This window comes from Oryzias latipes, chromosome 23 (genome assembly GCF_053564925.1).
Source record: "Oryzias latipes strain Hd-rR chromosome 23, Olatipes_Hd-rR_3.1".
Lineage (NCBI taxonomy): Eukaryota > Metazoa > Chordata > Actinopteri > Beloniformes > Adrianichthyidae > Oryzias > Oryzias latipes.
This window is the reverse complement of record NC_136259.1, coordinates 1,312,581-1,456,759: the sequence shown is the minus strand read 5'-3', so window position 1 is coordinate 1,456,759 and position 144,179 is coordinate 1,312,581. Positions and strand designations below refer to the sequence as shown.

Here is a 144,179-nt window from a genome sequence, read left to right as displayed (position 1 = left end):
ATTCAAGTCATTGTAAATAAGGAGCAGAAAAAGTGAAAAGGAGCTTAAATGTTACTGTTTTTTCTTCCCTTGGATTAATGCGAGTCATCAAACTGGGTCACAGAGAGACGGAGAAACGCCTAAATACGCCGTCATTGGGAGGCAGCGAAGGTAAGGAAAAAAAAAGACTGAATGATCTCATGAACCAGACATGGAGACCCGATTATCGATGCTTTCCTGGAGCTCCTCCAAAGAAATAAACCTGATCTCTCAACATCATCAAAAACGAGATAAACAGTCAAAGCCTCCAAGTAGTGATGGCGCTAAAAACGTCAGTAGCTTGACAAGAAAGGGGGGCGGGGTTGCCCTGTGCCAACTGTCCCGTCAAGAACTCAGGTGAATTTCTAATGAACTCCTGCTGCTCTGCAGAAACTATGTCCTTTCAGACGATATGGTGATTGTTTGTTTGTTTGCTTGCTTGGGCTAAAAACGGCATCATCGTAATTAAAAAACCACTGGAAAGTGTTTTACCACAGAGCAAAAGACGACGATCAATGTACTTTTTGTACTTTTTCTGCTTTTGAACGGTCCAAAACTTTCAAACTCTGCAAACTGGAAGCGATCAGACTAATCTGTGTTGTTCAGGGGGGTGCTTCTTCAGAGTCTCCTTTTGTGGGGAGATTTTTTATTTTGTCCCTGTTGCTTTTCATGTGTCGTCAAAGTGGAGAGTGTGAAGCTCAACTCTCTTATTTGGCATGCCATCTCTCACCAAATCACTTAAAACACCAGAGCCTCGCCAAAGATTCCCCCCTTTCTTCTCCTTCCCTTCTCTTTTTTGTCTCTCGTCTTTCTTTTGCTCCCTTCGTTGCAAGCGTCTCCTGGATATCGGACAAGAATCGGCATCTGAGCGGCGGCACACAATGTTGCAAAAAAGGCTCTAGAGTTTTACTTTTCAGATGTCTGTCCAACAGCACACATCTGCTGCGCGGCGTGCATCTGCTGAGCGCCGCGCTCTCAGAGAGCCGGGAGCGCCGATTGAACCGAAGACAGAAAACATCCTCATTATCACTGGCAGGGAGTGAGCCGGGCGCCCAAACAGCTTCTTTAATGCATCCACTCACCCGACGGCAGCCCGGCGTTCCCGCCGCTGCAGCTGCATGCATATGCACACACACACACACACACACGTTCAGATGGGTTCACACACACACAGCTCTGAGTGCCACTGTGTCGCCAACAGTTGTATTAGACAGCCATTGTGTTTCTGTCTGTCTAAGCTGGAAGCTCCACCAGCACAACTGCACTTTCAATTCCTGCTTCACAGTTTTCCAATCGTTTACGTTTATTTACTGCCTTGTTTACCGAAGATTTCATGCTTTCCGGCTCCTATTCTCTTGGAAATACTTTGATTATTTTTAGGAGTCAAACTAATAAAAGCCGTCTTGCCCTCATTAATACCCCAAATGACTGGGGTTTTTTTTGACTGACAGCCTGCTAAGTCAGTGAAGCATTTAGCGACTAATCTTTGCACACTTAGTTCATCCGTTTACTCAGGGCAGAGGTAGAGCGGTCATCCTCTGATGGGAAGGTTGCAGGTTCAGTTCCCGCTCTGCCTGCCCATGTGTCGACCCCCCCATTGCTGCTGGTGGTTAAAGGTTGGCACCAGTGAGTGAAGTGGTGAATGGAACTGTGAAGCAGTTTGTAGCTTTTTATTTTATTTATTTTTTTTTTTTTTTTTTTTTTTTTTTTTTTTTTTTTTTTTTTAACTTGTCCTGTCCAACAGCTAGGCAAACAGATGAGAGCTGAGGGCCTCTTGTGTTGGACATATTTTATTCTAACAAGAGGGGTTATTCATCTTCAGACAAACCAAAGGTATGTCTGAATAAACCCCTTTTGTAATTGAGGCCAAACTTTATTAATTTCAATCATGTTTGAAAATCTTTGGTGTTGGACCGGACGGAAAAGGAAAGAGGGGAAGAAGAGAGAGGGACGTTAGAGAGAGGGGGGGTAGGAGGGTGATAATAGGAGGGGAAGGGGGGTAAGACCATGAAGCAGCATAGAGCAGGCAGGTTTACTGGTTGTTTATCGTTACGGTACGGTTCAAATGTAGTACAAAAAGGGCGGGGCCTGTTCACACACACTCAAATATTATCAACACACCTGCTAGCCGCAGAAATGTCCACATGTCAACATGCACACAAAACAGATAGTGTTCACGAACGCATACTTATGCCTTTAAACCAACTAGTGTGAAATCTTTCATTCATTCAATCATGCAAACTATTAGTGCAAAGGTGAGCTAACACCTGTGCTCAGGTGAGTGTTTATGTTCTTCTAAAATGGATGGTGGAATGTGAAAAGAAGGAGGAGGAGCGCCCAGCCACCCCCACACCCATACCCCCGCCGCAGCAGCAGCGGCAGCCGGAATCCCCCCAACGCCACACGGGAACAGGCAGGGAACAACCGCCCCCCGGGCGACCAAGACCGCCACCCAGGCCAGGGCCAGCAGGACCGCCGCGAGGCCCCCAGAGCCAGAGAGCAGGGAGGCGCAGAGGGAAAGAGAGCGCCGCCCCAGCCCAGCCAGGAAAGCAGCCCCCCGCCGCGCCGGAAGAGCCCAACGCAGGGCCCCACCGGAGAGGGACGCCCACAGCCCCAGACGAGCACCCCACCACCACCCAGGAGTTCCGGGCATCCCCCCGCCCCGACCCCAGGTACGAGCCAGGACCCCCCAAGGGAGACCCGCTCCGCACTCCAGGCAGCCACCCACCCGGCCCACGGTTGGTCCAGGTAGGAGCAAGGCAGGGGCCCGCCGCCCCCGCCCAGGAGGGGGGAACCCCGGGGAAAAAAGGGCGGCCCATAAGGGATGTTATAAATATGGCCCGACCAGGCTCGGCCATGTTGGAAGTTTGGCGGGGCCCAGCGCCCAGGGGCAAGGACCAGGACCCACCCCCCAGGGACACGAACACCCCCGGCTCAGGTGTAATATGAACCCCCCCACCGTGCGGAGAGAGCACCGCCGGGCCCAGGGAGCCGGCACCCAAGGGACACGGCCGCCATCGCCAAGGGGCCCACACCCCCCACCAGGGACGGGGTAGGGGACAGATGGACCCAGGTCCCACCTTCCTTGTAAAATGTGTGTGCGTGTATGGGTGTTTGAGAGGGTGTTTGTGTGCATGTGTGTGTGTTTATGTTTGAATGTATATATTGAAGGGGGAGGGGTGTGTGTACTAAGGGGGGTGCAGTTAAAATTGGCGAGTAGGGCACTAAGGGGACATCTCCTGATTACTCACAGTGATGTCCCCTCACCCTCCACACCAAGGGGCCCTAAATGTCTAAGGTGCGGTTAAAATTGGCGGGTAGGGTGCCAGGAGGACATCTGCTGCTTGCTGGCAGTGATGTCCAAGCACCCCCCCTACCAAGGACCCTACGTGTCTAAGGTGCAAATAAAACCGAAAGAGGGGGGGCCCACTCCATACGGCAACCATAGGAGGGGGGCCACTCCCAAGTAGCCCCCCCCCCCAAGGCGCATCGCAGGCTAAACCCCCCACCCTAATATGAGGTTATATAAGGAAGGGGGTAAGTTGGGGACAGCTGGTAGACTGTCCCCCGGTGGTCAAACAGCCGTCCCCCAGCCCACCCCCAGCAAAGGGGCCAGGGCCACCCAGCCCAGGGGCCCACCCCCGGAGGCGCCGACACCCCAGGCCCGGCACCACCCACCCCACACAGAGAGAGAGGAGCCAGAAAGCGTCGCCCCCCCCCGGGGCAAGCCCAGGCCCCCACCCCCAGACGCCGGCCCTAGAAGAGCTCTGGTCAGGCCTCGACGGGACCGAGGAGGCCAACCGGCCGAGGCAACCACTGATTGCCTCAGCGGAGACCCCGACCCGCTAGCCCCCCCGACCCGTACTAATAATGGGCCCCCCCTCCCCCCCAGAACGCCCCCCCACAGGACAGGGCCGACAAGCCCCCCACCCCACCCCACCCCAGACCCCGCAGCCGAAGCGGGTGACACCCAGAGCGACCGGGGGCCCCGAGAGGGTTGTCCCGTCCCGTCCCAGAGCCAGGGAAGGGCCGATCCCAGCCCCAGGTGCAGATGGGCAGCCCATCCGGCGCCGCTGGGCCCCCCCCACCCGAGCAGGGCCCCCCGCCAACCCCCCCCAGCACAGGCAAAGGGACCACCCCCCCAAGCCAAGCCAGACCACCACCCCACCCCCCCACCACGCACCCCCACACCCAAGCCCAGAGGACCACGCAGCGCCCCAGCCCGCCCCACCCAGGCACCGGACCCGACCCCCCGACCAACGGAGCCCCCCACCGCCCCCGCCAGGCACCGGAAGCCCCGACCCCCACCCCAAACCACGGCAGAAGGGCAAGGAGCAGCGACGACCAGGCCCTCCACCCCCTAAGTCATGGAGTCAACCACAGGAGACCAGAGAGACTGAATTCTTTCAAAGTTACTTGAGCTTTGGGCTGACATTTTTTCCAAGCTGATATGATCAAACAGCAGATTTCTGTGTTGACTTATGTTTATATTTTTCTTGTTTTTCCAATTTATTAAAATAGTTTTTTTGGCAATACAAAGAGTTATGAAAATGATAGATGCTAATCCTTCTTCTATATCGATGGCACTCATGTCACCAAGCACACAAAGTGACGGTGAGGCAGTGATTGAAACCTTAAGCCAGACTGATAAATCGGCACATACCTGCTGCCAGAGAGCCCTGACAGGAGTGCAGAACCACAGTGCGTGCATGTAGCTGTCGGGTAGATTATTATCACAGTGCTCGCAAATGTCTGAGTTACTGAGACCCATCTTGAACATCCTCTGTCCAGTGTAGTAAATTCTGTGAAGAGTTTTGAGATGGATTAGCTGCAGATTTGGACTTTTTGTCAGTTTAAAGGTGTTTAGACAAAGTTCTGACCAGAAGCTTTCATCTGTGCTGATGCTCAAATCTGCATCCCATTTTTTTGTTGGAAGGGCAATATTGTTATCTAAATTACATAAAAGTTTGTATATTTTGGAGAGAGTTCTATTCATTGAAAAATTAATCAGAGTGGTAACTACATCTGGTAGCTTTAAATCGTCGTCTTTAATTTTATACTTTTTAGTAATACTTGATTTAAGTTGCTGATATTCCAAGAAGTTATTTATTCCATGTTTGTCTTGAAGTTCCTGGGGGGTTATGAATCTTCTATCAATAATTACGTGCTCTAGTTGTTTTATGCCCCCTGCTTGCCAAGCTGGGAAGTGAATCATTTTTTTGTTAATAAGGATGTCCGGGTTGTTCCAGATGGGTGTCATTTTGCACGGTTGAATTGATGATTTTGATATTTTGAGAAATTCCCACCAGGCTGTTAAGGTGGCATTTATATTAATGCTTTTGAAACAATCCTGTTTTTTAACTGTTTGGCTAATAAATGGTAGCTGTGACAGGTTGATCTTTCCACATAACACCTGTTCCAAGTCTAACCATGAGTTGGTTTCTGGATTATTTTTTAACCATTTTAAGATATATTGTAATCTATTTGCAAGAAAGTATTTGTGGAAATTAGGTAGTTCTAATCCTCCACAGCTTTTTGCAGATTTTAAAGTTTTTAGACTAATTCTTGCAGGTTTGTTGTTCCATAGAAAGCTTGATATGGATGAGTCTAATGTTTTGAACCATTTTAATGGCGGTTGTGTGGGAATCATTGAGAAGAGATAATTAACCTTGGGTAAGATTTTCATTTTAACCGTGGCTACCTTGCCCATAAGGGACAGAGGCAGGTTGGTCCAGCGTGTTAGATCGTCCTGTATGCTTTTCAGTAATGGGGTGTGGTTTAGCTGCACCAGTTCTGATAGTTTGGGGGAAAAGTAGATACCCAGATATTTGATATTTCCTGTTTTAACTGGAATTGTGAGTCTTTGTTCCATATTCCTGTTGAGTGGTAATAAAACAGACTTATTCCAATTAATGGAATAGTCTGATATGGAGGAGAATTCATTTATGATCATTGCTGTTTCATTTACAGAATGTAAATTCCTTAAAAACAGTAATATGTCATCCGCATAAAGACTAATTTTATGATGGCTGTGTTTGGTTTTTATTCCTATAATGCTCTCATTCTGTCTTATTGCTGCAGCTAAAGGCTCAATGAATATAGCAAAAAGAGAAGGAGAGAGTGGGCAGCCCTGTCTGGTTCCTCTTCCAAGAAAAAACCTGTTTGAAGTCTGTTTATTAGTTCTAACTGATGCATTGGGGTTGTGATATAATATTTTGATCCAATTGATGAATGCTTCTCCAAAACCAAACTTATGGAGGGCAGCAATAAGGAACTTCCAATTAACTCTGTCAAAGGCTTTTTCAGCATCCAGCGATAGTACCGTCATTTCCTGTTTTTTAATGGTGGCAAAGTCTATTATATTAACTAGTCTACGGACATTATCATCCGAGTGTCTGCCTTTGATGAATCCAGTCTGGTCGAAGTGAATTATGTGAGGAGTGATTTTTTCTATTCTCTGTGCTAGTGCTTTGCAGATAATTTTTACATCTGCATTGATTAAAGAAATGGGGCGATAGCTTGAAGGACTAGTGGGATCTTTGTCTGGTTTTAGAAGAAGAATTATGTTGGCTGAGTTCATGTTAGGTGGCATTGATTGGCTCTCATTAATAGATGTGACAGTTTTATAAAATGTTGGTGCCAGTTGTTCCCAGAATTCTTTATAAAACTCAGCAGGAAAGCCATCAGGCCCTGGTGCTTTACCATTGGGCATAAGTAACAGAGCTTCATGAAGTTCAGACGGCAAGAGCGGAGAATCTAAGTTTGTGATTTGATCCTCATTTAGCCTGGGTAGGTTTACATTATTAAGAAATGAGTCAATACTTTGCTCTGACGGATTGATCTGCGGTGTGTACAGGTTTTTATAAAAGTTTTCAAATTCGTTATTAATTTTGACCGGGTCATGGGTGACATTTCCTGTTTGGTCCATAATAGAGGTGATTGATGATTTTTCTCTGTTAATTTTAAGCTGATTAGCCAGAAATTTGCCAGATTTATTAGAGTTTTCAAATCTTTCAAGTCGTAGCCTTTGTATTTGAAATTGTGTTTGTTTATTAATGATGTCATTTAACTGCAGCTTTAAATTTTTCAGATCTCCCAGAATGTGTTCCTGTGCAGAAGCAGCATAAGCAGTCTCCAGGGTTTTGATTTTATTTTCTAATTCTAATAAATCTGCTTTCTCTTTGCGTTTTTTGTGCGTTGAATAAGAAATGATTTTCCCTCTCATGACTGCCTTTGCTGCTTCCCAAAGAACGCACGGTGGGATGTCTGGAGTATTGTTGAAGTCTAAGAAGGTTGCCCACTCTTTTTTAAAGAATTCAAGAAATTCCTGGTCCTTTAACAGAGACGTATTAAACCTCCAGGTTGTACCAGAGGGTGTGGATTTTTCCCTAGAAATGTTTACAGAGACTGGTGCATGATCACTGATAATAATTGGATGGATATTGGAGCTTTGAATATTTTTTAAAAGAGAGTTACTGATTAATAAATAGTCTAAACGGGAGTGTGAATAGTGAACTGGAGAAAAAAAGGTGAACCCTTTAGTGCTTGGGTGACATGAGCGCCACGCGTCGCAGAGACCCAGATCATTCATGTACTGCTTTAGAATACTTGCAGACCGCCATGTACGCTGGTTTGCTGCTGTGCTGAGTCTGTCAAGTTCAGGGTCCAAAACAAGGTTGAAGTCTCCTCCTATAATGATTGTGGAGTCAGAGTGAACTGAGAGTGAGGTGAAGAATCTGTGAAAGAAGGAAGAGTCGTCAACATTAGGACCATAAATACTCACTATACAATAGTCCTTATTCTGAATGGATATATTAATGATTACAAATCTGCCTTCTGGGTCAGTAACTGTATCCTTATGAGTAAAATTAAGATTTTTATTAATTAAAACAGCAACTCCTCTTTGTTTGGAGTTGTAACTGGCAGAGTATATAACTGGAAATTGTAAGCAGCACATAAGGTGATTCAAAGAATCTGATAAATGGGTCTCCTGCAGTAGAGCTATATCTGCTTTTAGACCATCCAGGTGATTTAACACTTTCAGTCTCTTTGGCTCAGAGCCAAGTCCACGCACATTCCAGCTAACGATGTTAAGACTGTTCATAACTGCTCTGACTGAAAAGGTGTAAAGCTAAGTAGTGCTTGTGTGCCAGTCCGTGTGCGCGTGCCCGCATTTGAGAAGCGCTGTGCGCGTGAACGTTTTCTGGTTATGTGAGCTGTGTGTCGCGTGCGTCCTATGAGAGCCTGTGTGAGGTGATTGCAGTATGTCAGCGTGTGTGTGCGGGATCGCATGTGCACGCCCCTGTGTGCGCTTGTGTGAGCGCGCGCCCGTTCCGTGCATAAATAAATACTTACCGAGGATGAGTTGCTTCCAGGTGATTTACGTATAATGAGGGGGGAGAGGGGGGGGGGAGAGTAAAGGAAAGAAAAAAAGAGATAGAAGGGAAAACGAAAACAACAACAAAACAACAATAGAAACATCAGTGGGACTGAAGTGACGAAGAAAAAAAAAAGACTGTTTTCCTGCGATCGAGGTGTGGATTATTGATGATCCTGTTTTCCATTCATTGAAGTAAGTTTAGCGGGTTTCTTCTGGGCAGCGCAGATGTTCTCAGCGCGGATCTGAAAGCCTTCAGCACAGCCAGGGGGTGATCTCCGGGTCCCGGAACAGCCGTCCGTCCACGTACAGTTTGTCAACGGCCACAATCGCTCTCGAACCAGCAGCAAGATGCTTCCTCCTCAGTTTGTAGCTTTTTAGAAGATAGTAAAGCACAATATAAGTATTTACCTTTATGGAAAAATTATACTAAAGGCTGAGGCAGCTCAAACATGGACTGAAAACAACCTGAAACCGCTGTGATCAGTCAGTCAGTTTAAGAAACTTTTTGGATGCAAAGTCCAAATGGCATATGTGGTGCTCAATGTTTTTGGGGATTTTACAGGCTGGAGGTTACTAACTTAAGTCCTTCATCCCAACTGCCCTTATGGGTGGATATGCCCTGCCTGTGGGCAAAAAATGGTCAACTCTGTATGGGGCCTGCAGGGGTCCCGTGAAATATCAGGGTTGTAGACCGCTTGTTGAGCTCATAGGGTGAGAATGTTCATGCACATTATTTTCTGGGGCCATGCCGCGGACGACAGGTCGTACCAAACCCTTATACCATGGTCCTGCTGAATACTCGATTCTGATTGGCTGCTGGGTGTGCATTAAGTAAGGGTTAATGGCCGATGAAGTGTGCGGTTATTACTTTTTAACGCACGCCGTGGAAGCAAAGCGGAGGATGGTTGCTTCCGCGAAATGTGTTAAAAAGTAATAACGCACACTTCGAAGGCCATTAACCCGCTTATACCATGGTCACTTACAAAAGCAATACATATTAACCAGGTTTAAGGTAGCTGACCTCTTTTTCACCGTGCGGTTATCAGGTTTTAATACATACCCAGCAGCCAATCAGAATCAAGTATTCACCCGGACCGTGGTATAAAACCTGATAACCGCACGGTGAAAGAAGAAGTTCAGTCAGCTAGCTAGAATGTTTCGTATCACTGCGCCGGCTTCTTTAAAACAACCTTTTGCTTCATCATCTGGACAAAAATAAGCGGTAAGAGGTGAACTTTCTCTCTGAACTAATGCTTTCATCAAGCCATCGGAAATATCAGCATATAAATATATCGCCGAATCTTGACTGCAGCGGTGGTGCTGCGCAACACAGACTATATGTTACGTGATGCGGCGCAATGCTTTTTTGTGAGAAAAGCGATCGAAATCGGAAAAAAAACAAGAATTAAGGACTAAAACTAGTTAATATGTATTCCTTTTGTAAGTGAACATGGTATAAGCTAGTTAATGGCCTTCGAAGTGTGCGTCATTACTTTTTAACGGTTTTTCGCATCGGATGGATCAGGCTTCCACGGCGTGCGTTAAAAAGTAATGGTAAAAAGTAATAAAGTAATGGCTGCACACTGAGCCCATTAGTGCTGTTAAAGTGCTCTTTGTGCACTTCCACTTTATGAAGTTACCCTTTGAGAACAAAGGCATAAACTTTTGTTCTGTTCCGTGCATCTGTAAATGATCTATGAACCGACACCAATAAGTTCACCAATGGTTGGAGACCACTCCTGTCCAGAAATGGGGGAAGGCCCGAATGTTAGAAAACCTAGAGGTGGACACTGAAAATAAAAAAAACGTTTTATGAACTCACCTGAAGTTAAAAACATGAGTACAGTTCCAAAAACATAAATAAAAGAGCATCAGCAAGCAGCCAATAGCTTAACCATAACCCGAGCACGGAAACTGGAGCCTAGCCCAGCCTTCGCCAGGATAGGCTCCAGCAACCCTGTGAACCCGAAAAGGATCCAGTGAGTTCTGAAAATGGATGGATGAATGAACACAAAAACTATACATTGTGGGCAAAATAATCCAAAGAAGGAAACAGAATAATCAAAATTTACCACGGCCACGGCCTTTGCTGACTTGCTTCCAGCAACCAGTGAATATCATAGGCGGTACTTTAGTTTGCATCATATCGTTAGAGAACTGGACTCAGGCATGATCAGCGATTATTGCAAATCTGTTCTGCCAATCCACCCCCTCCTCTTGAAACCGGCCATACGGGGGTCTAGCTTAATCTGAGTAGGGAACGGAGCAATCACACTCCCCAACTGAACCAGACTTTGGGGGTCAATGCCTCGGATGTGCTGAGCTCTCTCTGCTTTTTCTATACCTACAAATATAAATGCGTCAGTCAATGGTATGGACATGCTTCAAGAAGGAGGGAAATTCACATCAGGGCAGAAAACAGAACCTAAAGAAAAACATTTATGCAGTCAGAGTCTGAATACAAGCAGAGCAATCAGCAGCAGCCAAGAAAGTCTTGTTTGGCGCAGAAGGAGGCCTTTCAGATTTCACCAAACGCCGTCCTCTGCAGCGACTCGTTTACCGCTCTGCCCCCACCATTTGGTGACTTCCCGCCACCGACTTTTATCAATCAAGCATCTGAGCTTTACTGGTCCCTCGCAGCTGACCGGAGCCCCGGCTCCTCTGCCCTCACCCACCGGCACACTGGTGATAAGTGGTAACTGTGGCAACCATTGTTCCTGTCAGACTTTAATGGCCACATTTCCACGCCTGTTGTGAGCCTCGACCAAAACCTTTGCACTTCCTCGGCCAACAGCAGCAACCCCTGACTTGGTGTCACTTCTCAGCACAGTCACTGTCCTTGTCCTCTTTCCCGATCTGCTCATCTTGGTGAGCTTTTTTACAATTACAATAAAATGCCTTCATTCAAATCCTAGATGGCTGCTTGATCAGAGGAGCCCTGGAAGCGTGTCTTTACTTTCCCCAAAAATGTTCCTTTCCCCTCCATCAGGGAGGATTAAACGAACGGGGATGAGGGAAGGCAGACAGGATGTGTACCAAACAGACAGCTGACTGTGAGGGTTTGAGAGCTGCATTAGCTGGCCGGGGTCAGCAGGGGTGAAGCTGTTCACCAGGTTAATAGCCACAGAATGAACTGAACACACGGTAATAGAGTGATAACAGAGCTGGGGCTGAGAGGAGGAATATGGGAGGGGGGAAAAAAGAAAAGGGTGAGTTGAGAGGAGGGCTGGATTAAGGGAGGATTAGGAAGGAGAGAAAGAGCAGAAAAAGCCCCGGAGAGCAGGGTGATGATTACGGCGAGGATGTTGAGATCGACTGAAGATGCTACGGAAGAAGGAAGTTGGTGGAGTGACTATGGAAAGACCAAAAAGAGGAGAGAAAATGAATCAGTAGGTAGTGACTGAAGTGAGGACTTAGTCATGGAGGTGAAGACAAGGCAGGATCTGATGATGGACTTCCACCAAAGTTAAACACTTCATTTGATAACAATATAACTGGAAGTAGGCTAAATGGCGCTTTTTTACCTTCCTCCAAGGCCCAAAGCGCTTTAAAGTCGCCATCCCATTCACACATTCACTGGTGGCGGCTGCGCTGCCGAACACTGGCACCAACCTACCACCAGAGGCGAGGTGGGGTTCAGTGTCTTGCCCAAGGACACTTTGAGTCATGGGCGAGCAAGGCGGGAATCGAACTTGCAAGCTCCCACCAGAGGTCGACCGCCCTACTGCTGCACCACGGTAGTTGTTGTTGTAGTCTTTGTGAGGCATAAAATAATGTATTTCTGTCATTTGTTCTTGCGCTTTTACCTTCTGGAGGTTCATTTTTAACAAAATCATGGCAGAGATGAAACAACACTTTATTACATAATATTACATATTTGACCAAAGTCAAAGGGAAAAGTTGGGTAGTTTTTCTGAGAAATGGCCAAACCTTAGACTGGTTGTCTGAAGGAAACACCCCCAATTTGTTGTTTTAGACAATTTAAGCCAAAACTTTCGCCACACTATAAGGCGCGCCGGATTGTGAGGCACACCATCAATTTTTGACTTCAATCATTTCTAAGGCAAACCGGAATATTAGGTGCATTATGTGAGACAAAAGAGTTGGGGATAAGTCAATCACTCAGACATTATTAACTGCCCCTGTCCCTGCCTTCAAACACGAAGCTACGAGACTCCAGCTGCTCTGCTCAGAGACACGGTTCTCTGTGGAGCAGCAGGTTCATTCTAACAGCCACAGATCTTTTTACAAAGTGGGTTGTGGATAAATCTCTCTATAAACACTACAAAGAATAATGTCAGACACAACTTAAGAGGGAAAAGAACTTTAGGTTACATGAAAATATGTAGAGCCAGAGCAGATTTCCACGCTATGTAGTTTGTCCAAGTGGGGCTACCGTAGTCTGATTTGTATCCTCAGTCGAAAGGACCCCGAACGGTTATTGTAGGCTGAATGGTTTTGGTACCTACACCGTAGTTCTCTAAAAATCACTTCGGCATGACGAATCCCTAAACGGGGCGCTCCGAATTATGAGGCGCACCATGGTTTTTGGAAAAAAATGAAGACTTTTAAAGCCTCATGGTGTTGAAAAAACAGTTTTAACTTGAAAGGAGCTCGCTGTGACTTTTCCATCAAACAAAGACTCCACAGTTTGTCGCCAGCAGAGATTTTCCGTACGTTTTTTTTAAAAGTAGGTGCATTTAAATGCTGGCTCATTACAGTGGAAGATTGATGGCAGAATAACTTATGCATACAACACCAACAGTGCGACGAGCAAATTAGGCTTAACCTTATTGCCTTAAAGAACAGAAAAGATGCATTCCACATCAAGAAGAGCTATTTTTAATGGTAAATTCAAATGTTTTTATGTTAATATTGTTCTATTTACATTACAAGTGAGGGGAGCGGGTCCCCCGGTAGACATAAGGTGAAGACAGATGAACATCAGAACCTCTGGATGGGTTAAATGATTAGACTCCTGCTCAGCTGTGAGGGTGTGTGAGCGTCCATGTCAGCGGTCTAATGACTGTGCTGTCTGCAGAGAATGGAACACAGGAGGGAATTAGTCATCATTGCATATCAAAGGCTTAACCATTAGAGACATGGAGTGGGATATTCCTAATGAGAGTGGTAGGGATGTTTGTCTGCCTTGCGATTGGGTCACGCTTAAACGCATGCACACCTTTAAACCGCTGCACGCTGCAAGCACGGAAAAGGTGTCCGTCACCGCGCAGGCAAGTCTTCTGACACACTTTCATGCGAGCAGACATTATTTATGACTACCTCAAAGACGTTTTCGGATGGAGACCAGAGTCAAAGGCAGAGACTGCCTTGCCAGCCCCTCTGGCAGGCCTCGCCGTGCCTCTCAGTGTGGCATGGCGTGGGCAGAGGTGCCAGCGAGATGGCACGGCTTTGTGCGCCACGCTAGATCAACACCAGCCATCGCACGTACACAGCACACAACGCGCCCCAGGACACACACGCCCACATGCACCTTCAGCTATACATGCAGCCTTATCCTACTTACCCTTTGCATTTATCACATTCTCTTTATACCTCTTTAATAGGTTTGTGTGTGTGTGTGTGTGTGTGCGGGCGCTGTGTTTGCATGTTGGCTGATTGGCGATGCCCTCTGTGCCATCTGTAGCACCCCCCCCAACACACACACACACCCTTCCCACTCATCACAAGGGTGGGCTTAACCATCTGTGTTCCAGTGTGTTCCCACAGTGACAAAAGGGGGACTTTGGGGGGGTTGTAGTCATAGTGATAAGGTTACCACCAAAAGCATGCGTAAATACATATGCACATAGAAAATGGTGATTTAGGACGGAGCTGAAACTCAGCTGAGACGTTCGGCAGCAGACAATGGCGGAAAGGATCCAGAAAGACTCCTGCGGTTGAAGCAGAACCAACCGAGGAACCAGACCATGAGGTCGAATGATGATTCAGCAATATTGAAACAAATTTGAGTGCAGTATTCATAGAAATGTTTATGATAAATTGTTTTCCTCAAACGACCAAACTGAGCAAAAATACTCAAGACTATGCTATGAGGAAATACACAAAATACTGGAAACCAATAAAATATCACAAATAGTACAGAAATGATGGTCTGTTAGTTAGAAGTTATGCCTTTAAATCTTCTTAATATTCTAATTGTTTTTGATAGTTTCCGATTACTCATTTGTATTTTTGTACAGAGACAAATTAAGTCTCTTTCTTTATAAACATTTCATAGGGAGACCTTTTCTCTTGTGCATATAATAATTTGTCAAAATGTTCATTAGATTGTCAATAAAGATTAAAAAAAGTGTTGAGGATTTACAGCGGTTCAATGTCCGCTTAAGCAAACGTGTTGTACGGTGAAAACTCATAACACTGTCCCCCCTTTCAGGCTAATTATTGCTGTTTATTTTTTTGCTGGGTTTGTCAGTTTTTAGATGACTTTTGGGCTGGAAAACTGTGACTTTATCTGGTAAAACAATGGATTTGAATCTAATCAATTGCAAAGGGAGATCAAGGCAGGTTTGACAGATTGGTTTCTTGTTGGTCACTGTTTGTCAGCTGTCTAGACGAATGTGACGTCACTGAGCCCCCACACCTCCAAAAATGGGAAAAGGGTGGGACCAGGAAGATCAAGCTGAAGCTCATTCAGTGAGAGCATTCTGAAGCAGAAAGTTAGACATTTGAACTGTTGTATCAAAGACCACATCCCTGTTTGTGAACAACTGAGACTAAAAAAAGACCCACATGATCTTTCTGAATTCAGAACCAAACTACCAGATGTGACAGAAATGCAGTCGACCAGCAGAGTCTGGATGTAGAGGGGAGTAAGTTCATGTTGACTCCCATGTAAAAAAGCCAGAAAATCCACCACAAGTGAACAACCCTGGCAGTATTTCAGGCAGGCACCTCAGCAGTGCGTTTACCTGGTGACTCCTCCCTGAGGGCGGTTCAGTCTAATCAACTCACCTGTTCAGTGTCCTACTTAAGTCCAGGTGTGCGGTCCAATCCTCTTCTTCCATTTCCAAGAGCTCTGCGTTCGTCACCCCATCCTCCCCCCCGGCTTCCACCTGTGAGCTCCGTTAGGGGTAGTTTAATACCCAAAGTTTTCCATGGAGATCTTTGTTTTACGGACCTGAATGGAGCTTTATGCTAAACTAAAAGAAATATGGAATAAATCTTCTTTACTGGATGAGTTATCTGACTGAAAGAATGTCAGTCCATCCATCCATCCTTCGATCCTTCGATCCTTCGATCCTTCGATCCATCGATCCAAAGTGCGGCTGTGGTGCAGTGTCAGGCAGTCGACCTCCAATCGGAAGGATGCGGGTTTGATTCCTGGAAGGCTGCCCCCCACCTTGCAGGTGGGGGGGGACTCAACTAAATGTTGCTATATAAGACACTAGTTTATACAACCACAACCCTTTTTCTTTTTTTTATTAGTTCATTTTCAACATTAGGGTTCACGTTAACCCTAACCCTTTGCCCAACAGTAGCTGGGATAGGCTCCAGCAACCTTGTGAGCCCCAAAGGTGTTTTGGGGGGGGGGGGGGGGGTTTAGAGAATGGACGGATGGAGAAATATAAAGATCATAATAATACTTTTTTTGAGCTTAACCCTTGTGCTATCCTATGGGGTCCGGACCCCCCCCCCCCCCGCCTTCCATTGAGGTGTTCTCCCTACCATGACAAAGGTGGATAAAGGTGGAAAGATTTCATGTAATCCATGGACACCAGTGAAGATCACAAATCATTGAAGAAAAAAGGTTCAGAGCACTGTCTAGTGGGTCTAGATGACCCAATTCCCAATGTTAAAGTGCCTAGGATAGTTTACAAGCATTACTCATGATGAATGATAATGAAACATTCAGATAAATTAAAACAAGACAACATTATGGAATTTTATGCAGAATGTCAGTGATTTTAGTGAAGTGGGGGCACTAAGCACACAGCAAAGAAATGCTAATAACTTCTATAAAAATGTGGTCTGGTAATAGTCTGCAGTTGCTAAACTTCAGTATGCATGCTGCTGTATGATGGAACCAAGTATAAATGAAGAGTCTGTGGGCCGGCTGGTCAAATCTCTGAAATGTCCAGCAGCTCTGCCTCTGCTGTTCCTTTGTTCGAGGAATTTTTGGCAGAGACTCTTTTACTGAAGTTACAGCTTGGGGGGTAAAAGCAATGGAGCCTTGGTAATTGGTGGGATCGCAACAATTAATAAAAGGCTGTTCCCTTTCTCAGATTCAAAGGGAATCATCTTGACCCAGCATGCAACGAGACTAACAGAAACATACAAAGACAATGAAACGGGTTTGCTTTTGTTGTTGCTCAATTTCCACAATTATCACTCTGTCATTGTTAGTTTTTTCCTTTACCTACTGGATCCTGATTTCCTCCTCATTGATCTTTTGTCCCACAATCTGAATTTCTACTTTCTCCATGCACCTTTGGACAAAATGGTGAATAAAAAGGTGCATCTTTATATGACACCCCTAACTCCAACCCACTCCTTATAACCCTAACCCTAACCTTACCCTACGCCCTAACCCAGACCCAATCCCCACCCTAACCCCAACCCTAAGGGTGAAAGTTAGGAGTTGGGGTCAGGGTTGGATTTTTCACATCATCCAGCAGCATTTATTCTTTGAGTAACTAACATGTTGAGTCAAAAAAACGACACCAGTTATTATCTTGAGGACATTTTTCTTGCTCTAACTTAGGAGTCGAATTGTTCGTTTAAAAGTTCTTATTTTCCGTCTCTGCTTTGAATGGGATGTGGGAGGGGCGAACAAAAGCACCCGCTGCTTATTTAGGAGTTTATTTATATAAAAGAAAACCCTAAAAATATGTGCAGCACCAGGTTACACACAAAACCAACAGAGAAACAGAGAGGGGAGAATCTGAAAGGAGCAGGTCTTATTTTTCCAAAAGTGTTACATTCGGTCAGGAAAAGTGACTAAATGAGTCTCTGTTTTGTTTTTCCCTTTGTTGCTAAATGGGTCGAAACATCAACTAAATGCTTTTATTGTGAAGTTTGATACTGTTTCATTTTTTGCATTGTTTGGCAAAACTCTAAGCAAAAGCACTTAATGTAATTATTGTTATTTTATAATTAAATGTAACGTGTTGGCACCAGGCTTAAAGTTAGGCACACAACTGGGAAAGAGTCTGTTATGTTCATATAAATGTAATGCATTTTCATGCAATTTTATGGGAACTTGCAAATATATTGTAATGTTAATGAATATTTTTCTCTTTGACTTGTAACTGCAGTGCATCTAAACCACTTGGATCAGTTTACAATATCCAGAAATTAATTTAGCTACATTCTTTGGTTTTATGAATAACAAATTAGTGTTTAAAATAAGCAGAGTTATGGGAATAAACATGATATGATCTGTCAAACCAAAGAGTTCATTTAGTTCATTTTGGGTTATTAGAATCTTCATTTTATATTTTATACTTTGTCTTAGAAAAGACTCAAATTTTAAATATATTCTGCTTACATTTTACAGTTTTCCAGAGTTTCTTTTGTTTCTTCTCAAACTATTTGAAAATGTTGAAGTCCGAAATATTTGGAAGTTTAGAAAAAATTCACAATCTTAACAAAAATACTGTTGAAACCTCCAAACTTGGGCATGAAATCAAAGCATTTCCTTTATTTACACACATGCTGCATTCCTCACTATACTTAAGTCCTAATGATAAAACAGATGAAATAAAGGAGGAAAACATCCGAGCTCACACTCAGTCTGCTGTGAGATAAGATTAAATGTATTTCTTCAACGCAGATATCCGAGATGGAAGTGGATTATATAGAGAAATATGACTGAATTAAATCAAAACTAGTAGGCGTTATTGTTAAGCACAGAACATTGCAGGGTTTAAATATATATAGGCTCAGCGTGGCCCTCAGGCAGAGGATAGCACAATCTTCTCTCCTTGTCTCTGCAAATGGACTTAAAGAAACAAAAAAACACACACATATTCTCACACAAAGCAGCCTTCCAGGACAACAAAGCCTGTGTTTTTAGAAATCATTTTTCCTCCACTTTAGATGGAGTCTCTCCCGGTTCCTCTGTCGTCCCACTTCTTCCTTGGAGCGGGTGCACAGAGGGCTGCCAGGCCACATCAATCCCAGAGTGAGCCGGCGTCTTGACGTGAAGAAACAGAGTGAAGAGATTTGGTGCATAAACATGTTCTTAAAGAGGAAAAACAAAATGGCTAAAGCGAGTTAGGAAAGGGGAAGGGAGCCAAATCCCCCCATTCAGCCTCAGACCCAAGGAGGCAACATCTTGACAGCTTTGAAGAGGGAGGGGGGGTGTTTGTTGTATGGGGGGGTTGAGAGATAGGGACAGCAAACCAACAACTGGGGATAAAAGCGGCGCTCAAGGGGTTTAAAATCCACATTCTGCTATATTTTCATAATTTTTTTGTTTACCTATTTAAAGACTTATCCTGGTTAAAAAAAAAAGTGTTTTGGTGTTTTAAAAATGTTTTGTGGCATTTTTCAGACCATGGAGGACATTTATAAAGAAAAGTGAAGATTTAAGATGCATCTCTGAATGTTTCTTTTTCAAACCATAACTCAAGAGAAATGCAGTCTGAAAGAGCGTATTTGTGAGGTAGAAAATACTCTGGGCGGGGCCACAAGCCCCTTGCTCCGCCCCTTTCTGATGTGGACAGACAGACGTCTTCGTTCTCCTTGTCTGAGCTGGACTCTGGATCCAAACTGAAAAACTAAAATGAGAGAGCCTGTAAGGCAGCAGAAGAGACTATAAACAGATAATGGGAAGTGGGGCGGGGTTGCTCAACCTCAACAGTTGCGTCCACAACTTATAGGTTTCTAATGAACTCCTGCAGCTCTGCAAAAAAAGATTTCTTAGAACAGTGCTCCCCAACTTTTGTCCGGCCACGGACCGGTTTAATGTCTGACAATATTTGAACGAACCGCTCCGAAGTTGGCGTGTAAAACCTCTTAGCTTCCAGTGTCCGAAAAGCCTATTTTTCACAATAAAAAACTAAAACAAGAAATTTTGTTTAAAATTCAAAAATGTAAAACTTTTTATTTATTTTTTTATGAGGATTCTGTGAAGTAAAATGATTGATTTGTGAAAAATTCAATAAAAGCGTCAGTTTCTTCTTTTTCCATAGAATGCCATTATAACACTGATAAGTCAACCCAGGCTCAGATCATCTTTCAGACCAAAAAGGTTTTTCATATTTTGTTTTTACATAAATCCCGATTCGTGGTATTTTTATGTTTATTACAACAGACTGAATAAGCTGATCAGAAAGGCGGGTTCTGTCATTGGCTGCAGACAGGAAACCTTTGAAGCTGTGGCGGAGAGGAGGTCACTGAACAAGCTTTCACCCATCATGGACAACCCAGACCATCCTCTCCACCCGGTTCTGGACAAACAGCAGAGCTCCTTTTCTAGGAGGTTCTAGAGAATGACAGTTTTTTCCCTTTGGCCAAAAATGGCATAATCATAATTAAAAGACCACTGAGAACCCTTATAAAACCGATCCAAAGATGATCAGACGGGGTGTGTAAGGATTTACATCCTGGGTTCCCCACAATGAAGTTGGCAGTTTGAATGCAGCCACGAATGCAGATCAACATCTTTTGTGTAATTGATCAACATTACCTATGAGCAGCCATGCTAGAGTTCACCTATGTGTCCTTAAAGGAACAGGAACTACAACATTTTGAGAATGGAAATGGTTGGTGACATTCATTCGAAGTATCTTGTTGCAGAAAAATGATTGACATCTGCATCTGTTAGTGTGGTTCCTGGTCTTGAGATCTCCCTTCACGCTTAGCTGCTGATTAACTGGATCAGTTGTTTCCACATTCTGAAAAATTATTATCTAAAAAAATGAGGATTACCAAAAACATCTCCAAAAAAAGGTAGCAGAGCAAGAATGGTTATTCTGACTAATACAAAAACTATCTAACAGCTGTTTATTTCTCTATAAAAGTCAATGGGCTTCTTAGAACCAGCAGGTACTTCCTGTTTGGAACATACGGGGGGAGGGGCCACTCAGTCCAGTTCAGTAATGGTTTCACCAAATTGCACAGATCAAAACAGACCGCTGACCTCTGAGATTACCTTTTTTGTATTTTTGTATTTTGCTTTGGACCAAACTGAAGGACTAAAAAGCCTCTTGTTAAAGAGAAATCCATAAAGGTCGGCACAGCATCTGTGTTGTTTGTGGTTATTTTAAGCCTCAGACAAAACATAGGGTTAGTTTATGCATTGTGAAAGAAAAATGGTGTGTTTTATGTAGCCCTACTTTCCTGAAACACAATTGGTTTAATTCCAAGCTGCACTGGTTGAAACCATTTGTGAGATTTTCTTCTCTCAGGTGTTTTTTTTTCTTTTTCAAAAGATTTAAACGGATTCAAGGTTCGATTGACGCTGCAAAGAATGATGTTTTCTAGAAAGGTCTTCACTTTCCGTTACTTTCAGGACATGTATGATTGCAGCGGTGCCTTTTTTCAAGATGTACAGATATACATATATATTTTTGCAAATCATTAACGACTTACTTTATCTTCCCGGGTCAGTTTTTCATTAACCCTGCTGTGACAGAGACTCTCTTTTATTCAGTCCTTGTATTGTGTGCTGCAGCCGCGGTCTCTCCATCACAACACTGCAGATTACTAATAAATGCGTGACACCAGAAACACTCCATTCTCTCTCAGCCATAATTAACTGACTTGATGTTTTCAAGGAGAGGAGCTAATTAGGAATGAGTTAAGATTTATACAAAGAGTGCAGATTGGTAATTACATTTTTTCCCCACACAGCCATTGTTGCCGGTGAGGAAAACAGCTTGTTTACACGGCATTGTTTGTCGCAGCGGTTGCAGCAGCAGGGTGCACTTAGGGGGCACAGCAGGGAAAGGTCTTCATCATATTGCATGTGCCCAGAAGAAGCGGAAAATACTCTGATTACATGGAACCAGATGAAAGGATGACCTCAACTAAAGAAGAAAAAAGTTTTTTCACTATAGCTTTGTGAAAGAAACCAAACAACTTCTGTGCGTTTTGTTCTCTTCAAGGTTGTCTGTTGGAGCTCCTTGCTGCCATTGTCAGCTGAGAGGCTGCTGCATATTCCTGAAAGGTGATTATTTCAGCGCAGAAACACATTTAGACCAACAAAATTCTACAGGATGGTTGAGGATTGAGCCAATATGGTTAAACTGACAGCAAAGTGTGCAAACTGGCAGTACTTTGTATGAGCGCATGCAGTCGAATGCTTCTATTCTCCTGTAAAGCTACATTTACTGTGTCCACTTTCAATAGCTGCGTTTACACGGACAGAAGTAATCGGAATGAACGCCTGATCAGATGAAAAAAGCGTCACTCTGCCCTGATCAGACTCGTTCAGATCAATATTTCCTTCTGATGGAGATCGGTGGTCATGCTGATTGTTGATCTGATCGTGGTGCATATAGACAGTTCATTCTGATCGTGGGTCACTGCTGCTCTGGTTTACGTCATGCATAGACGGTGTGGCGCTCCAGAGGAGGCTTCGGAGCGCCAACAGGACCGCCAGCTAACATGTCTCTGAGCACAGCAGCCGGACGCATAGCTCTGTGTTTGCGGGCAGGGGAGGGGGCTTTGTCACGGTGTGGCGCTCCAGAGGAGGCTTCGGGCCGCAGTCCATCCCGCCGTTCTGCGTGAAGGAGCTGCTGGACTCAGGAGAACCGTGGAGAACTGTGGAGAACCGGTTCTCAGAGCAGAGGAGCGGCTTTGGGACGGTTTGTGAGCTAATGGAGGCAGATTTTGAATGCAGAAATGCAGCCCAGTCCTGAGAAACCGAGTAAACAATCCTGTGAATTCATGTTTCCAGTCGTGTCCAGACAGAATAAAAGCTGATGTTATTTGCACATATTTAGATGCAGATTGCAGCTTTGACTGCATGAATTAGGCACGTATTAGCCTAATTCTAACCTTCTTCCAGGTCTGTGCGGTCAAGAATAAAGCAAAAATGATAAGCTTTAAATTATATTAGAAGATCATCTCACTCTATGCCTGTTTGTTTACAACGGAACTCAATATTTTTTCTTCTATAGTCGTTTCTGGTATTTTAGAGAGTTTTGCCCATCTTCAAAAGTGTGGCGTGTGTCAACAATTGTTACAATCGGTTAAAGACTTTCTGAGCCCATGTACACAGTTCAATTCTAATCTGATCTTTGATCCGATCAAAGATATTTTGCACATAGAACCGTGGCGAGCGTGAATTCATCGTTGACTGTATATAGAGAAGTGGACTGAGCGACTGAGACGTCCCATTGAAAATGACTCCCTTTAGTTCCAACCAAAGTAGTCAATTTAGTCGTCATTTTTACACGACATGCCATCACCATGAGTGGCAACCACTCTCTCCAATCAGAAGAGACCATGTTAGAAGGCCACACCCCCTCCACTGAAGGCGGGCTCAGGAAAATCTGTGAATCAAACATTTGACGTGACACCACCTGCCTTTCTTGAGGCCTCTGATTGGTCAGTTTATACTTAAATAACTACTACGGCCAAAATATCATAAAACAATATTAGGATTAGCGGCAACATGCTAGAAAGATTTATGAGAGCACCTCTGGTGATTCTCACAAATACAATGACTGACTGACAGGACTAGCTGTTTATTTCACAACAGAAATCTATGGGATTTCAGCTTTCTGGGACCAGCGGGTTAATTTCTGATTCAAGAAAAAATGAAAGGTCCTTCTTATTTTGTTCTCATTTTTTCCCTCCTGTGACTAATGTGGTGACAGCAAGTCATCAACTTGGTCACAGACGGATTAAAGTCCATCTGGGAGTGTCCGTCATTCAGACGTAGCGCCTGCAGCAGACGGTGAAGCTCACCGTACCGGGAATGATGTCATGAACTCAGACATGGAGGCGTGGTTACTGATGCTTTTGTAGAGCTCTGTAAAACAAATGAACCTGATCTCTAGACATCATCCGTGTCTTCCATGGATTGACTGTAAATTAGATGTACAGTCAATGTTTCCATGTAGCGATCAGGCTAAAAACATTTGACTCCTCCCACACGCGTCAGGAGCATCAGGTTTATAAATTCATTTTTGGAAAAGTGGCAAGCAGTAAACTTGATGCACGTCGAAAGAGAGGCGTCCGACACAAACCTGACCTTCATCGGCATGAACGCAACTTAAGACCTAGCCACGTTTTTTTCATTGGTACCCCACGAATCTGACAGAAATGGAGTTCCCTGCATTTGTGTTATCAAGTTGTTTCTTGTGTTTAAAACAAAGTGTCTTGTTGTGTTGTGTGGAAGTTTGCACCTTTTTTTTTTGGTTAACTAACTACAGAAGTAGGATGGTGTGTCATGTCAGTCATGGACTTAGAAAGAGTCCACTCGGTCATGTTAGTCAAAGAATTAAGTCCCCCACTAGTCCAGCAAAAAGAGCTTTGGGGTCAAATTGATTGGGTGCAGAACAGATCACTTAAAAATACTCCTCAATTCATAGCTAGATCCTGTACAGAAATAGGGGTTGATTCATCCCATCCCAACTAACCATACATTTCTTTGTTTTCTGTACATATTTTGATTAGATTTACAGTATTTTTTACCACTCAAAGGCTGATCCAATTTCATCGTATTATTATGTACAACGACAATAAAGGATTCTGATTCTGACATGGGGCAAAGGTAGGGTACACCTTGGACCGGTTACCAGTCAAGGACACTGGTGCAAAAGTTTAATTACAGAAAGCAACAAAAACATTTAATCTAAATGGGCAAAAACATTACCCTTTTGACTACAAACATGGACTAAAACTCAAATATAAAGTCATAATCAGCTGAAGTTCAAAGCAGATATCAACACTCAAAGTCAAATTACTGATACAGAACAACAATCATTCCAAGTGCTCGACACAACACAACACAACACAATCAAAAACCAAACCAAAGTCTTGAATGTCACTGAAAACATAAAATCATAAATGAGTCTGTAACAAGTTTACCTTCAAATTTGCTTCACAGATTACATCATTGAACCAGCAACACTGTGGTAAAATTGGCAGAGACGGCAGTAAATGTTTGGGTCTCCTTCTGTCTGGTTGACCATTTATCCATTCGGCTCACCGGCCCCTGCAGGGATTGATGGGATGGAGGATTGCAAAATAGAGACACAGAGATAAAGAGGGAGCCCTGCTTGTAGCTGTAAATGAATACACACACGTGCACATACATGTGGTTGCAAGTACCATTCCACAAATGTGTGTGTGTGTGTGTGTGTGTGTGTGTGTGTGTGTGTGTGTGTGTGTGTGTGTGTGTGTGTGTGTGTGAGTGAGGACGGCAGCGTCCTGAGCCCCTGCTTGTGTTCAGAGAGCCCTGGCAGTGAGAGATAGCGGTTCTATCTTAATGGCTTCTACCGCCTGCCACTCAGTCTTCAGACAGAGTCCTCTGCCTGCACGATAAAGCCACTTCACAGGGGCTTGTGCCTCTCCACGCCGGTTGTTCCTCTCTTCTCTTGGAGGATGTGGGGGCGGGGAGGGGGGGGGCAGAGGTATTGATACAGGCACCTGGCCTCAGACAGAGTCTGAGCTTGAAAAGACAGGTGGAGAGCAACGGTAGAATTTACACAAGACGGCTGATGTTTTAAAAAAAAAAGAGACTTTTGGGACATGAATGGAATCTGAATTTCCTCTCCTTGTTTGAGACAATGTGTCTGAATCCCTCACACTCATTTCAAACCATGTTGGCTTGGATAGGAGGACAGCTGATGTCAGTTTTACCCCAATATGTACATTTGTTCAACTTTTATTTTGAAATAAAATGAAAATATATAGATATATATATTTTTACACTATTTTATGTCTCTGTCGTGAGCGAATCATCGCAGATCTTGTCATAATGCTTTACATTTACTAAAGTGTAACTTTCAAACCTCGACTTTTACAAGTTTTCGAAGGCTTAGATTCCCACTTTTCCCTCAGATGCTATTCTGAACAGTTAAATAAATCGTACTCTCCTAATAACCAAGGCCGCAGCACCCGCTGTGTTAGCATCTTAGCATCATAAAGCACATTGACGGAGCTAGCATGAGTGTTCTGGAAAAAAAGCACCTTATTTATCCACTGTATCAAATTTGATCCACACATTCACTTGCCATAAATGTATTATACAGTAATTATCAACAACATTTGCATTATTTCAATATAGCAAAAAGACTTTAAAAAAAGAATGATGATAAATGATTTATTCTCACCATAAAAGTTGAAAATTAGCTTAACATTTCCCGTCAAAAGTGTTTTTGGGATTTCACGAAACAATCCATTATGAAATGAGCAGGAAAAGCCCTTCTACTGCCTCTAGTGGAATGATGATGCACTACAAGACAGAAAACAGGGTGCAAATTCTACCCAATGGAGTTTTTTTAAAAGTGTGGATGATGCTAAGGAGATAATAGTCTCAGAGAAATGTCTTTCAAATATGATACAAATGGTTTTAGGCTAAGTACATGCTGCTAAATATTAATGACATGCGAACTTGTTGGACGCTAAAGTAACGTGTTTTTGGCTGTAAGATACAGGGGAGGGTTTCTTGCTTGGTTGTTCTTGTTTGTTTCAGTCAGCAGTGGATGCAGTTTATTTTGCCAGGATAAGCGCTACAGAGTTTGTGTTTAGTTGCATTACTACCTTTTAAAAAGGAAATTTGAACTATTTTAAACTTTGAATTTAAATTTGAACTATGTTAGCATAGATCAATGTGTCAATGGCGAGGCGGGATAAAGGGAGCTTTGCTTTGTCAGAATCTTGCTCCAAAGGTTTAAAGAAACACCCTAAATTCAGAAAATAGGAATTTTCTGTCAATTCTTTAATAATGTGGGCTTTGGAAGGTTAAGCAACATCCAAAGTCATGAGGTGGGCAAAAACAAAAAATAAACTTGTTCTGACTCTGAAAAACTCCACAAATGAAAAGTTAAGAAAACTTTTGTACTTGTTTGTCCTAAAACTGAGATCTAAAGCAACATTTCAGAAACGTTACCTCAGGCTTTACAGTTTTGACTGCAATTTTTTTTTCTGTTTTTCCTTTTAGATACTACCTTGATCTATTACAGAAAAAGCCTCCTACGGCCAAAAAACCAGCAATCTGCCCCATCGAGTTTGCATGTTTGTGTCTTCAGATTTGCATCATATGGAGATTTCCAAACATTTTAGGAAGTGTGCTGCTCTTGACTTCCTGGTTTGGGGATTAGGAGTGTTTCCCTGCATTTTGCATATTGTCGCTCCCTGATGCTGTGAGCTGTTAGATCCCTGTCAACGGTGTCATTGTAATAGTCTGTGTGTCCTGCCAGCACATTTACGTTCTCATTTCTCCTCAGTTCACAAATAATTTAGTGTTGTATGAATATTTTTCCGGCCCCTCCTGTGAATTATTTCCCTGTTACTACACTCTCAGCTTTGGCTCCGCTTTTCTGTCCTCATATATTCCTCCTTTCTTGTTGCGTGACATCTACATAAAGAATTCCTGAACACTTCCATTCATTGTTTTGCATTTTCCTCTTCATCCGCAGTTTCGTGCATTTCCGGCTTCACGCCGACCTCCTGCTGGTCTTCAAACGAGGGGTCAAGTTGGGAAAGAGGTGCGTCCAGGTCAGCGCTGCTCCGTTATGTGGGCCGGTTGCCGTCGACCGGGCCGCATAATGGAGAAATTAAGTTTCTGTAATGCGCAAATGTGGTTATCATTGGTTTTGCTGATGTTTACAGGGTCGAGGAGAAATGCGGTGTTCAGTAGGGGCCCAATTTAGTCGGGAATGCAATTAGATTTAGCCATTCCAGTGTATTCCCTCCATTTGACCATGAATTAGATTAGGTAAATAGAAAACTAATGCCGCTGATTGTTGTTGGAGCTGAAATGTTCTTGTAACACAGAGCAGAGGGCTCGGCGCTCATGTGTGCCTCATCCGTGTGTTTGTCAAATGATGTCAAACTTCTGAGGCTGTCGGGTCCAGAAGGTTTCATCTGGAGACGTTTCTCTTTGTTTATGGCGTTTGCTGATTGGTTTATCTTTGAGCGTCTGTGAAAAAGATTTTATTTTTCATGCATTTTGCAGCAGCATTTAAGGTTGAGTTTTTCATATTCTAGTACTCTGTACAAACGTAATTAAATGTTGGCCAGTACTTAAATGAGAGAGAGTTCAGTCTAAATCAAATCTGCACTTTAACAAATTTCTGCTTTACTAATATCAGAAGACAGTTTACATTTTTTTCCATTATTGTCTTTTAAAGTTTGGTTAACAAAACACAGCTGAGAAGAATTGATCTAAATCTATTTGTACAGAGTTTAGGGACAACATTTACTCTTTTATTAAGTCAAGAAAAAGTCCCAAATGTGAGAATATATGTGAGAATGCTGCAGAACAAAAATAGACCTGAAACCCCACAAAAGATTAGTTTAAAAAAGCTTTTCTTCTTCATTTAATTTAAGTATTTACAACAATGAAAATACATTAAAACAATACAATATTAATAAAGAATACAATTTATCACTCAAATGGTCAGTGATAAACTCCTGTTCAGCACGGGAACCTTCGCTGTACGTAAACAGAGAAGACGTGTTTGATACCAGGCTGTACACAGGTGTCATTGGGTGTAAAGGAAAACTTGCATTCCGTGGGAAACTGCTCTCCTTGAAGCCATCCCCCGGTGGTAGTTTGAGGAACTGCAACATTTGGAAAGTTGGGATTTATTTCAAATGAAAGAACAGACAATAAATCGAGGCTTGCTCTGATCTGTGACATAAACAGTTGATAACTTTGGCATGTCGAGACTAAAAGCATCATTTTGAATTCTTCTGCTTTTGGTTTTGTCGGTGAAGTGTTCTCATACATTCAGCTGGACTTAAAACCTTTCTTGGAATATTTTGCGGCTCAACCAAGCAGCTTCATCAGACTGATGCTGTTTTTTGCTTTTGGTTCTGTTTTTGGCAAAGATTGTCAACGACATCATAAAGTTTTTCATTCTGTATTTTCCACTTTCAGTGATGATATGGACATTTTCCCTGAACTCTTCATCCATCCATGTTCTGAGCCCCCCCTCCCTCTCTGTTGATGAAATGTTGCTGGAGCCTATCCCAGCCACGGTTGAGCAAAATGAGGACTGTAGGTGGAGACCGGAGAGCCTGAAGAAAACACACACGTGTACCAGTAGAACATGCAAACTCCACATAGAGAGGTCCCAGTTGGGATTTGAACCGGGGCTTCTTCCCATGTAGTTAGAGCGCTAACCACTACACCATTGTCCAGTCCCCCTCTGAATTCTTGCAAACTCCTTCGGATGAAATCTGTCCCAGACGGTGTTTTTCAAAGAATATGATGACAAAAACAATCTGGTGTCCAACCATATTTCTGTTCTTGTCTGCTAAATAGTCGTCACAGGTTTCCTTTTTTCCTTCAGACACTCTGCGTCTAAACTACTCACCTTTCATAAAGGTTTTATGGAAGGAAACTACCTCCTTATCTTTCTGCCTTACAGGGAAGAAATAAACTCTGAAATAAAATAAAAACTGTTTCTGTCCCTCCTGACGTGCCGTGAAAAACCACCAAAAAGTTTGTGTTTCCAGTAGGCTGTGTTGGTAGCAACCAGCGTGCACGGTGTGAGGCTGCAGAGTGTACCGTCAGCACCGACAGCCCTCCTCTTGGCTTCTCCTTCCTGTCTGTGTGTGTGCAGCGCTGTCTGTGTTAAAGTATCACCAAAGTGGCAGACTGTCAGTTCTGCTTTTCTCCGCGCTCTGCAGAACAATAGCTGGATTGGCCGTATGTGTGACACACAGACCACACACCCTTAATAGTGACTGACAGCACTAAGCATTGAAAGCAGCATGCACCGCAGACACACACACACACACACAGACTGCACACTTACCTGAGGACACAAAGGGTGTGGTGGGCCGGTGGAGATTTTCAGTCAAGTTGCATGAAGCTGTGCTCCCGTGTGCGTTTGTGCACGTGTTCAGCTGTGCGACTGAGCGCCAGCATATGTTTGCCCCATAGTGCTCAGCTGTCTCCTCCAAACAAAACAGTTTAGTGTTGAAGAATCCAAAGCTAAACCAAAAAGGAAGGGAGAAAACCCGTTTGGGCTTTTTCTTTGTCTCCGGGCTCATTTGTTGTGGCAGACCATGGAGGAGAAGCCTCTGACGGCCTCAGATACCTACGCTGCTCCAAGACATCTCTCTGGGATTGTAAAGCTCTGCTCACTGCGCCCTCAGTAACGCGTGTTGAGGCGACTGCTTTCAATGAAAAGTCTATGTAAACGCATGTTTTTGGGCTTCCGCGTTCAAAACTCACATTCAAGCGTAGCTTGGTACATTTCTACTATGTCTAAAACGTCCATCCATTGAACTCGCTTTAAGAGATAAACCAGGGCAAACTTTGACCAATCAGGGACTCAGATCTGGTGATGACGTATGGATGGCGTCCCTTTGAACTCATGGAAGTGCCAACCTTTTAAAAATTGATCATCAAGGAGAAATTAAAAATGCGGTTAGTGTCCTGGTGGAATTCTAGGACGCCAAATCTTTGAAACGTCTGAATCAAACTGTGAAAGAAGATTTACAAGATGTTCACCACTTCAACGATTCACACCAAGCCTTTTCCTATAGATTGATAGTAGAAAAACAGGGGGGCCCTCCCTGCTATCCACTGTAAACACCAAGGCCTAAACTGGGCCTCCAGTGGGACAAAAAAAGATTCAGTCAGCCACCAAATTGTGCAACTTTCATAATCTGATTTTTAAAGAACTTATTTGTAAATTATGGTAGAAAAAAAGTATTTTGTCAAAAAAAAAAGTTCAGCTCAATACAGTCAAACATTTCTGTAAGTCTTCAAAAGGTTTTCACAAACTGTTGCTGGTGTTTTGGTCCATTCCTGCATGCAGATCTCCTCTAGAGCAGTGATGTTTTGGTCCATTCCTCCCTGCAGATCTCCTCTAGAGCAGTGATGTTTTGGTCCATTCCTCCCTGCAGATCTCCTCTACAACAGTGATGTTTTGGTCCATTCCTGCATGCAGATCTCCTCTAGAGCAGTGATGTTTTGGTCCATTCCTGCATGCAGATCTCCTCTAGAGCAGTGATGTTTTGGTCCATTCCTCCCTGCAGATCTCCTCTAGAGCAGTGATGTTTTGGTCCATTCCTCCATGCAGATCTCCTCTAGAGCAGTGATGTTTTGGTCCATTCCTCCATGCAGATCTCCTCTAGAGCAGTGATGTTTTGGTCCATTCCTCCATGCAGATCTCCTCTAGAGCAGTGATGTTTTGGTCCATTCCTCCATGCAGATCTCCTCTACAGCAGTGATGTTTTGGTCCATTCCTGCATGCAGATCTCCTCTAGAGCAGTGATGTTTTGGTCCATTCCTCCATGCAGATCTCCTCTACAGCAGTGATGTTTTGGTCCATTCCTCCATGCAGATCTCCTCTACAGCAGTGGTGTTTTGGTCCATTCCTCCATGCAGATCTCCTCTAGAGCAGTGATGTTTTGGTCCATTCCTCCATGCAGATCTCCTCTACAGCAGTGATGTTTTGGTCCATTCCTGCATGCAGATCTCCTCTAGAGCAGTGATGTTTTGGTCCATTCCTCCATGCAGATCTCCTCTACAGCAGTGATGTTTTGATCCATTCCTCTATGCAGATCTCCTCTAGAGAAGTGATGTTTTGGTCCATTCCTCCATGCAGATCTCCTCTAGAGCAGTGATGTTTTGGTCCATTCCTCCATGCAGATCTCCTCTAGAGCAGTGATGTTTTGGTCCATTCCTCCATGCAGATCTCCTCTAGAGCAGTGATGTTTTGGTCCATTCCTCCCTGCAGATCTCCTCTAGAGCAGTGATGTTTTGGTCCATTCCTCCCTGCAGATCTCCTCTACAACAGTGATGTTTTGGTCCATTCCTGCATGCAGATCTCCTCTAGAGCAGTGATGTTTTGGTCCATTCCTGCATGCAGATCTCCTCTAGAGCAGTGATGTTTTGGTCCATTCCTCCCTGCAGATCTCCTCTAGAGCAGTGATGTTTTGGTCCATTCCTCCATGCAGATCTCCTCTAGAGCAGTGATGTTTTGGTCCATTCCTCCATGCAGATCTCCTCTAGAGCAGTGATGTTTTGGTCCATTCCTCCATGCAGATCTCCTCTAGAGCAGTGATGTTTTGGTCCATTCCTCCATGCAGATCTCCTCTAGAGCAGTGATGTTTTGGTCCATTCCTCCATGCAGATCTCCTCTAGAGCAGTGATGTTTTGGTCCATTCCTCCCTGCAGATCTCCTCTAGAGCAGTGATGTTTTGGTCCATTCCTCCCTGCAGATCTCCTCTACAACAGTGATGTTTTGGTCCATTCCTGCATGCAGATCTCCTCTAGAGCAGTGATGTTTTGGTCCATTCCTGCATGCAGATCTCCTCTAGAGCAGTGATGTTTTGGTCCATTCCTCCCTGCAGATCTCCTCTAGAGCAGTGATGTTTTGGTCCATTCCTCCATGCAGATCTCCTCTAGAGCAGTGATGTTTTGGTCCATTCCTCCATGCAGATCTCCTCTAGAGAAGTGATGTTTTGGTCCATTCCTCCATGCAGATCTCCTCTAGAGCAGTGATGTTTTGGTCCATTCCTCCATGCAGATCTCCTCTAGAGCAGTGATGTTTTGGTCCATTCCTCCATGCAGATCTCCTCTAGAGCAGTGATGTTTTGGTCCATTCCTCCATGCAGATCTCCTCTACAGCAGTGATGTTTTGGTCCATTCCTCCATGCAGATCTCCTCTACAGCAGTGATGTTTTGGTCCATTCCTCCATGCAGATCTCCTCTACAGCAGTGATGTTTTGGTCCATTCCTCCATGCAGATCTCCTCTACAACAGTGATGTTTTGGTCCATTCCTCCATGCAGATCTCCTCTACAGCAGTGGGGTTTTGGTCCATTCCTCCATGCAGATCTCCTCTACAGCAGTGATGTTTTGATCCATTCCTCCATGCAGATCTCCTCTAGAGCAGTGATGTTTTGGTCCATTCCTCCATGCAGATCTTCTCTAGAGCAGTGATGTTTTGGTCCATAACTCCATGCAGATCTCCTCTAGAGCAGTTGTGTTTTGGTCCATAACTTCATGCAGATCTCCTCTAGAGCAGTTGTGTTTTGGCCCATTCCTCCATGCAGATCTCCTCTAGAGCAGTGATGTTTTGGTCCATTCCTCCATGCAGATCTTCTCTAGAGCAGTGATTTTTTTTGGCCCATTCCTCCATGCAGATCTTCTGTAGAGCAGTGATGTTTTGGTCCATAACTCCATGCAGATCTTCTCTAGAGCAGTGATGTTTTGGCCCATTCCTCCATGCAGATCTCCTCAAGAGCAGTGGTGTTTTGGTCCATTGCTCCATGCAGATCTCCTCTAGAGCGGTGATGTTTTGGCCCATTCCTCCATGCAGATCTCCTCAAGAGCAGTGATGTTTTGGCCCATTCCTCCATGCAGATCTCCTCAAGAGCAGTGGTGTTTTGGTCCATTGCTCCATGCAGATCTCCTCTAGAGCGGTGATGTTTTGGCCCATTGCTCCATGCAGATCTCCTCTAGAGCGGTGATGTTTTGGCCCATTCCTCCATGCAGATCTCCTCTAGAGCAGTGATGTTTTGGTCCATTCCTCCATGCAGATCTCCTCTAGAGCAGTGATGTTTTGGCCCATTCCTCCATCCAGATCTCCTCTAGAGCGGTGATGTTTTGGCCCATTCCTCCATGCAGATCTCCTCTAGAGCGGTGATGTTTTAGGGCCGTCATTTCAACTCCCTCCAGAGATGTTCTATGGGGTTGAGATCTGGAGACTGGTTAGGCCACTCCAGGACCTTTAAATCCCCCTCCTTCGTTACCCAGGCAACATGACCTTAGGATGGTTGTCATGCTGAAAGACCCAGCCATGTTTTATCTTCAATGCTGATGGAAGGAGGTTTTCACTCCATATCTGACCATACATGGCTCCATTCATTCTTTCCTTTACATGGATCAATCGTCCTGGTCCCTTTGCTGAAAAACAGCCCCACAGCATGATGCTTCCACCCCCATGCTTTACAGTAGGTCTGGTGGTCTTTGGATGCAGCTCAGCATTCGTTCTCCTCCAAACAGTAGAGTTCTTACCAAAAGGTTGTATTGTGGTTACATACGACCACAGGACATTCTCCCAATCCTCTTCTGGATTCTCCAAATGCTCTCTAGCAGACTGTAGACGGTTCTGCACAAGCAGGGGGACACGTCTGGCCCTGCCAGGTTTGAGTCCCTGGTGGTGTAGTGTGTTACTGATGGTAGCCTTTGTTCCTTTGGTCCCAGCTCTCTGCAGGTCATTCACTAGGTCCACCGTGGGATTCTGGGATCTTTGCTCACCGTTCTTGTGATCATTCTGACCCCACGGGGTGAGATCTTAGGGGGAGCCCCAGATGGAGGGAGATTCTCAGTGGTCTTGTATGTCTTCCATTTCCTAATAATTGATTTCTTCACACCAAGCTGCTTACCTGTAGCAGATTCAGTCTTCCAGCCTGGTGCAGGTCAACAATCTGGTTTCTGTTGTCCTTAGACAGCTCTTTGGTCTCTAGTGGAGTTTGGAGTGTGACTGTCTGAGGTTTTGGACAGGTGTCTTGACGTTTACCCTTGATTAAAATTTCAAGCCTCCCTAATCTTTTTAAGCAGGACTTAAACAGATGGTGGCTGACTGAATACTTTTTTTGCCCGACTGTACACCATACAAAATCAGCATTTTGAGCTTTTAAGGTTATTATAATGTTATTACTCACTATAAATAACCCCAAACTGGAATTTTGATCTGTTCACACATCTCTGAGCACCAGCCCCTCCCAATCCACAAAAATGAGTTCTCACATTCATAGAACCGCCCCTTCCAGGAAGAGTCTGTGCTGCAAGCCCCGCCCCAGGCTAACAGACACACCCACTTTCTCCACAGAGGTAGCGGTGATCGGCTTTCCTTTTCTGTGTCCAATATGAACATCCATCTTTGGAAAAGTTGGAATGTTGTTTGTTTTCGTGGGCGAGACGCAGACATGCTGCTAAGGCCGGATCCAGGATGATGTCATGAAATGGGCGGCACACACAAGGAGCGAAAGGCGGAGCCTCAGAGATGGAGTCGTCATACTTCTGGGTTTGAAAAGAGTTCATGAAAATAACTCATATTTCATTTTTAGTGTTTTTTAGTGTGCCAAAGGTAATAAATGATACATGGATACAGTTGACTCTGATGCCTTCAGAAAAGCAGGATCCAATTTTCTCCAACCAATCAACTCCAAACCACTAAACATAGTTTAAATTTCACTCCATCATCTTTACTTTAGTTTTAAATTGTTCCTAGTATTCCTTCATTTCTGATTGTCCTGTTTTAGGCAAAATAAAAAAACTGTGTTTTTTAGGACATACTTTCTTCAGAGTGGCAGGAGTCCATCAGACCTTCTGGGTTGTTGGCAGCATTATTGGCACGCAGTAAAATCCTCCCCCACTTCCCGTCATCCATCTGTTTATGTGCTTTCCCACTAACCTACAGCCCCTTACATCCAACTGATATTGGCTGTGCAATAAAAATGATCCATCCGTCAAGTTCTGATCCAGATTCCAGCTCGGACCAGGAAAACAAAGACGTTCCTGGATCTGTTGGTCTGCAGGTGGAAGATCAGAAAAGGGGCGGAGCAGGGACTTGTGGCCCCGCCCAGCATGTTTACTACGTCACAGCTACAATCTTTCTCAAACGACATCCTGATTCACAACAATTTGAATAAGGAAATAATCAGAAATGCAATTTAAAGCTGAATGTTCTTGATCATTTTTCTCCATCACGAGAAAAACGCCACAAGAAGATGTTAAAAACACAGTTTTTCTCCTGATCCTGATTTTTAAACATAGAAGTGAAAATGTGCCTGATGTAAAGTGATGGAGATCAACGTCTTCAGGTATGCTGACATTCATGCTTCTGCACCAAGACCATGACATTTATCTCCATTCTGCCTCGGAGAAGATGAATTCAGCTTCATTAGATCGGATATTTGGCAAGAAGCCATGATGGGAGGAAGATTCTCCGCCACACACGGAGCGAGGTAATAACACACACAGGTCACATTCTAATACTGGGTAATGCATTGGAAATAACATTTAGATTTCACACAGGTCGCTGGAGCCAAAGTCTTTCCTGTTAACTCTGTCATTCAGCCCCCCACCTCCACCACCACCAGCCATTCTCGTCCACAAAGACATAAAAGCCAAAAATAATTAAAGAGCTGACCCATTTGGACAATAGTGTGGGGAATTCAACAGCGCCTGAAAGAACTCCAGTGCTTCAAACCCAGGATTCCCTATATTAATCTTGTTTCAAGGCTTGTTTCATGTCCACTGTTCTGCTATTTGATGCAGTTAGCATAGCCAATCGTGTGAACAGCGGCGTGTGAATCAAAGCGGAGCTGAGAACAGCTTTGCTCTGTAACCCGGTGGAACCAAAGAAACAACACAAGTTAAGGGATTATGCACGGACGAGTCCCAGACATTTTTCAGGATGTGTGTCTGAAGGTTTGCTGATGGCCACAGCCTCACTGCCAAACATGCCAAGGAGGGAAAACCTGTTTGTGTCCATTCAGATTTTTTATATCTATGTGTGTTCATGGATATAAGTTCATGGAAGGAATTCAGAAACGGGACAGGCAGAATTTACTCCACCCAACTCTACAACCATCCAGAGGTATGAAGTACATTTAAAGCTCTGTTAGGTTATTTAATTAAAAGAAAAATACACACAACCCTTAAGCTTTGTAACGTGTTAGAGAGCTGCCCTCATCTCTAGTGGTAGTGGGTCAAATTTGACCCGTGATTTTTGAGACTTTAAGAATAGACTAAACTAGCAGAAATTATGTTTTTTGATGACGATTATCATTCCATTCCAGTACAAAAAGACAAATCGTACTTTGTATTTTTCTATTGAATTCTCTGTTTTCATGATCCTTAGGATTTGATGTTTACTTTACAGTTACTGAAGCCCGTTGAGACGACTGCTGTTGTGGTTTTGGGCTTTACAAATAAAACGGAATTGAATTGAAATAGAAAATAATTACATTAAAAGTCTGATTAAAAAAAAGCATTGTGGAAAAACTAGTTCCTTCCCCCCCCACATCTAACTCCTTCTTGGAGCATGTCAAGTCACTCGGTCACGGGTCTGAAATCCATGCGTTTTCTTAAAGCAGCTTCCCCAACGGTAACAGAAAAAAAAATGTATTTGGAGAGTTCATTTAGGCAGAAAAGATCCAGTGAGGGAACAGAAAAAGAACTTTACACGTTTTTACCAAAGTTACGGTTAATTTCACATTTGAAGACCAGAAATAAAATGAAGAAAACGTCTGAGAAAAAATCCCTAAGAAGTACAAAACCCCGACAAGAGAAACCAATCCCTTCATTAACAGGAGACGTTGTAGAAATGAGCTAGCATGACAGAAGACTCTCCTGACGGTGTTGCTCCAGGTTTACAACGGCTTTTAATAAAAACTAGCCAATCACAAGCAGGACATCGTACACACAGTTTTTAAAATTGCTGGCATTTCATTTATTAAAGGAATCTGCAGGGCGGCAGACATCTGGATGTGGTCCACGTTTGGCCCGCGAGCCGGACTTTGGACATGCCTGCTCTAGGCTATAAACCAGATCCAACTTTTGTCTGTGCTTCTGAAGTTCGATTTAATTGGTTACTTTCACTTTTAAGCTACGTACACTCCGGGTATGTGTTCAAGAACGCGGTGAATCTGGGTTCTCGAACATTCTTTTACGGTGTTCACACAAGTCTGTCGCTGCCCCGGGCTAGCTCGAGTACTAGCGAGTGTGCTAGCGTGAGTGCTAGTGCTAGCGCGAGTGCTAGCACGAGCTCTTCTGGCTGGAAGAGGCTTATTGTGAAAAGTCAAAGTGGTGCAAATCTGGTGAATCTTGCTCCAGGCTTTTTCTTTCACAGCTCTGTTCTGACACAAACTGCAATTATTCATTTCTCCTCCATGATCAATTTACTGTTCACTTCTGTGGATTGAAGGGCGCCGTTCATACGTAACCAAATCCGAGTCCCTGTCTGATTAAAGTTCAAGTGGTTTTGCTGGTAACGCCAGTTTAATGGCCGCACGATTTGTTCATAGCGCCCGAAAACGGATTTAAAAACTTTTGGTAGTGACTCCTGAATGTGAGAGTTTTAAAAGCGAGAGTCCACACATTCCCGGGTTTAGACTTTTGGTTGGAACCCCTTGAAGTGTCGTCGAGCCTGGCGTGACCGTAGCATTAGGGTTGACCTTTGGACCTGCATTCTTTGAACCCTTATAATGTTTAATGTACACAGACTATTTGATGAAAATGTTTGGAATGGGATACTTTTGATTTCTACACACATGACAGAAAAACTTTTTTTTTTTAGCAAAATTACAGTGATTTCGGTTTTGAAGACCAGAAATAAAATGAAGAAAAAGTCTGTCTTGAAAAAACTTGGCCGGACTTTGGACATGCTGGCTTTATACTATAAACCAGATAAAAAATACCAACAGTGTTAATATTTCTACCGTCATGAATATTGAAAGAGCAGTTCTTCTAGCTGAGTTGTGTTCCTGAAGCTTAAAGAAGCTTCTTGTGACGATTTCTTGAGTTTGTCGTTTGTTATTCTACTGTTGACTCAAAAGTTGCGGGGTAAGCTATTTGCTGCGGGGGCAGGTGCCCCCCTTGTTTCCTCTAGCTCCGCCCCTGTTTGCCTGAGTTATGAATTGGTTACTTTCACTTTTACGTGAGTAGTATTGAGTAGTAATCCTCCTCTGACTTACTCTCGGTGGACCTGGGGAAAGGGGGGCAGCTCTGTTTTGCGTTCAGACTGATGGTTGAGAGGCCCCCCCTCCTCAGAAGTCCCCTCTCTCTCCCGTTCCCTACGTGCCTCCCTCGCTCACGGAGCCCGCGCGCGCGTGCTGCTGGCCCTTTAAGAGCCCATCAGAGCAGCCGCCGCTTCCCGGAGGAGGGAGGGCGGAAGAAGAGGAGGAGGAGGAGGAGGGACGGAGGCAGAGGGAGAGAAAGTCAGAAAGGGAGGGCTTTGGAAGTGCGTGAGCGGAGCGCACACGCAGAGAGCAGAGAGGGAGGGCGCGAGAGAAGCAGAGGAGCGCGAGCGCTGAAGGATCGCTTCTGTCCCGTCCGCGTTCCGGTGGGGAGACTGAGCGCCGCTTCGGCTGTCCGCGCGCGAACTGAACTCTGGGACTGTTTTATGTTGTTGCTGTCGAGAGAGACGGAGCGCTCCAGCATGCTCACTGAGCCTGAGCTACCTCAGGAGTGTAACAGGTACGTGACGCGCGCCGCCGCCGCCGCCGCACGCGGATGCTGGGGACGCACGAGGAGCCACTTTTTTCAGTGCGTGACAGAGAGGTGACAGTCAGCGCGGGTGGAGAAGTAAAGCTGGGGGGTGGGGGTGGAGTGGGAGGGGGGAGCGCGCGCAGTTGATGATTGACTACATGTGCGCGTCAGGAAAAAGTTGCGCTCCTTTGGAGAAAAACGTTCATGATCTTCTTTCAGCTCAACTTCCTGCCAACTCTTCTCAACAAAACTTTTTTTTGTTTTGAAAAAAGTTTCTAGTTTATGTTTTATTTATTTATTTCAATCCAAATGATTTAATCCAGGCTCCCCCGATAATCCCAGTATCCCTGTTGTTTTGCTCTAATCTAGCTGCGCTCCTCTTGTTTGCGCTTCATTCCGGGGGTGTGAACCTTCTAACCCCGCGCTGTCAACAATGTAATGCGTCTTGGATGCAGATTCTGGCGGAAACGCTTCTCCTTAAACATGAAAGTGGCTCCCTTCATTTTTTAAAATCTTTTTCTCCCGAAATAAACTCAGGTCTGGGGCTGGATTGAGGGGGGATTTCAGGGTCTCTCTTAGAAGTGTCTTTTATAAACCTTTCAATCCAACAGACGTGACGGGGGGGGGGGGGCAGCTAACAGAAGGTAAAAAGAAAAAAAAAGTGAAGGATTACGCAGAAAAAGCTGAATGTATGGAGATAAATGTGGGGATTACAATGATTTAAGAGGAGAGCGCTTTAAACTCTCGCTTTCCAGTAATGCACTCCATCACCGCGCCTCCGGCCGCCGTGCGTGACGGTGGGCTCATGTGTGGATGACAGTAAAAAAACAAATAAATAAGGAGGAGGATGGGGGGGTATCCTCCGATCGGCCGTGCGTTTGGAGCGTCCGTGCGTAAAAGCTGCGCTGCGGCCCCAGAGACGCGTCTGTTTCCTCCTAAAAAAAACAAAATCTGAGAAAAACTTTTTAGTTTCCTCCTGGAATTAGTTGCTGATATCTTTACCAACGTAAAACATATCAATGCTTATTTTGTCAAAATTTAAAAATAAACAAAAAATTGCTTCTTATTTATTTAAAAATCATTTTTGCTGAAAAATCCAAAATAAATACTTTATTTATTATTTTAAATAGGATTTTTATCAAGTTTTACTAACTTTAAAATTAAAAAGGTTGAAGGAATACTTCACTTCAATTCCTGCTTTTATTTTTCCATATTTCGTTGCATTTTTACCAAGTTTTAAAAATAGCAGCAACAGACTGCCTCTGTTTGCACAAACGGCACCGAAATATCCGCCGAGAAACGGAGACGGGCCAATAAAAAAAAAGGAAAGAAAGAAGCCATCAGATGGAGAGATGAAGGAGATGTGGCCAAACTGACACATTCCTGGAGAAGAAGGAGCAGAGTGAAAGGGCCAAAGGGGGAGGCAGGGGGGAGGGGGAGGAGGAGGAGGAGAGGAAGAGGTCTCTGTCATAGGGGTGTTAAGGTAGCGGCAGATTTTCACACCCCTCCATTTGTCCCCCTCCTTAGGTGTGTGGAGGTGTCAGATCGCATCGCCGCGTGCACTCTGGAAGCGCTGACGACCGGGGAGCTGATTAGCGGCTTGGGAAGCTTCTAAACGTATCGATCAGGAGCCGTTTGAGCCGATTGGAAACTTTTTTGGGGTGAAAAGTCGCAAACTTTCATAGCTTAGAGGGGAGATGTTGACAATCACAGCTTGATGTAAGTGAGCAGTGCTGCCTCCCATCACTGTTCTGCGTTTAGAAGAGGTGGAGGTTAAAGTGGTTTGTGTGTGAATGCAGCAACACACACTTTCTGTGTGCGAACAGTGTGTGCGATCGCACACAGAAAGTGTGTGTCTGCAGCAGTAATTGAGTAGAGTGTCCGTGCTTGGCAAACTAATGCGCCGCTCTGCCCCTGTGGCCCTCCGCAGGCCTCCCACTCCTTGTCTTTTTCTCTTGTCACCCCCCCACCCCCACCCCCCATATTCGCCGCCAACCACCTTGGACTGGGGGGGCCATTGTCTGAGCCATATTGTGCGTCCCTAGAGAGTCTTGATAACCGTGTCTCCATCCGCCGAAAGAAAGACGGAGAAAATACCAGAGGAGAATGCTAAAGTGTTCCCCCTTCACTTCCTCCCTCCCCTCACCCCGACCTCCCACCCGGTTTGATCAGTGGACCCCCCCCCCCCGATGGCCAAAAAGTAGCAAGGGGGGGGGTTGTTAGGCTCTTCTTGTTGTGGTTCTTGTTTGTGAATCAAGATGAAAAGAAAGTGAGAGTGAGCGCTTCGGAGTGTCAGAAGTGACTGCTGGGCCAACTACACTGAGGTCATATGACTTGGGGGTCACGGGGCGGGGGGTCAAAGGTCAATCTGGAGGCATTCCTGAGTGGGAAACGCCTCAAACGTCCCCATTTTTTTTCTTTTACGCGTTTTCTCGTTGCGAAAACACACACATCCTTCCAGCCAACAATACCAGACAGTGTCAGGAGTTTGGACCCCCCCCCCATCCCCACCTCTGTGCTACAATGAAGCCACTGTGTTTTCAGGTAGTAAAATGGGAGGGGGGAGGGGGGGCAACCTCCCAGCCGGGGTAAAGATGTGCTTCGGCTTCAGAGGGGCAGACAAAACCGAAGGCACAACAACTGACCCCCCCCCCCACAGTAAACACCGTACAGTACCCCCCGTGACAAAAACACCAGGGGAGTGGGGCCGCCGTCCACCGGATGCACTTTTCCCCTCTGTCTGTCTGTTTTTTTTCTTTCCGAGGCGACGCAGCTTTTTCCCACGAGCTGCCAGACAAACTTTCTTTCCGTCTTTTTCCACGCTGAGCTGGTGACTCAGCATCAGGACAGAAATAAAAGGGGGGGGGGGTCAATCTGAAAGCATGACAGGGGAAAATATGAGGAGCCGAAGCCTCGCTGGTGACTCTGAGGTGGATGGACGGAGCGGCAGAGGAGGAGAGGACGGTCGGCCTGAAGGCCACATGAGCCACGCTCTGTGCTTTCCACACACACACACACACACACACATGACTTTTCTCCTCCGGCATGTGTGTGTGTGTGTGTGATTAACAGCATTAGGTTGTGTGTTTTTCCCTTTTGTGGTGGAGCTGGACAGGAAACACGGTTCGGGCCGCCGGCCGGCGATTTACTGCTCCTCACAGAGGACGCTTTGTGTTGGTCGTTGAGTGCGTGAGCTCATACGGGCACGAGCTTCGGGGGTTTTTTCTCCCGCCTATTTTTTTTCCAACTCAGAAAATGAAGGAAGAAAAGAAGTCAGTTTGCAAAAAAGAAAAAGAAAAAGAATTTGGGCTGAAAATAGTCTTCTCATTTATTCCTAATCTACATCCCTGTTTTGCTACATTTTCTGCCCTTTTAAATAGTAATTAGGCAAAATGGACTTAAAAAAGAGAGAATGATGGGAAAAATTCTCACAAACAGGTGATGGAGGAGGAGAAACAGGGAGACGACGAGGATGTTAGAATAAGTCTGCAGAAATATTCACTTTGAGCTTGTAAAGGGATAAAAGGTGGAAATAAAGTGATAAAGAAGTGCATTATGGGAGGAAACATTTGGTTAAATTCCCTCCTCAGGTGTCAAACGGATGTAAATGTTGCGCCTCAGAGGTAAAAAAAGAAAAAAAGTCTCTTATCTAAACAGACAGACTGTTTGGAAATGGCCCTTCGTTGCCGCTGGAAAACCCTTTTTCATGATGGCCCCCCGTTTGCGTTCAGAGGGTCCCACACCTGAAGGCCAGGTGTGCAACACGGAACACGGACCACAAATTTAGCTTTAGCTGGTTTTAGCTGCGATGACTCTCCAAAAGCCCAAAGATGCCGATCAGAACATTTCTCCGTGGGAGTTTAGCGCCAAGCTAGCAGTCACACGTTCGAACCCCAAACAAAATGCTGCATTTCTGTCCCTTTTGTCCGACTCCAATAAATCCTCATATTGCTTAGATTCATGTAAAAAGTGTGTGGAGCTGACAGCCAGTAGACGGTTAACCACCGCTGATGGCGATTAGGCGACCCGTTAATGGACGTCCATCGCTGTCCGATTAGTGACTTAGCGGCGGTGGACATATGTGATATGAGAGGGACTTAGCCGAGGGGCCACTAATCATCAAAAAGCCAAGGGGAAGTGGCGCTCTAATCTCAGCTTAGCACTCCCGCCGTGCGCGCGCACGCATGTGTGTGTTTCTGGAGCAGGAAAGCCGGGCGCTCATTTCTTTTCTTTTACGTTTTTTTCCCCGTTCATGTTCATTAATTACGACCTGGACGGCCACGCCAATTTATCGGCTTAATAAGGTGACTCTTAAAAAAAAAAAAAAAATTCCCCTAAATCCCTGCTTCGCTTTGAGACTTCTTCCTCCTCCTCCTGTTTGCCAGAGTGACAGCCCTGCCAAAAACCTCCAATGAAGTAACCTGCACACCCGCGGCGCCCGATTGTGTTGTAATTCCACTTCAAAGGACTAGAATGGGGGAGGGGGAACCTGCCAGAGGTCTTCTCTGTCCTGGCTGCGTTAAAGCGCTCAAACCTTCTCTGGAATCCCGCCGGATGCTGCGGCGTCGGATGCTGCGGCTAATTGATGGAACCCAAATGCTGGTTCTACGGATTCTGAGCCCGGCGAGGACAGAGTGGACACAAGTGCTTGTGTGTCTGGAACAAAAGGCCTCAGTGTGAAAGGAGGTAAAGGAAACGGGGAGTGATGCAGCCAGAGCGGCAGTGTTCGCTGTGTGGGTCGCGTGGCGCTAAAGGCCGTTCGGCTGGGACAGCTGGGCCCGCTGCTTGCATCAAACGCTGCATGAAGTGACACCTACGCAGGTTCTCCACCACTAATGCCATCGATATTACTTCTTAGGCTCATTTGGAAGGAAAAAAACATCTCAAAAGCTTCTAGAAGCTTCCACTTTGCTTCCATTCATGTCAGGATATATATCTGTCTGATGAAAACTCCCCTTTGAAAAGAGATCTTTGCTTCTTCAAGTTCCTAAAAACTTCATTTTTGTTGGCAACGTCCAAATTAAGAGTAATGTAATTTACTAAATTGGTTTAAATTATTAGATTATCTATAAAATCCATGAATATTGCAGGTAAAAAAAAAATCTTCCAGAAGCAATTAGAGGTAATCAAATTACCTAGGTAAGGTGTTTTTTTTTCTTTTTTATACAGTAGCTTATTCAATTTGGTCTGTAAGGACGTCTCAGGGAGAGAAAGCTGCAGCTTCCAGGTCTGAACTTCTGCTGCTTTCTATAATCTTTGTTTCTCTCTGCCGTTAGACGGTAAATACAGAGTGAAGTAGCGGCGAGCGCGCTCCCAGGAACAATGCCAGATGTACAGTCCGGTGGAAATCCAATAGAGTCAAAAGTGTAATCAGTTTACCGGAGGGAAGCTGGTGAAGGGGGGGGAGGGGGGGGAGTGGAGCCAATTAAATACCGGCGCAGTATGGATCGGGTACAAAGATGAGCTTTACAGACAGGCCTGTTAATGTCGGTTTGATTGGTTTGGGTGGGGGTGTTTCCCGCCGTGAATGAACGTCCCCCTGAAGTTTGGCTCCCCCACCCCACCCCACCCGCGCGAGCAGCCTATTACCCAGGGTCATAGTCACGGTGGCTTCAAGGCTGACAAGTGCATCTGAAAGCACTCAGGCGACGCCGGGAACGACATTAAATTCTATTATTGCAGCGTAGTCGCCGCATCGCCATTCAGCTGAAGTACGGGGAGGCAAATTTACCTTGTGCCAGACAGAGTTCACCTAATAGATGTGGCTTTATATCCTTTCTTTCCCTTTTTTTATTCATGGGAACAAAGCAACAGCAACAAATGCAAACAGCAGAGCTGTCATGTTGCTAGCCATTTTCCTCCAGTTCCTCTATTGTCCTGAGCTTTTCATAAATGCATATTATTTGCTCTGTACAGTCCTGTTTTTTTTCCTTTCTTCTCTTTTTTTCCAATTGGTGTTTCTCTCTGAAAGCCCATAGTCAAAACGTGGTCATTTCTCACATAAAGCTCGGGCATCCAGGCTCTTTTTACAGTAATGGCCCCGTCCTCTGGCGGGAAACGTGACGGCGTCATGGGCCCCATGGTAAACATTGCTTAGGGTCAGAAAGTGGGTTTGAAACTCTGCTTGAAGGTTGATGATCAAAAAGTGACCAAAGGGGATTGATTGAAGGGGTTCCCTTAAAGTTACACTCTTCTCCTTTTGAGCCACATAAGTGGTTCGCTACGGTCACATCAGTCATGTGACGCATGTTCAAGAACGCACTAAATGCAGGTTCCCATGGTGTTCACACTGGACTAGCTTTTTGTTTTTCCCATGTCTGCCACCTACAGTTGGAGTAGGTTTGGTGCAAATCTCGTGAATCTTGCTCCAGGCTTTTTCTTTCACCTCTCCATTCCAATATATGAAAGACTTGGTGTCAAAGACTTCTGGCCGGACACAAACCACATTTATAAAATTCTCCTTCATGTTCAATTTTCAAACAGTTGGCAACTCTGTGGAATAAAGGGGACGTCATCGATACGTCACCACTGGTTGGTCAAAGTTCGTCCTGGTTTAACTGTCAACGTGCGTTCAGTGGCCATGCGTTTTGTACGCAGACCCTGAAAACGGTCGTAGTTTTGAACGCGGAATCCCGACATGCACATTTACATGCATTTATGTTCGCGGTTCATCGTGTGGTCACTTGAACCGCGTCAGGCGGTGAGAAGGTTGCTTTAGAAAACGTTGCTGTGTTACCGATCACAAATAAGACAAGTGTTCATGATCAAGAGTCCTAAAACCAACCGTGGGATCAAAATTTGACCCAACATGTCTGATGTTGGATTATGAGACTTGTACCATCTGGATCAAGTCCATACCAGTCTGGGATGGCAATGCAAACCTTCGCAGAAGACTGCAGACAGGTTTCCGCCATGCTGTGAGCCAACAGTACAACACAACACACAGAAATAGTACCCATATACCAGTCTGGTACCAGGGAAAGGCCACTGGTGAACTCCTTTTGGGAAACCGGTTCCATCCCCACATATCTGGCCCTCCTCTTGCTGCCACAGCCTCAGCCGTCCAGATGTCAACTTACCATATCATCTTTTAAATATTGCTCATTTTTCTCCCTGTGTGTTTTTTCCTTCCTCTCTCTTGCCTTCTATCTCCTACTCCTTTTCCAGGATGTCTTCCAAGCGACCAGCCTCTCCATATGGGGGGACAGATGGAGAGGTAACCATGGCAACCAGCAGACAGCGAGTGGAGGATGAGGAAAACGAGGGACTGGGCGGTGTCATCCACCTCCCTCTGGCCTCCTACTGTGGCAAGGTGTCCCCTCGCTCGCCCTCTAACCGAAATCTGGAAAGCCCTGCCAACACGGTAAGACATTGAGTTTGGAACGGTTGATAGGACAACATCGGATAATGGACGTTTTGGAACAGGGGTTAGACCGGGAAGTCTGTTGGAAAATTTCCATTGAGTTTTCCCATCCTAAAATATTAGTGTAGGGCAAACTCAGACTGCAGAAACACCAGTCTGCCCGTTTTGTGGCTTCATTGGCTCGTTGCCTCTACACCATAAAAATGGTCAGACTATGACCTTGTGGTCTTGTGGTGTCATCATCATAGAAGTGGAGAACTGGCATTGAATTATGGATGTTTAAGCTAGAAACACACTTTGTTTACGCTTAGAGTTTGCCATGTTTTCAAGTGTATTGAGAAGTTCTGGGGATGAAACCTAAAGATGTTTCAGACATTTTCATTTGACTAAGAATCCAAAACGGTGCATTCGCCATCCAGCCTGGATCTAAAACACCTGTTTGCTTTGGTAGAGCGTCTCTGACGATAAAAGCACTTCTTAGCAACGAGGAAACCAAGTTGAGTGATTGACATTGTTGCAGTCTGGTTCTCTATAAAGGACAAAGAAATCAACAGAAGAGTTGGATGATGGGAGGTCATCAGGGCTAAAGTCCAAAACTACATTTCTAGGTGTTCTTGCGTTTTGGTACCAGCTGTTGCCTTAAATTCAGTTGTGGGATTGTAGAATTTGAGTTGCCAAATGTTGGTGCTGAGTAAATAAAACCTGGTTTGTTGTAGCTGGAGGACTGGTCAATCACTTTAGAGTTGGGTGTAAATACGTGCTAAATGACACACTAGCGACGTAACAGCTAGTGACACTTTTTACTCTTCTTGTTTGACTTTCAGCTCACTCATACTATGGAATTTAGATGTTATTGTTCAATAAACGCCATGAAACGCAGCACATCTGCAGAGGAATTTGCTGTTTTTCTTGGATCAGGAAAACAGCCTTAACCTCACCTTGAAATGGGACGATTGCTGGCTGACAACGATCGTTGACCTTTACCCCAAACCGACAATAAACGCTTGTAAGCAGTAAAACAATGAAATTGTGTTTATTGTCTGTAATGACAAGCTAATCCTGCAATTAGCCCTCTGATTAGGCTGCAGGCTCCGCCCAGGGTGAACTCCACCAGTGCAGCAGGTGCTGACTGTAAAGCCATGCAGACGTGCAGACTTGTTGTCACTCGGACGCTCCGGGTTATCTGTTACTTTTGAGGGCAGTGATTAGATTACTGGTGGTACATTTAGATTTGAGGGGGGATACACAATTGGCCTTATCAGTGTTCGTTTCAGGAGATTGCAAACGGAAAAGTTCTTCTGCCACGTAACACACCACAGCGTTGTCGTCCTTTGCTGGACAGCAGAGAAGAGGTTGTTCGTAGAGAGTGGGTGGATGGTGCAATCGTTGATTGGGGTTATTAAGTGTGCGCCAGGGCGTGTGTGTTTTACAGATGGACTTTACTGACTCCTAGCTAGCTGTAAACACGTCTGTTATTATGCATTGTTTTTGTGGGATGAGGGTTAACAACAGCAATTCCTTCACAGCTGACTTGTCAGGTGATGAAAACAAAAGAAATGAAGGTGTAGTCCTCTGGCTCCGTCTCTGTGGTGGGGGTCTGGTAAGGGTGACAGGGGGGCTCTTGGGTGCCTGGATTGGCCGGGCTGCTATATTTTTGTCTACCCCTGGCTCTGGGGTGTGGGTGGGGTGACGGGACTCCTGCCTGTGCTGGAGCATCCAGTGTGATGAAGGTACATTCTGAGAATTCATTCAAACTATACCCATGCCCAAATATGGGCATTGCATTGTTTTTACACCCCTGTCTGTGTGCTTAACCTCACGTCAGTGGTGCGCCCTGTGAGGTCAGTCTTCTATGTAAGAATACACTTCAAACCTCTACATTGTTGTGTGCAGACTATTTGTTGTTGTGTTGATGTGTGTATGTGACAGCTAAGTCATGTAGTTCACTTATGACACTCTTATGCTATGACTCCCCCACCCACTCTATCTCCCCCTTCTTAACCCCTTACCCCCCTCTCTAACATCCCACTCCCTCTCTCTTCTTTTTTTCCGTCCAACAAGGAATGCAAATAAACATAATTATCATAAATCAAGCTTAGCCTCAAATACAGAAGGGGTTTATTCAAATATACACGTCGTGTGTGTGTAGATCCATGAACCCCTATAGTGACAGGAATCTGTCCAACACTAGAGGCCTGATCTGATCTGCTCAGCTGTTGGACTGAACGGGTTAGAAAAATAAAAAAGACATGAAGAAAGAGTTACCGAAAGCTGTTGGGGGGGGGGGGGGTTAGACCCCGAGGCGATTGGGATAGGGGCGTGTTCTGTGCAGAGCTGTCAGAACTGGATGGAGGGGCCACATAAGTGGCTCATCAGAGACCGGATGATGTTAAAGTGAGGCAGCGGGGAACAGCAAAGGGGGAGTTTGGAGAGGAGGGGTGGGATTACAACTTTATCTTGTCATTGTGAATTAGCAGAAAAGCGTTAGCTGCACGCTGACCTCTTCAATGCCCCCCCCCCGGCCGCCCAACCATCCGTTTTTTAAAAGTTTGACGACAAATTTGGGTTTTTTAAAAGGTGTCGGGCTAAAATGTGTGTGTAGGTAAATAGATTTTTTTCAAATCCACCACCTATAATGTGGATTTTTCAGCAGGAGGGTGCGACTGCAGATGTGTGTTTGGGATTCGGATCTCTGAATGTTTGTGTTTGCAGATCACTGCGAAAACTGTTTTCACATCAGGCGCGGGCGAGCATCTTCTCTCCTAAACGTGCTAATGGACAAACACCAATTATTTCATTAGCAGGCGGGGTTGGCCGCTTGCACGACAGAAACGTGCAAAGATATTTCACCGGGCGTGGACTCGTTCGTCTTAGCCGTCTCTCTGGTTTCCTCGTCCTCCCAATGGTGCGGCGGGGAGTGTGGGTCCATGTGAAATATGTGACAGATTTAACACAGTGGCCGGGCAGTCTTGAGAGCGGCGCGGCGGTCACACTTAATTTCTCATGCCAGTGAATGAATCAGCAGCGCGCTGCCTGTCAGCAGTGAGGGAGGGGTTCATTTCAGCACAAAAAAAACTTGCTTGAAAAACGGGAAATCTTTGGAAGAAAACAGAAAAAAATAGATTATTTTCTTGATGCAGAAAGGAGATTTTGTTTCAGACAAATGGTAGAAGACCATGAAGCCTGAGGGCCCCCCCCCCCCAAATCAAAAGTGTGTTCAGCCATGGCATGTAAAGGGATTTCCTGTCTGTGTGTGCGTCTGGCAGCAGGTCGTGAGCTTTGTGAAGTCCTATCTGGTGGAGATTGGCAGCCCTGACGCAGACCGGAGTCTCACCCCCCCCGCATGTGGCGATCGGCGACACCCTCCCGGTTGTCGATGCGCCCGCAATCGTAATTTTAGGCGGGCAGCTGTTTTCCAGCTCTTCCTACGTCTTGACGCAAAGCGACGCGCCAGGCGTGAAATACGGCTTTTCACGCGGTCACCTCTCTCAGCCCGAGACATGTCAGGCTCGGAGAGGTTCAGGAGGAAAGTCAAACAGCAGCAGCATCTGTGCTGGCTGCAGGAAAAAAACGCAATTTAGAATTTTATTCCCTGCTTTTTTTTTGGCAAGAGTTGGGTGTTTTTTTTACCCAGCCTCCCCTCACAGATGAGCTTAAGAAGACAAAAGTTGTTTAATTCGGTTCCATTGCAGAGGCAGTAAAAGGATAAAGAGAGTCAGGCGCAATTTTTACTTTGTTCCAGTCATTTGGAAGAGAATTGACATCTGCAAACCAAAGGCAGAACCGCCCACACTGCCAGTCTGCAGCATCCAGTGCGTATAAATACATGCATACAGACGCACACACACACCTACAGGCTATGCGCTCTGACAGTGTCACACATATATGCTCCAATAAAAAAAGACCTGCTCGCACACATGAGGAGCCTTTCCAGTCATGCATAAATGCATGTGTGACTAGAAAAAGTTTACAAACAAATTTACGTCGGAGGATCCGCCGGTTCGATCCCCGTGGATCAGGAGGACGAGCCGTTAACGTTCACGCATCGTTCCCGCCAAACGGCCTCGCCGTAGCCGTGCAGAGCTCCCCGCTCATTCTCTCTGATCGGGGGATGACCTTCGTTGTTGGACACGGCCAGATGACACCTCCCCGGCAGAGATCCTCGCCCCCCCACCTCCATATTCCTGTTCTGCTTGTTTGGTTTGCGCGACGTCTTTCTGGAAAGACGGAGTGCGGCTGTTTTAAGTAGGCGCTGGGTTGGATAAATGGGATGTGACAGGTGTGACCGCTGCCTTCCAGATGCCTGCCTCCCCCCTTTGCTCTGCCTCTGTCAGCGCCCCCCCCCCTCTCATTTCCTCTAATGACACCGTTCCTCCCTCTTTCTCCATTTCTGATCGGGGAGTTTTTTTCTTTTCCTCTCCTCGCTGTCGTTTTGAATGTTTTAATCTGCACCGCAGGCTGTTGTGATCGGAATCACCAAAGAGAAATTCCGGCAGGAGAGGACGGACTGCAGGGAGGCAAAGGTGGCTAAAGTCCGACTCGAAGTCTGCTAGGGCTTCAGGGCAGGCGCGTCCCAAGTCCGGCTCTAATTCCAATTTCCGTTCTAAAAAGGGGGCGTACAATTTCTTGATTGTGATTGCAGTGGCCTTGTGGTAGAGTGTCCGCCCTGTGACTGGAAGGTCGTGAGTTCAAATCCAGGCCGAGTCATACCAAAGACTCTAAAAATGGGGCCCTGCTTGACACTCAGCATTAAGGGGTAGGATGGGGGGGGATCAAATGTGTCTGCAGCTCACTGCTCCCCCATGAGTGGAGAACAACACACCTAGGTGTGTGACAGATAATGGGACTCTAACTTTGAATTCCGTAATTAGCTGCTGTAAAACGTTAGCGGCACCGTGGCGGGACGCTCCGTGACTTGCTCATGTCTGAAATAACGACTGTAAATAATGACAATCGCACAGCGCCTGACACAATCACACAATCTGACACGGCGCAGATGCTAATTAATTGAGGGGGGTGGACAGTGTCCGTTGTACCTTAGCAAAGATTCAGATTTATGTGTTTCTCTGCTCAAACCAACAATAATAATAATAACTATCTTCCTGTTCACATAATGTACATGTTGGAGCATTTCATAGTGAAAAATATGAAACATGTGAGCCCAGATATTTATTGTATTTTGGTCTTCAAATACAACATTATAATTAAATAGTTCCTGTATATTTCACGGCATTAAAGGGGTTTAAAGGCTGATTGGTTGGCCCGTTTTACCAAATCTGATGAAAGTGTGCAAACCCCCCCGGCTTAAGCGTCTCTCTTTTCTCAGGGGTTGGGGCCTCGCCGCCTCATCACGCTCCAGTGTGTGCGCAGGAACGCCGAGGAGAGGATCGGGGAATTATTGATCGTCCCGAAGACGTCCCCCCCCCCGTCACTCTCCCATGGAGTTTGACCAATCGCCAACTAAATCCCGACCGTTTTCTCCGCTCAATACCTGGACGTAAACAATCATTTTCCCGGAGAGCAGTAAACACCAGCATGTTGATTACCTCATTGTGCGGCGGGAGCGCTATCAGCCAGCAGCCTTTGAGTTAATGATTAGATCTGTGGGTGAATAAACCGTACAGCAGGAATGCACTTCAGTCTCTGTGAGTGACTCCCGCCTACACACGAAACACGCCGCCGCCGCGCTCTCCTGCAAATGTGTGCCGCTGTCTCAGGTGGCGCGGCCCCGTACTGTAGCGAGATTAGCCAAAGATTAACCCCATGGACCATTGACCCTCGTGCCCACGAAGAGCTGAGCTGACAGCCCGGCTGACTCACTGGCTCGTTTGTTGTTGTAATCCGCCAGCACACCTTAAAGGACCTCCAGAGAGAGCATGCAAGGCGTGTGCTCCAGACGGCTGACGGCGTCCCGCCTCCTCCTGTAACTAAACCTGCGTTAAGTCAGACGGTGGAGGCAAACACTTAAGATCCTAAATGTTAGTTACAGAAGCTGTCAATTAGCTTTGTTGCCTCTGCAGGATTAGCCATCTTTATTTAAGCCAGAGGAGCTACATGGTCTCGCGGGTTCAAATCCTGGCTGGGTCCTTTCTGTGTGGGGTTTGCATGTTTTCTTTGTGCATGTGTGGGTTTCCTTTGCCCCCCCTGGTTTCCTCCCACAGCCCAGAAACATGCCTCATAGGTAAACTGGCCCAACAGCAGCTGGGATAGGCTCCAGCAACCCAATAACTCTTCAATTGATCAATTCATCCATTGATATTTTAGTTTTACTCCTATTTTAGGGGAAACGTGTAGTTTTTGCCAGACTTTCTGTTCCCTCAAAGGTCAGTAAAGCGAGTCTGTTTGAGAGACCGAAGCTGCAGGATAATTAGTCGTCATGACAGCTTGCAAACAGCCTCAGACCGCACGCGTTTACGTCGTTTCTTCAACGGAAAGGATTTGATGCAGCTCCAGAGCTTTCTTCCCTCCAAAGAGTCACATCATATGTGATTCTCTGCTTTTTTTGTGTGTGTTTGTTGCTGCAGTTGCAGCCTCAGCATTAATTGTCATGAATGTGGAGACAAAGGCGAAGCGGCTCTGAAAGTTGGGCGCCGGATGATGCGCCGCAGCTTTGGCCGTGGCTCAAAGTGAGCCGCTGAAGGCTTTGTGATAAACTCTTTGGAGCGGAGTCTCTTAATGTTGGTTCTCACGCCGGCGCTCTGTTAAGCACCTCCAAGTCAGTCAAATGTAGATTCCAGAGGATGCAAGGAAAAGGAAGGAGAACTGGCTGGGAATGAAAGATCTGGAGATAGAAGACGAGGATAACGAAAAGTTAAAAGTTGGATGGAAAGAGGAACATAATGAGAGCCAACTCCTCCCCCGTTTTAAGTTACTTTCCAACTTTTAGCTACTAAATTGTCTTTTGCTTTTTGTATTTAACCTTCTAGGAGCACGACGGCAGCAAAGGAAGCTCCCTGAGTCCGTATCCTCAGCACAATGCTACCTCACCGGGGAAGGAGGAGGGCGTTGGCGGGGGACGCCCCTGCAGTGACGGGGGCTTCGGCATGGGACCCCTCGGGACCCCTGAGAGGCGTAAGGGCAGCCTGGCAGACGTGGTGGACACGCTAAAACAGCGCAAGATGGAGGAACTGATCAAAAACGAGCCTGAAGGTCAGTGCCGGGAGGCTGTGTGGCGTCATATGTGTGATCTTTGGGGGACTGTGGTGCGGCGCCGCGCTTTCACACAAGCTCTGCGTCAGTTCCTCTTCCTGTCTGCTTCTGTGCTACGTCTGTATGCTTTCAGAAAAGAGGAAACTTTTCGTTTTTGGGGCCTTCTTCTCCTCACACTCGTTTGTCAGAGCCTGCTTGGCAAAGCCGGACAAGTTTGTGCTTAAACGTGTAAATTCCACTGCAGCAAAGAATTGACAGAAAGTTCATATTTTTTAGGATTGATAAAATCTGCAAAAGAATTTGTTCATTAATTTTACAAAATCGTATCAATTATAATCCCATGAGTGATTTAGTAAGATTTTGATGACAACAGTGTAAGTTTAAGATGCAAAAGTATTGTGTTCAGGAAGAAAAAAACTTATTTACTCACTGACTCAAATTTGATCCACTAATGTTTAATAAACAATTAAATATCAATAAATGTTGTATTCTTTCAATAAAGCAGGAAGTCATTTGAATAACAGATGAGTTATTCTCACCAAAAAGTTTGAAAGTTAGCTCATAGTTCCCGCCAAAAGTGTTTTTTCAATTTCATGGAAACAGCCATTTTGAAATATGCAGGAAAAGGCCCTCTACTGCCTCTGGTGGGGTGATGATGCACTGCAGGACAGAAACACATGGACCATGTATGGATTCATTCTGGTTGTGCTCATTGAGATTTAGAGAATTCCACGACGCTCTATCACCATGTCAGTCTGTTTTGATTTATTTATTACGTATCGCAAAGATTGTTGGGAGTTACAGGCATCTGAAATACGCTAGTGGCTAATGCGGCTAATGCGGCTAACGCATTGCAGCATCAACTGTTTGTCCTACATGTTACTGACATGGCTGGGAATTAAGTGTCGTCACAGCAAAAATAGTTTTAGCCGTAACAGTCTGTGTTTCAAACAAGGTTGGGAGTGACGGGTATGGTAGACACGCTAACTTGCCTGACGTGTAGCGTGTCACAAATAAGTTGTAGAGTCACTGTGAAAGCATTTGAAAAGGTCTGACTGACTGACGGACTTCTCTCTACCTTTTGTTTGCTAATGCACCGTATAGTTCATCTTACAATCGTAAAGTGTTGAAAACACGGTAACGGGTTGAAAGTTTAGATCATGCTAACGGGATACAGGTTTCAGAAATGCCTCTGTCAAATATCATACAAATGCTTAGATGGGGTTAATTCTACTACTATTTTATGCTTTCATGATCATTTTGAACCCTGTTCACACAGCTTAGGCAGCCAAAGCAGAGTTTAGCCCAAGGCCCGCTTAGCTTAGCCCCATTAGCCGGGGCTTTTCATTCTTAAAAGTAGCCTCAGGCTAACTGTGGGGAATTGAGCCCGCGGCCAGGACTGGCACTAGCTTAGCACATGAATGAGGACTTAAGTCACAAAGGGAAGCATGTAATGATGCTCATGAGGAGCTCCCTAACAGGTATGTGGACCCGTTGGGAGATAGAGATAACATAGAAAGCATCAGAATGTAATCGGAAAGAAAGTCAATAAAGGTGTTAAAGTTTTGAAATGACAAACCGAGGAGCCACTGGTCCAACAACTTCAACTGTTAAAATCATTCCAAATTTGCACTAAATTGTCTGTAGGCGTGTTTCAGTAAATAATGTGTTGCTTTAACATTGATTTTTTTTTTATTGATAAAATCTTTCATCAAAAAACTCAAAAGCTCAAAAGCTGGTGATTTTTTAAGAGGTTAAACATCAAATATTCTTTCTTTCAAAGTAAAGAAAACTGTTTCTAAGAAGAAAAACATCAAGACTTTCTTCTGAAGGCGCTTCATGGTCTTCCACAGTCAAACAAGACCCTTCCAAACAGCCAGAGGTCAGCTGGACCAAAGACCCCCATGTTCCTCCCTTTCACAGCCTCCGTTCTTTAGAAAGCAGATGCATCTCATAACAACTGCTGCTTTTTTCTCACCCACCTCCACGCTTTTTCTCTTCCTCGCCTCTCCCAGCGGCGCTGCCGCCGTGCACTACGGTTTGCACTCAATCATCCCCAAGATAGCAGCCTCAATTACGAGTGACACCGCGACCGGGAGGTGAGCGGAGCGCTCCGCCGCCGCGCAGGGTGGATTTGCCTTTATGCTTTTTCCTGTGTATTATGCTTCCTCGCCGCATCAACAGGCTTTCATTTCAAACGGCGCTAACCTTATTTTCCAGGCCTTTCTGGGAGGCTTTCAAAAGCGTCCGCGGCGGCCGGTCCGCGCTCGCCGTCTGGTTGTTTTTATTTCAGTCGATAAAGAGGCCTGTTGTGCCACATTTTTATTTAAAAAGAGAGGAGGGAAAAAAAAGACCTGGACTGTTTGTCGAGCTGTAATTGAGGTGTGTTTTGGGTTGCTCGCTCTTCACTGGACCTCGTGAACCGGCCGCATGGTGGAGAAAAAATAATAATAATGGATGTGTATGACTCAGCCGGGGCAGGGTGAAGGAAAGATGGAGGGAAGGGGCACGTCTTACCGTTCAGCTCAGCGTCCTAACAGAGAAAACAACCAAAAAAAGGCCCTCCAGACTTTGAACGCGTGGAGAAAAGAAAGAAAAAGAGAAGGAAGAAGGGAGGGGAAAGGAAGGGATGGAGTGGAGAGCAATGATTGAGATAGAAATCCCTTTTCTGAGCCGGCCGAGCTATTGTTTGGCTGTGTGGCTCACAAAGGCCATTAGCAGAAAACAGCAGGTTGGGATGAAATTTTAATGAAGGCTTTAATCATTATGAAAGGCCTGGAATAATACACACACACAGAAAGCACAGCTTCCAGCTGGATCAATGACACACACACACACACACACACACACACACATGGAAAGTGTCGCACCATTAACACCAAGAGCGACGCGAACGAAGGGACGAAGGCAAAAGAAAAAAAATGGGTCAGAAAGCGATAAACATCTCGAAACAGAAAGGAGAGGTTTATGGGAGGCAGGCCTCGAGGTAGACGTCACAAACACACACACACACACACACACACACTAAGTTTGAAAGATTTACTCTGTGGCGAGTGTTGCTCTACTTAGACTAGATGAATGGCGAGCGGTAGATACTAGGTCAGTGTTGAGGCTCGTGAATGCTGCATATTCACTTGTGTGTGCAGATATTTGCTTGGGGACCAATGGTAGTGGTCCTTTCCGTGTGTGTGTGTGTGTGTGTGTGTGTGTGTGCACACCAGCCCCTAATAAATGACTCGCCGCGGCGTCCCTCATGGAGCGGCCCAAGCGGGCTGCTCTGGCCATTCATCTCCTGTCTCCCTCCGACGGCCACCTGCTACCCAGGAGACCCGCGCTCGGGCATGTCACGACTCCGCCGGCGCCGCCACGGCCGGTCCGCTCGTGCCGGCGCCGCTGCCTGAAGTAATTGGGGCAGAGCGTCAGGGGAGGGTCAGGAGGAGAGTGGAAGTGCACACACCTGGTCAGCTCCCGTGGACGCGGCGTTTAACCTCTTGCGGCCTCTCGTGGCGCAGAGCAAGGCCCGCTAATAATCACTTAACCTAGCGTGGAGCAGGAGTGGCCCCTGAAACGCATAGATGGATAAATAAATAGATAGACGGATAGATGGGGGGGAATTTAAAGGAGAAGAAGCCTCACTAAATGGGGCACAGATGTTCCTCTGGGCCCCTGGAGTGGTGCCTCCTCTGCCCTGGACTTTCACCAGACACTCAGCCTCATTCCTCCTCTCATCCGCTCTTCTTCCTCCTCCTCGTCGCTGCACAGCGGCATTGACTGTAAAGTGGCTTACACATTAAGTGCCAGCTGAGCTCCATCTCTGGACCCGTCTGTTGACCCCCTGCTACCCAGCCCCAGCTACCCGTCGCTGGGGCTCGTCGGCCTCTGGGACCCTTTATGTTTTCTTCCTTTTAGCGCTCGGCCTCAGCTGAAAGCGGCGATAAACAACACATCCCAACTAGTTTAAGAGAGACGCTTTCATCCGTCTGAACCTCTATTGAACGCATTTGGCTTAAATGCCATTACAGAGTGACCCCCCCCCCCCCCCCCCCCCCGTAAACACTTTGTGACTGAATGTTTATGCAAAAAGGGACGTAAGAAGATTGTCTACTTAAAGTAGATTCAAGCAAACACGTTTTCTGTGTTTACAGAATTGTTTCAAAACTAAATTTGGGATTCTGTCATTACAGTTGCATTAATGAATCATTTACTCTGGAACAATACTCTCTGATGTCACTCATAGTATTTTTCAAAAGTAAAGCCTCAGGAGGGGCAGACACATCCACCTTAAACATCTGAAAACTGTGTTTTTGGGGTTTTTAACGTAACTTCTTTCATGAGGACAAAAATGACATAAAGAAAGAAAATTAAGCTTAAAATTACGTTTCTGATTATTTCTTTATTCAAATTATTGTAAATCAGAAGCGGACAAAAGATGCCGTTTGAAAAAAAGGTTGTATTTGTGACGTTTAAAATGTGCTGGGCGGAGCCACAAGCACATAGCGGGTAGTTTGGCAGAAAAAAAAGTTTGAGGCTCTTCTGGGTTCACATATGGGTCCAAAAACGTAGACAAGCCCTAAATATGTGCCAGCAATAAAACCCAACAAAGCAGAAACAGAGGTGTCATAAATGGAAACTAAAATAGTGGACTTAAAAAGTTTGTGACTGCAGTCTGAATCTGACCTTTTAACACAGAGTTCAGTGGGAATTGTGGGCTCCAGCCTCTAGTGGTCTTTTGAGGAACTGCAATACTTTTTCCTGTAACTTTGGGAAAAGATGGCTTTTTCTACGGCTGTCCAGTGATCATATATTGCAGCGATGATCACAGACATATCGGGTCTGCTGTCAGATCCGGCAACGCAAGGAATTGTGGGATACCATTCACTCTGCCCGTCTGGAGTTCAAGTGTGGGTTTTATAACGTGTTTTGTTGTCTCGCAGTTCTGCTCTGGTTTGCTCTTAGTTATGTGTTTATTTCTTTCTGCCCAGGAGTGAGAGGGAGGAGGAGGAGGATGACACCCTTGTGTTGAGAAAAGTCAGTTCCTTAAACAAAGTCAGAGCGCGTTCTGATTGATGTCGTAGTTGGACGGACGCCTGACGCCGTCAGTGACCTGTGGCACACGGGCGAGTGCGAACAAGCGAGCGAGAGGCCGCAGTAAAATCCAGAAAATATCCTAATTAAAGTTTTCAGGTCTAGTATTCACGGTACTCTAGAGGGGGATTTTTTTTAGCTCTTTGGAGCTAAAGATTACTCGTGCGGGTTAGAGAAGTGGTGGTTCTCTAGAGAGCTGCTTTTAGAAGTACTGGTACTGAGTACGGGTCAGCACCGGCCCACTTACACCACTGCTGAACGCATGCTGTACCCGGGTCATGGCACAGAGGAAATTGATTGACGATGGTCGACAGCCAATCAGGATGCAGAACTCAAAAAAAAAAATCTGCAAAACTGCGATTTAGGGAACTGTTTAGGCAAACTAGAACTTGGCTGAAGGTTCAGCAGTCACCTCTGAGAAGTATTTTGAACTGGTCTGTACTTTTTGTAGCTTTGTTGGACTTTTTCGATATGAAGGTGAACAGGGACTGACTGGTGAATTGAGCAGGTGATGTCTCTAGCTGCTTTCTACTTGCAGCCTCTTGGTTCAGTCCTTCCCAGTCCAGCCCATAGCAGCCATGCAGACGCACATCCACAGAAACGGCAAGAGGCAGCAAACGCCCAACTGTGACAGTTGTGCACTCATGAGGACACTCATGCATGTTCGCCGCTGCGCCGCTTCATCTATTTCCAAGGAACGGCGGAGGGTTTTTTGAGAGCACTGATGCATTTTATGGGACAGCACTTAGGCCAGGCCATTGTGCGACACAAGCACGCAGCGGCCGGAGCTCCCTCACGCCTCCGTGCGCTCCAATGGGTGACAATGGGAAGGGCGGATACGTCCTGCCACCACCAAGGAGAGCGAGGCTGAAAGGAGAAAGAAAAGAGCCAGAGGAGTGGAGGGGTCTGGCCAGTCTCTCGTTCATCCATCCATCAGTCCCCCCCTCCTCGCTGCTTTAATCCTTCTTCTCTGCTGTCTGGGGGAGGGGGGGGGGTATGTTAAACACATTCACACATGAACACACAGTGTAAACAATGGTATGCCCAGCCTTCACTTGGATAGACTGCAACACATATCTATTCATGCTGTGGGATTTCCTCTTCCTGTTGGTGAAAACTCTATTTTCCCGACTATAAGGCGCACTTAAAGACCTTCATGTTTTTCTAAAAACCACAGTGTGCCTTATCAGCTGGGTATTTTTTGGATACATGTTTATAGATGTCGAAGTGACTTTGAAAGACACGCGGCGCTCTGTCTGAACACGCTAACGCGTAGCGGTGTCGGAGTTAGCATAGTCTCTTTTTCCTTTAAGCTGTTGCAAATAAAGTTGGGTCTTCTTGTAAATGCGCTAACATGGCTAACATGTAACGGTGTCGGTGTTTTTAAAATCTTACTAACATGCTTGGGAGTTGGCGTAGTCACGGTAACCTGTAGCGCTTGTTTTAGCCGTATCAGTCTTTTTTTGGGTTTGGGTGTTATTGTGAATAACATGTAGCAGTGTCAGACTGCGTGTTTTAAATGTGTTACTAACACGGTTGGGAGTTAGCATAGTCCTAGTAAAGGCTGTTTTATTGGTGTCAGTATGTTTTTTCACAAATATGCACATTAATAATGGGCCAAAGTGGCTAACGTGTTTCAAACAAGTTCTACTGCGGTTAATAAAGTCAGACTGATGGCCTTTCTCTGATTGGCTTCATTTGCCTCATAATCTGCTGCGCCCTACATGTTATATGTTAGTTACTTATTTAAATGAATGTGAAATTGCTGCAGCGCTGTTTGGCTGAATTAGTCTTTGGAGAAGAAGGTGAAGGGAATGGAGGATTGAGGATTATGTCCTGACATCATGGAGCTCCCAGTTTCGTTGTGGACTTAGGTTAAGCAGGAGTTTGCTATGAAAAATGAGGCTAACACCTTTAAAAAAAAGAAAAAAGGATTGAATTCCATGTGTTAGTGCCTCTCCACCTTTTTTTTTTGAAAAGTTGAGGTAAAATGTTTGTGTTTTGTGTTGAAGGCCTAATTCCTGAATGCCCGTTTCCAGATCCGCATGTGTCACTTAACTTGACTGGGGGGAGGCGGGGGAGGTGGGGGATCATCATGGACATGGCTCACAATTCAAATCCAGTCAATTCTTCTTTTTCCTTTTCGTTCTTTCTTTCTTTCTTTGCCTCTTTGTGGCATGAGAAACCGACTGCGTCATGGGGCGGACCTGAGGCCTATTGTGGGGCGGCCCCATTGTTGGCTCCATGAAAGGCGCATTCAAGTCACTTTTTCTTATTGAATTGTTGTGCGTCTGCTTTTCAGCGCTGCATTCTCTTCCCCAGCCTTTGCACGAGACAATCAGGAGGGATGAAACTCCATTCTGCCATTCTTCCCTCTTCAGATGAGCGATATTAAGGAGGCATAATGTGTGTTTTGGGGGGAAAGCCCAGCTCTTTCCCTAATACACCAACAGAAAGGAGCTTAGACGGAGCAGAGGGGCTTCTGTTGTTTTTCTGGAGGTGTGTGTGTGTGTGTGTGTGCGCGCCGCTGTGTGTTATTGCCCTCCCGGCGAGGCATTAAGTTAAGGACAAAAGCTGGAGGTTCATGAATCAGCCAGGTTTCACACGTGACCTGCTCACAGTTTTGCTGTCCTGCAAGTACATTTCTGCTCCCAGACGGTTGAGGTCCTTCTGCTACGTGCACACCGCGCTCGTGAACGCCCTCCTAGCATGCGCTGTTCACACTAGACTGCCGCTGCACCATGCTCATCCTAATGCTAATGCGTGCACCAACAGTTGGAAGGTGTGACACGTTGATGTGGTGCAGATTTCACAAATCTTGCTCCAGGTTTTGTCTTTGACAGCTCCATTCCGATACAGAAATGATTTGGTGTCAACCAGAACACCAATGGGGGGCCTTTCTGTGTGGAGTTAGCATGTTCTCCTGTGCATGCGTGGGTTTCCTCCGTCTTCCTCCCACCGTCCGAAAACATGCTTCATAGGTTCATTGCTTCCTCTAAATTGTCCAGAGGTGTGCAGTGGTGTGATTGTGGCCCTGAGACAGACTGCCGACCTGTCCAGGGCGTCCCCCGCCTTCGCCCACGAGTGGCCGGGATAGGCTCCAGCAGCCCCGTGACCCCGAAGGGGACAAAACGGAAGACGACGAATGAATGATTGATCCATTTCTTAGACGGTTGGCACCGTTATGAATTGAAAGCAACACCATACATAACTTCCTAATCCCAGTCCCTGATTGGTCAAAGTTCAACCTTTGACGAGCGATCAATGGCTGCGCTTGCGTAGCGACACCGTGATGTGAGAGTTTGAAACACGCACATGGGCGTGTTTACATAGACTTTTCATTGGAAGTGGTGACTTGAACACGCGTGTCCAATCCCAGTGAACGTAAAGAGTTCATGGGTAGCAGAAAACATGAAGCCTTTCTGCTACAGACGTCCTTATTCACATCAGCTTAGATGACCAGATCCCTAAAATTCTGATTTATCTAGTTAGCGTCCTCATAACCTCCTCATTTGCTCTCTCGTTTGTTGTTTTTTCTTTCCTTTTTCTGTTATTTTTTCCCTTTCTTGGTCTTTTCAGTCATTTCCATGGAGAGCTGGAGGAATGTTTTTATGCTGCAAAATGCCCACAAGATTGATGAGTTTTGTGCCGAGTGAGTCAACTTCCATTTGTCCCTCAATTACTCTATCAAAAGGATATGAAATGGATTAAACAAAAAAACAGGACAAAAATTCTAAACTTTTCAACAGAGGAACTTAGAAAAAAACTCACATTGCAGAAGGCAATTGGTGCTCCAAGTTCAGGCCTTTTTGTGTTGTTTTTTTAATAAAAAACGCCACTTTCAATCGCCTTTTCTTAGCTGGAAGGAGGAAGACTAAAAGTCACCAAGAAGCAATCTTCTGTTCAACAGACATACCAGCAGTTACTTTGTGAGTAGGTGGATGTTGCAAATTTTATTTTGGAACGAAGCGACTTTTTATCTCCAAACGGCAAAAAGGTATTGCGTTCCTGAGAGGTTTCCAGATGTCGGCATTAACATGCTAACGCTGTCACGACCATGACAGAGTTAGCTTTGCACAACGGGAGGATTAGGCTCAACTTGTGTTGACAACTTATTGCAGCTGAAGTGTTCTGCACGTACCCTTAAGGAATAAATGGAAAAAAAGTGCAAAAACTTCGTACTGCATCACTTGGACACATTTTTACTCCGTGTACTTGGAGAAAAAGCCCATCGTCAGCTGAAGCCGTGTGCTTTTACCTAAACACTCAGGAGATCAGTGATGAATTAAGTGTCCTAACAGTTTGCTGTTTGTGCGTTATTCCTGCTGTATTTTCAATTATTTTCCAGAGTTTTTTCCAGAGTGAAAAAGATGCAGAGGCACAAAAAAATGAAAGGCATGAACACCTCAAAGTGTGGTGTAGGAGGACAGAAGGATGCATCCAGGGGGGCGTTTCTTATTCGTTTCAAGCAAATGTTTGTCATTTTGTGTTTTTTTTTTAAGTCTTCTTTCCAGTAAATTTAAATAAATGCCTTTATAAGCAGTGGAAATATTAATGTATTTGCCTAATGTTAGTTCTGCCTCTAATTATCTACATCAGGATATAAATGCTCCTTTAGTTGGGCAACATAAGCAAATGTCTAGTTAGAGCATATATTCACCTTCATTTGCAGTGGACACATCAAACTGCAGCATTTAATGTTATGTTTTTTCTTTTATGGAGCTTTCTTTTAGTGTAACATTTTTCAGTTTTTATACCATTTACAGCTGCAGAAAAAGTTGCGTGTCTGCTTTAAAGTTGTCTTTTTCCCGCATGTTGTTATATGTGTGACCAACACGTATGATGCTTTAGTCACGATGCCCTCACGGTTGGACACGGACTGTCTGCAGCAGGAAACGCATAAAACATTCACACCTGCATGTTGCAAGTGACAGTTTGCAGCAAACACTTAAAAAAACCTTAAACAATACCCCCCCCCCAGAATCCTGCAGGGCCTGTTAGTGCTTATGGTGGTCACGTCGGCTTTAGGGGAACTGTCCTGCAGCCGCTCCTCTCTGTGACCCCCGCAGCACCTGTACGGGTCACCCCCCATCCAAGGTGCATGTGACTGAGACGTTGGTAGAGTTCAGCCTTCACTGTTTCACTGGAGCACCCAGTTTTGGGGTTCCAGATGTAGCCGGGCTCTAAGGGCCCGACTGGAGGCGTGGATGCTGCCGCCAAGCTTGTCCCAGGAAGTCGCCATGAGGGTAAACAGAGCGAATCGTCACAAACTCCCCGTTCCGAGCTTGAGTCATGCGGAGAGCAACAAGTCAGCGAGTCTCTCAGCTTGTTAGGCGGACGTCCAACGAGGACGCGGGGGTGGTGGGGGGTCCCGCGGAGGGCCGCCCCTGCTGGTTAAAACATCCATTCAGTCAGCCAGGGAGACGGTCAGTCATCTGCCCGATCAGCCGCTCGGCCTTTGAAGCCGCAGGGTCCCAGTTAATTAACCCCTGGCTTGCTGGTCAGGGGGCGGGGCCTGCAGATGAAGTGGTGGCGTCTGTGTTTTCTGCCTCAGGGGTCACGACCCCGACCCACAGACTGACCCAGCCTTATTTGAGCCAGATGTTAAAAGACAAGCACACCCCCCCCCCCCCCCCCCCCGCTGCATTCTCCCCCTTCACCGATGCTTGGCCCGTTCCACGTTCCTCTGGAAAGGTTCCTTTCATTCCACCATTTTTACTCAATGGGATCCCTTTCCCCCCTCCCACTGCCCTTTTCCTTGATGCGTGGGGGAACTGGGACGTTGGTGGGGGGTGTTCCCATCCTCCCCTCCTCTTTCTCCCCTTGGTTTCATCCCTCGCTCCCCTACCTTGGGTCAGTCTCTTTCCTCGACTCTCCACCTGCTCCCGTTTTCTCCCCGTCCACCTCTTGTCCTCCCTGCCTCCATTCAAACCTCGCCCTTCGTCCCCCCACCCCAGCCCCCGCCCCCGCCTCCTCCTCATCCTCCTGGACGGGGCTCAGGAGCAGCGAACAGGTGTTGTCTTCTTTTGATTTGGGTGCTTTCGGATTAATGCTGTCAGCTCAGCTGTTAAAACAACTGCCACCACCAGATGCCAGTCAGTTTGAGGCTGGAGTTGTCACCTACACACAACCTCACACACACACACACACACACGTATCCACACATTCTCAGATGTAAGCGTGCAGAACAGCGTGCGCACATCCTCTAGCACTGGCCTCTGGGCTGACGGTAATGCTGAAAACCCAAATCAGCTGTTGTTTGTCGGTCTTGTCAATAACCAAAGTGTTCGTTTCTGCCTGATTCCTAAAACGTCAGCCGCTTTGACGATGTAGGATACTCATTAATAAACCATCAGATTCATTAAAAGGTGCCAGATGTGGACAATTATTGAGCTTTCAGTTAGAATCTTAGGCTTTTTCTACGATAACCTCCTAAAACCAGACCGGTTGTTGGTCTCGTTGGGTTTATGTCCACCAACACAGGTAACCAGAGGGCTGCAGGGATGACCTGAACCCGTGATCACAAGTGTTTTCACCACGTAACCCTTCAACTGTTGACACAATTAACGTCATTCCGGCGGATTCTGAAGCCGAGAAAAAGCGGTTTTGCACTGAATGCCACTCTTTCCATGAATGAAATAGTTTGCATATCAGTTCAAAACTGATTTTCTCAGCTGATGCACGTTCATAACGTAAACGGTTGAAAGACTTTTGCAGGCAACATGGCCGACGTTGAAATGTTAAAAGGTGAGCACATTTAGGAAGGCACCAGAGAACTCAAGAGTCCCCAACATCAACGATTTATGTGGAATTAGCAAATTCATCAAGTTCAATTCAATGTGTCAAAATCTTGGAAATAAGATCCAGAAAATCCTGAATCCACAGCTTCTGTCGGGCTGTAGGGAGTCCCTGAACTGTGCGTCTTTACATCTGATCCCCAACCACAATAGAAAACTACATCAGTCTGCTTACAGTGACGATGCTCATGGGAACACGTGCACGTAGGTCTGAACAGCACACGCGTGCTTAACTGGGACTCATGTTTCTTCATTATAACTTTACTCAACAAAAGGTCTCGATGAATCCCTCAAGTAGTGTTATGAGGGTAAAACGCTAAAAAGCTCGTTTGAACACTGTTGGTCGATAGCCTTAAATGTATATAATTCAATCAGTTTGTGTCTAAACATCCAACACAAAAGATTGCAATAAAAAAATGTCATTTTGTATGACCCAAACAAAAAGTTCCCTTTAATACCGGAGCTGTCGGTTGGGACAGGAAATGGCACGTGATCATCAAACTGCCGTGGCTCCCCTAGCGTTCATGACCTAACATCAGATTTGGAAGCCGCGTCAGGATCCCTTTGATTGCGTAATCACGTCACTACTTTAAAGTGTCGCATATCGGCGCAAAGCGACTTTTCTCAGCTTTGGAATCGGTCAGAACTACATACATTTTGTAAACAGAGTTACAGTAGTTTATAGAACGTCTGGAGCTAGAACCTTGGGTTTAAAGGGGTTATCGTCATCGTAGTTTATTAAATGTTGGTCTATGTCCTTACCATAAAGACTCAAGCAGACAAAAACATCTCAAGTATTGTCAAAACTGTGGTTTTAGTCTGAAATAATCCAATTCACGATTATTTCCGACTCTGTGGTAACAATAGGGATACAAATCCTGACATCTACTGGATGATTCAGAACACAAGTGGAAATGAAGAAATACGTTTGTTTTTTTATCAAAATCTACAGCAGTAAAAATAAAAAGACCGAGTAGGAAAACGACACTTCTATTTCCATTAAAGACGTCTTAAGTATGTCCTGATTCTCTCAGTAGAGGTCCATGTGTGGTCACACGCTACACCCCGGCTGTTTGAGCCCCAAAGAGTTTGGGTGACAGGTTTAGAGATCCCAGACTTGAACTTTGCTGCATCCCTTTGGGTTTCGCTTTACTCTCTCTGGTCCTTCCACCGTCTTGTCTTGATGGTTGTCGATGTGACATGGAGACCAAGCTCTCCAAAAACTCTTTTCTAACCGTTCAATCTTGATTTCTTCTCTCCTCTGGACTCTTTGGCCTCCCACTTTACTCATGTTGACTCTTGCAGGGCTGAATATTCAGATGTTGCTCCCGTTCTCCACACAGTATTGCCTATAGATCTAAGACTGGCGTCTGCCTGAATCCAGCCTCCCACACCCACAGCACGCTAAATGCCAGACAACAGCCTATATTTAGAGCCCTTGTTGTTGAGTAAAATGATGATTAGCACTAAATATCGGTGATCAATGGTGTGCAAACAACATCCAGGACTGCTATTTAAAGCTCAGCAGCTCTTCCCCTGAGCGTCAGATGGTGGCTGGTGGGCTTTGTGGCCATCGTGCTTCGACCAATTTGAAGACGTCTGTCTTATTCTGTTTGGTCGTTGCAGATCTGATCTGGTCTATCTTTATCCTCCTCCTCGTTGTCGTCTGCGTCTCCTCCTTCCACTGAGTAACCTGCTTGTTATTTCCCGCTGCTTCTTCCAAACCAAACTGGTTCAGCCGTGTTTGTTGGCGCGCTCTTCACACTAGGCCCAACTTGTGATGTCGTTCAGGAACTCGTCCACACTCAGACATTTGTTCGTCGGGGCGTGTTGCTCCGTGTGACACACTCTGACACCCGAGCGCACACACGTCCAACTCTCCGTCTAACACTGGACCTACTGTAGACTGCCGCCCCTCCCAGCCTCACCTCTGCGTCCGTTTACGGAGCCAAAACACAGGCGGCAGTTGTAGCCCCGTTCTTACCGCACACACCAAGCCGTTGTCCTGTAGTTTCTGGAGATAACACCTGCATCTGCGCTCTTTGTTGAACCGTACCGACTCGGTTAGACCCAACGGCTGAGCCAACTGCCGTCAGCACGCTGCCCACTCAAAGAGTGGTGGGTGCTTTTCCGAAGGAGGGTGGAAGAAGGAGCATATAGGGAAAAAACACAAGTCTTGCCAAGGGTGATTTATTAAAGCATGTGCTCGGAGAAAACTTATGAAAGCACTGCTGTTGGAATAGTTGGAGGGCAGGAAGTTCATCACGTACTAAAGAAAAATATAATGAACGTTTGGGTTGTGAAATTCAGGTTGGAGGTGATCCAGCGTGTAAACATTTAGGAGAAAAGGAACAAATCTAAAGTGGGATTGATCAGGATGACTTGACTTTGAATTACCGTTTCCACATTGCGATGTTGAAATGTTGTTTTTTGTTGCTTCTTCTTTATTCACTGTTCCCTGGTTTATCATAGGGGCCACATTCAAAAAAAAAGTGAAATCTGCAAAGTAGAACTACAGTGGTTTTCAAAATCCCTCACTAGACGCTAGACGCTAGACGCTTTACACACTTTTCTTAAACAGACATGAACATTTTCACACGTTTTTCTCGTGTTTAAACTCCTAAAAAAACCTTTGTAGAAAAATGAGGTCAGTATTGAAAAATGCCCCCAAATAAACTGCAGAAGATGAACTGTGATTCAGCCGGGGGGGTGGGGGGGGGGGCATCCTACAGAAAAATCACACATACAACGTTCTTACATGGAAAGGAAACGGTTTGAAACCCCAGTTATTTGGATGGACTTTAACCGTTTAACATGTTACAACAGCTCAGAATGAATGACACACTTCCCAGTCAGCAGTTTGTTTGTTTGTTCGTTTTAGCAAAGGTGAGGGGAAAAAGTTTCATCTTGCAGATTTTCAACTCGATCTCACATTATGAAAAAGTGTAGATTTAAAATTTAAGATGTGACTGCAAGGACATTTTTTTTCTTCTAGAACCATTATTTCACCTAATTAACCCGGTTAATCCCTCTGTGCCAAAGAACTAACAGAAAAAAATAAGATATTTTTTAAACCTTTGAATGAAATCAAGAAGAAAGAAAATTCAATTTCATTTTTTAATGAGAAATATATATTATCAGTCATGACATGTTGGGTGATTTGTTAAGTTTTTTGCTTTAAGCAGCATTTGTTTAAAAAGCAAAGCTATTGAAATGAGTTCAGGAAAAACGCACCTTATTTACCCACTGTCTCAAATTTGATCCACACATCTTTATCACGGTGCAACTGTCCCATGAAGAATAAACCATTTTTCATTCCTGTAATACAGCAGGTAGGCATTCAAAGAAAAGGAATAACAAGAGATGAATTTTGTCACAATAAAACTTTGAAAGTTAGCAAAACTTTTGAAATGAGCAGGAAAAGTCCCTCTACTGCCTCTGGTGGAACAATGATGAACTACAGAACAGAAAACATGGACTAAAATGGGTTTATTTCATAAAGTTTGGATCATGTTAATGGTCTCAGGAGTGTTGGGTGAAGTATGATATAAATGGTTATATAGAGTTAAAGAAAGCAAAACCTGGGGAAAAAAAGAAACTCTGGTAATTTGTTTTACTAACTCTGTTGTCGTCCTTCCATTTCTCTTAGTTGGACTACAATTTGGTTAGTCACAGATGGCTAAGTGATCTAAATGAGACCTAACCAGCAGCATCCGTCAATACTGAGGAGATAGATCTAATCGGCCAAACTTCTTCTTCCTGTCTTTAAGCGTTGAGCATTTGCCAGGACAGCTTTGGAGTAGAAACAGATCGACTAGACGAGGCGTTCATGTCGGTTAATAATTGGAGCACAGTGACTTGTAGGAGTCGGACCGAGCAGACACGTGCACGCACACCCACACCCACACACACACACACACACACACACTGACGGTCAGTGCATTCCACTGCTGTTTGCTGCCGTTGAACTAATGGATCTCACATGTCTGTCCTCCTGTCTTTGAGCTGCACTCAGGACAGGGGGAGGAGCCATCATGGAGGCCGTGCAGCACGCGGCGTCTTTAGATGATTGATGCACAGATGGACCAAACATTCGCACATAGAGAAGAGAGACAGGAAGAAAAAGACGGACGTGGAGACTCGAACAGAGGGAGACGGTTGTGTGCGTGTCCGCTTGTCAACAGTGGTTCACGTAAACCGGAATAGGCGGCCCCGCCTCCGCCGTCCGCCGTGCAGGGCCGCCTCAACGCCAGGCCGACTATCAATCAGGCAGCCGACACGGGGCAAAAGTAGGAAAGCTTGGGGAGGAACAGTCACACTGTGGGTAAAGTCACAGCTCAGCACAGTTTGAAAAGGCGTCCAACATGCGAGACAGCATTAGTCTGTCAGGGGTGTCTCGCTGCTCTGTCTGTCTCTCTGTCATTGGCTTGACAGGCAGACGAAAAATGTCATGGCTGGCAATGAAAATGCTGCTGTGCCACTGTGTGTGTGTGTGTGTGTGTGTGTGTGTGTGTGTGTGGGTGTGTGTGTGTGTGTGTGTGTGTGTGTGTGTGTGTGTGTGTGTGTGTGTGTGTGAGAGCGCCATTAATGGGTCCATTCCCCCTTCTTTGCACAACGGGCCCGACACACAATGTCTTCTTTTGTTGTCATGTTAAAGTGATGCAATAAAGCAGCGCAGTGACAAGGACGGCCCAGGGGCTGCAGCCGCCACCGAGCCTCAAAGTGTGTGCGTGCTCGCCGGCGAGAGGGGGGGCCGCTGAAGAGGGGTTATTGCCACGAGACAGATTGCAAGTGTCATTTTCCATTACAGCAGCCTGAGCCCACTGCGTACACGCACACACACGTGCACACGCACGTGCACAGGCCCACTTTACTGGATGCTTCTGACATGGAGAGATGCGACTGCATAAAAAAGTGCTGACCCTCGTTTAGAGAACCCTTTGATCACCATGACTCCATGTTTTCCGTCCTTCATTTGTCTTCTCTGATTGGCTCTTCCACAGGAAGTTGGTGGGAATCAAATTTAGGGCTGCATAATATTTAAAAAAAATATCAATGATCAATAGTGCGATGACGATCTTATACATCATTTCCGTAACTCAAATGTGCTCCAAATGACCACGACTACATAAAATAGCTGCGTCTGATTGGTCGAATGCATTCATTTGATTGTTAAATTCGTCAAGCTGCCCTGCGATTGTTTTATTATCTGAGTAAAGATTCATGGTAGCAATTTATTGCAGTTTATTCGATCTTTTCCAACACACAGGCAGATTTTTCTATCAATGAAATTGTAGCTGAAAACCTCATTTTAGAGATTTGTTATGCTTTGGTGGACTGATAAGGCGCCGTATGAACTCACTGTCTGGTAAATCAGCAACAGGCCAACATGTTGTTGCGTGGAGAGGATTCCTGACCCATTGTTGCCCCTCAGCTGCTGTTATCTATCCAAACGCCTCTTGCGAGGCTCTGTTTGTTAACTGGGCAATTAGCGGGCGGTATTTGGTGGTTATCGGCACTGTGGCAGACACTTGGGCCTGTATAAAGTGTGAGGCAGTAAAATGGAAATGGGATCTGTTTTCGATCCCATCGTTCGTCCCTAATAAGGTGCTGCAGCGGCGGTTATCGAGGGCTGAGCAGAATTAGTCCACTGTGGATTCAAATGTCTAGATGCTATCAAACAGCCATATGATGATAATGGAGGTCACAGAAGCAATCGGGGAAAGCGTGTGCCAGCATGGGAAAGAAAAGACGCATTTCTCCATCAGTCCAGACAACATTAAGATGCTATCGCTAATTCCACAGGCAGTGAGACGCACCGGGAAGTGGGAGTAAAAAACAACAACAGGGAAAAGTTTTGAGGCGGCGACTTTCTCGAATGTCGCTCCAGATTTTGCCCTTCATCGTTCTTTCGCAAGGTCGCGCCCTCTCCGCTGCTATTTCTGACTGCCAGTGTGTGGATCTGGCTGGCTGAGATTTCATGCCAGTGTAAAAATTGGCTGAGGGTTTGGTTCAAATCAAATTGGACATAAGCACCCACAACACCATCTGTTAGGGAAAGGCGGCAGAGTGAAGGGCAGAAACTCTGCATTCAGACAAATGCGGTTTCCATTGATGAACGCGCTGACGGACGTTTCAGACGTTTTTCACTTTGTGGCGTATTCTTAGAGCCTCCGATCACGCGTCGCTATACATCCTCTAATATTAGAATGTGTGAAAAAAGATCCTACTTCCTCTGGTATTTGGGGATAATTGAATCCCACGTTAGCATATAGCAGCGCGTCTTGATGGGTGGGGGTGGGGGTGGCAATTTCAGGTGTTCAGGCAAACATTTTAAAGCCTGGCAGGTTATCTGGTTACAGGTGTGTCACCCTCAAAAGTGTTTGGAGGCTTGGCTCTGGGGGGCCACATGTCCCCTGATGTTCCCCCCAAAAACGCCAGGTTCTTTGGTTTTCGTGCTTGAGCGTGCATGCTGGCTGGTGTAAACCCCCCCGGTTGTTGTCGGCAGAGTGGTGTTTATTAATAACTGAAGTTGGAAGAGCTTCTGACTGAGGATCCACGGTGAAGACGAGGCCGAGCAGGGACGGCGGTCCTCTGCTTCAGTGGGAGACGGCGGGGGGGGTGAAGGGGGTTAGCAAGTGGGGAGGACAAGGATTTTAATGTTTACGCTAAGGCTCAGCCACCGCAGCAACTGTTGCCAAGCGCCTTCCTCCCCGACAACAAGCCCCTAATTGGTACTTTCAGCAGCTAACCTTGTGGAGGTGGCGGTGTGAGGCGATTGGACAAAAAGCTTTTGGTGCGTCTCCTCTCACGCTGCCACAGATCACTCCTGGATTCTTCTTCTTCTCTTTTTTTTTTCCTAAAAAAACAAAAATCTTGGCACGGCTTTGGAACAATTGGACTGTCTTTAGAAGGAATCGATGAAGATGTGTGCAGACACATGGCCCAGCTCACCCAGACATGAATTGATCATCAAAATATCAACATCGTGGTAAACGGGGAGTCCTGGCGCCGCCGCCGCCGCGGGCGTGAGGGGAGCAGCCAGACTGAAAGGAGGAGAGCTGCAGCATCCAGAGCGTAAAGTAGTAAAGATGCATTTTAAAGCCGTCTTTGAAACATTTCCAGTGGAAATAAGTGTTACATCTGAAAACAATCACTGACGTTGAGGCTGTTACTGTAGACTGTGATGCAGTTCATAGTCAAACAAACTCTCTCTCTGTTGACCGGCTCAGAAAGGAAAATGGTCAACAGTCAGTCTGAGGTCACAAAAACAACATCGCAGTTCACCGGTTTGAATCTCCAAAGTGTTCATGAAATCCCGATGAGCTCATGTTGTTCACACTGGACAAGCAGGGAGGGGCTTCTTCTTCTTCTCCTGCTGTTTGCCATGACATGCTTGAATGTGGAAGCGGTGCAAATCTCACAAAATGGCTTCAGGCTTTTCCTTTCACAGCTCTATTCTGATAAATGAACGATTGTATTTATTTTCCTCCACGATCAATTTTCAAACATCCATCCGTACGTCGCTACCAAATCTGAGTCTGATTGGTTTGACTCTCATGGCGTGTTGAATGGATGCGCATGAGCCTGAAAAAGTCACAGAAAGAGAGCATATTTGTGCGTTTACATAAGGTTTTCATTGAGAGGGGCTGCCAAGGGCCGTGTGACGGCAGCTGCAGAGCTCCTCCCACTTCCAGATACTGTTCATCTCAAGAAACGCTAGCAAGGTTAGCATCAAACATCAAAGCATTTTTAGAAATCGACAGATTTAACTGAACTGCTTCTCCTGAGATCTAAAAACTGGAGGCTCTTCTCAACATTTCAGCCAATTTGATGTGTTTAGTAGTAAAAATGAGAAGTTTAGGGCAGCGGCGGCTAAACTTAAGGGTGACACATAAAACGTTGTTCTGGTAGTTCTGGTAGTGATCACAAACAGATTTATTCCTACTTTTTTGGTGCCAGAGCCTCATCTTCATACTGTCCTGTTAAAGGTAGGCCTGTAACGCTTAACTACAGTTACTATGGGACACCTCAGGGCTCCGTTCTGGGCACACATTTTTGTGTATTTAGCAAACTCCAGCAGCAGTGAAATCCCCCTGCAGGGGATCTCCAGACCCCCTCAGGAATCACCCAGGGGGGCTGAACTGTGAAGGCATGGGAGACCCCTCCTGACCTAAATGACCTCGTTTATCGCAGGAGTTACTTTCTAAAAATAACCCGTAATAAGGGAAATCCGTGAAGTATCCAGCTTTATTTTTTACCATTGTTCTAGATACTTTAAAGTACTTGTATACTTTAAAGTACTTGTAAACTTTCCTCAGACAGACATGAACATTTCCATACTGAACTCTCTTGCTTCAACTTTTAAAGACGTCCAGTTTTCTAGAATAAAAACAATTATTGATCGCAGAATTTGGTGAAATAATCACAAAGACAGGGGCCCAGAGGAGGTTGATTGACAAGTTCAACAGCCAATCAGGATGCAGAACAGAGTGCACTGTCAAAAAAAAGTAAAATTGCAACAAAAAAAATGTTATTTTTTTTATATAGGTAAGGGGGGGGGGGGGCTACTTCCCAGACTTGATGTAAAATGTTTATTTTTCACAAGGAAACATTTAAAAATATCTGAAGTTTTTTCCCTTTTTTCTGATTCTTTTCTCCTGGGGGGGGGGGGTTTCGCCTCGCACTTCGTCTCCTCGCCGTCTCTGTTTGGCGGCGTCCTGCCACCTCACTGCTTCAGTGTTCAGGGGGGGGCAGCTTCACACAAACATCACCAGTTCTGCTATAATCGCTTATTCAATGCTGACCCCTGTTCAGTTTGGGAGGAGGGTTTGAGGGGGGGGGCTGAAGCTTGATCCTTCTAATTTCTGCCAAGGCCAAGTTAATGTGATGCCTGTTTTTGGGGGATGGGAGGGGGCATAAGCTGCAGCCACAGGTCCCAAACCCTGGGAGTCGTCCTCCTCCTCCTCGTCTTCGTTGTCCTCCTTCATCCTCCGCCCTCCTCCGGGCCCGGCTGGGCCTGGCGCTGGCACAGAGATCCCTTTGTTCCAAACCCGAGGGCCCGGGCTCTCTGTCTCCCTCAGTGCCCCCCCTCCCAGCGTTTTCGCTCCAAAGGTCTCCGCTCTTCACAAATATGAGATAATGGGAAAAATGGAGCCGGCTGCTGGCGGAGAAACGGGGCAAAAAGTGAAAAAATAGAAAGCGAGGTGGACGGTATTGTTTGTTTGTGAGGCGGGTCAGAGCGAGCCGGACCCTCCTCCTGCTCTCCGCTGTGGATTCTGGGTTGGGGGGGGCACAGTTCGTCCCTCTGCAGGTGGACGGGGCTGTTTTGGCTCGGCTGCAGGGGCAGCAGCTTGACTCCGTTTGATCCAATGAGCCAAAATAATAGCCGATGATTCTGGACTCATTGTCAGTGGCTTTTCCCTCCACTTCTGCCTTTTTCCCAGAATCCTCGTTGGCCGTGTGGGATCAGAAAAAAAACGACCTCGGATTAATTTATGCACAAAAGCGACCAAAAAAAAAGAAGGCTCTTCACAAGTGTGGGTTCCTTCTCTGAGAGTGTAGATGTGAGAAACGTGCTCTGCTCATGCGGACATGTGGGGTTTTGATATTTTATGCCCCCCAAGCATCATACAGGTTTAATAAGGAGCTGGAAGGAGCTGATACAGAATGAATCTGCACCACTTTGAACGTCTCCAAGCTCAGAACTACCACTGAACCCTTTGTCAGCGGGGTGGAGAGGCATCCACCCTTCAGCTAGAGACACCCCACCCTGCAAAACAGGTCACGTCAGGAGGAGGAACGCCCGGAAAGTGTGCCCCCCCTCCCACCCGCTTATGTGATTTTTGGACGTCCAGCCGTTCCCTCACTTTAAATGCAGTCAGGTGCTGGTCCATGAAAAAGGCGTGAAGAGGCTCCGTTAGGATGGGATTTACAGCGGAGCGGCCGGGATGGGAATTTGGGGGTGCCCCCCCCGCCCACTAAGCAGCTGTTTTCCAAAAAGGTGAAGCAGGTTTTGGGTTGTTTGTGGTTCGATCAGGAAAAAAGATGCCCTGCTCTCATTTCAGCTCTCCTCTTCCCGCTTCTCCTCCTCCTGTCCATTTCCTCCCATTTCGCCGTCCTCCACACAATGCCGGAGCCTCTTGGCTTTTATTAATAGTTAAAGTGGCCCCGGCCTGTCACAGGGGACAATGGCTGCATCCCTGTTAATAAATAAAAATAATAACTAGGAGATGGAGACAGAGAGCGAAGGAGAGCGGCCGACACGGCCATTTGTTGTTCCCTCTCACTTGTCAAAGCTCTTTGGCTTAAAAGCCTCTGTCATTGTTGAGGTAGAAAGGGCCGGTGGGGAGGGGGGGGGGGGGGTGAGAGAGCCAGAGGAGGAAGGAAAGGAACAGCGAGGGCTAATAGCACCTGTTGGGGTGATGGTGAGACAGCTGTCATTGGAGCGGGGGGGGGGGGGCTGTCTTTCTGCTTACATACCCCCCCCCCCATCCCTGCCACCCCCCACTCGCGTACGAGCAAAAGCCTCCGTCGCTCCCTGAAGGAGCTGCACGGCGGCGTCGGAGCTAAACTCTTTCAGGAAGAAAGTCCAAAAGCGGACGGCGCCGAAGAGAAAAGTGTGATGGTCTGAATCCGTCTGCGTTGCTCATCAGCGGGGCAGGAATACTGTCATCCAGAAGGCGGAGGAAAAGACCAGATTCAGGCCTCTGGGGGACACACAAAACACACACACAAGCACACACACGTCAACAACAGAGGTAAAGGATGCAGGCGACACTGCAGGGCTGTTGGGCTGCTCACCTGTGCATCCATTTGTGTTCAGTGTCATTTGTGTGCAGTGTCATTTGTGTGCAGTGTCATTTGTGTGCAGTGTCATTTGTGTGCAGTGTCATTTGTGTGCAGTGTCATTTGTGTGCAGTGTCATTTGTGTGCAGTCTCATTTGTGTGCGGTCTCATTTGTGTGCAGTGTCATTTTTGTGCAGTGTCATTTGTGAGCAGTGTCATTTGTGTGCAGTCAGGTGTCGTTTTAAATCTTTAAAAACATCTTTTTTTTTGTCTTTTTGGCCGTGCAGGGGCGAATTTAGTCATTCAAGGGCCCAGGGCAAAAACATCAGGTGGCCCCCTTTATTTGCACTTTTTTTCATTTTTTTTAAAAGTTCTTTTTAGAATACAAAATTAAACTACAGCTTTTGAGCAATAGTTCTGAAAGACTAATAAAATGAAGAAATGTAGATATATATTACATTTTATTTGATTTATCCTCCAAGAATGTATGCCAGTTTACATTTTATGTGGCAATACATTTTTTCTTTATTTAATGAGTAAAAGTGTTTAAATTATAATTTCAATTGTTGTGTTACTAAATGAGGTGCTTCTCAGAATAGATGAGAACAACAACATCTGTTTCTGTGCTGACATTTTTGTATTGTGACATAAAACACCAAGTTGTTCCTTAAAATTGATTATTTTTGTGATCTCAAATGAGTATTTTATGCACACAATTAGCATTTTTTGTGCACAAGTTCTTATTTTGCAAGCACAAATTAGTTGTATTATTGATAATAAAATACTGATTTGTGCAGACCACTACTAATTCATAGTCACAAATTATTAATATTAGGGAACAAATTATTTGTTTTATGTCCTTTCCAGGCCTCCATAGTTTTGTAATTTGTTTGTTTTTGTAAACAACTTTCTGTGTAACCATATTGTTAAACTGTAATCAAAGCAGCTTTTGTGTGATTGAAGAAGCAAACTTCACACCTGTGTGTGTGTTTGTGTTGATTGTGCAAGTGTGTGTGTCCACATGTGTGTGTCTACATGTGTGTGAGTTCGTCTTGATTGTGCACGTATGTGTGTCTACATGTGTGTCTGTCCACATGTGTGTGTGTCCACATGTGTGTGTGTCGACATAAGTGTGTCCACATGTGTGTGTGTCTACATGTGTGTGTGTCCACATGTGTGTGTGTCCACGTGTGTGTGTGTCCACATGTGTGTGTGTCCACATAAGTGTGTCCACATGTGTGTGTCTACATGTGTGTGTGTGCACATGTGTGTTTGTCTACATGTGTGTCTGTCTACATTTGTGTGTGTCCACATGTGTGTGTCCACGTGTGTGTGTGTCCACATGTGTGTGTGTCCACATAAGTGTGTCCACATGTGTGTGTCTACATGTGTGTGTGTCCACATGTGTGTGTGTCTACATGTGTGTGTGTCTACATGTGTGTGTGTCCACGTGTGTGTGTGTCCACGTGTGTGTGTGTGTCCACATGTGTGTGTGTGTGTCCACGTGTGTGTGTGTCTACATGTGTGTCTGTCTACATGTGTGTGTGTCTACATGTGTGTGTGTCTACATGTGTGTGTGTCCACATGTGTGTGTGTCCACATGTGTGTGTGTCTACATGTGTGTGTGTCCACATGTGTGTGTGTCCACATGTGTGTGTCCACGTGTGTGTGTGTCCACATGTGTGTGTGTCCACATGTGTGTGTTTCCACATGTGTGTGTGTGTCCACATGTGTGTGTCCACGTGTGTGTGTGTCCACATGTGTGTGTGTCCACATGTGTGTGTGTCCACATTTGTGTGTGTGTCCACATGTGTGTGTCCACGTGTGTGTGTGTCCACATGTGTGTGTGTCCACATTTGTGTGTGTGTCCACATGTGTGTGTCCACGTGTGTGTGTGTCCACATGTGTGTGTGTCCACATGTGTGTGTGTCCACATGTGTGTGTCCACGTGTGTGTGTGTCCACATGTGTGTGTGTCTACATTTGTGTGTGTCCACATGTGTGTGTCCACGTGTGTGTGTGTCCACATGTGTGTGTGTCCACATGTGTGTGTGTCCACATGTGTGTGTGTCCACATGTGTGCACACGTTAAAGTTTGAATCTGTCCGTGTGTCTGCTCTCCCGTGTGACCCCCCCCCGTTGCTGTGGCTGTGTGCACATTTGTGGGAGAGTGTGATCATAGTCGGTGTCTGTAATTAGTGACTCCGCCGGTGTGTGCGCGCCCGTGCGGGCTTGGAGCCGGCGTGCGGGGTGTGTGTGGAAACAAAGCGCGGCTGATAATGCGTCCATTGTGGCGCCGGTGCATTAAGGGCCTCTTTGTCTCGGGGCCCACAGGGCTAATGATTCTCTAGCAGCAGGTGAGAGGGAGAAAAGCCTCTCTCCGTCCTCCACTCGTCCCTCTGCCTCTCGCCGTTCCCTTGTTTTTGTTTTTCACATTTGCTCTCTCTTCGATTATCAGCTTCCCTCCTTCCAGCCTTGCCCCCCTCCCCCCCTCCCCGCTGATGCGGCCATTAGGCTGAGCCGCCGCTGCCTTTATTACAGCAAATGGACTTTAAATGAGCTTTATTGTCATGTTGGCCAGCCATCTGAATCCCTCTCTGTCTTTCTCTCTCTCTCCTCCACCCCCCACCCCCCACCCCCTTAAATAGAGGCCCCCAGCATTGAGAGGCTGTTGTCAAAGGACTGGAAGGATAAACTTTTGGCCATGGGCTCAGGGCACATCGCAGAAATTAAAGGTATGCTACAAGTGGAAAGCAACACAGCTGAGCTCCTCAGTTTATCATCCAATGAGCTTAAAGACCCACTCAGGTGAAAACTGTCGTCTTGACGTTTCCTCGTAGCATCCGCTTTGTGAAAATGAAGCTTAAAGTTTCTCTTCTGAGTATCTCTCTATTCAAATCTTTGGGGAAGAAATGCATTTTTGAAAAAGATCATATTTGTGACGTAGACGATACGCTGGGCGGTCCACAAGCTCCCAGCTCCGCCCCTTTCTGATGCGTCCACTGGTAGACGACTCGACCTTCGTTAAGGCCCGTACACACCGGGACGAATATTCGCCAGGCGTTATTCGCCAGCGTTTTTCGCCACGTTTTTTGTGTTCACACCCAGGCGATTTTCGCTGACGATGAGCTGAGTGAACATGCAATTTCCTTCCCTGACATTAGATGGCGCTTAATGTAAAACAGAAATACTCCTGTACACAAGGTGGCGCTGCGCAACTTTACGATTCTTAAAGTCGCTTTTCACTCAGAAGAAGAGAGCAAGTATTTACGCGCTTGTCAGAATCATACAAAGAAAACATGAATATTTCAAGCATCAGTAGCTCCAACTGGTGCTTGGTTCGGGGATATTTTAGAATGTCCGTCATTATTTCTTCGCGGCAGTGTAGACGCTACTTGGCGTCTTTCTTCTTCGCTGGTATGTGTGCTCAGCAAGGCAGTTTTGTGTTTGAGCGCCCCCAAGTTGTGTTTTACTGTAACTACAGAAGCTCCAGACACGTGTGCAAAAGCGCCATTCTCATTGGTCGAATAGATTTCGACGCGACGCGTCGAAAAAAAAAAACGAACCCGAGGCGTTTTTTTTTTTTGACGCTTTGGCGCTTGGCGTTTTTTCGCCTCGGTGTGCACACTCAAATTGGTGCCCTTTGTTTAGTCACGAGGCGTTAAACGTCGGCGAAAATCGCCGGCGAAATTCGTCCCGGTGTGAACAGGCCTTTCGTCTTGGTCTTCTTCGCCGATCTGGTGTCTGGATCTAAACGGCACGGCCAAACAGCTCCGACACTGCTGCCATTTTTGTTACAGCGCTGATGTCAGGTTGGAGGTGTGAGCGGCTGTAAACGGATGGATGGCGGGAAGTGGAGGCAGGCTTAGTCTGCTTTATTTCTAATGAAACGCTACCGCTCTGCAGAAACTAGGTCCTAGAAAGCGGCACAAGGTTTTTGATTGTGGCTAAAAACGGTAAAATCTTAAAGAAATAGCACCGGGAACGCTTCTCCAATAGATCAAAAGAGGATCGGAGATCCTAACGGATCCTGACAAGTGAGCCTTTTACAGTAAGGATGTCTCTTAGGATCGTTTGGGTTTTTTTATTACTATTTTCAAATATTCTTGTGGGAGCCGGTTTAGCTCGTGCTGGTTTGCGGCGCCTTCCGTTCGTGAAACCAGGGTTCGACTCCGGGCTGCTCCCTGTTCCCTTCTCTACCTCTGCCGGTTCCAAGCCCGGTTTGAGAAGGTTGCGTCAGGAAGGGCATCCGGCGTAAAACATTGCCAAATCTACCATGCGACTCGTTCGCTGTGGCGACCCCTGATGGGAGAAGCCGAAAGTGGAAGATTTTCAAATATTCTTGTAGATGGAAACAGTCTACAGTCGTATCTTTTGAACGTTTTGTTTGCTCATTAGCGGTCAGGCCGGTAATGCAGATGCATTATGATCGTGATATGTTAATAGACAACACTGTGATTAATGTTGGCACACATGGTCATACATACCATGCTTTAGGCATTTAACCAATCAGATGGAGCCGTTTCATGTCAGATGCTCGCCTCCTATGTAGACTCGAGTCTTTTGGAGAACAATTTAAGATTTGTTGACTCTCATTTAAATTAAAGTGTTGTAGTGAAATGGAAATCGTGTTTGTGGTTGTTTGGCTATTTGTTGATGTATCCAGGTTATTTTGTCGTCGTAATATTGATCACTAATATTGCAAATGGCGAGTTTTGCCCACATGGTGCCGCCCTGTGAGGCGTTCACCGTGTCAGACGGTCACATGGTTTTTCTGTCTTCCGTTCCGTGAGCGGCTGTGCTTATTTAAAGAAAAATCCCCCGTGTCCGTTTTTTTAAAGAGGCTTTCAAAGCGTGGTGCGTTCACTGACAGGGCTGCACACTGCGACTCAAGACTTTGCAGCTCCCGTTGTGTTGAATTTCTCTAGAGTACATCTCGTAGAAGTACGTCTGCTTTCTTTAGTTGCTGTTCTTTAGGGTTGTTCTCTCGGTGCCTAAAGGTTTGGATGTGGGAAAATTGTTGAACTGTAAATTTGCAAGCCGGGAAAAAAGAGTTGTGCGTTTAAAAAAAGAACTGAAATGAGACTTTAACCCTTAAACGGCAGAGTTGTAAATACACACTCTTTGACGTAGATCAGATAAATTGTGTGAATGTGACGCTTTCCCAAATGCTAACACAAAGTGTTGTGTAACGGCACAAAGCAAGTTACCATAATAGCATAGATGGTTACGGAAGGAAAAGAATGTCAACACTGAAGTTAAAGCTCAGATGCTAAAGGGTTACATCCTGAATTTTCTTCAGTTTCTGGTTGGGTTGAATGAGCAGAGTTCAAATCGATCCCACTGTCTGGTTTCACAATGCACTTTTAGGAGCAGACCAGCCCTGCTGCAAAGGTCCTGGATGCTAACGGAGCTGCACAGCTGAGGGCAGGAAGGCCTGCTGGCCAGACAGGAAATGTCGTTGGAGTAAAACCAGCTGGTCGAATTATTGCCAGACTACATTTATTTATGATCTCATATTCTGCCCAACGACACAATGTTTACAGATGAGACATTTTGCAGTCATTTCCTGATTTGACTCTTTTTTTGGCCTGTCATTTTTTTAATAGAAGTAGATTTTTCTTGCATCACTTTAATTTGCTTCACTTTGAAAAGTTTATTTGTGTTTAGACAGTAGTGACCGGCGCCAAGGTTCACTTGCAAGTGAACCCAGATCATTGACTGTACATGAGACCTGGACTGAGTGGCCCCTCCCCCCTCTGGTTCCTAAAAGAGAGTACATGCTGGGTCCTATAGACTTTTATAGACATATTAACAGCTGTTACTCAGTCAATATGTTTTTCAGAAAACCCATCATTGCTCTGATGCCTTTTTTCTTAACATGCTCTTCGGAATCCAAAATTTCTGATGACATTTTTTCTCCAGTGAAAATTGTTCAAGTTAGAAACGGACCAACCTGATGCCTGAGTGTGTTGTTTAAATGTTTGATTGAGGGATTTTCTGAAGTGATAGAGGTGTGAAGTTCCAAATATGATTGGCAAGACTGGTTGCCATAGAAACTGACAGTTTCTAGTTCCAACATGGCGACGTCTGTATTGTGAAAAAATGGCAACTGAATTGACGTAATTTAGTTGAATCCAAAGGTATTTTATGTTTTTGTTTGGGTGACATTACAGTAACTCAGTCCAGTTCTCATATACAGTCAATGACCTGAACTCTTGTTGTCACACCGGCTGCAGTGGATGATTATGAACAGAAGTGAAATGTGACACAAACTGGAGGGAAAACTAAACAGCAGAGCAAAGCTTTGACCATCTGCAGGGGAAAAGTCGAGGGAGAAAAACGAGATGGAGGAGAGAGAAGAAGGAGGCTAAAGGAGAGAGAAGGAGGAAAGAAGGAGGCTGGAGGAGGCTGGAGGAGACAGAAGGAGAGAAAAGGAGGCTGGAGGGGAGAGAAGGAGGATAGAGGAGAGAGAAGGAGGCTGGAGGAGAGAGAAGGAGGCTGGAGGAGAGAGAAGGAGGCTAGAGGAGAGAGAAGGAGGCTAGAGGAGAGAGAAGGAGGCTAGAGGAGAGAGAAGGAGGCTGGAGGAGAGAGAAGGAGGCTGGAGGAGAGAGAAGGAGGCTAGAGGAGAGAGAAGGAGGCTGGAGGAGAGAGAAGGAGGCTGGAGGAGAGAGAAGGAGGCTGGAGGAGAGAGAAGGAGGCTGGAGGAGAGAGAAGGAGGATAGAGGAGAGAGAAGGAGGCTAAAGGAGAGAGAAGGAGGAAAGAATGAGGCTGGAGGAGGCTGGAGGAGACAGAAGGAGAGAAAGGGAGGCTGGAGGGGAGAGAAGGAGGATAGAGGAGAGAGAAGGAGGCTGGAGGAGAGAGAAGGAGGCTGGAGGAGAGAGAAGGAGGCTGGAGGAGAGAGAAGGAGGCTAGAGGAGAGAGAAGGAGGCTGGAGGAGAGAGAAGGAGGCTGGAGGAGAGAGAAGGAGGCTGGAGGAGAGAGAAGGAGGCTAGAGGAGAGAGAAGGAGGCTGGAGGAGAGAGAAGGAGGCCAGAGGAGAGAGAAGGAGAGAAAAGGAGGCTGGAGGGGAGAGAAGGGGGCTAGAGGAGAGAGAAGGAGGCTGGAGGAGAGAGAAGGAGGCTGGAGGAGAGAAAAGGAGGCTGGAGGAGAGAGAAGGAGGCCAGAGGAGAGAGAAGGAGGCTAGAGGAGAGAAAAGGAGGCTGGAGGAGAGAGAAGGAGGCTAGAGGAGAGAGAAGGAGGCTAGAGGAGAGAGAAGGAGGCTGGAGGAGAGAGAAGGAGGCTAGAGGAGAGAGAAGGAGGCTGGAGGAGAGAGAAGGAGGCTGGAGGAGAGAGAAGGAGAGAAAAGGAGGCTGGAGGGGAGAGAAGGAGGCTGGAGGAGAGAGAAGGAGGCTGGAGGAGAGAGAAGGAGGCCAGAGGAGAGAGAAGGAGAGAAAAGGAGGCTGGAGGGGAGAGAAGGGGGCTAGAGGAGAGAGAAGGAGGCTGGAGGAGAGAGAAGGAGGCTAGAGGAGAGAGAAGGAGGCTGGAGGAGAGAGAAGGAGGCTGGAGGAGAGAGAAGGAGAGAAAAGGAGGCTGGAGGGGAGAGAAGGAGGCTGGAGGAGAGAGAAGGAGGCTAGAGGGGAGAGAAGGAGGAGAGAAGGAGGCTGGAGGAGACAGAAGGAGAGAAAAGGAGGCTGGAGGGGAGAGAAGGAGGATAGAGGAGAGAGAAGGAGGCTGGAGGAGAGAGATGGAGGCTAGAGGAGAGCAAAGGAGGCTAGAGGAGAGAGAAGGAGGCTGGAGGAGAGAGAAGGAGGCTGGAGGAGAGAGAAGGAGGAGAGAGGAGAGAGAAGGAGGCTGGAGGAGAGAGAAGGAGAGAAAAGGAGGCTGGAGGGGAGAGAAGGAGGCTGGAGGAGAGAGAAGGAGGCTAGAGGGGAGAGAAGGAGGAGAGAAGGAGGCTGGAGGAGACAGAAGGAGAGAAAAGGAGGCTGGAGGGGAGAGAAGGAGGATAGAGGAGAGAGAAGGAGGCTGGAGGAGAGAGAAGGAGGCTGGAGGAGAGAGAGGGAGGCTGGAGGAGAGAGAAGGAGGCTAGAGGAGAGAGAAAGAGGCTAGAGGAGAGAGAAGGAGGCTGGAGGAGAGAGAAGGAGGCTGAAGGAGAGAGATGGAGGCTAGAGGAGAGCAAAGGAGGCTAGAGGAGAGAGAAGGAGGCTGGAGGAGAGAGAAGGAGGCTGGAGGAGAGAGAAGGAGGCTGGAGGAGAGAGATGGAGGCTAGAGGAGAGAGATGGAGGCTAGAGGAGAGCAAAGGAGGCTAGAGGAGAGAGAAGGAGGCTGGAGGAGAGAGAAGGAGGCTGGAGGAGAGAGAAGGAGGCTAGAGGAGAGAGAAGGAGGCTGGAGGAGAGAGAAGGAGGCTAGAGGAGAGAGAAGGAGGCTGGAGGAGAGAGAAGGAGGCTGGAGGAGAGAGATGGAGGCTGGAGGAGAGAGAAGGAGGCTGGAGGAGAGAGAAGGAGGCTGGAGGAGAGAGAAGGAGGCTGGAGGAGAGAGAAGGAGGCTGGAGGAGAGAGAAGGAGGCTGGAGGAGAGAGAAGGAGGCTAGAGGAGAGAGAAGGAGGCTGGAGGAGAGAGAAGGAGGCTGGAGGAGAGAGAAGGAGGCTGGAGGAGAGAGAAGGAGGCTGGAGGAGAGAGAAGGAGGCTAGAGGAGAGAGAAGGAGGCTGGAGGAGAGAGAAGGAGGCTAGAGGAGAGAGAAGGAGGCTGGAGGAGAGAGAAGGAGGCTGGAGGAGAGAGATGGAGGCTGGAGGAGAGAGAAGGAGGCTGGAGGAGAGAGAAGGAGGCTGGAGGAGAGAGAAGGAGGCTGGAGGAGAGAGAAGGAGGCTGGAGGAGAGAGAAGGAGGCTGGAGGAGAGAGATGGAGGCTGGAGGAGAGAGAAGGAGGCTGGAGGAGAGAGAAGGAGGCTGGAGGAGAGAGAAGGAGGCTGGAGGAGAGAGAAGGAGGCTAGAGGAGAGAGAAGGAGGCTGGAGGAGAGAGAAGGAGGCTGGAGGAGAGAGAAGGAGGCTGGAGGAGAGAGAAGGAGGCTGGAGGAGAGAGAAGGAGGCTGGAGGAGAGAGAAGGAGGCTGGAGGAGAGAGAAGGAGGCTAGAGGAGAGAGAAGGAGGCTGGAGGAGAGAGAAGGAGGCTGGAGGAGAGAGAAGGAGGCTAGAGGAGAGAGAAGGAGGAAAGAAGGAGGCTGGAGGAGGCTGGAGGAGACAGAAGGAGAGAAAAGGAGGCTGGAGGGGAGAGAAGGAGGATAGAGGAGAGAGAAGGAGGCTGGAGGAGAGAGAAGGAGGCTGGAGGAGAGAGAAGGAGGCTAGAGGAGAGAGAAGGAGGAAAGAAGGAGGCTGGAGGAGGCTGGAGGAGACAGAAGGAGAGAAAAGGAGGCTGGAGGGGAGAGAAGGAGGATAGAGGAGAGAGAAGGAGGCTGGAGGAGAGAGAAGGAGGCTGGAGGAGAGAGAAGGAGGCTAGAGGAGAGAGAAGGAGGAAAGAAGGAGGCTGGAGGAGGCTGGAGGAGACAGAAGGAGAGAAAAGGAGGCTGGAGGGGAGAGAAGGAGGATAGAGGAGAGAGAAGGAGGCTGGAGGAGAGAGAAGGAGGCTGGAGGAGAGAGAAGGAGGCTAGAGGAGAGAGAAGGAGGAAAGAAGGAGGCTGGAGGAGGCTGGAGGAGACAGAAGGAGAGAAAAGGAGGCTGGAGGGGAGAGAAGGAGGATAGAGGAGAGAGAAGGAGGCTAGAGGAGAGAGAAGGAGGCTGGAGGAGAGAGAAGGAGGCTGGAGGAAAGAGAAGGAGGCTAGAGGAGAGAGAAGGAGGCTAGAGGAGAGAGAAGGAGGCTAGAGGAGAGAGAAGGAGGCTGGAGGAGAGAGAAGGAGGCCAGAGGATAGAGAAGGAGGCTGGATGAGAGAGAAGGAGGCTGGAGGCGAGAGAAGGAGAGAAAAGGAGGCTGGAGGGGAGAGAAGGAGGCTAGAGGAGAGAGAAGGAGGCTGGAGGAGAGAGAAGGAGGCTAGAGGAGAGAGAAGGAGGCTGGAGGAGAGAGAAGGAGGCCAGAGGAGAGAGAAGGAGGCTGGAGGAGAGAGAAGGAGGCTAGAGGAGAGAGAAGGAGGCTAGAGGAGAGAGAAGGAGGCTGGAGGAGAGAGAAGGAGGCCAGAGGAGAGAGAAGGAGGCTGGAGGAGAGAGAAGGAGGCTGGAGGAGAGACAAGGAGGCTGGAGGAGAGAGAAGGAGAGAAAAGGAGGCTGGAGGGGAGAGTAGGAGGATAGAGGGGAGAGAAGGAGGAGAGAAGGAGGCTGGAGGAGAGAGAAGGAGGCTGGAGGAGAGAGAAGGAGAGAAAAGGAGGCTGGAGGGGAGAGTAGGAGGATAGAGGGGAGAGAAGGAGGAGAGAAGGAGGCTGGAGGAGACAGAAGGAGAGAAAAGGAGGCTGGAGGGGAGAGAAGGAGGATAGAGGAGAGAGAAGGAGGCTAGAGGAGAGAGAAGGAGGCTAGAGGAGAGAGAAGGAGGCTGGAGGAGAGAGAAGGAGGCTAGAGGAGAGAGAAGGAGGCTGGAGGAGAGAGAAGGAGGCCAGAGGAGAGAGAAGGAGGCTGGAGGAGAGAGAAGGAGGCTAGAGGAGAGAGAAGGAGGCTAGAGGAGAGAGAAGGAGGCTAGAGGAGAGAGAAGGAGGCTAGAGGAGAGAGAAGGAGGCTGGAGGAGAGAGAAGGAGGCTAGAGGAGAGAGAAGGAGGCTGGAGGAGAGAGAAGGAGGCCAGAGGAGAGAGAAGGAGGCTGGAGGAGAGAGAAGGAGGCTAGAGGAGAGAGAAGGAGGCTGGAGGAGAGAGAAGGAGGCTGGAGGAGAGAGAAGGAGGCTGGAGGAGAGAGAAGGAGGCTGGAGGAGAGAGAAGGAGGCCAGAGGAGAGAGAAGGAGGCTGGAGGAGAGAGAAGGAGGCTAGAGGAGAGAGAAGGAGGCTGGAGGAGAGAGAAGGAGGCTGGAGGAGAGAGATGGAGGCTGGAGGAGAGCGGCTACTCCTCTCTGGAAGTCCGGGGCAAAGCCGTGGCTCTCCTCCAGTAATTGAGCTTCATTAGGAAGCAAAGCAGTTTGTAATCAAAGAGCCTCCCAGAGCAGCATGGCCGTCCAAAGGGGGGCTCCATTGATCAAACCCCTTTTTCCCAGCTCCCCGCTGCGCTGACATTTCTGTGTAAGGGCGTCCCGCGTGGCACAGCGTCACACCAACAGCTGGAGAGCGGTGTGTGTGCGTGAAACGTGGAAGTGCGTCTGGGATCTGCTCGGCCCTCTGGGAGGATAAAGGTAGAAATGGGCTGAAAGTGAAGCCAAAGAGCGGCACCCGTGTGTTTTTTCCACGCTGAACTCCACTGAGGAGCGTTTTCAGGAAGCAAAGAGCCTCTGAGCTTCTGGCTTCCTGTAGTTCAGTAAATGTCCATTTAAAAAACTGCAATCATGGAATGTGGAACATGTCTCATAGATAGCACTTCCCGTTTTTGAAGAGCGCATTCTTGACCACGCCAATAGCAAATGATGATCACACTGGACGAACAGGGAGGGGCTTCTTCTTCTTCTACTGTTACTGGTGCACGTCTGCCACCTACAGTGGGAAGAGGCTTGGTGTAAAATGTGGTAGCGGTGCAGATCTGGTGGATCTGGCTCCAGGTGTTTTCTTTCAAAGCTCTTTTCCGACATATGAAAGACTCTGTCGTAGAATTTCAGATTGGCGATCATTCATTTCTCCTTCACCATCAATTATCAGATGGTTGGCACTTCAGTAAATCAACAAAGGACGCCCCCCCTTTTAGGGCTGCATTCACTACCAAATTCCAGTTCCTGGTTGGTCAAAGTCTCGACCTGCCTTTTTTCAACGGTTGCGAGTTTTGTACGTTGTCCCTTGTGAACACGGACATACAGTTTTTCTTATTGCCAGCGGTCGCTGGAACCAGCTTTGCCACGGACGATGTGAACGAAGATTTATACGGGACATTTCTCCTACAATGAAATCTGGAATATTTTCAGTTAATTTCAAAATAAAATTCTCCTGGAACCACGAAGATGCTCTCTGAGATCTAAAGACATGTTCTTTAAATCTGGGAAGGCACTATTTACCTTTATTTATGAAAGCTGATGATGATACTGATTAGAACACAACTAATACCGGGTTAGAAACCATCACTTTGTAATAATGTCACATAAAGATTTTGTCATGAACACAAGCAGTTTAGTTGACTTTAAATTCTACTATGTAATGATAAAAAGGCTGTCGTTTCTGTGGAAGAACCCCCTGGAGGATATTCTTTGAACTTTTTTCAGTCACTTTTGATTTTAAACGTGCTTCAATCAGGAAGTTAACAGCTTACCTCTGTGATTTTGCTGTTACTTTTGGGTCAAAGCCTCCGGTATTCCCAGGGTGCTTTGTGGAGCCATGCCCAGAAAACGAGCATGTTTTTTAAACTGCGGCAGTCTTTATCATTTTATGACAAAAAAAGACAACGTGGAGCCAACGCCACGGGCTGCAAACTGCTCCTAGAATTTGGTTTACCTTCATTTCTTTCTTATTGCACTTATAAAGCTGACATCAGTTAGAGCAAATATTAGAAAAGCAGATTTGGGTCTATAGAGAAATGTTTTGCTTAAAGTTATGAAGATATAAAGGAGGTTGATTACTTTCTGTGGCTCTCTGAAGCTAAATGAGTTTTTGGATGAAAATGGTGCGTTTAGGAAGCCTGTAATTCTGTTAGCCTAACAGTGACCGTATTAACTCATTAGGGCGTTTGCTGTAACTTGGTTAACATGTGAATAAACATCTTAACACGTGTTCTTCATTCTGCATAACTCCTCTTTTTTGGTCTGAGGTGGCTCCTGGTCCTCCTCCCTCTCCCTCGCTGAGCCGGGAGGAGTCATCCGTACCGCAGAGGTCATTAATTAGCGGCGTGAACGCAGTGACAAGTATTACAATGTTACAAATTGGTTAATTACGCCGTAGGTGACGGAGTGCTTTTGTGGAAGGAGGAGGAAAAGGAAAGTTGGCTTTGGGGGAGGCGTGCAGGTAGCGCTGGAGCGTGGGAATCTGCCCGAGGAGGAGTGTGCGCAGACCGGTGGAGGAAACCAGTTATCGATCGTCCCGAATGCCCCGCAGCCGCTGAGGAAACGAACCGACACCGGCTGATTTATGACGGGGGGAGAGCTCTGAAGCATGTGTGGCGTGTTCCAGAGCGTGGGTTTCTGTGTGTGCGTTCACTGTCGCCGCTGATACCGGCGCTCGTACCTGCGGTTGGAAGAGGCCAAACGGGGAAAGTCCGCTGAATCTTTCACAGCTCTGTTCACATCTGTGACTTGGCGTCGTCCGATTCTGTCCGGACCTTCATGACCGACTTTCAAACGGTCGGCTCGGCACCGATTCCCCGTCCCTGACTGGTCTAAGTTGAACTGGTTTAACTTTTGACTCAGCCGCCGTGTGTTTTATGGACTAAATACTGTGAGACTTTTGAAAGCAGAAGCTGAAACGTAGATCACACGCTTTCACATCAAACTTTCATTCAAAGCAGTTGCTTGAACTCGCGTTTCCAAGCCCGCCTTGAACGTAGCGTTCTAGTCGAGTAAAAGCCGCCGGACGTTGGGACTCGGGCAGCCGTCTGAGGCGCTGAAGCTGCGATCACAGGCGTCTGCACGCGTGCGAGCAAATATTTCCACTCCAGCTTTAGAAAAAATCCCCTTTGATCGGCCGTTTCACCTTCTCAAACCCCCTCCTCTGCCTCCTTTTTGCCCCCAACACCCCCGTTTGAAGGGGGTAGGTTTCTAACACAGGGCTCATTCTTGTCTTGGTCAGCACGGCTGCACAAAGGTGGCTCTGTGAGGCAGGACAGCGGTGTGTTTATTTTTCCAGCGGCCGGTGCTTCGACAGTTGCCTTTATTGTTCATTGTTGGCGGATGGATAGATGGAGTAAAGGGGGGGGAGGTAAAGGAGGAGCGGGGGGTGCCTTGGAGGTGGGCGGTCGGGTGGACGAGGCGGCGAGTCCCAACTAGGAGGACAAATAGAAGACTCTCACCTTCCCGACGGGCCCAAAGGGCAGCCGGGGGCACCCCCCCCCCTCACTGCCTCCATGTTTTTTTTACTAGTTCCTTTCGTCCCCCGCCGACTTTCCTCCTTTCTCCTCATCTGGTTTGGCGGGTGCAGGAATGCGGCCCTGCTGAAGGTAGCGGCGGGGGAACAATGGGGGATTGTGCTGCTGCACCGTTCAACAAAGACACGGAGGCAAACATCATTACATAGGAGCAGACATGGACACACACACTCCTGCTGATTGGGCCTCGGCGTGCCTCCCTCTAACTACATCCTGTTGAATGATTCAGGCCGTGTGTGTGTGTGTGTGTGTGTGTGTGTCAGTGTAATGGAGCTGGTATGTCAGGATCTGAGGGGTCAAAGGTCAGGCCATGCTAAATGTGAGCAGGAGGCCGGCTGACTGCAGAGTAAACACAGACCAGACACACTCTCCTCTCTTTTTGCTCTTTTTTTTTTTCTTTTCTTCCACAAACGCACAGAAAATACGACTCGACAGCCCCAGCAGCAAAAGTCTCCCCACGTAACTCGATCAAATACGCTTCCAGCCTCGCCGGAAAAATGTAAATTCCCAAACCTGGCCGTGGATTTGCTCTGTTTGTGAAAAGTAGGAATCTGGCTCGGGTCTTCCGTTTGCTTTCCTGCCTCGCTCCGCCACATTTCGCCTGTTTACAAATATTTCTGCAGCCCAGATTTATTTTCCCTCTCTCAATAAGGCAATAAAGCCGGTGATGGACGGGACTTGATGAATTGACGCCGGCCGGCCTGCTTCTCTCCGGGGAAACGAGTCAACATCTGCTTTTCCCGCTCAAACGCGCTTCACGCGTCTTCGGCTGCCGCCCCCTCTCCTACCGTTCAGAGCCCCCAAACAGTCATATATTCAGCTCTTGGATGGGGTTTGCTCAGCTTCAGACGCTGCGTCTTCATTCGACCTTTGACCTCACCCCCACAGCCCTAACGAGTTTGATCGATTCGCATCGTTTGAGCTCGCGTGACTTTTCTATGGGCCTAAGTAAAAGGTTTTACTGTGTAACCTTAACCAAGTTGTGCGTTCCTCTTCAAAGCGCTGCCCCGTCACCTTTGACCCCTGTCTCTTTTTCCACCCTCCAGGTACCCCAGACAGCCTGGCGGAGAAAGAGCGCCAGCTAATGGGCATGATCGGCCAGCTGAGCAGCCTGAGGGAGCAGCTCCTGGCGGCTCACGAGGAGCAGAAGAAGCTCGCCGCCTCCCAAATGGAGAAGCAGCGGCAGCAGATGGAGCTGGCCAAGCAGCAGCAGGACCAGGTAAACCTGTCTGCCTTCAGCACAGTCGGCTGCTTTTAGGAGCTCAGAGGTTCGAATCACACGGCGACGGCTCTGAAATGATGATTCACAATGATGCGGCCTTCCGGTCACGCAACTTCAGATCAGGGCTGCAGCCGTCAGCCGCTGAACCGTCCTCACTATCAAAGGTCGGCTTTTGAATTGATGTCATGGATGGCGCAGTAAGCCGGACAAAAGAGTCAGAGAGAAATCTGTCAGTCAGACTTTATTAACTGTAGAACTTGTTTGTAACACGCTACACGTTAGCGACGTTTGAAGTGTTACATTGTTTGCCACACGCAAAAAAAACAGACTGGTGCCACCAAAATAAACGTTACTGACTACGCTAACTCCCAGAGGTGTTTGAACCAAAACCGTCCCACGCTGTTACACGTTAGCCGCGTTAGCCGCGTTAGCATGTTCACAATAACAACAAAAACAGACCGTTATTCGGACAGAGCGCCGCCTGCGTCTCACAATTGGTTCAACATAAGTAAACACAACCAGAATGAATCTATATGTGAAATGCACCGGATTATAAAGCCCAGTTGTTGTTCTTTTAAAAATTAAGGTTTGTCGTGTTTTTCAGATTAGTTGCTCATCAAAATTGTTAAAGTTTCAACTTTTAGAGCTTCTGTTCTTTGTGGCTTTAATTTTGGTTTCATCCAAACATCCCCTAATACTTTTCAAACAAGCCGTGTAATTCATTTTAATCCTCAATATTAATAAATTATCAACAAATAATGAAGATTAAAAAAAACAACAGGCTTCATTTTCTTCAGTTAGGACCTTCAGAGGTTGCCATGGTTTTAGTTAGGCACCAAATATGTTGCTGTACTTTATTAACCTTGAAACTTTATTTTTTAGAAAACCTCAGTTTTGTGAGAAATTATCCTAATATTACAATTTATTTGTTTTATTCTAAAGTTATATTGTTTCTTCTTTTAATTTGAAATGTCTGGAAGTGTATTTCCTGTAGCTGGTGCGCTAGCAGGTGAACTAATAAAGTTAAGGATGTCAGAAAATTTGCATCATAACATTTAAATTTACATTTCTGGTTTCAGAAAACAGCACATCCTTGTTGTTTTTGCACTGCCGTTATAATAACATCCTTTCAAACAACTGATTTGAAAGCTGACTTCTCAGCTGCTTGTTGGAGGGAATGCAGCACGAGCAACACAACGCACACATGCACGCACGCACATGCACGCTCACACATGCACGCACACACGCACATTCATGCACATTCATGCACACACATGCACGCTCAGTGTGAGCCCTGAGGGGGAAGCCTGTGCTGTATTTGCATAGAAAAGGGTTTCCTCCTCTTCCCTGCTCTTGTTGCTTTTGGAGGACTGCAGCCACGAGGACAAATCACCTGTGACCGACTCGGTGCTGTGCAGCGCCTTCGGCTTCTCTGCAGCGCAGAGGGAAGAAGAAATACTAGACCCTGTGACAAGCGAGACGTTGTTTCCAAAGCCAACGTCTTTCTGCCAGGATGAAGGGAAATGATCATAAAGTTCAGACTGTGATTCAGTAACAGAAAGGGAAGAGCAGAGCGCTGCCGCTGAGTCCACATGAGGGGGGCTCTTTAATATTTCATGTGGAGGCATCGACCCTCTGTCGTGCAACCGGGGCCTCGGAGACCCGCAGATGTGTCGCAGCTCCCACGGGCCCCGAAACACGCACGAAACACCCGTGCACCGCACAGTATGCTGGCTCTAAAAATGTCTCATGCGCTCTGTCCCCAGATTGCCCGGCAACAGCAGCAACTCCTGCAGCAGCAACACAAAATCAACCTCCTGCAGCAGCAGATCCAGGTGAGGCCCGCCGCTGTCTGCCGGAGCGCTCCTTCCTGACGCTGTCTTGTTGGTGGAGTTGTGTGATTGTGATTGGTGAAACTTTTTATTTAGACGTCATTTTTCTGCATTTTTATGTCACAGCTACAACCTTTCTGTTCTTGAATAAAGAAACAATCAGAAATGCTTCATTTTCTTGATAAATGTCCTCCATCTTCAGAAAAACACGTTAAAAACAGAATTTTCATCGGAGTGCGTCCCTCAATGGCCAATTTGCAGGAACCTTTCCCTGCTTTAGCACACGCAGGCACATTCATAACACGCGTTGGCAGGGACAGGACATGCAGTGCACACAGGTGTGCTCATGTTGCATAAGTCACATGGTTACCTTGAACCTCCATGACCTCTCTTTGACAAACGCCTCTTGTTTATTTAGATTTCTCAACGGACAAAAGTTACTTTTTGACCACTTTGGGTCAAAAACAAAAAAGGTTTGTTTTTTTGTCTTCATGGATGTCATCTGACATCCAGGTGGAACCTCCTGTGCTGCTAAATTGGAAGAAATTCAATTTCCTTCTTTTTATTTTTCCTAGTGAATCTTTATGAACAAATGTCATTAAAAGGAATGTAAAAAGAGATTCCAACAAGAAAAAAACCTCTTTCAATGTGAATCTTTGTCTCAAGCTTTAGAGAAAATGGGCGGGTTTGTGTCTACCTAAAAATGGAAGTATTGTACTTTCGGCCGCTACACTGGAGCCTCTATTTTGGTCCAGGTGGCTTGGACGGAATAGCCCGGGCCTTTGTAAAGGCAGATGACACTGAGTTTTAGCCTCAGAAAGCCGGGCTTTGTAGCATAAAGAGACACCCTGTCCGAGAAGGAACACACACACATTCTCTCTGCTTGAGAGTTCCTCCGTGATAAGAGACCTTGTGATTGCATGTGTGCTGGACGATCAGGATTTGCTGGAAAGCAGCTGTGTTTGTTTGCTTTTGTGCGACTTAAATTGTCAGGGTTTTGTCTCTTTTAGAAAACGACAAACTTAGGAGTGTGTGTTTGTTTCTCGGGGTTTCTTCTGTGCCTCCGTGATGCGCTCATCGTTTGTGTGTGTGTGTGTTTGCCGCAGCTGTGTGTGTTAAGCTATAAACACGTCCGCTCATGATTCACTCCCTCTCGACCCCGCAGAGACAAAGCTCTCTTTTCCCATGACTTTGCAACCTTTTCCCAAACAAGCGTTTCTCCATTGAAGCGGCCCAACAATAGTTTCTCACAAGCGGGGGCAGCTGGAGGCGGCCTTGTTACGAAGGGAGACGCAGTCAACAGCGGCTCGCCGTAAGAACCCAAAAAAACAACATTTGGGGGTTTTTCACACTGATGTCTATCGTCCACATCACGCAAACAGACAACGCCATCTTTAGCATCCACACAGGGCGCTGCCTGACGATCAAACACACACTCGTCATCAAAGACTTGGTCGAGAAATGCACTGCTTAATCATTCATGAAGAGATTGTCCACACAATCCCACAATACAATGGCCTGCCAGAGCGGGGGCACCAGGTTCAGTGTGCTGGAAAGCATGTGTGTGCGTGTTTGTGTCTGTATGATAAGCCCCTTGTGATTGCATTTTCCCCCCTAACGAGGCTGAGTTCAGCTGTCCTTCCGCGCGGGTTTTTGTGTGCGCGCCTCGTCCTTGGCTTTGTTAGGCCCCAAACCCCCACAGGCCTCCAAAGAATGCTTTCAACCGTCCACTTGGAAGAGGTGATGAAATGAAACGAATAATCAAGCTCATAAAAAACGAGAGAGGAGTGGCACACATCCGTCATGAAAAGGGGGACAAATTATTTTCTGTCCTCACATTGGGTTTTTTCTCACCCTGAAACCCCAATCAGGCAAGTGATATGAGCTATTTGAGCTTCCATTGGTCACTGAATGTGGCAGAAGATGATGACATGCAGTGTGAACCAGGCACCAACACTCGCCCTGTTCACATTCATTGGGGTCAGAGGCCAGCGACAGTCTTTGGTCTCCTTTTAATTGGTTTTAACCCAAATGATTAACGGTGTAGCACAATTTACTGATTTTAACCAGCCTGTTTACAGACACCGGGATGTCATAGCCACCCAGCCGAATTCTGCGTTCACACCGGACCTGTGATGAATGTTGAAGAATGTGCTAAACTGGCATTTAGCCCATGTGGTTCACGCTGGGCTGTCGCCAGCACGCTACTAGTACCTACCGTTGGAAGAGCGAAATGTCGAAGTGGTGCAAATTTTACAGAATCGAAAGTCTTGGTGCCATGGATTTCCTTCCGGACACAAACTGGAATTACTAATTTCCCCATTCATGATGATTTTCAAATAGTTGGCGCCTCCGTGAATAAAAGGGGACGGCATCCATACATCACAAGCAAGTCTGTGTCTCTGATTGGTCAACTCAACTGGGTTTAACTTTTAACCTGGGTTGAATAGATTTTGTAAGTGGAGCCCGAAAATGGTCGTAGAAACTTGCATAGCAAGAACACGAGAGATTTGAACCTCGAGAGGCAGACAGACTCGCATTTACATTGAAAGTGGTGGCTTGAACACACGTTTTGACCCTTTGACCCTGTGGAATGTCTACCGGATCTAGATTTGGTTTATTCTGCCAGAATCCACAAAAAGACGACAAGATAAGAAAAAAGATTCCTCCCACCTAGCCCTGCACAATTAATCGCAAATTGATCGTTATTGCGATTTCAAACTGTGCAATATCCATATCGCTAAAGTCAGCCAAAATGCCAATAAATGGTAGTTTGCAAATGATGGCAACTTGAACTATTTAAAGAATTGAATAAATCGCTTTATGCATTTGACCAATGGGATGGAGCCCTTCACGTCGTTGACCAATGGGATAGAGCCCTTCACGTCGTTGACCAATCAGATGGAGCTTTGATGTTAGATGTTGGTCTCATAATTAGATGAGGGTCATTTGGAGAATAATTTAAGGTATTTTGACTCTTATATAAATGAAACTTTTGCAGTGAAATGGAGAGGTTTTTGTTGTTTTTGCTATTTGTTTATCGCAAGTTATATCTTTATGGCAATATTGATGACTAATATCGCACATCGCCAGTTTTCCTCATATCCTGCAGCCCTACCCCCACCTCTTTAATACACTTTTTATACTATTGTCATTTGAAAGGAGGTTCAGGTGTATTAAAACTACTGCACAGCTGTTGAAACTATAGTGCCCCCTGCAGGATAGGAATCCTAACGCCATGGACCACATGGAACATGTAAATTCCCTGCAACTGCTTTGTCCCTATAGCCTGTGAGAACATTTATTTAAATCAAGGATCTTTGGGGGATAAAAAGTTCATGTTTATTGATGACAATATATCTCATAAATAATTTGTAACGTACACAAATATGTATACTGCTGTTTGTGTTACATTTTAGTTTGGTTTTGAGGCTTTAAGGGTATTTATTTTTGTTGTAAAATTTGATTCAACTCTGTAAAAAGCCTGAATAGGTTATTTGGTGACCTGCACCCAGCTGACGTAACCGTCTTTGCTAAATATGAGTCCACCCTAACATTTCTTTTACTACGCGGATTTCTTTCTTTTGCTTCACACACACTCACACACACACACACACACACACACACATTCTTGTTTTTGACCCTAAACTGACAATGTCACATCTACACATGAACTCAAAACCCAGACTGGAAGTCTTATATCATCAAAAATGTTTGACTTTATTTCTGTGAAACCAAAACTGTTTTTAACACACTTTGTCTATTTTCTCTGGACTAGAATGTTATCTTTAAGCATAAACGATGAAGTTAGTTTAAACCTTACATTGAACATTTTAATTATTTTATAGACTTTGGCCAAATCATGGCTAAGCTTATCCTCTGAGTGCCATAAAAAAACATTTTAAATTTTCATTTTCACCATTCAAGAGCATGATTTCTCGAGAATTCCTCAACAGCATTCATATAAAGATACACACACCCCCCACACACTCTCATGCCCCCTGCCAGGGGGCTCCTTGTTAAGCTTAAAAGGGTGAATGCGCTTCCCTTTACTTTCCCCTCTCGTCTTGTCTCATTCTAATTAAATGACTCGTCTCCAAGACTCCCCCCGGTGTTGCTGTGGACGACTGTTGCTGGCGCCCGAGGAGGCACGACGGGGATGAAAAGAGCTCACCTGCCGAGCGGCTCAGGGGCTTACCTTGAGAGTAAACACACATGTGGGGGGAATGGCAACAAGAAATGCACACAAATACACAATTCATGTAGAGAAGGGATGAGAGAATCCAGCCTAATGAAGGGTAGAGCACCCAACAGAAAGGCACACAGACACCCTCACACAGTCAGCGCACCCCCCTGTAGCGCCACCTCTGTCTTTCATCTCATGTAGAATCACTGTGGCTATAGGTCAGAGGCAGAAACGCAGACGGAGAACTGGACAAAGTGGGGAAAAATCCGGTGAAAGATGAGAGCCACTTGATGCTTTGAGAGGTTTAAGAGAATCACAGGTGGCAAGGGCTAACAAGCTGTTTAAGTTAACGTTGCCATTATGGTGGTAAGTTAGGGTGCATCACACTGGGCTGTTTGATCTATTTGGAGTTCATCTCCTTACATAGTTGGCTTTGTGTGGCCACTGTGGAAGCTCATTGGAACTCTGGTCTGACTTCTCTTGCAAGTGAACCTTAGTTCAGGGACAGTATGAATGCAAATGGACCCCCCAGTGGATCAAAGAGCAGAGGTGGATGAAAATAGGGTCAATACAGGAAGTAAATTAGGAAAATGTTAAGATGTTTCTCTTGATTTAAAATGTAATGGGTAGATGGAACCATGGTCAGAAATCGTCTTCTAGGGACGTTGTTCGTTTTAGTCAGTGTGGTTAGTGTATCGTGAAGTATCTGTAAGGATCATGGAAGTTACACGCATTTATGATGTACATGTGATGTTGTTGTACACCCTCCTCTGAGATGTTGTTGAAAATGGAATGTTCAAGTGTCGTCCGTGTGGTAAGTGTTTTGTGACTTATTCCTACATTTAATGTAAGTTGGAGGCAGTTACAACATGATGCTGTCATAGAGTACCCTTTTGCCACACTCTAGTCTTTAGTACAGTGCAAGTACTGCCCCTTTACCGACCTCCTGCAAAAATTGCACGTGTGGGGTGTGCACCTATACAATACGTAGTGCCCATAGGACTCCCGTAGGATGCCCACACAAATTCTGATTGTTTGCTTTCCTTATGTGTAACAGTCGGGATGCATGCACTTGTCACATGACATGACTACGGGACTTCACTTGGACAATGACAATAATCCAATGTTTCTTTTTGTGTAACTACTCCAGACAGTCACAGTTGTAAATCAGCGTTTTTTTTCTAAATAAAAGGAACTGAATTTATCACACAGGTATAAAGCTCAAAAAGGGTTAGTGTAGCACAACCCAACGCCTCAGAATCCTCTGCATAGTTGCACCTCGCCCAATTGGCTGTGTAACGGGTTTTATCACCCCATTACACAGCAGCCAGTGTAATTTCCTCACACACAGTATGTGTCACTAAGCAAGCAAACACACTCATAAACCTGGACCACAACCAAGCAGCCGGTCCCACTGAGACCCCTTTCCCACCCCTCCCTGATTCCCAAACACACGTACGCCTGGGTCTGTCCTGGTTGGTGCCACCTGAACCGTGCCCTTACATTCACAGCCCCCTGGCCCTCAACGGAAAGTTAAATGATAAATAAAAAAAAAAAAAACAACACACACACAACCATGTCTCCTCTCGTTCTCTCCCTCTCCGCCCAAATTAATTATTGGTTTTATTGCTCACGCGTCCCCTCTTCAGCAATAGGTCGTCCAGGTCTTGCATTAATTGCCATAACATATGGTCGCCAACAGATTTTAGCTGTGGGACTCGCACTTTAGCGGGGGCTATTTTCTCACGCACTCAGATGCGAGCCATATTGTGCGGCGCTGGCAGCTATTGTTCGGCGAATTAACTTCATAGAGCTAATTACTCCCCAATAATAACTTTACCTTGGAGTTTTTGAGCGTGCCAACCAACCTGTTTCGCACCCCATATGTTAATTAACGGCCACATCTTCATTATGCCGCAGCAGCGCTTTAAGTTCAAGCTGTGCCGCCTGGCGAGCGGAGAACGCCGCCTCGACTCGCTGCCAATTATCCAACTCCTGCTTCCCTCGCGCTCCATCTCCCTCTCTTGTTCATTCTGTTCTCTCTGTCTGTTGTTTATTTCCCGAGAAGTTGTCTCGCCAGGGTTGAAGCGTCAACTTCTCTCTTTTACGTCCTTTTTGCCCCCGTGAAAGTTCTCAAGAAAGAGTCTCGCACTTTTTTCGCTCTTTTTATATATATATGTACCTAAATATTTTCCTTTTTATTTCCTTCTCTCCACTTTTGAACTTCCCTTAATTCTCCTCCAGTTTTCACAGATTAGTTCCTTTCATCGTTTTTTCTGGAGGACTTGGGTTCTGTGGGCCTCAGGTTCCTCTGTTTGACATGAAACGGTTCTTCTTCCTATCAGCAGACCTTTGGTTTCTTTAGTTTCTTTATTTAGCTTAACACACACACACATATTCTTGTTTTTGGTATTGTAAGGACTGATTTCCAACACTGCATCTCAAGCCCCTTAACCATCCCAACAGGGTTCTGTTTGCGCTCTGATGAGAAAAAAAGAAAGCAGACGAGCACGTTATTCCCCAAAGTGCCGACTGTTTCAAATTTTCCTCTCCTTTATCTACGTTCCACATCTCACGCAGTACATCCTTCTCTCCTTTTTCGTTCCGTCAGTTCTCTTTGTCTCTGATTTTCGTCTTCAATATCAAAGTTTACATTATAATCACAAGGCCAGTTCTGGAAACTCCCGGATCACTTTTAGGTATTGTATTATTGCTCATTCATCATGAGGGAAGTTTGTAGATATGAGGGAATGCAAATGAAAGGGAATGCACAGATAATTCTTCTTCTTTTTGTTAGCGTGTGTTAATGAGTGTTCTGAACTGCCAGTGCTGCTCATCAGCTCAGCAGCTGCTGCTCTGGCATTCAGATTATTTTACAGCAACATATGGGATGGAAGCAACTTGTATGCGTCTTTTCTCCTGTGCTTCTGTATCTTTTTTATCCCATTGTTGTACGACTCGTTCAACAGTTTCATAGGCTGATCTTTTTGGGGTTCTTTGCTGCGTGATTAAAAGAGGGCAGGAAAGGAAAAGTGCGATGTTTTTTGTCCGCAAACTGCTTTAAACTTCTTTTCCTCCTCCTGCCAGTGCAGCGCAGCGCTGCTAGCCAGCTCCACGCCAGCATATGTCCAATTAGGCCTGAAAGGCAAAGCAGAACCATTCTGTCTGTGATTCGTCCCCACGGGGGTCCTGCCCGGGCGTCGCGCTGGATCGGCTTCCCTTCTCTGATCGCAGAAGCGGCTGCGGTTTGTGGTTAACCAAAAATGCTGGAGTAATTATTGAATTCGGCGGTGGAGGGGGGGACGGGAGCCGCCCGCTCCCCGAGCTGTGATAGTTTGATTACGGTGCTGCTGGCGTGCCGACACATAGAAGGAGGCAGGAGGAGGAGGAGGAGGCAAGGTATTTACAGTACGCTGTAAACACGCTGACACTTTCTCAGCCTCTAACCACTTCAAGTGTCCAGACATTACCCGGTCGTGCCGCCGCGATTGCGCAGCCATTTCCAGCCGTCTCCATCATTCCAGATCAATTTTCCACATCAGACAATTTTTACCTGCCCATTATCCTATTGGGCCATTACCTCCTTGGGCCTCCCGGTCAAATGAAAGAGACAGCAGAGAAACGAGGAGGAAGAGGGGGAGCAAAGTGCCCAGAATCCAAGTGCAGGTCACAAGGCCACAAGATCTCAGCTCTGAAAGAGCTTCTGTGTTTTGGTTTTACCGCCAGCATTAAAATAAAAAAATTGAAAGGTAAATGTTAGCTAACCAGCTAAGATAAGCTGAAAACTATTGATGATGGAGACTCTTAACTAGGGGTGCAAATAAAAGCATAAATGGCTCATTTGAACCCTTTAACAGCAGAGCTTTAGCTCTAGTGTTGGAGTTCTCTTGACCAGCGTAACTCTACGTTCATGCTATAAACCTAATTCCATTCTGAAGTAGCCTTACGCTGATATACAACACTGTACAGATGTGAAGGGTTTATGCAACCAACGTCAATCAGCTGATTCTGTCGCAGAGAAAATTCTACAATCAGCTGATTGACGTTGGTTGCAACAATACTTAAAAAGGTATGTCAAAGTGTGTGTGTTATTAATGCTGTGGTCACTTCTATTCTTACTGGTGGAAACGATCTGCCTACTAATGAGCTTTTGGATAAGTCTTAAAAATGATTTAACCAAGTTGGATCCATGACATTCCTCCACCACTCACCTCTTTCCACTCCTCCTCTCCTCCTCCTTGTCCTGTCAGTCAGTCAGTCCATCAAGCGTAGGTCTTTGTGTGTTGTTCTTGGCAGAACGCTGTTTAGCTCAACCATCTGTCTCTAACTCCTCTCGCCGTCTCCTTCCCTTTCTGCCGCTCCCTCTCCTGACGTCCCTGCCAAAGTTACCCATCAGAGGAGCTTTTTTCTCCTTTTAAAATCCTTGAGACGTTATGAAGTCGTGTGGCGTTTTGCCGACAGGCGTGCAGAGACGGCTGTGTTTGCGTTTTGTTTGGTGCAGGAGAGAACACAAGGCCAGCTGCTGTTAGGGTTTAGTGGACTGTCCTTGTGACTTACTTTCTGCTTCAAATGAATAGATCTTCTGTGCGTTTCTGTAGATTTTGGGACTCTAACCACCAGGAACCCAAAATACCCGACGTATTTGACACTTTGGTCTAAAAGCCATTACATTATGTATTAAGGTTTAATATTGAATGTTAATCATTTTTGTAAAACTTTCGTTTGGTTGTAATGATTTAAAGTGCCGCACCAATCACCTTTGAAAGCATTCCCAGTGGTCTTTTAATCATGATTAAGCAGTTTTTAGCCAAAATCCAAAAAAACTGTCATTTTCACACCGTTGGGGTAGAGAAACCCCGCCCCCTTTCCTCTCCCTGTTGCTAAAGAGCTTGAAGCAGGGGGCTTGTGGTCCGTGTGGTTGCAGCTTACTAAAAAGGACGTTTCTTTACACTCAGTCCCATTTTACTTTTTGTAAAATGGTCCAATGTTACGACACAAACATCATTACAACTTAGTTTGATTAACATTAATTTTCTAAATGACAAAATCTGTTGATATATTTGTTGACAGGTCAACAAGTACTGTGTTCATATGCAGTAAATACTGTGTAAGTTGGCTTTTGTGCATAGTTTGCCTTAAGGTGCAACTTATATGTGATATTTTAAAAGCATAAATAGCAACAATAACTATTCAGTTTATGATTGATATCTATTTGGTAATTATGATTTGTCTTTAAAAATGAAATGTCCGTTCTTGTTCCTGTATTTTGTTAAATAAATGTCCCTCAAAATGTATTATATTATATATTATATAATATTGTAATTATAGATCTCATTATCACCATTTGATGTATGCTGACGATTTAGTTGTGTTGATTCCAAGTACTGCTGGTCTTCAACAATTGCTGTTCAGCTTATGGGCTTGACAATGACATCATTTTAACGCTCAAAAAAGTTTGATTATGATTTCTCGGACAGAAGAAGACAAAAACCAAAAATTCCCTGATTTGTACCTATCAAATGCTGTGCTTGTGTGTACTAATAAGATCAAGTGTCTTGGGGATGTCATTTCAGAAGACTTGTCAGATGACGCAGATATCTACAGGCAGTGCCGTGTGGTATATGGCCAAGCCAACACTCTTTTTCGAACGTTTGGTATGTGTACAGAAGGAGTCAAGGTGACATTATTTAAAGCATTTTGTACTCCTCTGTATACAGCTCATCTTTGGGCGAACTTGAAAAATGCCAGTATGAGACAGCTGCAGGTGGCGTACAATGATCCGCTAAGAGTGCTTTTAAATAAGGACGAGAGCTAGTGAGCTGTTCGTTTCTCTCAGAAGGAACACTCTCTGGGGTTGCATGCGCTCACTCGTGTTCACATTTATCTGCAGATTGAATGCTTCATCTTGACCATAAGTAACATTAGATTTAGTGCCATACGCTTCCAGTCAGATTTATGAAAACACTTTTTATTTGTCATTGTAACTAATGTTTTATGGTGTGGTATGTATAAGTAATGTTTTTATCTTGTTATTTTATTCTTATACTTTTTAATTAATTTCTTTTTCATTAACTGTTGTAATTTTTCATATACTGTACCTGAACTTGTGTATTTTTGACACTGTGCCTTTTTAATGTAGTGGGTCTGTGTACTTATTGATTGGACTATAAGTCTGGAATAAATTACATCTATCGATCTATAGTCCAAAGAAGATAGTAGATCGTTTTTGTACTCTATGCTTAGACTTGGCAAGCTTGGTGTTGACAAAATTTTTCCACATTCAAGTTCTTCTCTTTGCATTGACCTGTGGTCTTTTTTTTGCCCCCCCCCCCCCCCCCCCCCCCCCTTCATCAGCAGGTCCAGGGCCAGCTGCCCCCCCTCATGATCCCCGTCTTTCCCCCAGACCAGCGGACCCTGGCGGCCGCCGCGGCCCAGCAGGGCTTCCTCATGCCCCCGGGGTTCAACTACAAGCCCGGCTGCAGTGAGTAGCATCCAGTCAGGGGCGTGTCTTTGCATGTGTGATGTGTTTCTAGTGGAAAAGGTAGATTCCTCCTGCTCCTCCTCCTCCTCCTCCTCCTGGGAGACCAGTTGCTCCTCTTTCAGAAAAGCAGTCCTGTTGCACACTTGTGTCTCTGCCGTTCTGGTTCTGTCCTCTTGGCCGTTGTTCTCGTCTCATTTTGAGGTAAATGAAGGCATTCTGCTGGACTTCTTTTTCTTTTTTTGGCTATCACGCTCCGGCTGTGTGGCAATGTGTTGTTTACCATGTTACACAGAGACACATAGAAATTGAGGAAGGGAGTTTGATGCATGCCAGGGAATGCTGGGAAGAAATGCTCAATGGGGGGGTGATTTCAGAGGGGTGGGGAGTTGAGCAGGGGGTGGGGTCTAATGTGGCCTGCCCCAGGTTCTCCTCACATTAACACGGGACGCAGCCAGAACGTGTTTCCAGCGCCGCCCACACACGCTAACGCACACGTAGACAGCCAGCGAGCGCTTTGTCATGTCAAACACGGGAGGATAATAGAAAAAAATGGTGCAAATTCAACCCCCCCACCCCACTTTGAGTTTCACAGCTTCCCAAACAAGTCCGATCCATTTTAATTAGTGGCGTCTTCACCCACACCCACTGCCCACGTAAATACCCTCTCCGGCGGCGGGCTCGTCTTTTCGCTGCCTCCGCCAACTCCGACTGGACTGGCACGCCGCGGCGGGCCAAGCTGCCCCCGAGAAAACTCTCTGGCAACTTCCAAACTGGTGGGGAGCTGATGCAGCGTGGCGCTGCGGCCTGAAATAGGACATGTGTGGCATTGTGCTGCGACATATTCTCACAGCACCTCGGTGAAGACGGGAATAGATCCCACCGCCGCAGAAATCAAGTTTTTAAACCTGCAACCGCCAGGATGGAATAAAAACGCTGCAAAAACCGAATCTAAAGACGGTAAGAAGACCCTGGTTTCAATGAAAAAAGTCTTATTTACGTTTTGCAGGAAAGAAAATCTTATTAAGGTTTTTAAAAGCAAAAAAAACAGAATTTAAGTGAGCTTCTTGGTGACTAATTTAGTTTTTTTTGCTTTAAATAGGAATTCTTACTCTTTCCACCATTGGCAAAAGCCTTTGCCTATTTAAATGTTTTGGGTTTTTTTTAACAGGTTTTAACTTATTTCTTGGGGCCTGCTTTTAAAACGAACTCTCAAAAAACTAAGAATTAAAACAAAAACAAAAAATAGGATATTCTGTTTTTACCAAAATGTTTAAGCAAAACTTTCACCACATTATAGCTCGTGAACTTTTTGTTAATCATCTTTAAATCCAGGTAAGAAATTACCAAGTGTTGTTAGATTTTATTCCGAGCAGCTTTTCCTGCCCCGTATGGTTCATTCCAAAATGTGACAAATTTTTCCCACAAAAATACACTGAACAAAAATATCTCTGTGCATTCAAAATGCCATCAGTGAAATGCACCTGTGTTCTTCGCCCATAACATATGCCTGCCCATACCATAACCCCACCACCACAATAGATTTCAGAGTGGCCTTTTCTTGTGGACAGTCTAAGGCACACCTGTGCAATAATCATGCTGTCTAATCAGCATCTTGATATGGCACACCTGTGAGGTGGGATGGATTGTCTTGGCAAAGGAGAAGTGCTCACTATCACAGATTTAGACAGATTTGTGAACAATATTTCAGAGAACTGGTTATTTTGTGTATGTGGAAAATGTTTCACATCTTTGAGTTCATACCATAAAAAATGGGAGCAATAACAAAAGTGTTGCATTTATATTTTTGGTCAGTGTAGGAACACGTCTTTTTGTTGCACGTTTCAAAAAAACTTAAATAGTTTAAAAAGAACAATTAGGAGATTTTATCTTTATTTAACTGTGTTAATATAACTTATAGATTTTTACAATAGCCGGTCCGATCATCTTTGGATCTATTCTTAAGTGCTCCCAGAGGTCTTTTAATTATGAACATGCCGTTTTTAGTCTAAATCCAATAAGCTGTTGTAATCTAGGACATAGTTTCTGCAGAGTGGCAGTACCAAAAATGAAGACGTGTCTAAAAGTAGATGCATCGGAATTGGGCGGAGCAGGGAGCTTGTGGCCCCGCCAATCATAACGTCAATATCACATGTCGGATCTTGATCCAATTCACAGCGGTTAGAACAAAGCAATTATTGATCCTAATTCTCTGTCTAAATAACCTCCATCATGAGAAAAATGCAGCAAATACATGTTAGAAACTCCATGTTTTCACGCGTGTGGCTCTTTGAGGAAGCCAGCTTTCTCTCTCCATCCTAAGCGAATTTGTCGGTGAGAAATCTCCGCCGAGCCCACGAAGGTCTGGGTCCACGAGCCAAAAGCAACATGTTTGCTTTGCCGTGTCCCTCTGCCTTTGTTCCAGTCACCCCCAGGAGGAGCAGAAATATCCACTGGACTCGTGTTTGTCTTGGGAGCAAAGAGAAAAGACCAATCTCCTAGAATACACAGTCCTGAAATAATTCTTTAATGCCCCCCCCCCCCCCCCCCCCCCCCCCCAAACACAAGACAGGAATGTCTCGGCTTTCTTTCCAGTTGTTCTGCAGAGTCATATGGGAAAATATGTTGTAGGGAGGGTGCATGGGTGCTCACGCACTGATCCAGACTCACATTTTCTGAGTTCAAGACCTCCCCTGGATTAAAAAGCGGCATCCTTGTGAACGCCACGGCGCTTTTCGGACGCTTGGACGCCGATGGCAACAGCTGAGAGTCATGTTTGGGCGAACGTCCATCAATTAAATGCAGCATCCGTCTACCTTTACCTTTTGTTTTCCGCCCCCCTCGTTTGTCTGTGATTATAGGGTTAACCCCCCCCCTATACACACACACACACACCAAGCCGTGATCCAACCTCAGTCGTCTCTCTGCATCCGTCCATCGCTTGATTTATCCTTTCTGGTCCAGATGGAGAAGAAGGGAAGGAGGAGACAGCAAGAGGGGCTGCAGTTCTGCAGTTTAACTTAAGAACCAACGGGGGGGGGGGGGGGGGGGGGTTGAACGCAGAGGTGAGAGGGGGGAAAAAGGTGTTGGGGGAGGGGGCAGCAATTGGCAGCCGTGGCTCTTAATTACGGTTTTATCAGAATCCCCTCACCTCTCTGCTCTTTGTCCGGCGGCATTAAGAGGACGACACACAATCAGGCTTTTCATTAGAGCCGTGAACACAGAGTACAGACTGGGGGGGGGCAGGAGGGTGAGATGGGAGAAAGCAGGAGGAGGATTTTAGAAAGACAACAACAAAACAGTCGTCCATTAGAGATTTGCCTCTGGAGATGTGGGTGGGATCGTTGGCGCAAAGCAACCCCGCCCCCCCTCCACGTCACCCAGAGCTCTCTGGCCCGGTCATGTTTCTCGAGCAGTACGGACCACAAGACTTTGTTTTTCACTTGTCTGCTCGGGCCACTAAAATATCTAACGGTTAATATATTGTCACCTTTTTCAATATAGCATATTTTGCGAAAAGGTGTAGATTTTCCTCATCTTCATCGCTTTGAAAGTTTGACGTCCGCCATGATTGTTTTGGTCACGTGGTGCACACGCTCCGCATCCGTCGGAGAAACTTAATGGCGCAAAAATAGCTTGGGAAGTTGGACAAGGAGACAACGAACGCACAAAGATGTTTCTCGAACCTCCCCAAGATGGAGTAATGGGTGGAATTAGTCGTATGGACAGCAAGATATTTAATGAATGCACTGAAGATGAAACAGTATGCACTAAGCTTTAAGCTGAATGTCAAAGAATCAAAGGCAACTCCAAATACCTGAATCTCAGACTCAAATGTAGTAAAATGTCAAAGTACTTCATTTTGTTTTTCTTTACAACACTGTAAGCAGTAAGTATTTCTAGTCAAAAGCTGAATGATCTCAGTAATTTTATTAATTTTTCAATTTATTTAATTTAATTAAGTAACTAAAGTAACTAAAAAGTAAATGTAACTTTGCAACAGTAACAAAAAGCAGAAACTCAAGGCAGTCAGAGGAAAAAAGTAAATAAAACTTCTTAACTATTGATTAGGAACAAATGTGAAATAGCAGTGATTAGAAGCAGCATGAAAACTTCTGAACTAGTGTTTCCTACACTACCAGTGTTACTACACTACTAGTGTTACTACACTACTACAGTGTTACTACACTACCAGTGTTACTACACTACTAGTGTTACTACACTACTAGTGTTACTACACTACTAGTGTTACTACACTACTACAGTGTTACTACACTACTACAGTGTTACTACACTACTAGTGTTACTACACTACTACAGTGTAACTACACTACTAGTGTTACTACACTACTACAGTGTTACTACACTACTAGTGTTACTACACTACTACTAGTGTTACTACACTACTACAGTGTCACTACACTACTACAGTGTTACTACACTACTAGTGTTACTACACTACTACAGTGTTACAACACTACTAGTGTTACTGCACTACTAGTGTTACTACACTACTAGTGTTACTACACTACTACAGTGTTACTACACTACTGTTACTACACTACTAGTGTTACTCCACTACTACAGTGTTACTAAACTACTAGTGTTACTAAACTACTAGTGTTACTACACTACTACAGTGTTACTACACTACTAGTGTTACTACACTACTACAGTGTTACTACACTACTAGTGTTACTACACTACTACAGTGTTACTACACTACTAGTGTTACTACACTACTACAGTGTTACTACACTACTAGTGTTACTACACTACTACAGTGTTACTACACTACTAGTGTTACTACACTACTACAGTGTTACTACACTACTAGTGTTACTACACTACTAGTGTTACTACACTACTAGTTTTACTACACTACTACAGTGTTACTACACTACTAGTGTTACTACAGTACTAGTGTTACTAAACTACTACAGTGTTACTACACTACTAGTGTTACTACACTACTACAGTGTTACTACACTTCTAGTGTTACTACACTACTAGTGTTACTACACTACTACAGTGTTTCTACACTTCTAGTGTTTCTACACTACTAGTGTTACTACACTACTACAGTGTTACCTACACTACTAGTGTTACTACAATACTACAGTGTTACTACACTACTAGTGTTACTACACTACTAGTGTTACTACACTACTAGTGTTACTACACTACTACAGTGTTACTACACTACTAGTGTTACTACACTACTAGTGTTACTACACTACTAGTGTTACTACACTACTAGTGTTACTACACTACTAGTTTTACTACACTACTACAGTGTTATTACACTACTAGTGTTACTACAGTACTAGTGTTACTACACTACTACAGTGTTACTACACTATTAGTGTTACTACACTACTACAGTGTTACTACACTACTAGTGTTACTACACTACTAGTGTTACTACACTAATAGTGTTACTACACTACTACAGTGTTACTACACTACTAGTGTTACTACACTACTACAGTGTTACTACACTAATAGTGTTACTACACTACTACAGTGTTACTACACTTCTAGTGTTACTACACTACTAGTGTTACTACACTACTACAGTGTTACTACACTTCTAGTGTTTCTACACTACTAGTGTTACTACACTACTACAGTGTTACCTACACTACTAGTGTTACTACAATACTACAGTGTTACTACACTACTAGTGTTACTACACTACTAGTGTTACTACACTACTACAGTGTTACCTACACTACTAGTGTTACTACACTGCAGTGCTCTCTTCAAAAAATCTGAAACAGACTAGAGCAGATTTAAGTTTGATATGCTCTATTTTCAGTCATTGTAAAGTTTAGAAATAAGTGCTAGATCAGTGGTCCCTAACCTTTTTGTCACCGCGGACCGGTACAACGCAAAACACGTTTACCGCGGACCGGGGGTGGTATTTTCTCTTTAGTAATAATAATAATAACAATGAACGTAAATCCACTGTGTAATCATGTGCAACTTTATTAGCGGTGTCCTCGTAACGTCACACCAACAACAGAACATCACATGAGCAACAACGTTTCTACCCCAACCCAATGCGACACACTCTGGTTGCTATGGTGAGTGAGACGGATGTAACAGAGAGAATCCGGTAACTTTTCAAAATAAAACGTTTTTTTCGGAAAAAAAATCAATAAAATGGAAATTATTTTTTCTTTCTGTGCGTCCCGGTGCAAAACGTCCCGCGGCCCGGTACCGGTCCGCGGCCCGGTGGTTGGGGACCACTGTGCTAGATGTCACCAGAATGCACCAAACTGCACCATATTAAAATTTTCCGGGGGGGCACCGCTGTGCGCGGTGTCGGGCCAGTAACTTTCAGGCAGGGCCAGTAACTTTTAAAAACTACTGGCCCTGAAGGAGACGGCAGCCTGTGGCCTTCCCAGTGTATTTTCTAAATCACAAATATGATCCTTTTCAATCCGCTCTTTGTTTTGATTACAGGACCAGGATAAAATGTGTAACAGATTCTTACCTGTCTCCTCAGGTGACCCCTACCCCCTCCAGCTCATTCCCACAACAATGGCCGCCGCCACGCCCGGCCTTGGACCTCTACAGCTGCAGGTACATTTCCAACGCGTTCCCTTTTGGCAGGCAAAGAAACCAGGGATTCCACCATAAAAAATGACGGTTCAGTGGTTAATAGGTTGGTTTTTAAGTCCGTGAGGGGGGGGTGAATTATATTCTCCTGTTAGATAGACGAGTTGCACAAACAATCAGGACTGATGCCAAACATAAAAACTAAAATATGAAAAAATAAAGTTTTCTTATAATCAAGTAATAGAAACTTTTCAGTTGGCTGATAGAAAACCTGCTTTAATGTAATAAAACAAAAAGAATCAATCGTTCTTTTGTCACTTATTGGGACACAATTCAGAAACACTTTAGTTCAAAGGTGTCACATGACGTTTGGTGGCATCCTGGATAGAAATCCACGGGGGCAGAAGCCTCGAAGGCCGAAGGCCTCGGCTCTGTCCCAGCTCTTAAAGGCCAATAGGATTGATGGCTAACAGCAGGCCAGAGGTGCAGAAAGGAGGTGTGGGGGGGTCCTGATGGGACGTCAGATGTCATTTAGTGGGGATACGTCTTTACCCAGATAATAGATGGATAGATCGATGGATGCTGGATGGAATTTTAAAGATTTGAGTTTGATTTAATGACGAATCAAACTCAGAGTTAATTAGACATTAAATCAAAGGTTGATTGAATGGGAGTGGAAGGAAGTGAACTTCTAGAATCCCACCCTGTTCTACTGTAACCATTTCATTACATGATTGATTATTATCAGGTTCATAACTTCTATCAGACAGAATTAAGAATCCTTAGGTATCAATAAATCACATGACAGAGACGAATTACTTAGTTATTATGTATTGACTTTATTCATCCTTGTTTCTTGTTCCACATCGTCCACTCTTTCCTCCAGAATGTGGACCCGGTTATCTGGTTGCTGGTTTTGTCTTTGGAACTCTTCCACTAGCTTAGCCTGGACGTCCTCAAGGATGTTTTTAATGTCATCGTTGTCGCTTGTTGCTTGTTTTTTCTTCTGGGTCATGTCAGCTCTCTTTTTTTGGGATAATCAACGTTTAAGTCGCTTGAAGATTGTTGTGAGAGCAGCCGACAGGCTCATCAACCCGGAACCAGAAGTTAAGATCTTTAAAGTCCATGTCCGTCCTAAAAGGACGGCCGTCTTCTCAGCGGCTTGTTTGAGACGCGTTAAGCTCCAGAAACCATAACCCACCACCTTTTGCCTTCTGAGCGGCGCAATAATGAAGCATAACGCGCAGATGTGTGAGGGAAACAGCTGCTCTGGCACGCACACATCTCCAACCCGTCTTATCGCCTCTATGCAGCGGCGGCGGGTAAACCGGGTCGAAGGTCAGGCGGAGTTTATGTGTAAGACATTTGCACCTGTCAGCCAAATGCGTCGGCCCATATGCCGGACTCCGCTGAGAGAATAGAGAGCCGCGTAACTCTGCCGCTGTCGCCGTTGGGTTGATTAGGACTCACGTGCGCGTCCACGCCGGGAATAACGTTGTCTGTCTGGAACCGCCGCTTCAATCTAGCCATCCATATGTTCAGCTGCAATCAAAATCTCCACTTCAACAGCTTTGTCCACCTTGCAATTGGATTAAAGGAAAATAAGGGGAAATGCAGACATCTCACTGACAGATTTCTGCCTCGCAATCCTGGCAGGAAAAAAACCCGACATGCACGCTTCCACAAACAGGTTTGTCCACAGAGATTAGGGCTTTGTCAGAGAGACAGAGATTTGCCCGGGCTAACACGGCTGCAGATGGATTTCCTTGGGGATTGTCCCCACGGCCTCATTTGATGAGGAGGTCCTTGTGGTTGAGGCGTCAGCCGCGAGGTCGCCGTAGAAACACGGCAGTCAGATTCACAGCTTTATTCATTATGTCATATTTAAGGTTTTCTCTTTGTATTTCAACTGTTTGAAAGGAAAGAATCAAGCCACAAATGCCGTTGTATAGACATTTAAGACAGTTTTAAACTTTCATCCAAAGGAACATTTTAACATTTCTTCCGGCTAACTGACCTTGAGTTCTGCTGATGCAAGAAAAATACTTCCAAGAGAATTTTTCAATTAAAGTACGTTTTCTCATCTATTAGTGTTTGACTTCTGCAGAACCAAAAGTCTAGGGAAAAGCTTTGATTCAGTCCAAACCACTAACTAATGCCTTAGTCACAATGTCCTAAACGGGGGGGAAACTGCATGTAGAGATCAAGATTTCGGGTTCCTCTATGGGCGTAAACGTTTTTCCTTCCATGAACATGCTGTGAGCGACACTAAAACACGGAACTGACATTAGCCCTGCAGATACATCACGATACACTAACAACAGGCTAGACCAGGGGTGGGAAGTTCCAGGCCTGGGGGGCTGGTGTGTCTGCAGGATTTCCAGATATTCCTGCCCTACTCATGGCTGATTACCTGGTTCAGGTGTGTCCAGCCAATCAGAACATGCCAGAGCAGGGTATGTTGGAAAACATGCAGGAATCTGACCCTCAGTGCCCCCCTCTGCGCTGGACAATTGTGCATTCCATTTTCCTGACGCCCTTTAGGGTGTCCATCCAGGCCTTAAGGGAACTGCAGGATACGCCTTTAAGATACAACCCCCCCTGCCTATGACCCACGGGGGTTTGGATGAGCCAAAGACCTGCAGAACGGGTCAACACCCTGTGCGTTAAGGGTGTTAAGGGCGTTAAGCACTAAAGCTGAAGCGACCCTCACTGTTTAGTGTGAATGGGCCATCTTTCAGTTCCTCTAGAACAGGGCTCTCCAAATCCAGGCCTGGAGGGCCTACATGTTTTCCAACCAAGCTGCCATTGAAGCTCCTTATTGGCTAAACGCACCGGATCCAGGTCATCTAAATCTGGTAAACTAAAACCTACTCAAGTTTGAAGGCCAGAAAGAATTGTTGTTTATGTAGCATACGGGCTAAAACTTATGCAAAAACCGAACAGATTGGGATGTTTTACCCTCCATCCATCCAGTTCCACCACCAGCTGAGTCACTTTTGGGGTGACTGGAGGCCATCACAGCTTCTGTTGGGTGAAGGCATCAGACTCCCTGTCCAGGTCTCCAGTCTGTTGCAGGGCCTCACACTCACACTACACACTCACACTACACACTCACACTACACCTAGAGACTAGTTAGAGTCATCACTTTAACCTGTGAAGCTATCGTGCTGCCCTCTCTACAACCCTAAACCATCATTTTCAAGACGTTTTCCACTTTTAGAAATGTTCTGTGTGGTTATTTCGGTGCCTCTGAAGGTCAGAGAAGTTGCTTGTTTTTCAGATACTCCTGAACTGTTTGCAGCTGATTACCTGGATCAGGTGTGTTCAGTCATTCAGAGAATAAAATCACCTGATCTAGCTAATCAGCAAAGAGTGGAACCAGGATTACCGGAAAACAAGTCCTGCCAGATATGGTTCCTAGCAAGCCCCCGGTTCTTGGGTTGGGTTGGTGGGGTCCTTTGTGAGTTCATCAGCTGAATCCCCTAAATGGAGGTTTGAGCTATAAATGAAAAAGAATCTTGGTGTAATTCCAAGAATCTGTTTAGCAGAATTGAGTACTTAGAGTTAATCATAAAGAAAGCTCCACTCTTGATATGGAGCTGGAATTCGCGGCCTTTGACCTTCTTCCACTACATAATAGGCACACACACAGAAAATCCCTCAAAAGCACAGCTTTAAATGCACTTTTTGGAAAAATATGTATTAATCTCAATAGTTTAAAGCTTCTTCTCTAACACCCGTCCATAGAAATCTGCAGAGTGGCTCTTCTAGTCAACGGCAGCTTAACGCAGAATCCTGCAAGGTTTTCAAGGCAGCTTTGGCGCGTTCAAGGCTGCCATTTAGCTTCTTAATCTAAGGGATGAGTGTGACATTGTGCATTAGAGCATGTTAATCTGGCTCCCTATTGACCCTTGATATCAATGATACACTATCGTCCACATCGCACAAATGTACTGAGAAGGACAGATAGCGAGCGGGAAAAAAATCCACTTATCCGAGCAAGAGAGCGAAGCAGAGATAACAGTGAAAAGTACCAAATGATGAGCGCTTGAAAGGATAAACCCAGAGAAAGATAGAGGACACGGGGAAAAAAGAGAAAAACGCGCACGAGGTATAAAGAGGGTCAATAGCGCGGGTCAGGCATCATATGGAGAGGCAGATGTTGGAACATATTGTCCTGGATTACCGCACTGTACACCGGAGACGGAGCAACGACGGGTGGAGGGAGGAACAGATGAGGGAAGGTAAAAGAGAAATCAATGAAGCAGCTCGTTTCTGCAGCCAGCCTTATCTGAGGGGGGAGACGGATAACAGCCAAGCACGGGAGGATTGCCGGGGTGTTGATGCGGCCACCTCAGTCAATGGGAAATCAATGGGGGCCGCGGAGACAGTTGACTCTACACTTGAGCACATTCCGCCGCACTAGCAAAACGTTTTATACTGCTCCTTTATGGACTATTCGTCAAATTCAACCGGACAAATCCTCAACTGAAGCATTTGAAGCTCCACAAAGCCTCAACACCTGAGCTTCTGCTGAAAAGGAAGATGATGCCGTTTTTAGCCTAAATGTCAAAAGAAACGGTGTTTTCTAGGACATAGTGTCAGCAGAGCGGCAGGAGTTTAGCAGAGATTCACCTCTGAGTTCCGTTGGCATTGCCTGCACTCATTTCTAGCTTACAGCCCCTCTCAACCCCAACCCGACATTACCTGAGCAACAAAAATGGTGAGCTGTCTGTCAAGCCGTACAGATTCAAAAGGACGGCGTTAATGTCGTTACGGAGCAGAGCAGGGAGCCTGTGGGCCACCGATCCTAGTCCGTGTGAAACAAACAGCCGAGGATCTTTTTCCAACAGCATTTTTTCAGCTCCTCCTGATTCACAACCGTTTGCTTAAAGAAATAATAGTTTTCTCTATTTGCTAAAACACCAAAACGCCATGTTCATGGAAATGGGTCCTGAGACGTTTCACTTCAAGAGGTTCAACAGATTCAACCCCCAATCTGACAGAGATTTAAGGACAGAGTTTTTTATCAGATGACTCCCCAAAAGTGCACACAGATGCTTGTTTTTCTGCCCCAAACCGTGAAACAAACACTGTGCGGAAAACAGTACAATCCATGCAAATCCATGCTGGTGTCTGTGTAAACAATGGCGCTCCAGCTGCCGTCCAGCGAACCCGGACAACAGAGATCAGGCCGCTTCATAATCTGAGCAAAGCCGCAGATTATTGACCGGAGGCTCACAAACACACACAGATACTCAGATCGCTTTGGGCTTAGCCGCAGCAAAACAGGAGGACAGAGTTGGCTTGTTGCAACCGAGGCAAAGGACGATCCCCGTCAGTCAGGGAACATCGATGACGGGTCACCTTCTGACCCGAGAAGCTCGATGGTGTCATGAGACGGGCTGCTCGTGTCCCGGCGCCGACGTTGCAGGTCTGAATGTTTGTGACGCGGCTCAGAGTGACATTTGAAGCTCAACCGCGGTGGCATTTCCCCTCCTCGCTCGGCGTGTGTGCGCTCGTTTGCATCCGGGGCCGACGCGTGTGTTTGCTCTCCCAGCCACCCCGACGGCGCTCGCGCTGTCACTTCCTGTTTGTTGAAATGAGTGTCGCCGTGGCGACGCTCTGGGCGCGCTCCGCAGTCCTCCACATGTGTGCGAGAGGGAAGTGTGCGTCACATCTCGCCGGCCCATTGAGCAGGCTTTTGAGTGGGGGGGTGTAATGGAACTCCATTCAGTCCGCGGGTAAAGAGGCCCTTTGAACCACTGGTCCGAACATGGCGGGACCCACAGACGCACGACCGGGAATACACACCACCAATCGCTGGGGGGGGGGGCTGCCTGGCGAGGAGAAAGGAGGTGGGAGGTTCATGCTCCACTGCACCTCCTGCAACCCCTCCCTCCCCCTTATCCAGTCCTCATCAGGAGCTACAGTGCAGCTAATTGCAAGAACCTGATCTCAGGTCTCCCCCCAACCAATCAAAGCTCTGAAAACTCCACCCCCCACACTATTCCCTAAAAAATAGTGCGGGGCCATCCAGCGTCCTGAATTATAGATTTGGACCCCCCCTCAAAATGGTGAAGGCGTACTTACTGGGGAGTAATGAGTGAAAACAGACCATTGACTATATATGGGAACTGGACTGAGTGATCCCTCCCAAGACGCCAAAGCCCATTTATAGAGACATAAACAGCTAAGGACCTCTAGAACCATGAAGAACCTGTTTTCAGTTTGATGTCTAAAAGTGTAGAAAAACACGTCACACGTGTTCAGAGGAACGCCGTGACTGACGGTGACGTCTCCGTTTCAAGAAGTCCCGGTTTAGGATGGAGCTGGAGGTGAACGTGGCTGTCAGCGAGGGGGGGGCAGGTATCTCTGCGCGGTCCGTTTGCATAAACCCGGCTTTGTGGCCAACAGCCGAGCTCCGACAGACGGACGGACGTTAAACTAAACACACACACAAAAACGATGGTCTTCTTCCAGAAAATGAGCAGAAATCAACAAAAATCACTCAAAAAAATAAGACGGCAACAAAAAACAACAACAACAACATTCTGTTGCTTTTTAGAGGAAACAGCCTCTTAGAGATCTGGATCAGTCAACATGAGGGGGGGGACCACATTTTTTGATCAAACCTGGAGCTCCGTCCAGATTTGGAAACGGATCCTGGCCGCAGACTGTGTAGCACAAATAAATGAGTATTTTCCCACCCCAGGAGCCCCCACCATAATGCTTTCATTTAATTGGACATTAATTAAAGTGTGAGGAGAACCCTTGTTTTTCCACAGCGCCTGCTCTTCGTCGCTCCTCTTCATCACCTCTGCGTTTTCACCTTGAGCTGGAGGGGGGGGGCTCTCCGGCGTGACCTGGATAGGCCGAGCGTTTGCCCGTCTCCCACGATGCACCTGGAGGGGACACGGCCATCTCTGAGCCTGTCAGAGAGGCTGTTAGCGCTTCTTCCCTGGGGGTGGGGGGCTGACAGCGGCGGTGTCCCCTCTACCCCCCCCACGGTCACACAAACAGAGGCCGGGCCACTAATGGCCTCTTCTTCCAGAGCTTTTTAGCCGACTTCTCTCTTTTTTTCTCTTTGGAGTTTTCATTTATTCATGTCGTCCTTTTCTTCTCCGTTCCTTCCCCTACATTTACCCCTTCCTCTTTCTTACTGCCCCCCTTCCGTTCTTTCTCTGACCCCTCCCTGCCCGTCCCGTCTGTCCCACCCCACAGCAGTTGTATGCGGCTCAGCTGGCGGCCATGCAGGTCTCCCCGGGGGCCAAACAGCAGCACGGCGGCAACCTGCCTCCCCAGGCCAACCTGGGCACCCACTCCCCCACCACCAACACCCACCCGCAGAGCGACAAGAGCCGCAGCCCCCCCCCTGCAAACAAGACCAAGGTGAGGAGAGGAGTCTGCGTCCGTGCACGTTCCTCCGTTCTGCTGCATCTCTGCTCATCACAGAGCCTGAAAACCACAACTTTAGATTCCACTGGGATCCGTTCACACAAACTACAGCAAAGTAGCAAATATGTCATGAGAAAACATTTATAAATTGTTATTTTACCAGAATAAAGTTCAAAAATTATGACAAATAACTCATTATTTTCTGAGAATAGGCTGAAAAAGGAAAAGTCGACATTTAACGAGAATCAAGTCATAAAAATTATGAGTCCAAAAGTCAATAGTTTACAAGAATCAAGTGTATTTATGAGCCAAAGACTGACTCATTAATAACCCTGGATGGTGTCTCAGTATGAGAGGCGCAGATCGCATCGTAAGCATCGTCTTCAGAAGAACACACCTGACCCACACGGTTGCATTTCTGGGGGGGGGGGGGCCCGTTTACGCCGTCGGCACACAGATTGTCCTGAATCTGTGACTTTTTCCTCAAACGTTTCAAACTTTATTCTTGTACAGAAACGTCCTGGGATGTCCCATTGTCTTCTAGATGAGAGACATCTAAAACTCCCATCATCCCTCTTTCCTTCCTCTCCAACACGCATGTTGAGGAGCTCCTCTAGCGTCTGCTGCTGAAATGTGCAGATTTCCCCCTGAAAGCTCCCGCCGCCGCCACCGTCCGTTTGAGGATGCGGCGGCGGCGGGAGCTTTTCTCAGCTGGCTGCCTGAAAGGGATGACAGGGAGGGAGGAGCATGGAGTCCATCCAGGTGGAATTCTATGAATATCTACCTGCCTGTGTTGGGGAATGGCCCCCCCCTCATCCTCACAGACACGCCGAAGCCCGCAGAGATCTGGGGCCGACGACCAACATTCTTCAGCATTCTTTAACTTCACCAGTTTTTTCTTTTCTGAAATACTTTTTTTTCTTATATCTCAGATTTGTTTGTTTTTATTAATCACAACTTTCTTCCGGCCCCCGTTGTGCACAAACCAACATGCACGCCAACCGCTTGTTAGGGTTGACCTCTGGAGGCTGCCCCCCTCCCCGTATCTCCATCACACTTGCTGCCAAACCCCCCACTGCCCCACACTTCGTATTACCATTTATATGGAGTGGGGTTGACAGGCAGGTGTCGCGCCCTGTGGAGGGGGAGGAGGCGGAGAGGGGGCAGCGGTGAGTCCGGCAGGAGTGAGCGACCGGGGAGCAGAGCCAATCCGCCCGCTGCCGCACAGCGGAGCGGGCGGATTGGCTGCTGAGCCGTGCACAAACACCATAAGTGCTCTGCAGCGTCTTCCCATCCAGACTGACCACCGAAGCGCTCCGCTCAGCCCCTCCCCTGGCTCTCCTTGGCCAAACGCCATGTATATTTCAGAGAGGCGCTCCCCATGCGGGCCCTACCTCGGGTCTGGAGTCATTTGGAGCCGGTGGCGGGCTCCGCTCACAGCTGTTTGGACTCAGGCGCACGCCGCTTAAGTGCTTTCCCCTCGGGTGAGACAAGGACGCAGACGTGTGCGCACACGTGCAGGTGTGCAGAAGGACGGCGGCAGACCCACATCACAGCAGATTGTGTGTGCGTGAACAGATGCAGACGTGCTGCAGACATGAAACCAAGTCACTTCTGGTTTTGGAGGGTCTGACAGATGCGAATCCTGCAGAACAGAACATTGATGCATGTCTTCAATGCATCTACTGAAGCATACATGCAAAGCATCCATTTATAGAGATTTTTACTTTTGCTTAAACTTAAATGTCAAAAGTTACTGTCAGAAAAAATGAATTTAAACAAATTAGAGCGTCACAAACCCAGTTTATCTTCATGTAGGTCTTAGTGTATATTGGATCAAAATATCAGGCAAAAGCACAACATTGTCAGAAGTTTCAAACAAAAATATTTTATCTCCAAAATCATAAAAGTTACATTTTTGCCTGCTGAGGTTTAAATAACTCTAAAGTGATGAATACTTTTTAAAAGTGCTTTATGACAACAGGTCTGCAAAGTCCACAAAGTGTAGCCCACTGGAATTCTGGGTAAAAATAAAGAAGCCCGAGCCAAGATGTTCAGAAACCAATACAGGGCTATGATGTCATAACACCCTTCACCCGTAGATTTGAGGTTTTCCACCGGTTGTCAGGAAATTTCCGCTCTGATTTCTGGACTTCATGCTTTGGAAAAAGGAGTCAACATAAAAAATACGTCTCATGTCTTTTGTTCTTGGTTTTATTGGAAATCGCTAAAGCAAAAAGCTGCGTCTTCATTTAGGACCAACAGTCAGAACCTAGAAACCGTTTGACTGAATGTGTCAGCGACACATCAGAGTTCTGCCCTTCTGTGGTCCCTCCTTTATCAGTCTGGAGATGTTTCAGGTGAACGCTTTTGTCAGGAAGACCTGAATGTTTTCACCGTTTTCTCTCTCAAATTCAAACCTTTGCAGAAAAAGACAATTAGGTCCAGCATGATAGAACCACAGCAAAGATCTGAGAACTCAGAACTGCTTTCTGGACAGGAGACGTGGCACTGCAGAGATTGGTTGACGAGGTCGTCAGCCAATCAAGACACAGAACTTACCGAAGTAGTGTAAAGAAATGAAAACGTGCAAATTCCACTGAAAGAAAAGGCCACAGTGCATGTCTGAGCAGACGGGGGTTTTCACCTTTGGCTGGAGAAACCTGAGCGGCGGGATGGAGACTGGTCAAAGGTCGCAGGCGGAGCGATGCCAGAAGAACGCAGACGTGGAAGAGCAAACAGTGATTAGCGGCGGTGCGTTTGATTGAACGGTCAGCTGGCGTGACGACATGCAGAACTCCTGTGGATGTCTCCTGCACACGGCGACATCGGCAGAAGTGAAATGTGGCCCCCACTCACACATTGGTGGCCCCCTTCTGCTTCCTCGCCGTGTCTGCGCGTCCCTCTGGCTGTCGCCGTCACTCTGCATGTTCACTCTAAAGCTGGAGAGCGTTTCAGCAGCCAAGACAGACACAAAGGCAATTGTATTAACTCAAGATTCGGAGCCTTTCAGAGGCTTTGGAGTCCTCACAGGCACTTTCATGAGATTTACAGCTTGTTGAACAATGTCTGGCAGTGACGCACACACACTGGAACAAGGCGGTCCAAGCGTCGCGGCTCCACTGTCTAAACTAATTCCTCCACACTGGCATCGCTCAGGTTGGCCACCTTCCCACCGCAGGATTTGGCTTGAAGAGGAAACTCCCCCAAACGCTCCACAAGAGGCTTTATCTGTTTGTAATAAATATTCAGACGACTCGCAGCCAAAGCCACCAAAATGTGGGTCGGGACTGAGAAGATCCTGCTCCTGTTTTCCTCCTCTTCCTCTCCGGCCCATTGTCTCGCTGAAGGCATCTTTGGGGGTCCTCCGTCTATTTAGAAAGAAAGACCCCCCCCCTAATGAAGGACAATCCGGTTAGCCCTTGTCTGGCGCGCACGGACGTGCACGCACACATGCAGGGGCTTAATTGGAAGAGCTTAATTGAGTTGTGAGGGGCTCATAAGGCTTAAGGAGCGGGAATCAGTGAAAGTCGGCCGTAATGAGTGAACAGAAGACAATCCTCTCTGTTTTGGTTCAATCCCACTCTATGCTGTTTAACACTGGCTAAGCAGCAATTAGACTAATGACCAAAAAATACATGGAGATAAATAATCTGCTTGTTAGCTTTCACTTTCTCACCAGCTTTGTAGAAACTTTTATTTTTTATTCCTGTCCGGTTTGAACTTTCTAATCTATTATTCCGAGTCCCGATTGTTTTTCTTTTTTTCCTCTCTCGCCTCTGTGAAGTCGTCCCTCGTCGCATCTGGCTTTTAATTGCGGCGTTTTAATTACACGGAGTGCTTTGTGAGCATCTGCTCCCTCTGTGATCTAATTTCTCCCTTCCTGTCATGTGACCCTCTTAGGTTTCGCCTGATTGGATTAGGTCATCAGCGGGGGTGACGTTGCTATGACAGTTAACGTGATAACGTGCGCGGCGGTCCACCGGCTGATCCACTTAAAGGCCGTTTGTGTTGAAGTTAACACCGCGTTTAACAGAACCGAATCTGCCCAAACTGTTGGTGTCAACAACGTGGAAGGAAAAGTTGCGTGTTTTGCGAGGAGCAGAAGTGCGTGCGGGCGGGAAGCGGCGTGTTCTTGGGGTCATGTGTGATCATCTATGGGTCCTCTTTGTTTGCCCATGACGCTGTTTGCTGGAGCCTGCATGTGAGTGTGGCACTTGCATGAGCATGAGCTGTCCTGCTGACACGCAGGACAGGAAGTCCTCTGCTTTGCATGTCAATGTGGGCGGTCTGCACCATTTCAGTTTGTGTTTGTGCTGAGCTGTGTACACAACAGGCAGTGGCATGCACCCCGTCACCTTGTCATCCCATCAGGCTGCCTTGCATGGGGGTTTCCCCCCGCTCAATTAGTCCCAATTGAGGGAGGAAGGAGGGCGTCCCCCTCTGCCCGCCTCCCACCTCCAAATTCTTGCGGTGGTCCCAGCCAGCGAAACTGTGCTGTTTTGGTTTTTGCAGGACAGTGAGGGTGCACAGCCACTGAACCTGTCGGCCAAGCCTAAGGCAAGCGAGAGCAAGTCACCCAACTCCCCCCCAACTTCCCCACAGGTCCCTGCTGCTGCCGCTGCCGCCACCAAGCTGGGCCCCATCAGCTCCATGAAGCACAGCGCCCCCTCAAGCATTGGAGGACCGCCAAGCAGAGTTAGCTCCATAGGTAAGAGGATTCAGACGGCAGTCACATGATTGATGGTCTTTTGACGGAAGCAAAATGAGGACAGACGAAGCTTTCATGTGGCAGCTTTAGCTCCAGTGTTTACATTCTTTCCACTACCGTTTACGCAGTCAACGAAATTCCAACGAGTTCTGCTGCAGAGAAAAGCCGCTTCACCGAAATGCAACACTTTACGTCAGTAATATGTAGCATATCTGGGAGGGAGGGGGGGAGGGAGGCGAATGCTACTGTAAGATCAAAGTCCAAACTCCAAGAAATCCTATTTCTAACTCTGAAATGATGATCAAACTCCAAAAATATATCAATGTTGTCTTCTTTGGTTTGAACATCTAAACTATTCTCTCCTTAAAAACAAACAGCTGTCCTTTCACATCATAATAAGATGAACTGCTGACATCACAAAAAAATACATCAATATTCTGGATTATCTGCTGTAGCGACACTTTGAATAAACACAATTATATATATATGTATATATGTATATATGCAATAGAGATATAGATGCTTTATTGTTTACTGGATGGACTAAAAAAAGTTGGACTCTATGACTTCTACTGAAGTTAATTAGTCAGTAAAGTAAAAAGAAAAGTGATCTTCAAAAGTCTCAGATAAATGCAAACAGTTTATGTATTGATTTATTTTACAAATCCATCCGACTCTTTGAGGAAAACTTCAAAACATCATTTATGCAAATATTTACTTGTTGTTCTCAGCATTAAAATGTTCCCATAAATAAAAGAAAAACATTAAAAGAACTAAATGCTTAGAATCTGACTTTGTGGATGATTAGAAATATTCTAGAGAAATGCTGTTTAAACAAATGTTCAAAAATAATACTGTTATCTGCAAACTGAAGTACCAATGAAGACAAAGATAACCAATGAGACGGCTAGAAAACCATTGGAAACTATAGCTTCAGCTTCATTTATTAACAATTACAAAATACGATTCCCCATCCTAGAACGTCTCGCCGTCTTCTTTTCTGTCAGAGGAGAAGAACAATCCAAGAAGTTCAATGAACCGGATGTATCTGCAGAGCAGTTCTCTGCTGCCCTCCTCATGGTCTGAGTCAACCCCCTTTACCTCGGGGTCTTGCTGGGGGGGTTTCCAGCAAACATTGACCAATTTTTGACGTAAGCCACTGATCCTCAGGCTCGCTTCCTCAGTCCTGCTGCACTGCAGTCGGCATTTCTCAGCTTTAACTCATAAAGACTTAATAAAGAGGTCAATGAAACGCAACACTTAATAAATAAAACAAGTCAGTAAAAAGCAGGAATTAAACAATGTATGAAAATGTGTTTTATAAAAATGTAAATGAAAACTAGAAGGAGCTGCGTTTCTAGAAGAAATGCAGGTTGAATGTTTTATTGCTGAGTGAAAATGAAGCTTAAAGGGTCATAAAATAAAGAAATGAACAAAGTTAACCAGAAATAAAGTAGAACAGCACAATAACAAAAAATACATGTTGGTGGAAAATGCCAGAGCCGGGTATCGAACCTGCGAGCTTCTGCACCAAGGATTCGTTTATTTCAATGGAGGCAGGAATCCTGGAAATCCTGGAATAATTGGAAAAGTTCAAGGATTTGAAGGAGCAAAAGTCACAGCTGGAAAAATCTGAAAGAGCTGAACATTTGAGTAGATGGATGATTAAAATGGACGAAAAGTTGTAGAAGTTAAGCTGCAAAAAATGAAGGAAGATACTAGAAAAAAGACAGAGAAACAGGAAAATCCTTCCTTTTGATCTCATATTTGCTAAAACTATTTGTTTCTTTCTGTTTTCTTACGCCCACCTGAACAAAAGGTGAAAATGTAGCATCGTCTCGGCTTGAAACGGTAGCGTCCGTCCACGGCTGAGGGTGGCGTCCACGTTGACCACCATGGTCAGGTGAAGCCGCCCCGCTAATGCTAACGACGACTGGAGCTGTGTGCTCCTCCTCACTGGGGGACCATTGTTGCCGGTGCCAGAACCATAATCATAGGCAGCCATACGCACATAGAACATGACATGAATGAGTCACAATTCTGTTCTCCTAATCCCTTTTTCAGGCGGCACGGATAGTTCAAATATTACACATATGTAACAGGCTATAATTAGTGTGTTGTTGTTGTTTTTGCCTCCGTGCTGCTGTTTGCCTGCAGGCGGCTTTATTGTTCTGTGTTTATTAGTGGCTGAAAGAGACAGAGAGACATAGCAGGGAAGGGAGAGAGGAGGATTAGCACTTCTCTCTCTTTTTTCATGAAGCGGGGGAATAATAAAGAGAAGGGGTGCATGACAGACAGGAGCTATCGCCAATGAGATTAGACAAGCCTCTTACATGAGCCAGGACGGCGCAAACATTAATGACACAATGACAGCACACACACAAAGGTTCACACACATGCAAACACAATCCCACCTCCTCCTCAGAGGAAATACGCTGTTTTTTTTCGTTTTTTCTGACTTACTGGCTAATCTCACTGTTTTTCAACAAATCGGCGGATTTAATATCAGATTAGTGGATTCTCGGTCCCAGATGTTTTTTGTTGGGAAAAATGGATTACAGTGTTTAAAGTTTCTGTGTGATCCCCCATCACATGATTTGTGTGTGTGAGTTTTGCCATCTGTTTCCGCTCAGGCCCTCCAGCTAGCACCGCTAGCCGTTAGCGCTCGGCGGGAAAAACTGGACTTCCTGCTACAGGTGGATCCGTGAGAGTCTGAAAAAACATGACCACTTTTTCACTAAAGTTTTCAAATGAGGATTAAGCTTTGCAAACATTTTTTCAAATGCCACAACATCTGTCAGATATTTGACAGATGTATGAAACATGCACTGACACGGACAGAAGGGATGACAAATGTAAAGAATATATATATTTTCTTGAAATAATCAAATTATCTGGTTTAAAAAAAATGTTTTGTGCAAAAGTAGAATCAGAAAATAAAATAAGATAAAAATGACGGGGACCAAAAGAAAAACACTCAAACTAAAAAACTAAAGCACAATTTTTACTTAGGGCAATGAAAAGCGCTGTAAAGAAAAAGAACAGCACAGAAAGGCGAATACAAAAGTAAAAATCACCAGTGACACTTAAAAAAAACTGCCTTACCGGACTCCAAAGTCCGGTTAGCGGTCAACTTTTTACTACTGTAAAAAAAAAGCAATAGTTCGCGGCTCCCGAACACTTTTGTTGGGACTATGATTTCTTAACTGTGATTGGCTAAATGACGTTACAAGCCGTTAAAAACCTGTGGCTCCCCGACCTTCAGAGGCTTTGGGACCAAATGAGAAGAACAGATTTATCTGCTGTTTTTCTGTTCCTGTGACATAAAATGACAATTTAACAGAGAGCATTTAATCATAAATAATATGTAGCAACTTTGCAAATGTGTGGACGCCCCTGAAAACCTGCTTTTATTTCTGAAAATGTGCACAAACATCTGCTCTGCCCTGGCAGGTGTGTTTTAGTGTCTTTTTGTGGTGTTTGTCTCCTCCATCCGGTCAGCTACACATCTAACCGGACCTGACAGATCTCACTTTTCTCTCTGCTTCTGTCATCAAATCTTCCACCGAAAATCTGTCTGAACGTTGCTGGGATTAAAGTGAAGCCCCTTTAATCTGCAGGTTAGGTGGCATCTAAGTGCACATGGAAACGCTGTCAGTCTGGAGATGATCTGACTCCTTTTCTTCTCACTCCTCTGTTCTCCTTCTTGCCCCCCCGCTCATATCCAGATTTTCCAGCTCTGACTTCTGAAAGAGTTCACGGCTCTGTCATCACCAATCTGACGCTGGTAATCTGGCCTGAGATGGCATTAGCGCTGCGGATTAGCGCAGATAATGGCCTCATAAACCAGCAGAGGCTCTTTGTTGAGAAGCGACCCGTCTGATGGAGCGAGCCGATAGCGCCGCACACACAGCCGTCCTGCCAGAACACGCAGCCTCACCAGTGTGACGGCTCTCCTGTAGCGCTGCTCAGGTCTGCATCTCAAGCAGGTGGAGAGCTGCTGCATGAAGCGCAGCGAGCCAGAGGCGCAGTGGCTCACACGCCCTGTTTCACCTCCAAGTGGTCCGTAAATGCCATGTGTGTCTGCGAGAAACAAACATGTATGCTAATGTCTTCACTTCATGGGTCAGATGCTTTCAATGGAGTGAAAACCCCCCTGCTAGCTTGAGGAAGCAAACAGACTCACACGGAGCTGCCTCAGGGTTTCTGGACTTGCAGACATGCAGCAGCTTGGCTTTGACTGACGGACTGCTTTCCTGCACCTTGGTGTTTGGTCCCAGCAGACTTGCTATCGTCGCTGTCCTCAACGGCCTACATGAACGACCACGAGGCGGTGACCAAGGCCTTCGCCGAGGCGCGGCAGATGAAGGAGCAGCTGAAAAGAGAGCAGCAGGTCCTGGACGCCAAGGTGGCAGCCGTCAGCAACCTGGGCCTCAACAACGGCCGCTCGGACAAGGTTTGATTTCATTTTTTGATTTGAAATGGTTTATTTCGAGCAATCACAGAATAAAACACAAACCAATACAATCAGCAGTCATACATTCATACAAATCGTATCGTATCAAACTTAGGATGATTACATATTCAATCAAAGATTGCTTGAAAGAGAGCGGAAGAAAGCCAACTTATATAAACACCAGTTCACCAAGCGGGTACACTTCCTGTTTGAAGCACATGTGGAAACAAAAGTAATGAGAATCAGGTCAGTTCCACAGCTAACCACTAGGTGTTCTGTAACACAAGCAAATCTGATTCTCACACGGTCTTTACAGATTTACTAAAGCTAAATTTAATACTTCTGACTGTTTTTGTAGAACCACTTTAATTCATTGATCTAAACGAATTCCTTTATTTTCTATCAAACTCCAGTTGTCCTAAGAGGAAAACGGGAAACAGACCAAAGAGCACTTTTTAAATGTCACTGTACCAGTAAGAATGACTAAGAAAGGATCCATCTAAAGGGATAAAACACTGAATGGAACAGAAACAGAAATAATGATGTATGATTTAAGCTCAAATCAGCACTTTGAGCAACTTTCAGCATCTGTGGCAAACAATGCAGTTTGTTCAGAGCCAGCAGAAATATTTTTGTGTCGTTTGTCCTGATATTAGCACGTTGCTCGGATGCTAATTAGCTAATTAACTTGCTGGGGAAAATCGCTTTATGATCAGTTTAGGGCAGCCCTCATTTTTTTAATTATTGAAAGTTTCAATAAGAACAATAAATGTTTTAAAGTCTCCAAATGTAATATCATCCGATGCTCCGTTAAAAGCTTTTTCCTGAGACACAAAAACACACACTCTTTGTCTGACTGCAACTCTTCAACCCATTCACAAAATTCCAACAGAAGCCGTTTTTATGCAGAACTGTCCAAACGCCGTCAGACGGGTTCTGATGCGTCACACTCAATGCTCAGAATCCATATGAAGGAGGTTAATTAGGTAAATGCTGAAATACTTACAGTAATTTAAAGAGGACCAGCACTGCAGCCGGGGTGAAAGGGTTCAGCAAAACACGTCAAGTTTTTTTCTGAATCTGCCCGATTCAAAACAAAACGATGAAACTCCCATAATTAAAACGCTGAATAAATGTGATGCATTTTCTGTGTTTCTGTGTTAAAATAACTGATGTTTAGGATTTTAAATGGACATTTATTGCTTTATTTAGGTGAATTATTCTGCAGATTTTACCTGCAACTTCTGTACATGTTTGATTTAGCATTATAGGTTTTCTAAATTAAAGTGTGATTTTTCTATGTACATATATATATATATATATATATATATATATATATATATATATATATATATATATATATATATATATATATATATATATATATATATATATATATATATATATATATATATATATATATATATATATATATATATATTTATATATTATTCTGCGCCTTTCAAACATGAGAATTACAAACAGACGAGTGTTTTATCTCCTCAGTTGAATATTGGAAACTAAAACCGTAAATCAGAAATAGTCCTCCCGAGCCGTGCCATCTCAGTTTCCGTCGTGTAACATTTAGTCTTGCCGCACGCCATCCGTGCCGCTCCACGTTGGAGGCAAATCGGCGCACAATGCCCCGGCTGAAAATGTGTTGAGCGCAAACAGGAGCAGATAAGGTGACACCGGAGGCATCCCAGAGGTAATGAGTGTGTCTATAAGGCGAGCCCGTGTGTGTGTGTGTGTGTGTGTGTGCACGTGTGCGTGCATGCGTGCGGGGCAGAGCGAAGCGGCATGGAGACGGTAATGTGAAATGACGGCGCCCGCTCCTTGGCAGCGTTGCTAAATTGTGGTTATTTGTTAAACACATTCAGAGTCAGCTGGTGCCTCACACTCAACATATAGTTCTCTAAATATACACTTCAAAAAAGTCTCAAATTGCACGGATCCTCGGCGCTGACATTCAACAGCTCCATCTGTGTCTTTCTGCCTCTTTCTGCTCAGATGTGACACACTTCAAACGCCGCAGCATGAAAAGCGCCTCGCCGTGTTCGTCTCCATAGAGCGTCCCCACACATTTATCTAGACGGAGCAGTTTGACACCTAAACTCTGAAAAAACTGACATTTACCAACAATTTAATACCGGAAACCTTCTTTAAGCTAAATCAGGGTTTTTTTAAAAAGATATAATGTCTTGTTGTTTTTTTAAGGATTTGGAGATAAATTTTTCGATTCCTGTCGACGCAGGACAAACCCCATCCTCTCCCAAAAGCGCTCTCCCCCCTGCCCTTTGGCTTTGTGCGGCGCTCTCGGCGTGGGGACGCGGCGGCGTCATCCCTGACACACTCGCAGGATTAGTTTTGTCACTACTTTGTGTCTTGGCTCCGGTGTCAGCCATTCAATCCACTTTTCTGGTGTTCTGCAGCGCGGCTTAACGTCAGACTAGGCTGTCATCCACTCCGTCTCCCCGTTCACCAGCAGAGCCATCGGCACCCGCGTGTTTCATCTGAAAATCTAAAAGCCTGGGAGACATTTTGTTCTCTTTTTTTCCCAGTAAATGAGGGATTTACATACAAGAAAACCCAAATTCATTAAAGGTTATTATGCAGTCATCAAAACACAGCAAATCGAACATAAAATACTTTTTAAATGGTTTGAACAGAAGACAATTAGAGCGCCGCCGCGTTGGTGGCTTTTATTCTCCCTCCTTCCTGTCTGTTTATTCCACTCTGGGGGGGAAATTATCTCTAACAATTAAAGTCCATTGAGCTTAAAACAGGAGAAAAAGCATTTCATTATCATTCTGCCCCCCCTCCATCCAGCCAGCCGGCGAGCAGGGGTCACGCCTAAATGGAGAGGGACACTTTTTGGGAAGCTCGTTGGAGAAGACCGCAGTGTTTTGGGTTGCGCTCTTAATCGTGTAATTAAACTGTGGAAAAAAAAAAAAAAAAAGCACGCCGGCGCTGGAGCTGCACGCCACTCGTGTGTGCAAGGGGAGAGCGTGCCCGCCGCTTGCATTAAGCATGTAAATGCTCGCTAAATCAGCTTTTTATTGGTTGTAATAAATACCCAGGGGGCCGTGCGGCGTGGCCTCGCTCTTGTCCACGCGGCGCTAATGCGTCGACCCTCAGGGCCTCTGCAAGAGAGAGGCGAGCGCCGCACTCCACTCTCGCAGGTGGCTGCCAGGAGTCGCCACACAAACCGGGATTTGATGCGCCGCACGCTCACACTGCAGTAAACATCCACATCCCACTAAATGCATCTGCGTGTTTGCATGCAGACGCGCTCCTGCAACTGGATGTCAACGAAAGGAACAGCAATTATTGGCCAGGTTTTTCTTTGTTTGTGGGGAAAAATGTTGTTCTGATTTGTGGTTTTGGTTCATTCACTGGCTTTGGCGGCGTGTGACTCAGCCGCTGACCCCTGCAACTGTCAACTGTTTGTGCCGTTCAGGACAAAGCTGCCTTGGAGAGCTTGAGTCAGCAGCTGAAGCAGCAGGCGGAGGACAAGTTCAGCCACGCCATGCTGGACTTCACCATGAGCGGCGACTCGGACGGTGAGCGGGACACACGGCTAACAGAGACGCTCCACATCCATCCTCAGGAGGGGCGGAGCAATTTATTAAGGAATTCATAATCCTATTGACAGATCAGATGGATCTATCTGTGGCAAGCTGTCAATCAAATGAACCTACACCATTGTTCAATCTTTTCTATTTTGAAAAATACCATCTGGATTCCGGCTCTGTAGGTTTATTTCACTCAAACTAAAACTTCACCTAAACTCAAATTCTTTAGCCTTTTTCAGGTCAGTCAATGATCTAATCACATCGTCACACGATGATTCGACCTGAATCCTTATTAAATGAATCTTCAGTCGTTTGAGTGCACCTCCTCCTCTTCCTCCAGGTTCCCCCAGCGTGTCGGACTCCAGGATATTTCGCGAGTCTCGGGGGCGGAGCAACAACGAGCCGCACATCAAGCGGCCCATGAACGCCTTCATGGTGTGGGCCAAGGACGAGAGACGGAAGATCCTGCAGGCCTTCCCGGACATGCACAACTCCAACATCAGCAAGATCCTGGGTAAGACCTGCCGACCCCGCCCCCGCCGCCGGCGTTCCTCAGCAAGCGTTAACGAACGGCTGAGGCGGCGCGCAGCCCCGACAAATGATGATATAATTCATTATGCATTAAACAAGCAGCGCGGGGCCGCCTGACATTTCGCTCAGACCGCCGGGACGGGCCCTGACATTTTAAAGAGCTCCTAAGCGTTTTATAACAGAGGGAAATCTGGTTTTAATAAGCCCCCACCCCCCCCAACTGCTAACAGATCGCAGGCAGAGAAAACAGCTGACAGCTTTTACCCATTAAACATCCAGTAGTCAAGTGCAAACTCAGGCCAGATATGAAGCGCTCACGGCTGGAAGACGAGCTAACATACCTCCCACACACACACACACACACGTGCACATGGAGGGGGGGGGCTGCCATAACCGGTGTGAGCGTGGATTCAGAGCCCACAGATGACAGAAGGTTAAGTGAAGTCCTCATTAGTTGAGATGAGTACCTGTCGTCCCGGCGCTGCTCCTCATTAACCGCCTTTTACTCTCTTTTGGATTCTTTTGCCCACTTTACGCGTGTCGTTTAGGCAGAATGGAGCAGCGTTTCAACATTTACTCGGTGTCTCTGATATTTACAAGAATTAAAGTCAAGAGTCTCACTGGTATAAACATTAGGTACATGTAAACTAGAAAATAAAATGCTAAGCTCAAGCACAATTGATATTTGGTTTTCTCTGGTTGCGTTTTTATCATTTACATTTAAAGCCTTTATTAGTAGACTAGTTAACGTTTTTCCTTGTTAATCATTCAAATTTTTATTTGATCCATATCATGTCAGGGACGTTAAATAGATGCCATGCACAGTTTTCCATGCTAACGTTTTTTTTGCTAAAGGTATTTTCCGCACATCGGATTCTATCGTCAATGAACGGCCTATTTTTGTAATTTTTTTCTATTTTCATAAAGACGCATTAAGTGAAACCAGAGTCAGAGATAAGTGAGTCAGACTGTCTGAACTGTGTTCTGAGTCATTTTAGAACTGTTTCGTAACATGCTACACGTTAGCCACGTTAGAAGCGTTAATCGAGTTAATGTAATCACAAAACCTTCTTTGCAACATGTTTAAAAAAAAACAGACTGATACGGCTACAAAAAGTTACTGAGATTACACTAACTCCTAACTTTGTTTAAAAAACACACAAACACACACCGCTACATGTTAGCCACGTTAGCCTATTTACAGTAACAGCCAGTCTTCTTTGCAACACGTAAAAGAACAGACGATCCGGCTAAAACAAACATTACTGTGGCTATGCTAACTCTTATCCTGGTTAGAAACACATAGAAACCCCACAGTGCTACACCGCTACATGCTAGATATGTTACAAAAACACTGAATTGTGGTTGCAACTCGTAAAAAGACAGACTGATATTCTGTCAGCGCCGTGTACCTCTTAAACTATGGCATCAGAAAGCTAAACCACAATTAATCCATATATAAATAATCCATATATAAAGCATTTTATGTAAAAAAGTCTTTTAAGTCGACCTTACAGTACCAAGAAATGATTGAAAAAATGGAAATTAGTGTTTATAACATTTTCTGTTTCGTTTCTCTGATGATGGAGGAGATAAGAAAAGCTTAGAATTATTTATTTTTCAAATCGTGAGTCAAAAGAAAATTAAAAAATGCAGTTTGAGAAAGATCATATATATATATATATATATATATATATATATATATATATATATATATATATATATATATATATATATATATATATATATATATATATATATATATATATATACACACACAAACAAACACATAGATCCACGTACGACTTTGCTTTCCTCATCCGAGCTGGAATCCAGATCAAAACTGTACAGCTGGTGTAATGTTAGGTTTAGGATGTGAGGGGCTGTAAGCTAGCAGGATAGCATGTAAACAGAGAGCTCTCGGTTATTGATGATGGGAAGTGGGAGGTGCGATTGCTCTGCACCAGCAGACCGGCTGAGGTGAATTTCTAATGAACTACTGTGGCTCTGCAGAAACTATGTTTTTATTTTTTAATTTGGCTAAAAACCACATAACCATAATTAAAAGACCACAGTGAACTCTTTTACGAAGATGATTGGAGTGGAACATTAAAATATGTGTTGTTTTAGCTGTATACATATTTTTGAGAACGAAAAACTGAGTGAGCGTTTTTTTGGGGGGTAATCCCTGACGATGCGTTTGTCTGTGCGTCCAGGCTCCCGCTGGAAAGCCATGACTAACCTGGAGAAGCAGCCGTACTATGAAGAGCAGGCCCGTCTCAGCAAGCAGCACCTGGAAAAGTACCCGGACTACAAGTACAAGCCACGGCCCAAGCGCACCTGCCTGGTGGACGGCAAAAAGCTCCGCATCGGCGAGTATAAGGCCATCATGAGGTCCCGCCGACAGGAAATGAGGCAATACTTCAGCGTAGGGTGAGAGTGCTGTCCGGGACAGTTCATGTGATTCAAGTCAGGGCATGTGATAGTGTGGTGGCTCTTTAAATAAAAATACATTTAAACATTTGTAGAAAAAAAAGACGTCTGATCCCACAGTTCTTTGCTGCTGTCACATGGGGATAGTCCTGTGGACTGAGCATGAGTGGGCGTAGGATACCAACAGTTACCTTCTCTGTTTCTGGTTTGGTTTGTTTTTTACACACGACGTTCTCAGGAGCAAAATCCCTGAAACAATCACAGCTCCAAATGAGTTTCAATCAAGACCCAGACAGAGACAACAGGCTATAATAAGTGCCTGTACCCCCTCCCCACACCCGCCTCACTCTGTTTGACTCACTGTTTTTTTAACTGTTACAACCATTGACTGTATAAGAGAACTGGACTGAGTGACCCCTCCCCCCTTGCATTCCAAACAGGAAGTATCTGCTGGCTCCAAGAAGCCAAAATCCCATGAATTGCCGCCCTAACCCCCATAAAACTAGATAGTTCAGCACTGTAAGGAGCCCTGGATTTTAAAAGCAATTCTGACACCACGCTCACTTCTTTTCTTTTCTTTTTAAAGCGGATATGACTTTATCGACCTGATGAAGTTAAAATCTAATTATGAGCGTTTATGAGGATTATTTACGATCCACTGTCTTCTGAAGATTAAAACGTTGATGGTTTATTAAAAGATACATCTAAATACACCTTTTTTGGTAAAAATTGTTCCAACGCAATGCATTGTGGTCTATATTGTCTGATCTAGTGAGCATTGATGCACACTGGTTTTTTGCAGAGACTTCTGGGAAATTTCTAGGGCTCTGGATTTTGGGATTGTAGATTCAGACACACTAGAACATGGAGAACGCTCTATATAGTGAATAGGGAAGGAATTCAGACCCAACCATTGACTTCTATTGAGAAATAAACATTACTTGTCAGAAGAAACACTCTTGTTCTGATACATTTTTAACATATTCTTTCTCATTTTTCTATTCTATTATTTTTTATTACAAGTTATTCAAGTTCTAAACTGAAAATCCGATGCCTCAGTAAAAGGACAGTAGGTGGTCCCTTCTGGCCCCCACGTTGTACATTCGAGACGTTTGATTGACAGTTTCTGCCGAGTCCGTTTTCAAGTGGTGGGGGTGTGGCCTTCCAACAAGCTCACTCCTGATTGGCAATAAGTCATAATGACTTGACCCAATCACTGCTTACTGATGTCATCTGGCTCCAACGTGGCGACGAGCATTTTGTAAAAAAGTGGCGGCTGAGTTGACTTCATTTGGAAGTAACCATCTTCTTTGGGTGACATCATCACTTTTATCATTTATGCACTTCGGTTCAGTAAATCTCTCCTCTTAAGAGATTCAGGGTTCACTTGTTTGTTCTGCCTGAATTTAGGGGAACTTTAGAGCCAAAATAATAGTTGTTTGGACATTTAAATGTTAAAAACTGGTTTTCTGGTTTGTTATTTGCATTTAGGTGTCATACTTCAGCGCTTGAACTTCTTTAATGTCTTTGTCTTCCTGTGTTACAGGCAGCAAGGCCAGCTGCCCCTATCCTCTGCTGGAGTGGTCTACCCCGGTGCCCTGACCATGGCAGGAATGCCCTCCCCCCAGATGCCCTCAGAGCACTCGAGCATGTCCAGCAGCCCCGAACCCACCGCCAACCACCACCCCAACCCCAACCTGGCCGGCCTGAAGGGAGACGAGCCCCGAATCAAGGAGGAAGAGCTGCGGCTCGACGACAGCAACGGCGACGCGTACGACGACTTCGACTACGAGGACGAAGAGGCGGACTACGCCAGTGACAACGAGAACCACATCACCCAATAAACCCAAGATCCCCAAATTCCCATCAATCAGGAAAGTTCTCCTTCATCCCGCCCCCTAACCAACTCGCCCATCCTCCTTTAGAAGGACTCTGTGGACAGAGCCCAAACTGCCTCCCACTGGAGTCCTGACACCAGCATCTGACCAATCAACGGAAGCACAGGACCTGTCTGTCACACTGACTGTTACACAAGCTGGAGTCTGGGAGGAAGAGCGGACCACGCCAGCCGAGAAGCTCGCTGAGGAGGATTCAAGTACTACTGCATTATGTACTGCCATGAGTGAGGAGAGAAAAACACTTTTAGTGCTGTTTGTAAAAAGAAAAGTCAAATGAAAACAGTGGACCTGTCACAGGCTAACAGATGACACTTTAAGACGGAGGACCTGTTTATTATCAAAGACACTTTGAAAACAACCGCTTTTTTTGTTCTTTGGTTCTATAATATTCTCACTCAGGTACACGGTGCCAATAAGTGGCTTGTGAATGTGATTTGTTGTTTTTGTGCTACAAGTTTGGATAATAATAGAAAAAAGAGACTTTTCTTTTTTCCCCCTTTTCTGTTGTAAAGCACCTGAAAGACAGACGTTATTTTTGAGCAGAAACAGGTTTTTCCCCCCGTTTTTCAGCCTCACTGTGTGCTGTCGGCGATGCTCCCTCTCTTTTTAAAAGGTTGTCTCTGTTTTTGGCCAATGATGGTCCAGCCCTTTTGGACGCCATAGGGACCGTCCCAGTCGTCAGAGGGGGGAGAAAAGGCTCGTTTCTCTGGCGTCACGGAGCAGAAACAAAAGCACTGTGTTGTGAGACAATCCGCCACTTTTCTCGCTCCGCCTCTTTTACCCGGAAACCCGTCGCAACGCCGCCCGAACCCTCCGACAGCCCGTGTCGGCGTGTGTGTGTTCCTCCTGACCGGACGCTTGCACTTCTTCTTTTTCTACGTGCAAAAAGAAGCTTAAAAACTCTGGAAAGACAGGCAACTTCTTTTGCTGCTGTTGCTGCAACACAAACACACACACACACAAACACACACACAAGCTGTGCCCTCAAGTGTTTTTTCTGCTCCCGCCAATCACGTCATCCTGCTGTATCCCAGTGGGTGGAGCCGAGGTGAAGTCAGCCAGTCAGTGTTTCTGTTTGTATTTGAATTTTTTTATTTTAATATTATTATTATTATTATTATTTCTCTTCAAACTGCCTCTAGACTAATAATATTATTAACAATAATTATAAGAATGGTCAGCATTTCCTAAGTTTAGTAAGTTATGTACAGTATAATTTATTTTTCTTCTCGTCAATAAAACATTATTCTATTTAGCTGTTAGGTATTTAGATTTGAGGAGTTTTCCTTTTTTTTTTAAATGCGTTTGTTTTGTATTAATTCTTCGGACGGCGGAGCGGGCGGCTGTCAGCCCTCCTCCCAGCCGAACACCTGTTGTCCAGGTCATTGACTGTATATGACAGCTGGAATAAGTGACTCCGCCCCCTTGGCGTTCCAAATAGGAAGTACCAGCGGGCTCACAGAGGAATAAACGACTATTCCAACTACTGCTACATTTGTTTACATGTTCTTAATGATCCGCATCTATTTGTCTTTAGTTCAAGTTATTGAAATTCTGAACTGACCAATCAGACGCCTCGACATAAGCATGCGGTCTCACGTCAGTCGTCCCAAACGTTTGATTGACAGATTCCCCTGAGCCCGCTTTCAAGTGTTAGGGGCGTGATTGGAGTAGAAATGTTGACCCGGACAGATCTCTGCTTCCTGACGATGTTGCGTTCCGACATCCGTATCGCGGAAAAATGACTTTGTTGGAACCAGAAGTGAGCCATTTTCTATGGATGACATCACAGTCACTCGGTCCAGTTCTCATATACAGTCAACAGTCCAAGCCCATTTCTAAGAAGCACTCAAACTTTTTTTTCTTTTATTGCCATCATAATTTAATTTGTAATGATTATCACCATGTATAATGTGAAGGTTTTCTCTCTTTGTGTTTTCTTGTCTTTCGTTTCTTGGGAAAGCAGTTGGCTAATTGTTTTCTGTGAACAAAGAGACCCGGTGTCCATGTTTGGCCGCCTCGTGGGGACACAGTGGAACGTCTTTGGCTCTGATCCTCTTCGAGATAAAAAAAAAAAAGAAACTTAAGTTACGTATTTTAAATAATCGTCATGACAACAATCAAATCCTATGCTGTCCCTGCTTAAAACCCTTGTACATAGATATTTTCTGTGATGCCAGACATTTTTCAATCAGAGGAAAGGCAGTGTTTACAGCGATCCGCCAAAGATCTTCCACTGTGTGTCCATAAGCGAGGGTGTCGGCTCGACCTTTCGACCTTGTCCAGGAGCCCTTTGCCGCTCCGCGTGACGCTGCAGGAGCCGTGATTATTCTTCAGGCGTGACGTCACGTAGTGATTCCGCCGCCATTTTTTAAAACCTTTTTTGGATGTTTCTATTTGAAGAAGAACCTCCGGGTCTCGACTGTGCTGTAAAGTCCCCCCCTGTTATCAGAACACGGATGCTGGAGAGACACGTGGGGAGGGGTCCTCATGGTACCGTGAGAACATGTGAGAACATGTGAGAACATGTGCGACAGTCACACGTCAATCATCCCTGCTGGCAAGGTCTGTCCCCCACATGGAGACAATGAAAATGATGATCATGTTATTTAAGACAATCAGTCATGAGTGGAGCTCAAAATGAAGTGAGATTTATAACAAACATAAGATATCTGACCGTCTCAGCTTAAAAAAATCAAGATAACTATGTAAATATAACATAGAGTTATAGATTTATATTTTGTTCATAACACAGTGTAATATAAGTTGTATATTTCTTTTTTTTCTTCTCCCTACTGTCTCTTTTATTGATGTTATCCATGCCACAGAAAAGCTAGAGTTGCAGGACTCGCACAAAAAAATGAAGAAAAATATCAAAGACATAAAGAAAAAAACCACAAAAAAAGAAGAAGCCGTGGGCTGCCACCACCATCTGTTCTAAGTTCACTTTTTTTCAGTATTACGCCAGACAAGGCTCTAATAAAGACAGCAATGTGTTCAGTAAAACTGGTGTGGGTCCCTTCTTTCCTCCACGCACACGTGCACGCACTTCCAACATGTCGTCCATGTTGTTTGGGGGTTTTTGGGTCTTTATTAGCAGCAAATTATCAGAAAAGACAATCAATACATGACATGAAAGTCCTAGAATTAAGAGGGGAAATTCATAAAATTATAATAAAAGAAATCAAGATTTTAAAACAATAAAATCCTTAATTTGTAATTCTGGTCGTTTTAGCTCTAAAATTACAACTTTCTGAAGCAAAACATTAAAACTTTTCATCTCATAAATCAACAAAAAAGCGCCTATAATTGTACAAATTCCATTTAAAGTTTGATTAAAAGTCGACATTTTAAGACTTTTTGCTCATCAAATTTTGGACTCGCTTCTAGAAAAAGGGTTCATATTTTCCTATAATTTTACGACTTTAACCACTTAGATGACCCCCCCCCCCCCCCTTCCATTGAGGTGTTCTCCCTATGACAAAGGTGGATAAAGGTGGAAAGATTTCATGTAATCCATGGACACCAGTGAAGATCACAAATCATTGAAGGAAAAAGGTTCAGAGCACTGTCTAGTGGGTCTAGATGACCCCACTTCCAATGTTAAAGTGCCTAGGATAGCACAAGGGATTAACAAAATTTTTATTTTTACAAAATTTCATATTTTATGACTAGGTTTTTCTAATATTTGTACAACTCTATTCCTAAAACATTTTCTCAGTTTTACTACTTTTACTTGTAAAATTTTATAATTTCTCGTAAAGTTTTGACACATTTTCCCGTAAATTTACAACTTTATTTTCAAAAAATAACTTTATACTTTATTTTCATAAATTTAGTCTTTTTCTCATCATTTTACAACTTTGTTCTAATAGAATTTTGACTTTTTAAAATTATTTTCTACTTTATTCTCAATTTTTTTCATCGTTTTTATTCCTTAATTCTTGTAGTTTTAACATTTTCTCATAATTTTTCAACTTTATTCTCTTGTTTTTTTAAATATATTTTTACAACTTGATTTCCATAGTTTTTTTTTTCTCATTTCTTTATAATTATTTTGTTACAATTTTTAAAAATTATTTTACAACTTTATTCTTGAAATGAAAAATCTTAATTAAATGCCATTCTTCTCATAAAATGTGGACTTTCTTTTAGAATTGAATCCTCTTAGTTTCTGTAATAGTGACCCAAACTCTCCATCGTAGCCAACACACAGGCTTACATAAATCCATGTGTTTGGTTTCTTCCGGTCAGCCGTCACTCGTCAGGTCCAGCGGTTCCATCGTAAAGGAAACGCCGATTCTCTTCGCCTCTCCGATCAGGGAACCAGCTGTGAGGCGCGGCGAGGAGAACCTCAACCTGTCAGGAACCTCATTAGCACGACCAGGAACACGTGTTCAGGGAGTTGAGCGGTGGGACCAGCGCGTGCCTCCGCCTGGGAGAGAATATGTAATGAATGCTACACGGGGTGGAGTGCTCCTCCACTTTGAGGGGTTAAAAACACAAAACGCCACTCAGCTGGTGCATTAAAGAGCGCCATCACCCATCTGTGTCCATATGTCCCACTATCCAGCAAACGCCCGGCGCATAAAAGCAGATAAATGCACTCAGAGGATTTTGCATGCTTTGCTAATTAGCATAACTTCAGACTCACACACAAAAACAAAAAAAAACCTTTTATGTAGAAAAGTAAGTAAAAGGGCCGGCTGTTCTTTGGGCGCTGTGAATTTTTCAGGAGTTGGCCGGAGGCGAAAACCAAAGAAAAGCTTTATGAGGAAGAGCAGACAAGGCCTTCCATTTCTTTTTCTTTTTTTTTTGCTCTAGCTTTATTGTCAGCGAGACAAACAGCGGTGAGACTCAGCATAAAGTCCTGCGCGCCCTCAGGTGGACTGTAGGACGTTAGCTCACCCAGCAGCCATTTCCATCACAACAGCAGGAACCAGGAAGAAAAGAGGAAATCACCATCGCCCACATTTCCATGTGAATGTCTGCTTGTGTCTCTGGGTGCAGATTTCAGCTTCTCCTTCATCACAGGAACTTTTCTCATCTAAGTCAAGCCTCCAGATCCGTTACCAACTTCCATCACCGTCGTGCCAGTGCACGGCCTCGCTGTGCCACTTGGTAAAACGTGCAGTGTTCATCCGTGGGTGTTTGGAAACGGAGTGAAAACGATGTCACATTAATGATTTAAAGTCGGTAATAGGATGTGCTGTGACGCTGAGCCGCCAGCTAAACTGAGTTTAAGGCTCCGGCATTAATGTATTCACGAGGAGAAGGATTATACGGAGACAAGAGCAGCTTCAGAGCCGAGTGCGGCGGCAGCCGGGCCAACAGGCCCGCTAGACGTGAACGCCTTTCACAATGCAGGAGGTAGGACTGCACGCATTAAAAAACACCACTGCGGGGAGTTTGCTTAAGCACCTGAAACACCAGCCGTGATGCAAGAAGTCTTTTTTACTGCACACAACGATACAGCTTGTAAATGTATTAACATAGAATTTTTGTCTTAATTCTAACTCAAACGTATGCAAATAACTCTTAAAAATGAAACATTCTTTTGCTGAATCTGGTTGCAAACAGAGAGACAGAAAATGACACATTTTGTTTGTTTGAAAGCAGAATTTCAGCACTAAATGTGTGTTTGTCCGTCTGCTCCGTTTCTTTCCTCTTTGATTCTGGCAGCTCAGCTAATCTTAACATATCTATGCACACAAACGGCTGCATCACTGAAAATAAAAAAGAAAATATTTTATAAAGGCAGCATAAAAATGTTTAGAATTTAAGCTTTTTTTTGTTAATGGCATTATCAAATTACTTTGAACAGGAAATAGAGAAGAAAAGCTTTTCCTGTGAAGGTGGCTGAAGCATTAGCAGTTCATAAAATAATCCCCATCACGCCATAAAGAGGAAGTTATGTCTTCAAGTCAAAACGCTGATATGGCGGCATTTGGTTTTCAGGTTAAGGAGCACGAGGTCACATGGTGACCTCTGCAGACAATTCAGCTTCAAAATGAGGCGGACATTGGTTACCCGGCACGCCATGTGACCTCGCCATGGCCGGGTCCCACCCCCCCAGGAGCGTTCAGTGATTCGGCGGTGGCAGCAGTGGCGCCTGGCGGAACAGCGACGGCACGTTGGGCCCGGAGACGCCGACCCCACACTGCTGACGGCTCCTCTTCATGCAGCCGTCTTTCACCCCTCTTCATCTAATAATTACCATGCTTTCGCTACGATCACTTACTGAATGTTCCACTTTTTAGCTTCTTATGTCAGGTATGCTGCATGTCAAGTGTGGAAATGCCTGAAGCGATCGTCAGGTGCTAGCACACAGGTGGGCGCCACAGCTTCTCACACAAAACTTATGAAAAATTAAAAATGGCGATCCTTACCAGACGCCACGTCAGATCAAAACACGATAAAGACGCCCGCGGGCGCTTCAAACATTAAAAAAAACATTTTGAGGAATCAACCTTGTAAAACTGTTATTTTCTCTCCCCATCAACACCCCAACGCACACATGCAAATATTATGCTAATGCTATGTTAATTGGTGGAATAGCTGCAAAGCAGCCCTGCTGTTCAAATGATTGGTGAGAAAATAGGTGGGGTCAGTCGCAAGCTGTAAAAGCGGCTCCAACACAAATAAACAAAACCCTCGGGGATTAACGGAACAAGGGCCAGAGATAAACGGAGGAGGAGGCCGACGGGCTGCAGGAGAGGGGAGTCCGTCCGCTCAGGGAGCAAGGGGACGCAAGAAAGCAAGAGGGAGGTCTGGAGACAGGAGGGAGAAGGGTTCAGGGCTCCTGAGAACGCCAATCAGAAAACAGAGATGCTGGAAAAACAAGGAAACGTTCAAACGTAAAGATCCACTCCTATAAAAGTAATCGTGTTTTTACCACAGAGCTGCATTTCTGAGGAATTCTTTACTCAAATCGTTGTGACTCAGGAGCAGACAAAAAAAAGATCCTATCTGTGATGTAGGGTGGGCGGGGCCTCCAGCTCCATTCTGATGCATCCCTGAACGGAATCCCCACCAGCTTGTTAACAGTCCCTGGTTTTGTTTTCTGTTATTAAGCTATTGGGATCAGAATGTTTACCATTTTATTGGTATGTCTGAATCTACGGCTGTGTTTGAATTCCCCCCCAACCCCAACTACTAAAACTAGATGGTGCGGCACCATGTAGTGCCCTGGATTATAAAAGCAATTCAGACTCCAAGCTTACTACTGTTTTGGTTTTAAATGGCGGATATGACGTCATTGATTTCACAAAGTTAAAATGTAATGAATGGGTAAACATTGTTCCGCTGCAATGCATTGTGGTCTATATTCATCAATCCAGTGAGCAATGATGCACACTGATTTTAGGCAGAGACTTCTGGGACATTTCTAGGACACTGGATTTTGGAATTGTAGATTCAGACAAACTAGAACATGGAGAACGCTCTAGATCAGGGGTCAGGAACCAATGGCTCGCGAGCCATATATGGCTCTTTTGATGGTCACATGTGGCTCGCAGACAAATCTTTAATTATACTTTTTTTTTCATTAGTCCAGTCCTTCTCAGGCGCGATGCGATGCCAGAGGCGCGCAGTAGTAGCGGTGCTTGGAGAGAAAACTATCAGTTACTATTATCTATTATTTCACAGAGTTTGTACCAGCCGGAAACCTGTGAATTGCCGTGCATAAAACTGCGCGCTCCCGTCTCTGAGAAAGAGCGCGCAGATGCGGAGACGGGATGTGTGAGGGAGAAAGCAGAGGGTGGGGCTGAGGTGTTGTGGGGACAGGCAGCAGGTGAATCGCGCAGGGATTGTAAAAACGTAAAACCCGCTTCCCGTCACTCACTGCAGCGTGTGAGTGTGTGTTTGGCTCCAGGTCTGCATGTGATCAGTCTTTCTCACATTTACAGAACATTCAGACCAACCTAAGATCACGTTTAAAGTCTCAACGCCTGCATGAAGCAGAAACTCACCACGTATCAACCAGACTAGACCATCAGCAAAACTACCACGAGAAATACTTATCATTTATCAGCAACAGCATAACAATGTTATTAAAAAGAATTCACAGACTTATTGTACTTTAAAAATGTTGAAATTACATCAAATGCACTCATTCACTTGTATATTTAGTTTTAAACAAATTGTCGCGGACTGAGTTGGATGGCTGTTGGGCCGCGTTAAAAGTTCTGGAGTTCATTGAACGCGTCAAGCAGAGATCTGATTGGCCCTCAGTTCTGTCGCTCAGCCTGTTGTTAGGTAATTTGGACCAATGGGGTTCAGCCATGGGCCGAATGAGGGAAATGGGAGGGCTGGAGCGGGAGGGGGGGAATATATAGTTGGGAGAAACGCTCTCGTCTCAGCGGGAGAGATTCAAGAGTTGCTAAACTAATTGTTCGACGTTTGTTGTGGTCTGCAGTAACCAGAATAAAGAACCTTAAAAGAGGTTAAGTCTCCGTGCCTCAGTGTGGGAAAGGGACACTACATTATTGTATGGCTCTTTCGAAATTACATTTAAAAATATGTGGCGTTTATGGCGCTCTCGGCCAAAAAGGTTCCCGACCCCTGCACTAGATGGTGAGGGGGAAGGAATTCAGACACAACCTACAATTCCACAATTCCCTCAAAATGTCCCAGAAGTCTCTGCAAAAAACTAGTGTGCCTCAATGTTCACTTCATTGGTTTGAATCTAAATTCAGAGTACTGGATAGTCCCACACTATACGGGCTTTTAGGGGCAATTTAGACCCAACCCCAGACTGCATAGCGGTTAGCATAGCGGTTAGCATAGCGGTTTGGCTAGTTTGACTCCAAAGCGTAATTTACAGCCATTTACATTTTGCTGCAGATCTATTTTACTAGAACAAACATGTTTGACTAAAAAA

At 45.6% G+C, this 144,179-nt stretch overlaps 1 protein-coding gene and 1 long non-coding RNA gene across 34 annotated transcripts; one reads left to right on the top strand and one right to left on the bottom strand.

Annotated features, from left to right (window-relative positions):
* Positions 1–4,508: 4,508 nt before the first annotated feature.
* LOC144989437 (uncharacterized) lies at positions 4,509–8,776 on the bottom strand. Its single transcript, XR_013653612.1, has 2 exons — positions 7,635–8,776; positions 4,509–4,820 (listed from the first exon to the last, which is right to left on the bottom strand). It is a non-coding gene; the product is annotated as an uncharacterized LOC144989437 (long non-coding RNA).
* Positions 8,777–38,450: 29,674 nt separating this feature from the next.
* sox5 (SRY-box transcription factor 5) lies at positions 38,451–138,304 on the top strand. 33 transcript variants are annotated; one of them, XM_023952080.2, is made up of 15 exons: positions 38,473–38,722; positions 45,902–46,097; positions 53,024–53,246; positions 78,564–78,650; positions 91,054–91,226; positions 92,996–93,064; positions 103,602–103,728; positions 110,240–110,316; positions 117,521–117,688; positions 122,210–122,405; positions 126,686–126,861; positions 130,322–130,424; positions 130,777–130,950; positions 133,184–133,400; positions 134,947–138,304. In XM_023952080.2, exons 1-15 carry the CDS (start codon positions 38,649–38,651, stop codon positions 135,242–135,244), a joined length of 2,358 nt encoding a protein of 785 aa, XP_023807848.1. In that variant the 5' UTR covers positions 38,473–38,648; the 3' UTR covers positions 135,245–138,304.
* Positions 138,305–144,179: the final 5,875 nt, after the last annotated feature.

Excerpts from the sequence above, each read along its gene's own strand:
- sox5 (XM_023952080.2), top strand. The coding sequence starts at position 38,649 with ATGTTGTTGCTGTCGAGAGAGACGGAGCGCTCCAGCATGCTCACTGAG. Across the intron at positions 110,317-117,520 it reads TTGGACCTCTACAGCTGCAG|CAGTTGTATGCGGCTCAGCT; the intron begins GTACATTTCCAA and ends CCCACCCCACAG. Across the intron at positions 117,689-122,209 it reads CCCCTGCAAACAAGACCAAG|GACAGTGAGGGTGCACAGCC; the intron begins GTGAGGAGAGGA and ends TGGTTTTTGCAG.